The sequence below is a fragment of the Choloepus didactylus genome, chromosome 1, assembly GCF_015220235.1.
Source record: "Choloepus didactylus isolate mChoDid1 chromosome 1, mChoDid1.pri, whole genome shotgun sequence".
Classification (NCBI taxonomy): domain Eukaryota; kingdom Metazoa; phylum Chordata; class Mammalia; order Pilosa; family Megalonychidae; genus Choloepus; species Choloepus didactylus.
This window is the reverse complement of record NC_051307.1, coordinates 133,367,833-133,512,011: the sequence shown is the minus strand read 5'-3', so window position 1 is coordinate 133,512,011 and position 144,179 is coordinate 133,367,833. Positions and strand designations below refer to the sequence as shown.

At 37.4% G+C, this 144,179-nt stretch overlaps 1 protein-coding gene, 1 long non-coding RNA gene and 1 pseudogene across 2 annotated transcripts; 2 read left to right on the top strand and 1 right to left on the bottom strand.

Annotated features, from left to right (window-relative positions):
• The first annotated feature begins 83,297 nt into the window (after positions 1–83,297).
• NMD3 (NMD3 ribosome export adaptor) lies at positions 83,298–125,406 on the top strand. The gene is made up of 16 exons (XM_037841502.1): positions 83,298–83,454; positions 83,959–84,015; positions 85,649–85,783; positions 88,173–88,269; positions 89,554–89,634; positions 90,390–90,518; positions 90,794–90,884; positions 97,158–97,236; positions 98,583–98,679; positions 100,397–100,514; positions 101,492–101,637; positions 113,558–113,670; positions 114,501–114,573; positions 115,792–115,898; positions 123,404–123,474; positions 124,111–125,406. The coding sequence occupies exons 2-16, from the start codon at positions 83,972–83,974 to the stop codon at positions 124,239–124,241; spliced, it is 1,512 nt and encodes a 503-aa protein (XP_037697430.1). The 5' UTR covers positions 83,298–83,454; positions 83,959–83,971; the 3' UTR covers positions 124,242–125,406.
• LOC119538511 lies at positions 112,075–113,289 on the bottom strand (annotated as a pseudogene).
• A 9,059-nt stretch (positions 125,407–134,465) lies between the features above and the next one.
• Positions 134,466–142,951, top strand: LOC119527343. The gene is made up of 3 exons (XR_005215370.1): positions 134,466–134,797; positions 135,944–136,094; positions 142,861–142,951. It is a non-coding gene; the product is annotated as an uncharacterized LOC119527343 (long non-coding RNA).
• Positions 142,952–144,179: the final 1,228 nt, after the last annotated feature.

The following is a 144,179-nucleotide window of genomic DNA, read 5'->3' as shown; positions in this document are numbered from 1 at the left end:
TGAGTACTATGCTGGCTGTGGGTTTTTCATATATGCTCTTTATGATGTTGAGGAAGTTTCCTTCAATTCCTACCTTTTGAAGTGTTTTTATCAAAAATGGATGTTGGATTTTGTCAAATGCTTTTTCAGCATCCATTGAGATGATCATTTGATTTTTCCCTTTTGAATTGTTAATGTGTTGTAATACATTGATTGATTTTCTTATGTTGAACCATCCTTGCATGCCTAGAATGAACCCCACTTGGTCATGGTGTATGATTTTTTTAATGTGTCTTTGGATTCAATTTGCAAGTATTTTGTTGAGGATTTTTGCATTTATATCCATTAGGGATATTGGCCGGTAGTTTTCCTTTTTTGTAGCATCTTTGCCTGGTTTTGGTATTAGATTGATGTTAGCTTCACAAAATGAGTTAGGTAGTGTTCCATTTTCTTCAATGTTTTGAAACAATGTGAGTAAGATAGGTGTCAGTTCTTTCTGGAAAGTTTGGTAGAATTCCCCTGTGAAGCCATCTGGCCCTGGGCATTTATTTGTGGGAAGGTTTTTGATGACTGATTGGATCTCTTTGCTTGTGATGGGTTGGTTGAGGTCTTCTATTTCTTCTCTGGTCAGTCTAGGTTGTTCATATGTTTCCAGGAAATTGTCCATTTCCTCTACATTATCCAGTTTTTTGCCATACACTTGTTCATAGTATCCTCTTATAATTTTTTTTTACTTTCTTCGGGATCTGCACTTATGTCACCTTTTTCATTCATTATTTTGTTTATATGGGTCTTCTCTCTTTTTGATTTTGTCAGTCTAGCTAGGGGCTTGTCAATCTTGTTGATCTTCTCAAAGAACCAACTTTTGGTGATATTTGTCCTCTCTATTGTTTTTTTTGTTCTCTATGTCATTTATTTCTGCTATAATCCTTGTTATTTCTTTTCTTCTACTTGGTTTAGGATTGGTTTGCTGTTCATTTTCTATCTTCTTCAGTTGATCCATTAGTTCTTTGATTTTGGCTCTTTCTTCCTTTTTAATGTATGCATTTAGTGCTATAAATTTCCCCCTCAGTAATGCTTTTGCTGTATCCCATAGGTTTTGGTATGTTGTGTTCTCATTTTCATTCGTCTCTATATATTTAGCAATTTCTCTTGCTATTTCTTCTTTAACCCACTGATTGTTTAGGAGTGTGTTGTTTAACCTCCAGGTATTTGTGAATTTTCTAAGTCTCTGATGGTTATTGACTTCTAATTGTATTCCATTGTGGTCAGAGAATGTGCTTTGAATAATTTCAATCTTTTTAAATTTATTGAGCCTTGTTTTATGTCCCAGCATATAATCTATTCTGGAGAAAGTTCCATGAGCAGTAGAGAAGTATGTGTTTCCTGGTGATTTGGGATGTAATGTTCTATATATGTCTCTTAAATCTAATTCACTTATCAGATTGTTTAGGTTTTCAATTTCCTTATTGGTCTTTTGTCTGGTTGATCTATCTATAGGAGAGAGTGATGTGTTGAAGTCTCCCACAATTATTGTGGAAACATCAATTGCTTCCTTTAGTTTTGCCAGTGTTTCTCTCATGTATTTTGTGGCACCTTGACTGGGTGCATAAACATTTATGATTGTTATTTCCTCTTGTTGAATTGCCCCTTTTATTAGTATGTAGTGGCCTTCTTTGTCTCTCAAAACATCCCTGCATTTAAAGTCTATTTTATCTGAGATTAATATTGCTACACCTGCTTTCTTTTGGCTGTGGCTTGCATGAAATAATTTTTTCCATCGTTTCACTTTCAATTTCTTTGTGTCCCTGTGTCTAAGATGAGTCTCTTGTATGCAACATATTGATGGTTCATTTTTTTTTGATCCATTCTGCGAATCTATATATTTTAATTGGGGAGTTTAATCCATTTACATTTAACGTTATAACTGTGAAGGCATTTCTTGAATCAGCCATCTTATCCTTTGGTTTATGTTTGTCATATATATTTTTCCCCTCTCTCTATTAATATTCTTTAATGTACCCATACCGAATCTCTTCAGTACTGAACCTTTCTCCAAGTCTCTCTGTCTTTTCTTTGTTTCTCTGTCTGTAAGGCTCCCTTCAGTATCTCCAGTAGGGCAGGTCTCTTGTTAGCAAATTCTCTCAGCATTTGTTTGTCTGTGAAAAATTTAAGCTCTCCCTCAAATTTGAAGGAGAGCTTTGCTGGATAAAGAATTCTTGGTTGGAAATTTTTCTCACTCAGAATTTCAAATATATCATGCCACTGCCTTCTCGCCACCATGGTGGCTGCTGAGTAGTCACTACTTAGTCTTATGCTGTTTCCTTTGTATATGGTGAATTGCTTTTCTCTTGCTGCTTTCAGAACTTTCTCCTTCTCTTCCATGTTTGACAGTGTGATCACAATGTGTCTTGGAGTGGGTTTATTTGGATTTACTCTATTTGGAGTTCACTGGGCATTTATGATTTGTGTATTTATGGTGGTTAGAAGATTTGGGAAGTTTTCCCCAACAATATCTTTGAATACTGTTCCTAGACCTTTACCCTTTTCTTCCCCTTCTGGAACACCAATGAGTCTTATATTTGGATGTTTTATATTATCTATCATATCCCTGAGGTCTATTTTGATTTTTTTGATTTTTTTCCCCATTCTTTCTTTTGTTCTTTCATTTTCCATTCTGTCATCTTCCAGGTCACTGATTCATTGTTCAACTTCCTCTAGTCTTCTACTATGAGTGTCCAGAATCTTTTTAATTTGGTCAACAGTTTCTTTAATTTCCATAAGATCATCTATTTTTTTTTTTTATTTAGTCTTGCAATGTCTTCTTTATGCTCTTCTAGGGTCTTCTTGGTATCCTTTGTATCCCGTACTATGGTCTCATTGTTCATCTTTAGTTCTTTGAATAGTTGCTCTAGAGACTGTGTCTCTTCTGATCTTTTGATTTGGGTGTTTTGGCTTGGGTTATCGATATCATCTGATTTTTTCATATGCTTTAGAGTTTTCTGTTGTTTTTGGTCTCTTGGCATTCGCTTAACTTAATAGGGTTCTTTTAGGATTTGTAGACCAATTGAAGTCCTTATCTCTAATTTATCAGATCTACTGCTTCGTGGAGTACACTTTCTCTAACTAACCAGCAGGTGGCATCCACGAGCCACCTGTTCTCCACAAGCCAGTTCTCCCCTGCTTTGCCTTTGTGGTGAGTGGAGGAGCAAGTCTTGTGGGGTCCAATTGGTGTACCAAGCTTGCGTGTGTAGTTGGTGTTGCCCGCCATGTATATGGGGCGTGTGTCTGGGCGGTCAGGAAGGGGGGTTGGCTCTGACAATCAAATCTCCCTGGTGTTCCTGGAGTTTTAAAGCTGCTGCAATAGTCTAATCCTTCAGTTCTGTCCTGCCACAGTTTGTCTCTGCCACTGACCCACAAGTCCTTGGTATTGGCGTATGGCCCCTGAGACTTGCGAGTGGGTCCCTCTTCCAGGCCGTGCACCCCCTGGTCCTCTGTTGAGTGATGACTGTGCTATGTCACAGGTGAGTGCCATCCTCCCAGGGTGGTTCTGGGCTGCTGGGCTGTGTAGGGAGGTTCCCAGTCTACTGAAATGATGGCTGAATGGGGCTTTGTTAATTCACACTGCTCCACCTGCCCAACTCTGGGACAACCAGCTGAGGGTGCAGGGAAGACTAATGTCCATGCCCAGTTTTGTGGTGTGTGCATGTTATTTGACGCACTTCCATCACAGTGGGTTGTCTGGGGCAGCTCTGGGCTATGGGGCTGGTGACGGGCGGGAGTGTTTCCTGTCCACCAGGATGATGGCTGTGAACGGACACCCCCCTTTTCTTGGGAAGTTGTGGTGTTTAGTGAATTTTCTCAGCCACTGGATTATTGCCTTTTGTCTCAGAGCTCTCTTAGTTCTGCTCTTGTCTTGACCTGCCCAAATTGCAAGTCTTTGAAGCTTTCTGTATTGGGCTTCTTAGAGTAATTGTTTTAGAAAGAGAAAAAAAAAAAGATTAAAAATAAAAAAGCCCTCCTCAGAGATCTAATGGGTTATTGAAATGCTAAGAGAGAAAGCAATTAGGGCCATTAAGGAAAGATCCAGGGGGCAGAGAGATCAGTTTTTCTTCGGGATTTGCAAATGAGCCTCAGGGCCTGAGCTCTGCCCTTCCCCTTTCTATGTTTACCAGAACTCCAAAAAGCCTCCGCTTTTATTTTGGAGTTTTTCTTGCTGTTTTTTTGCTATGCCTATATCCTCTCTGCTGGGCTGGCTGCTCTCAGATTCTCTGGTGTCTGGTCTCAGTCTATCTATGGTTGGAGTTTGGATCAGTAGAATGAGTTTCCGATAAGAGCTGCCACTGCAGTTCTCCCTTCTCCTTCCCAGCGCTGACAGCCCCTCTCCCATGGGACTTAGCCTGGCAGGGAGGGGCGTGGGTCGCCTGGCTGCAAATACTTACAGATTTCGCTGATCTCAGCAGTTCGACGTGTTCATGAGTGTTGTATGAAGTATGCCCAAAGTCAAATTGCTCTGCGGTGTCCAGTCCACTTAGTTCCTGGCTTTCTACCTACTTTCCTGGAGCAGTAACTAAAACATACAGCTCACCAATCTGACATCTTGCCCTGCCTCTCAAGCCATGATCTTTTAACCCAATCTTGTTGGGTGGAACCTTTTGATTGAGTGTTTCCATGGAGATGTGACTCACCCAATTGTGGAAGAGACCTTTGTGCTATTTCCATGGAGGTGTGGAGCCTGCCCATTCAGAGTAGCTCTTGATTGGTTCACTGGAGTACTTAAGAGAGCTCAGGAGCCAACATAGATGCAGACACTTGGAGATGCTTGGAGATGTAGACAGAAGAATGTTTTGAGATGCTGAGCTAATAGATGAAGCCCAGAGTTTACCCTGCAGAAGCTAAGAGAAGACTTCCAGATGCTTAGAGGTAAACACCCCAGGAGAACCAAGCAGAGAGCTGAGAGAAGCTAAGAGAGACAGAAGCCCAGAGACATTTTGAGAAAACCATTTTGAAATGCAACCTGGGAGCAAACAACCAGCAGAGGCCAGCCACATGCTTTCCCAGCTGACAGAGGTGTTCTGGACACCACTGGCCATTCTTCAGTGAAGGTACCCTCTTGTTGATGCCTTAGTTTGAACACTTTTATGGCCTTGGAACTTTAAATTTGTACTTGAATAAATCCCTTTTATTAAAGCCAATCCATTTCTGGTATTTTGCATGATTGCAAACTGGAACACTTCCTCTGGAAAGGAAGTCATAACTGTCTTTGTGAGCCAAAGATTTCATATCTAGATAAAGTGTCATCAATGTGCAAGAACTCGAGGAACATTGTTCTTTATGAATATACTGAGAAGGGAATTTGGGGTATTAAAATATGAAAAAAGACTAACAAAATGATAATGAGCATTAAATATCATTTCTGTTTAAAACTAAGACTAAATGAGAGATACAAGATAGAGGGTATGGAATGTAATGGCTATACGATCTAACAATGTAGATGCAGTACAACAGTAAAAAAGTACGGTAAGAATGGGGATGACATATGCAAAATAATGCCTTTTAACTCTTTGCAGTAATCACATTGTTTCTGGTAATATTGATATTATTACTGGCTCCTACTGACTAAAAATGATGCAATTTGTGCATCATTAGGGATAATAACTACTATAGATAGAAACAAAGCAAATATATTGAAATTCATGAGTTCATACTGAAACCAAAAAAATGAATTGGTCATCATTGTATGATGCTAGAGGACCAACTTTCTGTTTTGAAAGCTGGTAAATAAAGGAAAACAATCAAACATTTATCTTGCCTTTCATATGCAAATGGTACCATTGGGTAACCAAATAGTAGATGAGGTGAAGTTTCTTTTTGTAGAAGTATTCCATCAAATAATTGAAGATGAAATAATGGAATTTGAAAATCACCATTTTATAATCCTGATGAATTATTGAATCTAAGTATCAAGCATAAGTGGCTGCTAACAGCATAGAAAGAGAAAAACAGGTATCATGTGCCTCCTGGAAGAACACTATACCATCTATGAAGTAGTCCCCCCACCCCACCCCTGCCCCAATTAAAGCCTGGAGATCCAGGAAGATGCTCTCCATTATAGATTATAATCCAAGTTACTGAGCATTCTCTATTTTGGAGCATGAGAAAAAACAATTGCTTCTAGGCCACTAACTGAAGCAGTTTTAGTAGCTGGTGGCTGTGAAGCAGTAGCCTTATCAAAGACTGTGCCCCAATACATCCACACATTCTGCCCAAAGTCCTTTATTGGAAAGTGAGAGCAAACTCACCAGCAAAGATCAGATTAAGGATGTTATTTTCCCACACCAAAGATCTGAAGGTAGTTGCCATTACTCTGTGGAGGAGGGGGAAGCAGAAAGGAGAGGCCAGAAGTCAACAATAAGCACAGAAATGAAAAATTACGTTTGGGCAAGGCCTTTGGCTGGTGTTTATCACAGTAGATGAGAAGCTTACTAAGTTTTTGACGAACTCTATTGCCAAAACAAATTCTAAGTTCTTGGAGAGCAGCAGCTTGTGAATTACAACTCTTAAACAATTCCTAGCCCCTAAAGTTGCACCAGCAGGTAGTGAGCTGCAAAAATTGTGCTGCTCTCTGGAAAATCAACCTCCCAAATCGTACCGGGGCTGTAACCTTAGAGGACGGCAGAACAAGAAAATCCTGCTGGCAGGCAGAACCAGTGCTGGATGACGGCTCAACCAAGGAAGTCTTAGGTAACGGTGCATGACAACTGCTGCTCCTGCCTGGCTGGATTTGATAGTTTGATCATTTCTGTGGATCAGTGAATTTAGAAATACAAATTCTTTGTTTACCAAGATTAGGGCAGTACCAGCTATTTATGACTCTGATTCAGTGCCCTCTTCCTTTTTGGACCCGGAGGCTTTCCCTTATTTTCCTGTTATCTCAGCTTTGCATTCAAAAGGATATTGATAACATTTTATCTGGCATTTCCAAGTGTTTTATAGTGGGGATCATTCTTAGTTCATTTAATTCAATAAATGGATGGGAATATAAATTCAGAATTGGGATTTAAACCCAAGTTAGTCTGGCGTATAAAGCTGGGATTGCGCCGAGTAGGGAATGAAATACAAAGTATCTATCTACACAGGACCTCTGGAATTTCCCCTTAGCGCTGACTGTCATCCGGGTTATCTTCAGAATAGTCCTGTTCTGACACTCTTGCTGAGGGTAATTCCACTAGCCACTTCCTTTTTGGTGAATTGAAGTACAAAACAAATGAACTTTTACACAGATGCAGTGTCCACTATTATGAATGGACCAAAAGAAGTCTGTTATATTTAGGTCAAATAATTATTTTTTAAAAATTTTTTATTCAGTTTTATTGAGATATATTCACATACCATACAGTCATACACAGTGTACAATCAATTGTTCACAGTATCATCATATAGTTGTTTATTCATCACCCACAATCAATTTTTGAACATTCTTTTACTCCCCCCAAAAATAATAAATAAATAAAAATAAGAATAAAAGTAAAAGTAAAAAAAAACCAAAAAACTAAACACCTAAAACATTCTATTCTCTCCATCTCCCCCTATTATTTATTTAATTTTGATCCCCATTTTTCTACTCATCTGTCCGTACATTGGATAAAGGGAGTGTGGACCACAAGGTTTTCACAATCACAGAGTCACACCATGTAAGCCACATAGTTGTATGATCATCTTCAAGAATCAAGGCTACTGGGTTGCAGTTCAACAGTTTCAGGTATTTCCTTCTAGCTATTCCAGTACACTAAAAACTAAAAAGGGATATCTATATAATGCATAAGAATAACCTCCAAATGACCTGTTGACTGCATTTGATATCTCTCAGCCACTGAAACTTTATTTTGTTTCATTTCTCTTCCCCTTTTGGTCAAGAAGGCTTTCTCAATTCCATGATGCTGGGTCCAGACTCATCCATGGGAATCACGTCCCATGTTGCCAGGGAGATCTACACACCTGGAAGTCATGTTCCACATAGAGGGGAGGGCAGTGAGTTTACCTTAGGCCAAATAATTATTTTTATACTACATTTAGGAGCATTATGGGTTAAATAGGTTTTTGGGGACTGATCTAGAAACCTCACCATTGTGTGTTAATATTGTTTCTGTGGGAAAAGAAATGCATTCAGAATTCCAAACCGGTGACCTAATCATGAACATTTAAAAAATAACCTTTCAGCAAGGTGCCTGATTCTTGTACAATTAAATGGAAAATGAAACAGTAAGTGCAACTGAGAAGGAGCAGATTTCAGGGGAGGCTAATGAAGAGGTAGATGGAGACATCTGTGGAGATTCCACAGGATTGTTTTGTGTGCTTTTTCAGGATTTTAGAAAGTGATGGAACTTGTTCAATCATGTCTGTTTCTTCTTGAAATTTTATAGTTTTTCTCTTAACAAAGTCATAGGACCACTAACATATTTTCATAACTAACTCTCAAAAATGTGAGCTTCTCACACTCCCTTTATCCAATGTATGGACAGATGAGTAGAAAAATGGGGGACAAATTGTAAATGAATAATGGCAGGTGAGAGGAGTATGAGATGTTTAGGGTGTTCTTTCATACTTTTATTTTTATTTTTATTCATATTTTCATTTTTATTTCTTGGAGTAATGAAAATGTTCAAAAAATTAATTGTGGTAATGAATGCACAACTATATGATGATACTGTGAACAACTGATTGTACACTTTGGATTATTGTATGGTATGTGACTATAACTCAATAAAATTGCATTAAAAATTAAAAAAAAAACAAAAAACAAATACTAACAAAAAAAAATGTGAGCTTCTTTGAAGAAATGGAATAAAGAGAAGGCAAAGAGCAAAAGCAACTAGAGGCAAAGAATTTGAAGATAGTGAGAATTACAATATCATCCATATCATGGGTTTAGTTTTCTTCTTCTTTTTTTAATCATTTTTCCTTTTTCCAGTACTAACCAGAACCTCTCATGCTTGCCTCCAAAAATGCCTAAACCCACCATGGAGGTATATAGAAATACTCTTATTTCTTTCCATAGTTGTGTAATACTTCTTTACATGGTTGTAAAACAGTTCATTCATAGTTATTCAATGGGCATTGTGTTATTTTCAGTCTTTTGCTAACACAAATAGTTAATACAAAATTTCAGTCTTTGCCAATCAAGTAGATAAATGTTTTCTCAATGTAGTATTTGTGGTCATTTGAAGCTGTTATGTACCCCAGAGAAGGTCATGTTCTTTTAATCCATTCCTGTGGGTGTAGACCTATTGTAGGTGGGACATTTTGATTAGGTTATTTCATTGAGGAGTTGCCCCAAAGTGGGTCTTAGTACTTTTACTGGAGTCCTTTATAAGAGATGAAAAACAGTTGATTGTACACTGTGGATGATTGTATGGTATGTGAATATATTTCAATAAAACTGAATTTAATTTTTTTTTTTTAAAAGAAGCTCATAGAGAAATGCCCCAGAGAAGCTAAGAGAGCATTCACAGAAGATGAGAGAAGAAGCCACTGGAACTAGAAGCTGAGAACTATGAAACCCAGGAGCAAAGGACCAGCAGATGCCAGCCATGTGCCTTATGTGACAGAGGTGTCCTGAATACCAGCAGCTTGTCTTCAGAGTCCAGATATCGTCCTGGTGATGCCTGGAGTTGGACATTTTTATGGCCTAAGAACTATAAATTGTAAGTTAAAAATCCCCACTGTAAAAGCTGACCCATTTCTGGTATACTGTATTTCAGCTGCTTTAGCAAACCAAAAGAGTATTACTGTCATTTTAATGAGTGAGGTAGAACATCTTACATGTGTTTAAAAGCCATTTGTATTTGTTTTTCTGTCAACTGTCTTTTCATATTCTCTGCTGATTTTCCTCTGACTTGTTGGCCTTTTTGATTTGTAAGAGCTTTCTTTGTATTAAAGAGATTAGCCTTTGTGTGCAACATGTGCAGCAAAAATTTTCATCCCTCATCATTTCCTTTGTTAGTTGTTTTCATCTATGTTTATGACTCTTTTCCTCATAGAAATGTTCTACATTTACTTAACAAATTTATTATTCTTTTTTTTTCCTTTGGGTTTCTGTCTCTTGCTTACTAAAATCTTCCTCATTCTGAGATAATTTTTAAAAATTTATTTTAAAAATTTATTTCTGCTGTAGTTTATGGAATTTTTTCCATTGAGATATTTGATATAAATTACCTTAAATTTATTTTGGTAAAAGGAATGAGGTTGTCTCAACTCCATCTATTGAATAGTTTTTTTTTACCAATAATTTTCAAAACATCACCTTTATAATATATTAAATTCTCATATTTATTTGGGTCTATTCTGGATTGCATTCTGTTTCACTGATCTATTTATTTATGCAACACTACTAAATTTTAAAAAAATTGTATTATGAAGATGCAGTATTCTTGCATGAAATAACAGGGAACAACTGAAAACCTAAACTTCTGGGATGTCAGAAATCAGGAAGTTTTGAGGAACAGGAGATCTTCTTTCTAGAATTCTGCCATTAACATGATTCAGCTCTAACACTTAATGTTCTGGGTGACTTTTAGTCCAATATTTCAAATTCCTTGGAAGATCTAATGGCTCAAGTTGGGCTGGATAACAATCCCAGGATCAATGATCTGTTCTTGGAAGGGATGGAGGCTAGTTCATGTAGTATAGACATGATTTCTGGGTGCCCAACCTTGTATATCAAGGGAAGTTTCCAAAGAAGCACAAAGTGCTGTGAGTTGAACAGCACTCCATAATGTTTTCACTATGCCCACCTATGCTTCTTATACATCTGAAGCTTTCCTATCTGCACTGTGCAACTCTACCCACCACAATTACAGTCAGCCCTTCAGTAGGAGATGACGCAAACTTTCCCATCCATCTATGGATCTAGAGGCAATGTTATAGGATCATGTGACTCTAATCCCAGGATTTTCTAGGGGGTCCTTACTCCTCTAGTTCTGTCAAAATTTCTTTACATATTCTGCAACCTGTGAACCAGACGGGAAATTTAATCATCACTAACACACCTCAAGAACAGTGGTTTTCAAACTGGGGTACAAGTACATGTAGGGGTGAATAAAAACTTTCCTGGGGATACTCCAGCATGGAAAGTTTTAAGGGAGTCAATTTCCAGATTCTCAGCTTCAATATAGAGACTTTCTTATAATTGATCTGTCTGAGATGTGCTCACTTTATAAGCACAGATCTTACTGTGGTATATTTATTCAGGTATAAAACCTAAGGAGGGCAAAACAACAGGCTGTGTTAGGTCTTTGGTTTTGAGAAAGATTCCTCTATTCAAAGCACCATAAACCCACAGATGGGTTTTGTGTCTTTCGCTATCTAACTTGTTTTTCAGTTGAGGGTAAAGCATGACATTATAAACAGGATATTCTGAATTCAGATATGTTAGGAAGTGGAGCAGCAAGAGGAATGACAATTTTCCTTCAATGACTTAGTCTTTTCCATCCCCTGCCTCTTGTTAAAGAAGTGTTCCTTCTGTGGGAGGTTCCCTTGAAAGCAGAACAAAAATCATTAGCAGGACATGGAAGCTCTGACACCTTATCTCTTCCAGGTGACAAAACCATGACAAGGCTCCATGCCCTAACAAAACGTATAGTGACCAAGTTGGGAAATATCCATTTGCTGCAAATTAAGTTATCTTTGCATTCACACCAATTTTGATTAGAATGGTAGCTGCTTCCATGCACCTGTGTCCTGGAATAAGTCTCAGTTGCATGTTTTTCAGGTTTTCAAGAAAGAAGAAACAAACCGCTTCATGTTACTTCTGACAGATCAATGCCTTATCTTCAAAGAAAAACAATGTATATTGAGGATAAGTTAATGTTTTATCTTTTCTTGACCATTTATTCAGACTGATAGAAGAATCATTTTCATTAATTTTTTGTGTGTTTACTGCTTGACTTTTTTCTTAATTGAGATTGTTCACATATCCTACAGTTATCCAAAGATCCAAAGTGTACAATCAATACACAGTACCATCATACAGCTGTGCATCCACCACCACAATTAATTTTTTTTCAATTTTTAGAACACTTTCATTACTCTAGAAAAGAAATAAAGACAAAAAAAGGAAACTCAAATCCTCCCATACCCCAAACTACTCCGCCCTCCATTGTTGACTGATAGTATTGGTATAGTACATTTGTCACTGTTGATGAAAGGATGTTACAATGCCACTAACTGTAGTATATAGTTTGCAATAGGTACATTTTTTTCCTATATACCCCTCTATTATTAACTTCTAGTTATAGTGTCATACATTTGTTGTGGTTCATGAAAGAGATTTCTAATATTTGTACAGTTAATCATGGACTTTGCCCACCACAAGGTTCACTGTTTTATACATTCCCATCTTTTAACCTCCTACTTTCCTTCTTGTGACATACGTGACTCTGAGCTTCCCCTTTCCACCACGTTCACAGACCATGCAGCACTGTTAGTTATTCTCATAATGTGCTACCATCATCTCTGTCCATTTCCAAACATTTAAGTTCACCCTAATTGAACATTCTGCTCATAATAAGCAACCGCTCCCCATTCTTCAGCCTTGTTCTATATCCTGGCAACTTATATTTCAAGTCTATGGGTTTGTGTGTTATAATTAGTTCATATCAGTGAGACCCTGCAATATTTGTCCTTATGTGTCTGACTTATTTCACTCAATATAGTGCCTTCAAGTTTTCTTCATCAACCCGTTTTTTAAAGACAGTTTTGTTCACATACCATACATTCCATCTTGAGTAAACAATTGATGGTGCCCTGTATAGTCACATATTTATATATCCACCACCATCACCACTATCTATATCTTCCATCTCCATTTATTCCACAAAGCAGGAAGAAGAGTCAAACAAGGTAGAGAAACAAAAGAAAAAGAAAAAAGAAAGAGAAAAAAAAAACATGACAGCTGGGAAGCAACAAAAGGAAAGATAGCATTAAACTGAAGAAGAATAAAGAGTCAGCCAACATTACCAATGCCAAGAGTTCCATACCCCTCCCTTATGTCCCCCTCTTATATGAATTTAGCTTTGGTATATTGCCTTTGTTACATTAAAGGAAGCATAATACAATGTTTCTGTTAATTATAGTCTCTAGTTTGCATTGATTGTATTTTCCCCCCAATACCTCTCTATTTTTAACACTTTTCAAGGTTGACATTCATTTTTTCTCTCTCATGAAAAAATATATTTGTACATTTTATCACAATTGCTGAGCACTCTAGGTTTCACTGAGTTATCCAGTCCCAGTCTTTATCTTTCCTTTTTCCTTCTGGTGTCCCACATGCTCCTAAGTGTCCTCTTTCAACCATACTCACAGTCATCTTTGTTCAGTGTACTTACATTTCTGTGCTACCATCACCCAAAACTGTATTCCAAACCTCTCACTCCTGCCTTTTCCTATCTGTCTATAGCACTCCCTTTAATATTTCCTGTAGAGCAGGTATCTTGTTCACAAACTCTCTCATTGTCTGTTTGTCAAAGAATATCTGAAGCTCTCCCTCATATTTGAAGAACGGTTTTGCCAGATATAGGATTCTTGGTTGATGGTTTTTCTCTTTCAGTATCTTAAATATATCACACCTCTTGCTTCTTGCCTCCATGGCTTCTGCTGAGAAATCAGCACATAGTCTTATCAAGCTTCCTTTGTATGTGATGAATCGCTTTTCTCTTGCTGCTTTCAGGATTCTCTGTTTGTCTTTGATGTTTGAAAATCTGATTACTAAGTCTCTTGGTGTAGGCCTATTCAGATCTATTCTCTTTGGGGTATGCTGCACTTCTTGGATCTGTAATTTTATGTCTTTCGTAAGAGATGGGAAATTTTCATTAATTATTTCCTCTATTATTGCTTCTGCCCCTTTTCCCTTCTCTTCTCCTTTGGGGACACTCATGACACATACATTCAAGCATTTCATGTTGTCATTCAGTTCCCTGAGATGTTGTTCATATTTTTCCATTCTTTTCCCTATCTGTTTTTTTTGTGTGTAGGATTTCAGTTGTCCTGTTCTCCAGTTCTGAGTGTTTTCTTATGCCTCGAGATCTGCTGTTGTATGTCTCCATTGTGTCTTTCATCTGTTGTGTTGTGTCCTTCATTTCCATAGATTCTGTCAGTTGTTTTTTCAAACTTTCAATTTCTACCTTATATATGCCTAGTGTTTTCATTATACACTTCATCCCTTTTGCCATGTCTCCCCTAAACTTTTTGAATTGATTTAGCATTAGTTGTTTCAATTCCTGTATCTCAGTTGAAGTGTAAGTTTGTGCCTTTGACTGAGCCATACTTTTGTTTTCCTTAGTGTAGGTTGTAGTTTTCTGTTGTCTAGGCATCTATTTTCCTTGGTTACCCCAATCAGGTTTTCCCAGACCAGAACTGGCTCAGGACCCAGAAGGAGGAAATATTTGGCACCAGGTTTCCCTGACCATGTGTCTTATAAGAGTGACACACCCTGTGAAGCCTCAAGGCACTGTACTTTTCCTAACCTGCCAAGCAGGAGGTGCCTGTCAGCCTGTCACTCCCAACTGGTATAAGGAGGTGTGGTCCCTTTAATTCTCAGCTTAAGTTGTTTCAGGTTGGATTGTTTTCCCCCAGGCCCTGGGGTCTGGTTCTGAATGGAAGGCAGGTAGTAGAGCTGGGAACCACCTCTTTCCTCTCAGGTAAGATACACCCCCTAGGGAATTTTCATTTGCATTTAAATAGGCTCTTTGTCTCTCTGACTCTGCTGTCTCCACCACTGTCTGGGTCAGAGTACTGCAAACTTAAAATGGCTGAGTCTTTCTCCACTGCAGAGCACTGCAAACAGAAAATGGCTGAGGCTTTTTCCACTGAGCTGCTCAGATTAAGAGAGAGAAAAAGGGACAAAAAGCCCCATTTCAGGCACAGCCCCCAGTTTCACCCATTGGCCAGAGATAGCACCCAGTCCTCTGGGCTCCCCCTCCAGAGACAGAGAAGTCCCCTGGCTCTTCAAGGTCAGTCATCACTAAAAGCCTCTGTCTGACTGTTGGGGATTTGCAGCTTGCATTGAGCAGTCCACATTTGCCAATTTAAACCCCACTTGGAGCTGGCCTGAGGTATATTCATTTGTTCAGAGAATGCTGCTCTCTATCTCAGTGAAGCTTTGCAGTTTGTATTGCCATGCAGGGAGAGGGCTCCCAGCTCACATCCACAGTTTCTAGTCACAGATTCCATGCAGAAATCTCAGGCATTCCTCCCAATCCAGGTTTGTGCATGATGTGTGGATAGTCATGGTTGTCCCCCAGCAGTTATTCCAGATCATTTACTAGCTGTTCCTGGTTGTTTATTAGTTGTTCTGGGGGGACTAACTAATTTCCACTCCTCTCTCTGCCACCATCTTCCCCATTAACTTTTTTTAAAAATTCAGTTTTATTGAGATATATTCTCATACCTTACTATCATCCATGGTGTACAATCAACTGTTCACAATACCATCATATAGTTGGGAATTCATCACCCCATTCTGTTTTTGAACATTTTTCTTACACCAGAATCAGAATAAGAATAAAAAATAAAAGTAAAAAAGAACACCCAAATCATCCCCCCATCCCACCCTATTTTTCATTTAGTTTTTGTCCCTGTTTTTCCACTCATCCATCCATACACTGGATAAAGGGAGTGCTATCCACAAAGTTTTCACAATCACTCTCATTAACATTTTTTCTTCACTTTTTTTTTATTTTGAAATAAATTCAAAGTTACAGGAACAGTTACAAAAACAATATGAACCCCATACACAGAACTCCAGCACACCCTGACCCCCTCCCCCGATACCCCGATCCACCAACTTGAACATGCTGTCGTCACACCACCATTTCTTTCTTTCCCTCCCTCCCTCCCTATCATCCATCATCTATTGCTCTGTCTTCTGAACATATGAGGGCAAACTGCACACATCCTTCAACAAACACTACAATTCACATATACAATTCCCATGAACAAGAACATTCTTTTATGCAATCCCATTAAGTGCAGCTAAGAAGTTCAAGAAATTCAAAATTAATACAAAGTTTACACTCTATATTTCCTTTTTTTTTTTTTCCTTACGTCCCAACTGTGCCCCTTTGAGCCTCCTCTCTTCCATCCTCAGATCCCATCCAGGATCATCCTTGGCATTCAATTGTCATCTATTTAGACTGTATTTTTTTTTTTCCAATTGTGGGAACATATATACAGCCTAAATCTTCCCATTCCACCCCCTCACTAGCCTTCCATTAGTGGAATTAATCACATTTAGAATGTTGTAATGCTATCACCTTCCCACCATCCATTACTAGAAATTTCCCTTCACCTCAAACAGCAACCCTACACACATTTCTTAACTTCCCATTACCCCTTCCCCTACTTCTCATAACCCCTACTCTACTTTTCATCTCTATGGTCATATTCTCTGATAATTTCTTTGTGTTTACCGTGGGACTTAAATTTAACATCTTAAATGTATAACAATCTTGTTTTTCTTTGATACCAACTTAACTTCAATAGACACGTAAACTATGTTCCTATACTCCTCCATTCACCCACCTTTATGTAGTTCTTGTCAAAAATTACATATTTTACATTGAGTCCAAAACCACTGATTTGTCATTAGAGTTTATGTATTTTATATCCTGTAGGAAGTAAATAGTGGAGTTACAAATCAAAAATTATTGACTTCTATTTGTATTCCACTGTGGTCAGAGAATGTGCTTTGAATATATTCAAATTTTTTTAAAAAATTTATTGAGGCTTGTTTTATGTCCCAGCATATGGTCTATTCTGGAGAAAGATCCATGATCACTGGAGAAAAATGTGTGTCCTGGTGATTTGGGATGTAAGATTCCAAATATGTCTGTTAAAATTCTCTCTCTCTCTCCTTTCTTTGTTTCTGTGCCGGTAGGGCTCTCCATAGTATCTGAAGTAGGGCAGGTCTTTTATTAGCAAAATCTCTCAGCATTTGTTTGTCTGTGAAAAATTTAAACTCTCCCTCAAATTTGAAGGAGAGTTTTGCTGGATAAAATATTCTTGGTTGGAAATTTTTCTCTCTCAGAATTTTAAATATGTCATGCCACTGCCTTCTTGCCTCCATGGTGGCCACTGAGGAGTCACTACTTAGTCTTGTGTTGTTTCCTTTGTATGTGGTGAACTGCTCTTTCTCTTCACTATTTGACAGTCTGATCAGAATATGTCTTGGAGTGGGTTTATTTGGATTTATTCTATTTGGAGTTGGCTGGGGATTTATGCTTTGTGTATTTATATTGTGTAGAAGGTTTGGGAAGTTTTCCCCAACAATTTCTTTGAATACTGTTTCTAAACCTTTACCCTTCTCTTCCCCTTCTGGGACACCAATGAGTCTTAAATTTGGATGTTTTATTTTATCTATCATATCCCTGAGATCCATTTCAATTTTTTCAATTTTTTTTCCCCATTCTTTCTTTTGTTCTTTCATTTTCTGTTCTGTGGTCCTCTAGGACATTGAGTCCTTGTTCAACTTCCTCTAATCTTGTATTATGAGTACCCAGAGTCTTTTTAATTTGGCCAACAGTTTCTTTTATTTCCATAAGATATTCTATTTTTTTATTTACTCTTGCAATTTCTTCTTTATTCTCTTCTAGGGTCTTCTTTATGTCTTTTATATCCTGTGCCATGTTCTTCTTCATGTCCTTTACATCTTGTGCCATGCTCTTGTTCTTTGATTGTAGTTCTTTGATTAATTGCGCCAAGTACTGTGTCTCTTCTGATCTTTTGATTGGGTGTTTGGGTTTGGGTTCTCCATATCATCTGGTTTTATCATATGCTTAAGATTTTCTGTTATTTTTGGACTCTTGGCATTTACTTTGCTTGATAGGGATCTTTCAAGTTATAAAAAATACCAATCTAAATTTTCAGATCTACAACTTGGTGGCATACACTTTCTCTAACTAACCAGTAGATGGAATCTGCGAGTCACCTATTCCCCTCAAATCAGCTCTCCTCAACTTTGTCTTTGTGGTGTGTGGGGAAATGATTCTTGTGGGGTTCAATTGGTGCACTCAGTTTCGGTGTGTTGTTGGTGCTGTCTGCCCTGAATGTGGGGCATGTGTCTGGGTGGTTAGGGAGGCAGGGCAGCTTTAATAATCAAACCTCCCAAACTTTCCCAGAGATTCAAGGCTGTTGTTGCAAGAGTCTAAGCCTTCATTTCAGTTTTGCCACAGATTGTCTCTGCCGCTGACCCACAAGTCCCCAGCATTGATGTAGGGTCCCTGGGATTTCCGAGTGGGCCCCCCTTCTCAGCTGTGATCTTCCAGGACCTCTGCTGAGGGAAGGCTGTGCTACGTCAGAAGTGCACGCCATCCCTCAAGGGAAGCCCTGGGCTGCCAGGCCATGCAGGGGTGCTCCCAGCCTGATGCAAAGATGACTGAGTGGAGCGTCTCAAACCCCCTCCCCCTTTTCGCACAGCTCTGTCATCCCAGCTCTGGGACAACTAGCTGTGTGTGCACCCAAGGCCACTGTCCATGGCCGATATTGTAGCGTGTGCGTGGTGCCGTGGAATACACTCCCTGTCACACTGGTTTTCCTGGCGCAGCTCTGGGCTGTGGGTCCGGCCCCAGGCAGAAGTGTCCCCAGCCTGCCAGGGAGCCGGCTGCAAGCAGCACAGTTTCTTTCTTCTTTTGGCTCTCCCCTCTGCCCCCTGGCCCTGAGGCAGTCAGCAGCAGGCTATCCTCCATGCCAGACACCGAGAGGTTGGCACAGCCCTCTCCTGCTGTGCTTCACTGTGCGGTTCTCACCTTCGTTGCAGCCACTCCTGGGTTTTTTATTTTTTATTGTTAGAAAGAACTAGTCCATCTCCAAATGCCAACCCCGGGTTTCCCCACACAACAGCATGGCTGCGGGACTTTCAGCTGGGTTACTCACTCATTTCAGAATGCAGACTCCCAGTTTCACCAAGTGCATGGTCCCTGTGGTTTTAGCAGACCTTGTCCAGCTGGTGCATTGCTGGAAGTGTTCCTCTGGGTCACTTTCTGGTTTTTATCTAGTATTTTTCATGGAGGTGTTTTTTTGCCCTGTCTCACCTAGCCGTCATCTTAGGTTCTCCTCATTAACTTTTAACAAAAGATTATTGCTTATTCCAAATCCATATTTATTTTTACTTGGCACTAGGTCTACTGCTGACTGTTACTCATTAACCAATAATTTATTTATATATTCCTAAAATGTAAATGTCCTAAAATATGCTAATTAGACATATATTACATAGCAGGAGTATGGTTTGAATTTTACAAAAAGAATACACTTAACAGCAAGCACTGAAAGACTTTCTTTAGATCTGCTTTACTAGTTACCCCCCCAAAGCCTTCTTTTATTTTGTTGTTAATTTTGCCCAAAATATATTAAACTGTACCCTTAGAAACAATAGTTATAACAAAATGTTCCCCAAATGCAATCAGGATGTAATGCCTCAAATTAAATGCTTCATTCAATTAAAATTTGTTCCTCTTTTGCAGAATATGATTTGATGTTCTAATTCTGTCAAATGCATGTTTACAAACGTAATCATTTTGGGCCATTAAATGAAACTGTATTTATCTGTAGATATATATATGTGTGTGTGTGTGTGTGTGTGTGTGTGTGTGTTTCTCAGTATTCATTTCTTTGTTACCTTTTTAAGGCATTTTGAGACTATCTAAAATATTGAAATTTGGTATGAATATTGTTTGCAGCCAATAGTAAAAAATCATACTGTGCAATTTTCAATTTTATGGATTTTTAAACCCAGTTCTGTCCAATTTTGGATTCAAAAATAAGGTGCCTTTAAAAAAATAGATGTAATTAATAGTCATTTGATAATTATTGGTTAAACGTTTTAGATGTATTTTCCAAAAATAAGAAAATTAATGACTAATAATTGGTTTCAAAAATATTCTTTGCAAATCAGGTGGTTGCTGATTCTTTGTTTGCAATAAAATTGAATGAGGACCTAATTGTGTTGCCAGCTATTTGATTCTTAAAAAATATTTTTGATGATAGATTACCATATGATTTTTCAAACATAACTCAGAAGGAACTCAAAGAACCAAATGACACCACTAGAACAAAAACTCCTTCTATTCCCATCTACTTATTTAAGGGAATAAAGTTCTCAGCAATTATATCCATAAAAATTTTTATGGGCATAATTAATACTGAACCCTGTCTCATTCTAATGAGAATTACTCATCCACAAATCTGTAGACTATGTATTTTTAAAAGCTACATTTAGTTCAATAAGAGATGAATTTCCAACAATTTTTATTCTTATATTTAACAATTACTTATCAACATGTTTTTTTTTTGTTGTTTTGATCATTTGTGTTTACATAATAATTGTAGGGATAATTTAATCCAGAAGACACATTTTTAACCTGAGACTTATATTCACAGAGAATTGAAAAAATTAATTTCAATGTATATACATATTTTTGTTGCACAGAGTGTGAGAGAATGATCTATAAAAGAAATTCAAGCATAAAGATACAATACCCTGGGATAAAATTTTATGGAGGAAGTGGAAAGGAAATATGAATTCAAGGAGAAAAAGTGATGTAAAAATTTTTAATTAAAAGAAGTACTTGTTCACATAATTTTTAATGGATATTGGTAGCTTTCAAATTGCTATGGTGTTAAATTTCCACTGAATTCATTTAAAAGAATGATGTATTTATTTTTGAATGTCAATATTTATACTATGACAGAAGTCATAACTGTTTAAAATTACACCGAAAATTTTTAGGAAACTTAAACTTGTGTCACAGAGTTCTTAAAAATTTTCTTTTGGAGATATCCCTAGCAAAGATGTTTGAAAATTACTGTTTTACACCACAATAGAGAAAAGGACTAAAGATTTTTGTTTAAATTATTTTAAATCTTAAAAAGAATAGGGGGATGGGGTAATTATTCAACCTTCAGATGCTCCACCATCAAACAAGAAAATCTAGTGGAACTTTGCTTTAATTTCTTCAACTGGTCACTCAGCTTTAGTTTGGGATTAATGACTTGTCTTCTTCTCTATCTTTTTCACTGTTCTGTTCTGTAAGACCAGGGTACCCGATAAGACCAGTGAATGGCAAGAACATTATGCCATTGTTCCACCTTTTTTGTCATGAAATAAGTTCCTTATTTGGAGGCAATACTGACATGGAGAGCATGGTAGTGTATTGGGTATTTGATAAGTCTACAGATGTTGGTGCTGGCAGAAGCATGGTGGGCAGGGAAAGCTTATCCAAATGCAGAATTAAGCATCTATTCCTGTACCTCTTACATGATGAAAGGGCCTGATAAAATCAGCATGACAACAAGTAGCTGTCAGGACCCTAGTGGTATGGTACCCCATCTTGATGCCAAGGTTTGATCCCCTGATGGAAAATTAGGTACTCAAAAGTGGCAAGGCTGGACTTCATGAAGGAAAACCCTTTGCTGAGCTCATGAATATGCTCCTTCCTACAAGCAACCACTGGTTCTTTGTTGTATCAGGTAATTGAAGACACATCGAGCAGGAAGAAGGATGACTGACATACACAGAAATGGTTTCCCTGAGCATGTGGTTATTAAAAGCCCTTTTAATTCCTTGTGGGACAGTGTGATGAGCTGAAGGGATTATGTGTTAGTGAATCTGTTTGCTTTGTGGTAAGATCCAAATCAACAGTAGCTTAAGTAAGATAGCAGTTTTTTTTTTTATCTTCATTTTATTGAGATATATTCACATACCATGCAGTCATACAAAACAAATTGTACTTTCGATTGTTTACACTACCATTACATAGTTGTACATTCATCATCTAAATCAATCCCTGACACCTTCATTAGCACACACACAAAAATAACAAGAATAATAATTAGAGTGAAAAGAGCAGTTGAAGTAAAAAAGAACACTGGGTACCTTTCTCTGTTTGTTTGCTTCCCCTATTTTTCTACTCATCCATCCATAAACTAGACAAAGTGGAGTGTGGTCCTTATGGCTTTCCCAATCCCATTGTCACCCCTCATAAGCTACATTTTTATACAACTGTCTTTGAGATTCATGGGTTCTGGGTTGTAGTTTGATAGTTTCAGGTATCCACCACCAGCTACCCCAATTCTTTAGAACCTAAAAAGGGTTGTCTAAAGTGTGCGTAAGAGTGCCCACCAGAGTGACCTCTCAGCTCCTTTTGGAATCTCTCTGCCACTGAAGCTTATTTCATTTCCTTTCACATCCCCCTTTTGGTCAAGAAGATGTTCTCCGTCCCACGATGCCGGGTCTACATTCCTCCCCGGGAGTCATATTCCACGTTGCCAGGGAGATTCACTCCCCTGGGTGTCTGATCCCACGTAGGGGGGAGGGCAGTGATTTCACCTTTCAAGTTGGCTTAGCTAGAGAGAGAGGGCCACATCTGAGCAACAAAGAGGCATTCGGGAGGAGGCTCTTACGCACAACCATAGGGAGGCCTAGCCTCTCCTTTGCAGCAACCGTCTTCCCAAGGGTAAAACCTATGGTATAGGGCTCAACCCACCAAACCACCAGTCCCCTATGTCTGTGGTCATGTTAGCAACCATCGAGGTGGGGTAGGCGAATACCCCTGCATTCTCCACAGGCTCCTCAAGGGGGCACTACATCTTTTTTTTTCCCTTGTTTTTCTTTTTTTTTTTTTTTTAACTTCCCCTTCTTTTTTAAATCAACTGTATGAAAAAAAAAGTTAAAAAGAAAACAAACATACAATAAAAGAACATTTCAAAGAGACCATAACAAGGGAGTAAGAAAAAGACAACTAACCTAAGATAACTGCTTAACTTCCAACATGTTCCTACTTTACCCCAAGAAAGTTACCTAATATAGCAACATTTCTGTGAACTTGTTCCTACTATATCCATCAGAAATTAACAGACCATAGTCATTCCTGGGCATCCCCAGAACGTTAAATAGCTCATCTGTTCTTCTTGGATTATTGTTCCCCCTTCCTTAATTGCTCTCTACTGCTAGTTCCCCTACATTCTACATTATAAACCATTTGTTTTACATTTTTCAAAGTTCACATTAGTGGTAGCATATAATATTTCTCTTTTTGTGCCTGGCTTATTTCGCTCAGCATTATGTCTTCAAGGTTCATCCATGTTGTCATATGTTTCACGAGATCGTTCCTTCTTACTGCCACGTAGTATTCCATCGTGTGTATATACCACATTTTATTTATCCACTCATCTGTTGAAGGACATTTGGGTTGTTTCCATCTCTTGGCAATTGTGAATAATGCTGCTATGAACATTGGCGTGCAGATATCTGTTCGTGTCACTGCTTTCCGATCTTCCGGGTATATACCGAGAAGTGCAATCGCTGGATCGAATGGTAACTCTATATCTAGTTTTCTAAGGAACTGCCAGACTGACTTCCAGAGTGGCTGAACCATTATACAGTCCCACCAACAATGAATAAGAGTTCCAATTTCTCCACATCCCCTCCAGCATTTGTAGTTTCCTGTTTGTTTAATGGCAGCCATTCTAACCGGTGTTAGATGGTATCTCATTGTGGTCTTAATTTGCATCTCTCTAATAGCTAGTGAAGCTGAACGTTTTTTCATGTGTTTCTTGGCCATTTCTATTTGCTCTTCAGAGAACTGTCTTTTCATATCTTTTGCCCATTTTATAATTGGGCTGTCTGTACTATTGTCATTGAGTTGTAGGATTTCTTTATATATGCAAGATATCAGTCTTTTGTCAGATACATGGTTTCCAAAAATTTTTTCCCATTGAGTTGGCTGCCTCTTTACCTTTTTGAGAAATTCCTTTGAGGTGCAAAAACTTCTAAGCTTGAGGAGTTCCCATTTATCTATTTTCTCTTTTGTTGCTTGTGCTTTGGGTGTAAATTCTAGGAAGTGGCCGCCTAATACAAGGTCTTGAAGATGTTTTCCTACATTATCTTCTAGGAGTTTTATGGTACTTTCTTTTATATTGAGATCTTTGGTCCATTTTGAGTTAATTTTTGTGTAGGGGGTGAGGTAGGGGTCCTCTTTCATTCTTTTGGATATGGATATCCAACTCTCCCAGCCCCATTTGTTGAAAAGACCATTATGACTCAGTTCAGTGACTTTGGGGGCCTTATCAAAGATCAGTCGGCCATAGATCTGAGGGTCTATCTCCGAATTCTCAATTCAATTCCATTGATCTATATGTCTATCTTTGTGCCAGTACCATGCTGTCTTGGCAACTGTGGCTTTATAATAAGCTTCAAAGTCAGGGAGTGTAAGTCCTCCCACTTCGTTTTTCTTTTTTAGAGTGTCTTTAGCAATTCGAGGCATCTTCCCTTTCCAAATAAATTTGATAACGAGCTTTTCCAAGTCTGCAAAGTAGGTTGTTGGAATTTTGATTGGGATTGCATTGAATCTGTAGATGAGTTTGGGTAGAATTGACATCTTAATGACATTTAGCCTTCCTATCCATGAACATGGAATATTTCTCTATCTTTTAAGGTCCCCTTCTATTTCTTTTAGTAGAGTTATGTAGTTTTCTTTGTATAGGTCTTTTACATCTTTGGTTAAGTTTATTCCTAGGTACTTGATTTTTTTAGTTGCTATTGAAAATGGTATCTTTTTCTTGAGTGTCTCTTCAGTTTGTTCATTTCTAGCATATAGAAACATTACTGACTTATGTGCATTAATCTTGTATCCCACTACTTTGCTAAATTTATTAGCTCTAGTAGCTGTATCGTCGATTTCTCAGGATTTTCTAGATATAAGATCATATCATCTTCAAACAATGACAGTTTTACTTCTTCTTTTCCAATTTGGATGCCTTTTATTTCTTTGTCTTGCTGGATTGCCCTGGCTAGCACTTCCGGCACAATGTTGAATAACAGTGGTGATAGCGGGCATCCTTGTCTTGTTCCTGATCTTAGAGGGAAGGCTTTCAGTCTCTCACCATTGAGTACTATGCTGGCTGTGGGTTTTTCATATATGCTCTTTATCATGTTGAGGAAGTTTCCTTCAATTCCTACCTTTTGAAGTGTTTTTATCAAAAACGGATGTTGGATTTTGTCAAATGCTTTTTCAGCATCTATTGAGATGATCAATTGATTTTTCCCTTTTGACTTGTTAATGTGTTGTAATACATTGATTGATTTTCTTATGTTGAACCATCCTTGCATGCCTGGAATAAACCCCACTTGGTCATGGTGTATGATTTTTTTAATGTGTCTTTGGATTCGATTTGCAAGTATTTTGTTGAGGATTTTTGCATCTATATTCATTAGGGAGATTGGCCGGTAGTTTTCCTTTTTTGTAGCATCTTTGCCTGGTTTTGGTATTAGATTGATGTTAGCTTCATAAAATGAGTTAGGTAGTGTTCCATTTTCTTCAGTGTTTTGAAAGAGTTTGAGTAAGATTGGTGTCAGTTCTTTCTGGAAAGTTTGGTAGAATTCCCCTGTGAAGCCACCTGGCCCTGGGCATATATTTGTGGGAAGATTTTTGATGACTGATTGGATCTCTTTGCTTGTGATGGGTTGGTTGAGGTCTTCTATTTCTTCTCTGGTCAGTCTAGGTTGTTCACATGTTTCCAGGAAATTGTCCATTTCTTCTACATTATCCAGTTTGTTCCCATACAGTTGTTCATAATATCCTCTTATAATTTTTTAAATTTCTTCAGGATCTGCAGTTATGTCACCTTTTTCTTTCATTATTTTGTTTATATGGGTCTTCTCTCTTTTTGATTTTGTCAGTCTAGCTAGGGGCTTGTCAATCTTGTTGATCTTCTCAAAGAACCAACTTTTGGTGATATTTATCCTCTATATTGTTTTTTTGTTCTCTATGTCATTCATTTCTGCTTTAATCCTTGTTATTTCTTTTCTTCTACTTGGTTTAGGATTGGTTTGCTGTTCATTTTCTAGCTTCTTCAGTTGCTCCATTAGTTCTTTGATTTTGGCTCTTTCTTCCTTTTTAATATATGCGTTTAGTGCTATAAATTTCCCCCTTAGCACTGCTTTTGCTGCATCCCATAGGTTTTGGTATGTTGTGTTCTCATTTTCATTTGTCTCTATATATTTAGCAATTTCTCTTGCTATTTCTTCGTTAACCCACTGATTGTTTAGGAGTGTGTTGTTTAACCTCCAGGTATTTGTGAATTTTCTAAGTCTCTGATGGTTATTGACTTCTAATTGTATTCCATTGTAGTCAGAGAATGTGCTTTGAATTATTTCAATCTTTTTAAGTTTATTGAGGCTTGTTTTATGTCCCAGCATATGATCTATTGTGGAGAAAGTTCCGTGAGCACTAGAAAAGTATGTGTATCCTTGTGATTTGGGATGTAATGTCCTGTATATGTCTGTTAAATCTAATTCATTTATCAGATTGTTTAGGCTTTCAATTTCCTTATTGGTCTTCTGTCTGGTTGATCTATCTATAGGAGAGAGTGATGTGTTGAAGTCTCCCACAATTATTGTGGAAACATCAATTGCTTCCTTTAGTTTTGCCAGTGTTTCTCTCATGTATTTTGTGGCACCTTGATTGGGTGCATAGACATTTACGATTGTTATTTCTTCTTGATGAATTGCCCCTTTTATTAGTATGTAGTGGCCTTGTCTCTCAAAACATCCCTGCATTTGAAGTCTATTTTATCTGAGATTAATATTGCTACACCTGCTTTCTTTTGGCTGTAGCTTGCATGAAATATTTTTTTCCATCCTTTCACTTTCAGTTTCTTTGTGTCCCTGTGTCTAAGATGAGTCTCTTGTATGCAACATATTGATGGTTCATTTTTTTTGATCCATTCTGCGAATCTATATCTTTTAATTGGGAAGTTAATCCATTTACATTCAACGTTATAACCGTGAAGGCATTTCTTGAATCAGCCATCTTATCCTTTGGTTTATGTTTGTTATATTTTTCCCCTCTGTCTATTAATATCCTTTATTGTACCCATACCGAATCTCTTTAGTACTGAACCTTTCTCCAAGTTTCTCTGTCCTTTCTTTGTTTCTCTGCCTGTAGGGCTCCCTTGAGTATCTCCAGTAGGGCAGGTCTCTTGTTAGCAAATTCTCTCAGCATTTGTTTGTCTGTGAAAAATTTAAGCTCTCCCTCAAATTTGAAGGAGAGCTTTGCTGGATAAAGTATTCTTGGCTGGAAATTTTTCTCACTCAGAATTTTAAATATATCATGCCACTGCCTTCTCGCCTCCATGGTGGCTGCTGACTAGTCACTACTTAGTCTTATGCTGTTTCCTTTGCATGTGGTGAATTACTTTTCTCTTGCTGCTTTCAGAACTTGCTTCTTCTCTTCTGTGTTTGACAGTGTGATCAGTATATGTCTCGGAGTGGGTTTATTTGGATTTATTCTATTTGGAGTTCGCTGAGCACTTATGATTTGTGTATTTATGTTGTTTAGAAGATTTGGGAAGTTTTCCCCAACAATTTCCTTGAATACTCTTCCTAGACCTTTACCCTTTTCTTCCTCTTCTGGGACACCAATGAGTCTTATATTCAGACGTTTCATATTATCTATCATATCCCTGAGGTCCATTTCGATTTTTTCAATTTTTTCCCCATTCTTTCTTTTATGCTTTCATTTTCCATTCTGTCATCTTCCAGGTCACTGATTCGTTGTTCAACTTCCTCTAGTCTTGTAGTATGAGTGTCAAGAATCTTTTTAATTTGGTCAACCGTTTCTTTAATTTCCATAAGATCATTCATTTTTTTATTTAGTCTTGCAATGTCTTCTTTATGCTCTTTTAGGGTCTTCTTGATTTCCTTTGTATCCCATACTATGGTCTCATTGTTCATCTTTAGTTCTTTGAGTAGCTGCTCTAGGTGCTGTGACTCTTCTGGTCTTTTGATTTGGGTGCTTGGGCTTGGGTTATCCATATCGTCTGGTTTTTTCATATGCTTTATAATTTTCTGTTGTTTTTGGCCTCGTGGCATTTGCTGAACTTGATAGGGTTCTTTTAGGATTTGTAGACCAATTGAAGTCCTTATCTCTAATTTATCAGATCTACAGCTTCGTGGAGTACACTTTCTCTAACTAACCAGCAGGTGGCGTCCATGAGCCACCTGTTCTCCACTAGCCAGTTCTCCCCAGCTTAGCCTTTTTAGTGAGTGGGGGAGTGAGTCTTGTGGGGTCCAACTGGTGTACCAAGCTTGCATGTGTAGTTGGTGTTGCCTGCTCTGTATATGGGGCGTGTTTCTGGGCAGTCAGGGAGGGGGGGGGCGGCCCTAACAATCAAATCTCCCTGGTGATCCTAGAGTTTTAAAGCTGCTGCAATAGTCTAATGCTTCATTTCAGTCCTGCCACAGTTTGTCTCTGCCACTGACCCACAAGTCCTTGGTATTGGTGTATGGCTCCTGAGACTTGCAAGTGGGCCCCTCTTCCAGGCTGTGCACCCCGGGTCCTCTGTTGAGGGATGACTGTGCTATGTCACAGGTAAGTGCCGTCCCCCCAGGGCAGTTCTGGGCTGCTGTGCTGTGTAGGGAGGCTCCCAGTCTGCTGAAATGATGGCTGAATGGGGCTTTGTTAATTCACACTGCTCCACCTTCCCAACTCTGGGACAATCAGCTGAGGTTGCAGGGAAGGCTAATGTCCACGCCCAGTTTTGTGGTGTGTGCCTGTTATTTGAAGCACTTCCATCACACTGGGTTGTCTGGGGAGCTCTGGGCTATGGGGCTGGCGTTGGGCAGGAGTGTTTCCTGTCCACCAGGATGATGGCTGTGAGTGGACACCCCCCTTTTCTTGGGAAGTTGTGGTGTTTAGTGAATTTTCTCAGCCACTGGATTATTGCCTTTTGTCTCAGAGCTCTCTTAGTTCTGCTCTTGACTTGAGCTGCCCAAATTGCAAGTCTTTGAAGCTTTCTGTATTGGGCTTCTTAGAGTAATTGTTTTAGAAAAAGAAAAAAGGATTTAAAAAAAAAAAAAGGGCCCTCTTCAGGGATCTAATGGGTTATTGAAATGCTAAGAGACAAAGCAACCAGGGCCATTAAGGAAAGGTCCACAGGGCAGAGAGATCAGCTTTTCTTCGGGATTTGCATATGCGCCTCAGGGCCTGAGCTCTGTACTTCCCCTTTCTATGTTCACCAGAACTCCAAAAATCCTCCGCTTTTATTTTGGAGTTTTTTGTGTTGTTTTTTTTCTATGCCTGTCTCCTCTCTGCTGGGCTGGCTGCTCTCAGATTCTCTGATGTCTGGTCTCAGTCTATCTATGGTTGGAGTTTGGATCAGTAGAGTGAGTTTCCGATAAGGGCTGCCACTGCAGTTCTCCCTTCTCCTTCCCGGAGCTGACAGCCCCTCCTTCCAGGGGACTGAGCCTGGCAGGGAGGGGCGCGGGTCCCCTGGCCGCAAAACCTTATAGATTTCACTGATCTCAGCAGTTCCACGTTTTTATGAGTGTTGTATGAAGTATGCCCAAAGTCAGATTGCTCTGTGGTGTCCAATCCACGCAGTTCCTGGCTTTCTACGTACTTTCCTGGAGGAGTAACTAAAACATACTAAGATAGCAGTTTAATTTTCTCTCCCATAATATTTTGAGCATAAGCAGTCTTGGGTTGATACGGCTACTTCACAGTATTGGGGACCCATACTCACTCTATCTTATTTCTCTGCCATTCCTAGAATATTTCTCTCATCCTTGTGGTGGAAGAGATTCACCAATACATCCGCTTGCCAGGCAGGAGTCTGAACAAGGGAGAGTGAGGGCTAACTTCCTTCCCTTTAGAGGTGCAACCTGGCAGTTGAATCCATCACTTCTCTCTCCTTCCTAGCCACTAAACCTTAGTTCACAGTCATAAATAGACTCAAGAAAGAGTAGGAAATGTGAATTTCCTTCCAGTGACCAGGCATCTAAATAAGTCTTGAGGGTTCTATTATTAAAAGAAGAAGGAAATGGATATTGAAGGACATAAGCAGTCTTTAGCCCAGGAAACAAATATTTGTAAGCTTTGAACCCACTCTGAGCCCACCTAACCCTCATACAGATTTCACTTTATTTCTCAGTTTATACTTTTTCCCCATTTCATTATTTATTTAGATGTTTAAAGCTTCACTAGGTTTTTACAGGCTGTTGAACACTGACAAATTATTTCTTCCACAGAACTATAACCACACATTCCCAGACAGTATAAAGATATGGGTGAACTAACAATAATATATCATCATTTTATCAATAACATGATAAAACAAATTATCTTACCATTTTGTCAATTACATAATGAAAAACACATTACCAAGTATCAACATATTAAGTTACACAGCTCAAAAGGCATATAAAATATTAGATGTCTGCTAAATCATTAGCAGAAACCTACTTTTTTTGCAAGAAAAGCTGGGAAGAGAAGGAAAAATATCACACTTCAAAGAAAAATAATAGCTGGTAAACAATTACCAATAGATACGGAAAAAAATTACAAGAATTTCAGAAATTTTAGGATTAAGAATTACTGTAGTTGCCACAACAAAGCATCTCTACCTTTTAAAAAATATTGACTAAATTAAAGAGCATATTCTACATGTCCTGCACAAGACAAAAGCACCATTTACTAAAAATATTGAATAGCCTCCTCCCATTCATTTGTCAGGCCCTCCCTCAGCTTCCTGGGGTTAAGTTGTACCCCAAAGTACAAACATTAAATTAACTGTAAGGCTTTTTTGTTTGGAGACATTAAAGACACATGCTTCTGTACTATGTAGATTTTCAAAATGGAGATTTTCTCTAATGTCACAAAGTGAGATTTATAGACAGATATTATTAAATAATCACTGTAGACTCAATAAAAATTCAACGGAATTCAATGGTTGCACAACCCTGATATATACTGGTACAAATGTGGGAGATGTAAACATAAAGTAAACAGGCAAATAATCATAAAGGCCCTACTTTCTTTATTTGAAATGACTGAAGAAATAAACCACCTAAGGTCTAGAGTGTTCATAGTTCCTGAGATTTTAAATCTGTATTGTCCTGAAAATATACAAGTATTGTGCTGGGCATTTTGGCATCTAATCTCTCTAAATTTCTTATATATTTATTAGATTCTAGCATGGGAATAGATTTAAAGATTTATAACTCAATTCTGCATGATTTCAGGAAAGGCCAATTATTAAAAATGATAACCAAGAATCTTTTGCTAAGTGTCCAAATAGGCTTTTTGTAACCCAAACATAGAGGTTGCAATTCTTTCAAGCTGTAGCATGGTAAAACTACTTTTCAATACTCTTATGGAAGCTTCATTAAATGTATTCACTAACATGTTGGCTAATATGTATGACAAATTAGGCCCACTCTCAAGTTCCAGTTCTAAGGTGATAGCATCTGGCACACCAGTTTTATAGAATGCAACAGTGGTTTCTGTGACCATTGGAGTATGAAGCATGGCCATGTTTTAGGACAACAGTTCTTCAAAAATAGAAGTTGTTTGCTGTTAAAAGCTCCACGCTTCTTTTATCTCATGAACTGTGCTGCATCTTCTTATTTCATTCCACCATCAATCAATGTGAGAGCAACAAACACTGGAGTTTTCCCAAGACCTTCAACACAATGAACAGCAATGCAGCAACCAGGTTCTTCACGAAACTTAATTTTTATAAGACAAGCAATCATCAGTCTTGTTGGATGGTGGTGGACCATCATCAAAAGGCCAATCAAGAAGACAGATGCCTTTTTTCTCCACCAGAGCAGTGCCGTAAGTTGCTTCATGTACTCTTACTATTGTGGTACCTCCTTACTTAAGTTCCTCTATAAATTTGCTTAAGGTTGCATTGGCTGGATTGAGTGTAATAAGAAATCTCTTGTTCTTCTATGTGACTTCCACAGGAGCTGGGCGGCTTATTAGAGCCATGTTAATTTAGTTAAAAACCACTCAACAGGGTTATGAAAGAAGTTTAAAAATTGAATACAGAAATGATGTAAAAGAAACTGAGGTCTACTTCAATATACTCCACTTGCAATTCTCAGTGCTTTGAGTACTAAGCTGGGAGTGATGGGAAATGAAAAGGACCTCCTAAAATAAGAAGCAGCAATTCCTCAATCCAATAATACTGTGAAAATAGAAAGACGTGCACCGAGGTTTACCCCATCCAGATCAGATCTCTTATAAAATGCTCTGCGGATTTCCATTCAACACTCCTACGTCCAGGTTAACCACCATTACCGGGGTTACTAGGTGGAGTAGTAATGAGTTTCCACAGTTACATGCGTCGTGCTGTGCCTGACAGTAATCTCCACTGCCCTTCCGAAACTCCACAAATGTAAGACCAAGAACACCACACTGAAGATTGTGGCCGAATCATAGAGCGGTCCCCAGTTGTAGAGGGCGATTAAGGTAGCATGCATGAAGTCCACCTTCAGCTATGCTGGAGATGTACAACATGGCCGCCAGGGCTGATACAACAATAGCTTAAGTTACCCTCAGCCTTCTTTACGGAAGTAGTTCGAGCCAAAAAAGCTAGTTCGCGCCTAAACAGTGGCCACCCATTGGCCATCCACCCTAGCAACAGCAATCACCAATCCCAGACCACTACCTGTCCTTATTAGCCACCCCCTCTCCCTCCAGGGCATATATACCCTGCCTCTTCAATAAAGTTTTGCAGCTTGATCAGAATACTTGTCTTGCTGTCGTTCTTTGTGTCTCTTGTCCCATACCATTCCTCCCTCACAGGATTTGGAGCCTTCGTTGATCGTCCCGCGGGCCGGGACAAACTGGCGCCCAACGTGGGGCCCTGAATTCTGTGAGAGACGGAACTCCGCACTCAAGGAGAGAGGTACCTCACACTCACCGCACCCGGGATCGCCACGAGGAAGCGCGCTCGCGAGACAGATCCGTTCACCAGTCGATCAGTGCCGGCAAAAGGAAGAAACGGAAAGAAGAAAAGAAAGCAACAAAAGGTAAGCCCCCATCCCCAACATGGGACAAGCAATCTCCCAACATGAATTATATATTAGTCAGGTCAAACAATCGCTCAAGGCACGAGGAACTATAGTTAAGAAAAAAGATCTTGCGCTTTTTTGATTTTTTGTTAAAAACCTGCCCTTGGTTCCCTCAAGAAGGTACTATAGACCACCAATGCTGGCTAAGAGTCGGCGACTGTTTAAAAGATTATTCCCGGACCTTTGGTCCTGAAAAGGTCCCGGTTACTGCCTTTTCTTATTGGAATCTAATTAATGAAATCCTAAGAGTCCATTCTTTAGCTCCAGACATTCAAAACCTCTGCAAAAAAGGAGAGGAAGCTTTAAGAGAGCACTCTCGTCCCACTTCAGCATGCAGCTCAGTAATTATTAACATACCTGAAAACCCCCTAAACAAAAACCCCAACAGGGATAGGCCAAATACCCCAACCAGTCAAGCTAGTCTATCGCCCGATCAGCACAGTATCGAACCAGAGGCTAAAATTTCTCCCTCTTTGGAGGAACCGGAGGCTAAAATCTCTCCCTCTTTGGAGATCAACTCCTTTCCTCCGTTTCGGCCACCCCCTTACGCACCCGATTTTCCCAAACCATATTCTCATTTTTATCCAGTCACGTCCTTACCTCAGTTTCGCGCTTTGGAAGAGGCCACAGAAAACCTCCGGCTACACGCCGATAACTTTAAAGAAGCCTTTAATCAAGAGTGGCTGCGAGCTGCCAATTTACTCACTGACCTCTGGTCGGCAACTCAAAGCATTGCAGCCCTTGCGCTCCCAGAAAATGCCCACTCATCACGTCCCCGTTGCAAAGTCTCGGCTTTTCCGGTTACGCGTAGTCAGACCCAAGACCCTCAAAATGGCGCCGCCGGCTCCCAAAATGGCGATTCTAGTAGCGAAAGCGAGGAAGAGGAACAATCAAATCCCCCTAGTTCTAACAAAGAAGAGCAGGAAGAAGCTAGTACTACCTCAACAGTTAAATATAAAAAACTCAGTTTAAAATATTTAGAAAAATTAAAAAAGGCAGTGAGTAATTATGGCGCTACCGCCCCCTTCACGCTCACCCTATTAGAGAGTCTCAGTGAAAAAGAACTCACTCCTAACGATTGGTCCCAATTAGCCAGAGCTGCCCTGTCCGGCGGTGATTTCCTGTTGTGGAAATCCGATTATGAAGAGCATTGTAAAAAGTATGCCACCCGTAATGCCCGTAAAGCCACCTCTAAAACCTGGACATTAAACAAATTTTTAGGTCAAAGCCCCTACCATCAGAATAATAAGCAGGCTCAATTCCCCCCAGGTCTCCTAGCGCAAATACAAACGGCCGCACTCAGAGCATGGAAAAAACTTCCGCAAAAGGGTGCCGCCACTGCCTCTCTTGCTAAATTAAGACAGGGGCCCGATGAACCGTATAGCGAATTCCTTAGCTGCCTGCAAAACATGGCTGAGCACCTATTTGGGGCCAGCGAAAACGAAAGTGATTTTATTAAACACCTGGCCTATGAAAATGCTAACGCTGCCTGCCAAGCAGCAATCCGCCCCTTTCGTAATACCAATCTTAATAATTACATAAAGCTCTGTTCTGGCATTGGGCCCACTCAAACTCTTGGAATAGCCATTGGTGCTGCCCTTCAAAATTTTGCAACGCAGCATAAAAATTTTACAGCACAAGCAAAGCCTCCAACGTGCTATAACTGTAAACAACCTGGCCATTTTTCAAAAAATTGCCCCGTGCCACAAACCAGTTCCTCTTTACCCATTACTAATAAACCCCCATTGCCGCCCTCTATTTGTCCCCGCTGTAAAAAGGGGTTCCATTGGGCGTCTGAATGCCATTCTCGAGCAGACATAAATGGCCAACCCCTTAAGCCTAAGCCCCAGGGAAACTTCCAATGGGGCCAGCCCCAGGCCCCAACCAGAATGAACCCAGGGGCAGTACGGTTCGTTCGACCATCCTCAGTCACAATACCAGCTCTCCCCACCATAAACCATGCTGCCGTGTCGCAGACTTATGGAGAGCAACAGCAGGAAGCACAGGGATGGACCTCTGTACCACCTCCAAATCAATATTAACCCCAGAAAACAGTCCTCTCCTCATACCAACGGGAGTTTATGGACCACTGCCCCCAAATACCTTTGGCCTCATCTTAGGAAGAGCCAGTACCGCCCTTCACGGGATTCAAATCACCCCAGGTGTGCTAGATAATGACTTTAAAGGTGAAATACAAATAATTGCAGCCACCTCAAACAATATTATCCCTATTCCTTCTGGCTCTCGAATAGCCCAACTTATAATACTCCCCATTCAGCATATCAACTCAAACTTCAAAAAACTCCAGCGCCCTACAGAGGCCCCTGGATCCTCCGATATTTTTTGGGCACAACCAATATCCCATAATCGGCCCATCTTACGATTAAAGTTAAATGGTAAACCGTTTGAAGGAATTTTAGACACAGGGGCTGATGCCACAATTATATCCTCAAATTACTGGCCTAAATCCTGGCCTCTCACGGCCGCTGCCACCCACTTACAAGGAATAGGCGAAACCACAAATCCCCTACAGAGTTCACAAACCCTTAAATGGGAGGATGAGGAAGGAAACACTGGTACAGTTATACCATATGTTATCCCCCATCTCCCCGTTAATCTATGGGGCAGAGATATCTTAACTCAAATGAAAGTTTTTATGTGCAGTCCTAGTGATACAGTTACTGCTCAAATGCTAAAAATGAATTTTCTCCCTGGCAAAGGCCTAGGCAAAGCTAATCAAGGAATAAAACTGCCCATCTCTATAACACCTAATACAGCTAGAACAGGACTTGGGTTCTCCCCAAATTTACCCTAACGGCCATTGACATCCCTGTACCCCATGCTGAAAAAATTTCGTGGAAATCCGTAGAACCAGTATTGGTTGATCAATGGCCCCTGACTCAGGAAAAAACCTTAGCGGCTATAAAGTTAGTACAGGAACAACTTAATGCCGGACATATTGAACCTACTCAGTCCCCTTGGAACACTCCTATTTTTGTTATAAGAAAGAAATCAGGTAAATGGAGACTGCTACAAGACTTGCGCGCCGTAAACAAAGCCATGGTACCCATGGGAGCGCTGCAACCCGGTCTCCCTTCACCAGTTGCTATCCCTATCAACTTTTACAAAATAGTTATAGATTTAAAGGATTGTTTTTTCTCCATACCTCTTCACCCAGAAGACAGGCAATATTTCGCCTTTAGCATCCCTCAAATCAATTTTCAGGGCCCTATGCCCCGGTTTCAATGGAAAGTCTTACCACAGGGCATGGCCAATAGTCCAACCTTGTGCCAAAAATTTGTCGCTGAGGCCATTAACCCTATCAGACAGCTATGGCCACAAATCTACATTCTTCATTACATGGATGATGTCCTATTAGCAGGTGAGGACGTAAATAAATTACATTTTTGCTTTCAAGACCTTCTTAAAAATTTAACAGCAAAAGGTCTTCAAATAGCCCCCGACAAGGTACAAACCTCAGACCCTTTTTCTTATCTAGGGTTCGAACTTTGGCACCAACAAGTTTTAACACCCCGCATTCAATTGCGAACCTCCCATTTGCTAACGTTGAATGACTTCCAAAAACTCTTGGGAGACATTCAATGGCTTCGCCCCTACCTAAAACTACCCACTGAAACTCTTCTACCACTCTTTAATATTTTGAAAGGAGATGCAAGTCCCTCCTCTCCCCGAAGCATAACTCCAGAGGCAATGCAAGCGCTTACCATCATAAATCAAGCTATCCAAAATCAAACTTGCTTTCAAATAAACTACCACCAGCCTTTAATTTTTATAATTCTTAATACAATTCACACGCCTACAGGCGTATTCTGGCAATCCAATTTAAAACAACCCAACGGGCGAGGCCACCCACTACTCTGGGTTCACCTCCCAGCTACTCCAACAAAAGTGCTCTCGCCCTCATAATTAAAGGCCGGCAAACTAGCCGCCAACTGTTTGGAAAAGATCCCGATTCCCTTATTGTCCCATACACCCAAGATCAAATCCATTGGCTTTTCCAAACCAACGATGAATGGGCTATCGCATGCTCTTCATTCCTAGGCGATATTGATAACCATTACCCAAACGACCCATTAATCCAGTTCGCTAAAATCCATCAATTCACTTTCCCAAAGGTCACTAAAGCAAAACCCATAGACTCTGCTACCTTAGTCTTTACTGATGGTTCAGCAAATGGGACCGCAGCATATGTCATCCAGGGTCAAGCATTTTCCGTGCGCTCTCCCTATACCTCAGCTCAACTTGTCGAGCTCTATGCAGTCCTGCAGGTTTTTTCCCATCTTCAAAACCAACCTTTTAATTTATACACTGATAGTGCATATATAGCTCAGTCCATACCGCTATTAGAAACAACTCCATTTATCAAACCGTCCACCAATGCAGTCCCCTTATTCTCAAAGCTACAAAAATTAATTCTCAAACGACAGCTCCCTTTCTTCATAGGACACCTCCGTGCCCATCAGAACCTGCCAGGCCCTCTAGCGGAAGGCAATGCGCTAGCAGACGCTGCCACTCAGTTAATATGCCCCAATCTCTGCGATTCTCTAACCTTAGCTTCCCAAGCCCATGCTCAACACCACCTAAATGCAAACACTCTCCGCCTAAAATTCAATATTACAAGAGAACAAGCAAGGGAAATTGTTAAAGCCTGCAAAAACTGTGTAACCCAACTACCAGTCCCTCATTTAGGAGTCAACCCAAAAGGGCTCATCCCAAATGAAATCTGGCAAATGGATGTCACCCATCTTGCTAGTTTTGGGCAACTTAAATATATACATGTCTGTATTGATACGTACAGTGGATTCATACTAGCTAGTTTACAATCAGGGGAAGCTTCAAAACATGTTATCTCTCACCTGCTACATTGCTTCACTGTTTTAGAGCAGCCTAAAATCATTAAAACAGATAATGGACCTGGGTATACTGGAAAAAACTTTCAAGCATTTTGCCAGCAATTGCAACTCAAGCACATTACAGGAATACCTTATAATCCCCAAGGCCAAGGAATAGTAGAACGAGCATATCGCACCCTAAAAAATGCCCTGTGCCGTCTAGCTGACAGCACTCTCAATCTCACAAAACAACGCCCTCGAGATCTTTTACATCATGCTCTTTTTGTTCTTAATTTCCTAACTCTGGATGATGAAGGACACTCTGCAGCTGATAGACACTGGCATCCCAAAACACAAACGCAGCAAGCCACCGTTATGTGGCGTGACCCCTCAACATCAAAATGGAATGGACCTGACCCCGTTATCATCTGGGGACGAGGTTCTGCTTGCATATATGACCAAGAAAAAGAGGGTCCTCGCTGGCTTCCAGAAAGACTAATTAGACATGTTAATCCTCCACTGTCAAAACAAGCCCCAAAATCCCCCCTTCCCTTTGACAATAACCTTTCCAGGGAACAAACCCCTCCCTGAGAAAAAATTTCTCTCCTTTTTTCTCTTCCAGCACGTCGCCAACTTTGCTGTAGCCTGCCCAGAACACGCCCAACCTACGTGCAGCCGGCAACCAAAAAAGGCCCAACTTACAGGTGTTGCTGGCCTAAGCACCGGAGCCGCCCCTATCATCCTCCAACGCCAAGGCTTCTCCCACCTAAGAGCTGCTATAGATGAAGATTTGGCCCGCATTGAAACCTCCATCACCCATCTTGAAAAATCCCTTACGTCCCTATCGGAGGTTGTTCTCCAAAACAGGAGAGGTTTGGATCTGCTTTTCCTTAAGCAGGGAGGGCTTTGTGCTGCACTAGGTGAAGAATGTTGCTTTTACGCTGACCATTCTGGCATAGTTAAAGATTCCATGACCAAACTTAGGGAGGGAATTGAAAACCGCAAACGTGAGCGAGAAACCCAAGGAGGTACCTCCTGGGGGCTCAACGGAATTCTCCCTTACCTTCTCCCTATATTAGGCCCCTTTATAACCATACTCCTTATAATATCTTTTGCACCTTGGACCATAAAAAGAATAATACAGCTAGTTAAGGACCAAGTTGATTCTGCTCTAGGCAAGCCGATTCAAGTGCATTATCACCGGCTTCACCTCGCTGACCAAGGTGTGGATCCAGAAAATCTGCCTGCTACCCACCCTTTCGGGTAAGAAAGCCCCCTCCTATGGGAGCAGCATATAACTCGAAAGTATGCTTCTAGCTTATGCTATGATTGGTACCGCTGGGTGCGAGGCAAAGCACTGCAAAGGAGGGTCAAAACAATTAAAGGCCATTTTCGAGCTCCTTGAGAAGTATGCCTCATTAGCATAGGGGTTTGCTCTGCAAAACATCCCCTCCCCAGAAAAACAGAGCCACAAACAACTTGGGGAATGAGGCCTCTACTTCCCCCAGCAGGTTAATGCCAAAAGAATGCTCGATCAGCATTCTTCCTCCATCCTTTTGAAAAACAAAGGGAGGAGATGTAGAGGGCAATTAAGGTAGCATGCATGAAGTCCACCTTCAGCTATGCTGGAGATGTGCAACATGGCCGCCAGGGCTGATACAACAATAGCTTAAGTTACCCTCAGCCTTCTTTACGGAAGTAGTTCGAGCCAAAAAAGCTAGTTCGCGCCTAAACAGTGGCCACCCATTGGCCATCCACCCTAGCAACAGCAATCACCAATCCCAGACCGCTACCTATCCTTATTAGCCACCCCCTCTCCCTCCAGGGCATATATACCCTGCCTCTTCAATAAAGTTTTGCAGCTTGATCAGAATACTTGTCTTGCTGTCGTTCTTCGTGTCTCTTGTCCCATACCATTCCTCCCTCACAGGATTTGGAGCCTCCGTTGATCGTCCCGCGGGCCGGGACACCCAGTGGGTGGCGAAACAGGCTGCGGCGGGGTAGCAGCTGCAGGACAGGAGGCTGCGGCTGTCGTCGCGGGGGGTGGGGGAAGCAGTGGCCCCAGGTTCGCCCCCGCGGTGAGCGGCTCCGAGAAGAGCGCGTCGCCAAGCTGGCTGCAGCCGAGGGGGTCAATACGCGCGCTGAGGCCTCTCAATTTACTTTTTGAATTGAATTTTTTTGTTTATCTCTGAACTTGTTTTTAATTTATTTCAAGTCATATTTTAACTTATTCTTCAATGCTATTACAAACTAAGCAAAAATGAGAATTTACATCACTGTAAATTTGGATGGTAATGGGGATGATGAGAATACAGGGACTAAGGAACTTTCCAGTTGATGCTATTCTTAGCATCTTTGGAACAAATACTGCTTTTTCAAATTTCCGGATCAGGAAACCATGGCACGGAGAAATTTAACGATCCATTTATTTTGTCCATAGCAGGTCAAAACTAAAATTCTTTACGGGTCTCACCATAAGCCTCCTCTAGGGGTTTGCAAACTGAAATGCCTGCAGGAGTCAAGTAAACAACAGAAATAAATGAATAATACCATAGGGAATAATCATGTTGTAACTAAAGGAACCTGCCCAACTGGTGGTCTCCAATACCATCTCCCAGTCCCCAAAGGAACAAGGGGTGCTTGGGGAAATAGTGGATTCCAGGTCAGGGCAGAAAATGTACAAGTGAGCCTGGGATAGCTTATGGAGCTAGAAAGTAAGGATTCACTCAAAAGAATGATAGATTCATGCAAAAGTGCAGAAAAACCATTTATAGGGAGACTGCCAAAGATGGGACAATAGTGACTGCAGTTGACTGAAATATGTAAAAATCCACTTGTTAAAAACAACAAGATAACTCATTGGTAGCTGTTAGAGATTTCTAGGGCATCAACACATTACTCTAAAAATTTGACAATTAAGGGAAAGAATCAAGCAGCATATATTCTTCACAGAAGAATTCCAGATAATGAACGCAGAAAGACTAATAGAATTATAAAATTACCATTATGAAATCTTTAAGGAAATAATGGATGAAGGTAAGTACACGATGCTAAATCATAAGGTGAAAGGTTGAGGATTTTTAATGGCAGAATCAGCTGGCAACATCTGACCCACTGATCACTAAAGGTGGGACAATCATACATTATATGTCACATATTACAATGTAACAGGAAGTACACATTCCATCTGTGAAGGATTCCTGCCTTAAAAAGAAAACAAAAAATAAAAAACAGATTAAACCCAAATCTAATCAAACTTCTCTGTCTTTGCTGTCCAATATTGTAGCTATGAGCCACATGTGCTATTTACATTTAAGTTTATTAAAATCAAACATTTAAATTCAATCCCTTAGATGTTTCAAGCATGCAACTGCCTCATGAGGCTACTCTATTGGTCAGCACAGATATAGAAAATTTACATCAAAGAAAGTGACATTGGACAGCTCTGCTTTTAACTCAAACTACCAGTTTATAGAAGTATGGGAGTTAGAGAAACAAATTAAATGATAGCACGAGGAACAACCAATTAAATTCTGCATCTGGGCTATTCTATAGGACAAATGACTCACCTTTTCAGCAATTAAATGGCATTAACAAAGGGAGGGGATCTTAAGAGACAACAACCAAACGTTATGAGTGATTTTAAATCCTGATTTGAACAAACCAATTGTAGAAAGACAATTCTGAGATAGTCAGGTGTTGGTCAGGAGAGGCACATAAAGAGATGTCAACCCCTTCCAATATAGGTGTTGGGTCGCCAGCAAAAGCACAACTCACACAGGCTCTGGTGGAAAGATGTTTTGTTCACACAGAGAAAAGACAGAGCAAGGTCAGCCTCATAAGTGGGCGTGGGTTCTACATAGCCAGCTGGTCTCAATCCGTGGCCAATGCAGGGAGGTGTTCTGTGCACAGCATCCCTCTCTCGTGATCATGCGCTGCTGCAGTAGAAGAACCCCACTCTCTCCTCACCAGGGACAGATAGACCACTGGGCTATGAGCTGGAAGTCATAAAACATGCCCACTGGAGACAGACTGTCTCCATCGAATGTTTACACGTGTTCGGGACCATAAGGGAAGGAATATATCAGCAGTCCCTTTACTACTAGGGGTTTGTGTTTTATCCCAGCAGGCTGATACACCTGGTCCTGAGCACAGAATGTATTTGTGGGTCCCAGTGAAGGTGGTGCTGGGACTACCCCCTACCACATCAGGAAAGTGTGTATTAGGTGACATTAAGGAATTATTGTAAATTTTTTAGATATGATAATGGTGTAGTGGTTGTGTAAAAAAAAAATGAAGTCCTTTTCAATTACAAAGGCATACTAAAATGTCTGGGATTTGCTTTGAAATGCTTATACCCAAAACAAAAGTAGTGGGGGGGATAGGTGAAAACAGATTGGTAGAATTTTAGTAATTGTTTAAATTATGTGATAAGGAAATGGGAATTCACTATAATATTTGTAATAAAAGTTAGGAAAAAAAATAAAGTTGGTAGCTGTTAATAAGCCCAAGCTGATCATTGCTATGCAGGACTAAAGCCAAATCTCCCCATTTCAAGAGAAGAGAATTTTGAACTTTTAAAGAAATCTCTTAATTTTAAAATTCTGACAACAAAGTAAAAAACAAAAACCTGTAATCAAACAAAAAACATCTGTGGGCTGCAATTTGTTGTGGGGTCATCTGTTTCTGGTCTAGGAAAAACTTTTTTTGCTAATGAGATGTTTCCCCCCGAATTTAGAGCTTTAGTGTGTTTGTGGTTTCAAATAACTTTCTGAAACCACATGGTGGCAGTCTCTTGGGACATGGAGATGAGTGATCCATTGCTATAACCCTAATGGAGCTCTGAGTCTACTGAGGGGAATGATATGTACCAAATGCTCAGAACATACTTCAGTGCATGAAGAGAGGAACAAGCAGAGATGCAGTGTCAGCCCAGCAACGGTCCAAAGGCAGGGAGCCTTAATTTTGCTTAGAGAAGTCCGTGAAGACTTCATAAAGGAGGTGATACCCATGTATTTGCAACAAATGTCCTGATTTCCCCATGACACTTGAGGAAATTCCTTGGTTCAAGGCACGGTCTGTGCATCTCTTTAGGCTGGGTTATCCCTCCTATGATTTTAACTGCTTTCTATATGTTTATGATTTTAAAAATCTGTCTCTTGATCCCCATCTTCTTTCTTAGGCTTCATACCTGATTATTCTCCTGGCTACTAGACATGTTCACCCAGGTGTCCCAGAAATGAAAGGATCTTCCTCTACTACTCACTCCCCAAATACACCCCTTCTTTTTTCTTCTTGCTTATTATTCATCAGTTTTTGGATAGAGAAATCTGGAAATCAGTCTAGACTCTCCCCTCTCCTTTACCTCCACATCTAATTAGCCATTAGTTCCAGCTCACCTCACCTCCCTCCTAAGTCCTAAATGATCCCATCTTCCCTTCCCACCGACTCAGCCCAGCCTTGATTCAGGCCTGTTATCTTTTCCTCACTAGACCATTTTATGGCCTTTTTGTTCTCTCCCCTTTCCGTTCTATTTTCCATTTTGCCTCAGAGTAATGTTTAGAAATGCAAACTTGACAATGTCGTGTTTCTGTTTAAAATCCTCTATTGATACCGCATCACCCATAGTATAAAATTAAAAATCCTAGACTTGTCAGGCAAGAGTTTTCACCAAGACACCCCTGCCTACTTTTCTTGGTCTCACCTTCCCTCGTCTCCACATGTACACAGCATTACCCCTGTCTAACTATTAGGAGCTCCCAAGCAACCATTACTTCACATCTCCTTTGCACATCTATTTCCTCTATCTTTTCTCTTCCCTGCACATTGTTGAAGTCTCTGCACAGGTATCTTACCTTTTGTTTTAGTCTCCTCATTGCAAAAGCAAATACTTTGCAATGGGTTGGCTTAAACAATGGTTTTGAGGCTAGAAGTTTAAAATCAAGGTATTATCAAGGCTACTCTTTCTCCCAGAAGACTGTGACGTTCTGCGGCTGGCTGCTGGTGATTGTTGATCCTTGGATTTTCTGTCACATGGCAATGCACTTGGTGGCCTCTACTGGCTTATCCCTTCTCTTCTGGGTTCTGTTTTAAGTTCAGCTGTGGCTGCTCCCTCTGTGACTTTCTTTCTGTCTCATTTTCACTCTGCTTGTAAAAGACTCCAGTAATCTGGATTAAAGCCCAACCTGATTACTGAGCCACACCTTAATTAAATTAACATCTTGAAATGATCTTTCAATGGATCCATAACCACAGGTATGGATTAAATTTAAAAACATGTTTTCCTAGGATATATATCTCCAAACCACCACACCCTTTATGGATCCTTCCTCACCTTCCCCTTTCCAGGCATACTCTGTTCTTGAAGACTGCTGATAAAGACCAGGCAGCACAGGCAGCAGACAAATGCCTGTAAACAGCCCTACTTATCTGTGCTCTAAAGCCACCCAGTGGCATCCCTGGGAGAGGTAAGTTGCTTCTACCAAGATGGCTGGTTATATGTTTCCACCAGAAGCATTGGCAAGTCAGTGCTCTAGCTTTGCTGCAACACCAACAGGCAGGCCATCCTGCTGATTCAAAACCTTAAACATGATCTGTGAATACTTTTAGTGGCTCTCCATTTCATATGGCACACTCACCTATGCCCAGATCATTAGGACACCATTACAAGATTGTCCCAGTTGTGATGCCATCCTGTTGATGGGGAGCATCATCACTAGGATGGTCTCCCCCCGAACCTGTCTGCCCTTCCCATCCCAGCTCCACTGAACCAGCCATGGTGAATGTTCATCAAGGAAGTGTGCTCCACCTATACCAGAGCTGCATACTCTCTTAACACAGCTTCCTCTTGAAGATGCTGTTTCACATCCAGGTCCAATGCCATTGTTTACACCCATTACTCACATACTGATCAGCTAAAGATTTTAGAGCAGAGCATCTCCTAGACAACATCTTTGAAACAGACCACATCGCTGGAGAAGTTGAATCTCCGGCTAATACCAGTTCAGTGCCAGTATTTTGTTCTCTGTGAAGGATGTGGAGGGGGATCTGCTGTCTCTCCTGCACCCAACAGAAGAGAAGAAAGATCACATTATTTGATGCCTATTAGGTTCCCTACATAATACTTTCCTTTTTATTCTTTTATAATGCTTTGCAAACATGTTTAAACATTCTGGCATGCCACAGCAATGCAAAGTTGAAGAAAACAAAGACATTTAAATCAATTACAAGTCTTTGTATTTCAAGGCACATAAACCTAAAGTGGGGCAAACAATAAAAGAGAATGTCTTAGTTTGCCAGAGCTAATGTAACAAAGAACCACGCACTGACTGGCTTAAATAACAGGAATTTTTTGTCTCACAGTTTTGGAGGCTAGAAGTCCAAAATCAAGGTGTTGGCAGGACCATGCTTCCTGTCTGCAGGTTTCTGGTGGTGGCTTGCTGGCAATCCATAACTCAAGCTCTGCCCCATCACATGGCCATCTCTCTCTCTGTGTCTCTGCATCAATTGTCTGTTTCTTTGTCCAAATTTCCTATCCTTATAAGGACACTGGTCATATTAGATTAAGGCCTGGTCTGATACATTTTGGCCTCTTCTTAACTAATATCTTCAAAGATCCTATTCACAGGACTAGGGGTTAGGATCTGGACATATCTTTTAGGGTTCATGATTCAATCCATAACAGGGAACTTGGAGGTTTCTTAGGTGAAAAATCTGGAGGTCAACTAGCTATGGGTGAGATTGGATCTGACTGCTCAGCTATGACAATGAGAGCTGAGTCTGTGAGGAAGACAAATGCCCTGACTGAGCTGAGACTAGATTGGCAGGATCTATTGTATGCCCCACGGTTCCTAATTGGGAGTCAGGCCAGTGTGCAGTAGAGATCAGCCACTCCATCCTTGACCATGGAGAATATAGAGGGCGCTCCGAATGACTGAGAACCTTGTCTCCACCTCCTCGCCAGGAGGTCATGTAAGCTACCCACCTCCCTGGTGGGCCCTCAGTTTATCTTGGAGAAACTATGGGATTAGTTGTGGAGCTCTGAAAGAAAGCATTTACTTGGATCATTTAAACAGACACTGAGATAGAAAAAAAAAGAGAGTTTAATTAGTTGGATTCAGCTATGTTTACCATTTTGAAATAAAATTTAGCTTTTCTTCTTGGTAACTCATGAGGTTGGAAGTCATTTTCATTTCCTCATTGCGAAAGCCAATGCCACACAATGGGTTGGCTTAAACAATGGGACTTTATTGGCTCACAGTTTTGAGGCTAGGAGAAGTCCAAATAAAGTCATCAACAAGGAGATGCTTTCTTCACAAAGACTGGCATTCTGGGGCTGGTTTTTGGTGTTCCCTGGCTCTTGGCTCCTCTGTCACATAGCAATGCACTCAGAAGCCTCTCCTGGCCTCTTCTTTCTCTTCCAGGTTCTCTGGACTTTCAGCCTCTTGATTCTTATGCCTTTCTTTCTCTCTCCCTCTCTGTCTGAATTTCATTCTGCTTATAAAGGACTCCAGTAATAGGATTAAGATCCATCATGATTGAGTTGTGTCACACCTTAACTGAAGTAACCTCATTGAAAGGTCTTACTTACAATGAGTTCACACTTACAGGAATAGATTACAGTTCAGGGACATGTTTTTTTCTGGGATGTATAGCTCCAAACCACCACAGAGGCTCATTGAAAAGATCAGTTACAGAGAAATTTTAAAAACTATATTGGATTGTGTATCTGATCATAAAGTGAGCAAATCTGTGACCTCATTGTTAATTATTTTGCTGTTAACAAATAATACATGTTCATTAAAGAGAATTTGCAAAGTTTGGAAAATAGAAGGAAAAAAAACCTAATCCCAAAGCTAATCACTGCAAATATATACATATACTTCCAGTGATTTTTCTGAGTAGATTTTGTTACATTGTTAAAATCATACATATGATTTGTTTTTATATATTATATAAAAGCACCTTTAATATAATATGTAATTTATTTTTATAAAATATTATGTAATATTTCTTTTTATATAATATTATATAAAAGCCCTTTTTCCTTGATACACATAATTGATATTCTATTGTATAATATCCCAGAGTTTACTACCTAGTCTTTTAAGGCTGTATTTAATTTTGATATTGCAGGCATCATACCTTAAAGAAGAGAAAAAGTAAAAAATAAGTCTATAGTGAAACATATACATAAAAAAGGGCAGAATAATTTCATACAGATCCTTCCCCTGAGCTGTGTCCTGGTTTACACTGAATCAAGTTGAAATACTGGTCCAAAGTACCTAATACGTTTTAAAAGTGAAAAAGTATCGCACATTTCAGCAACCCAGAGCTTGACCATCTGATCATTTGTGACCAAGTCAGAGCAAACAGGCAGGGAGAGAGTTGGCTGGCAAATGTGGCAGTGTCTGTACCTGGCTCACCTCACCAAAGGCTGTTCCACTAAGGCTTGGCCTCAACACCTTCTGAATCAGTGGATTGGATATCTGTTCTGCATTAGTTGTGCAAAGCTGGTCAGATGTGTACTATGACTTTCAGACTAATCAGCTCACAGAAAGGGTTTGAAAAGAATGAAGAATGCTGAATATTGTCTACTTTTTTTTTTCATTTTAAAGCACATGCAATCTACCCAGATTGCTTTCCATATCTGAAGTGAGTGGGTATATTCAGTTAGATATGAATAATAGCATTGTTTACTCAGCAGCTCCTCCTTTCATCTGCAGTAACATCAAATTTTTGGCAGACTCATTTTCTCCCCAGAGAGAGGTAAAAGCAAGTGAAGGAAAGGGTTAAACATTTTCTTTGGCCTAAAGGACCTGTTTTCTGGCATTTCACTCTGTTTTGCATAACTAGACATACAAATGTGCATATAAAAATAAAATTGAAGGAGAAAAGAGTAGGAACATGTTAAACTCTGTCTTTCCTTTTGTTTGATGAAGGAATCAACCTATCATCTAAATATTTCTTGTTATGGTGAAGAGCACACATCACTGCCAAGGCATTGCATTACATCTCTGGTTAGATATGTATATTTAATAATATAAGTTAAGACAAAAAAGGGTAAGAATTACAAGGTACAACAACATATAAAATATGTTCTTAAAATTTGTTTCTTGTAACATTTGGATAAAAGCCAAATTTAAAGTATTTCTTGTTTTAGCACTGACCAGTGTATAATTTATTTATTCCAATTTAGGAAGGAGTTTCAAAATGGAAATGTCTAAATAATGGTCAGATTTTTTCTGTAGGTCAATTCTGATCCAATATGCAGGATTCAACTATAGTGGAAGCTGGACTTTGGCCCCCTTATTAAGGCCAGCAAAGAAACTTCTATACATCATAATGGCTAATTTAGTCCAGAAGTTTGTGCTTGTAAATGTTTTATATGAAGGCTTCCAGTAACAGTGCTGTTTTCTATCAATCAATATCAAATTAACCTGAAGATTACTGAAAACCTGGAATAAAATATAAGTTGTTGAATCATTCATTTTTAATAGCATAGGTAATAAATGTATCAATATTTTAAATGTAAAATGTATAAGTCATTTAGGAACAATGAGGAAAGTTCTGCCCTTTTTCTTCCAGGTTGGAGAATCAGCTAAATGGGTGTAAGAACCAGCAAGTAGCAGCCATCATGCCTAGTGAGTTTGTCTCTCCATGTCTTGTATTCCAGAGGCTGCCCAGTTCCAATTCAACTTGAGGAAATTCTATTCAGTATGTTTAGCACTTCAAATCAACAGACATTCAGTGAGAAAAACGCTATGCTAGATTGTATTGATAAGGGATCCCTTAATCTCGAGGAAAGGAAGTTCTAAGTCAGGTTTGCTCATGTGAAGGGTTAGGGTACAGAGATGTCTTATAGAACCTACGGCAGGAAGACAACCAAGACCTACTGGAACTGGAAAGTTGTCAAGCATCTTCTCCCTTCTCTTCCCTTGACACACACACTCTCTTCCCTTCCCTTTTCTTCTGTTTCCTTTATCTCTTTGGTTGTATGGTGTTCCATCTCTGCCATATTTTGCTTCATTCTGTTTTTTGCAACCCTCCTTCTGTTCTTTGGACTGCTTGAACATGACCCATCATGGCTGACCCCAAATGGTAGCCTCAGTCCTTAAGTCTACATGACCTTCTGACTAGAGAGAGTGTGTGTGTTCTATTTCCAAGTTCAGATGGAGAGAATCTGATTGGCCTAGCCTAGGTCAATTGTTTACTCCTGCTTCAATCAGCTGTTACCCAGTGCAGGAAGGTTGAAAGGTCACACATAATTAGGGGTGCCTCTTTTTTACTATGGACAAAACAGGTCAATTATCCAAAAAGGATTGAGAGTGGGGAGGATGAATGAGACACCAATTCTGGTCCCTATCTTAGAGTCTTATGGAGGAGGCCAAAATGTGTATCATTTTAGCATGGCACTGATTGTGATAAGATGTGCAAATTAAATAAATAAATAAGCAAACTAAATAAATAAGTGATCCTGCATATAGAGGTGGAGAGATTGAGACAGCAAGGGTCTAAGAAAGCTTCTATGGTTGAAGGACATTCAGTATATCAGGAACACCTTAAACAAAGGTATGGAGATAAGGAGTTGTGGAATGTAGCCCAAGTAGTTGTGATTGTTGTGGAGATAGGAAGAACTTGAGAGGCATGTGGTGTTTATTCTTCTGCAACAGGAAATTATCACATGATCAAATCTGTGCTTTATGAAGATATCTCAGATGTAGATAAATGGGATGCAGTGGAGGGGTTGAGCTCCTGTACGCATCCAGGAACCAGACAGATAACCTAATTCAAATGAGAAGTTTAACAGTTCTAATCAGGAAATAGGCCACAGAAGAGAGTGGACAAGAATAATCACTATATTTAACAAAGATGGTGTAACTTTGCCATGGGATTTATGAATAACTGGAAGTGGAAATGCTGGTAAAATGTTAGCTATTCCTGGTAAAATCTGGCATGGTTTTAAAATTGCTACTTTTTAAGTAGAAGAAGGAGAAAGAATAATGCTTCTTCTTTGGAGAAGCATTAAACTGGTTGTTTGGGTTCAAAAAAATGCTTTCTGTCAGGTTTGGAGGACTGCCGGTGCACAGTCACGGTGTTAGGGTGGATTCCCCTGGCTGGTCTAATCCTTGTGTGATCAGGGCCATGGCTGGTGTCTCAGAGGGAAGGAAGGGAGCAGCGCAGTTAGCGATGGAGTTGGTGTGGCGAAAAGAGGAGCAATAGTGGGTGCATTTGTGGAGAGACAATGTTGTCACTGTGAGTCTGGAAGACACACCCACAGGATGGTGGGACAGAAGCTAGAAGAGCCTAGGACTTTAAAGTGCGGCCTCCTTGAAAGCCTAATTCTCAACTTCTTACATGAACAAACGAAACCCCTTTCTTGTTTACTTCAGTGTTTCTATTCTTGGCAGCTACTTGTTAGTACTTCCAATCCCCAATCTCAGTCCCACCCACAGAGGTAAACATTCTCAATATTTAGTGTGTATCTTTTGAAACCATTTATATTCACACCATATTAACCTTTTACCCATTTTTTTTCCAAAAATAGGATAACACTCTATATATTATTCTGAACCTCCATTTTTGACTTAATGATATGCCTTAGACATCTTTCTGTGTCAGTCCAAAGGAGTTATCTCATCCTTTTTAAAAAAGGGATTTTCTTTTTTTTCCCCGTTAAAAGTGACACTTGCTTATTCAAGCAATGGAGACAATTTTAAAGTAAAAAGCAGCCAATGTTCCTAAATCCCAGTGCCTCGAAACAACTAGCAATGGTTTGGTAAATATTATTCCTATCAGCTCCCTTTGAAAATATAAGGAGTCATTTTCTCCCACTCCCATCTACATGCACATGTATGTACACACACACATACACAGACACATTCCAAATACACATACAAAAATACATAAACTTATTCACATGGAAGGGGGTGAAACAGAAGTAACTTCACAAAAATCAGATCCAAAAATTAAACACCTGAAATTAAATGTGTTTAGTTCTGCTTGAACTAAACAGAATAATTAGTAGTATGTCTTTGTAAGTTATTACTAAAACAGCCATGGAAAGCCATGAGAGAGATATCCAGAATTCAAACCAGATATTATTTTAATACCCATAAGAGTTATAGAATTAATGACAGAAATATTTAAGAGAACCAAACATGCCATATTAATATTTTCTTTTGCTAAAGAATCTGTATATATTTAGTGTTATGTACTTGCAATATTTAAAATGCATCTTGTTTATTAGATTGAGGCAACCTTGTGACTCCAATTTAAAATTTAGAATTGAGTAAGTGATTTAAACTAGTGAATTAAAATAGATATTTTACTAAGTGTATGTAATATTAGAATGTTTAAAAGGCCTTAAGGTTCACCATATTTTTATGTTTAATTAATTTAATTCATAAAAATGACTTAGGAAGGTTTGTCACTCAGACAATTGGAGGACTTAAAAAAAATAAAATGTACTAAATTTATAAACTCAGCTACCAACATTTAAAAGAGTCTAATTAACTAAGTTTGAAAATGGAACCACATATTAAGGTCATAAAAAGTGACAGTTCAGACTGTGTGTTAAAACTCCAACTGCCATGTGAGACCAAGGGAAGAGATGTTTATTTGGTGCAGGATGTATATTTTCTAAACAGTATAACTTCTACAGTCAGTTTGTTCAAACACCATAATTACATGGAACTTCAGTGCTGTGCATTTACCCTGCATGCTGCTAATGGCCAGGTGGCCCAGCACTGGGGACCTCTTGGGGCCCAGGGTGCCGCCCTCGGAGCCACTGCTGCTGCTGGGGCTCGGAGCCACCATTGTTGGGAGTTACCCCACTGTATCTTGATCCAATTTTTCTTCTATAGAATATATTCTTTCAAACTACAGATTCGGTTCTTATGTTTCAGTGAAATTTTACTATATTTTATTTTTTAATACTTTTTCCTTTCTATTTGTTGAATTGTAGCTCAGAGACAGCAATTGTTCTAATGTTGGGTCATCTTTGCCTGTTCTCCATTTTATCATATTCTCTAAAAGTACGTTAATCTCTTTGTTTTTCTTCTCTACATTCACTATGATATCTTCAATTCTTTTCATGCCATCTAGCAGACAGTGCCAGTTGTTTACCTGATATAAATTTCTCCCTTCTTCTTTACTAATAGAACCCAATTTTGTTTTTTATGTCAATGCAAATAAATAAAAAACTTGATTTCTTGGGTTCCTTTGTGCTAGAGGTATACGGCACAATTCTGGCCAATGAGATATATTGTGAGATGCTTAAGAAAGCTCTTTAAAAAAAGGGTCAGATGAAGCTGGCACGTGCCTTTTGTCTTTACTCCTTATTCTTCTGTCCTGGAGAGGGAGTAAAGATGGAAGGAGAAGCCACTGTATTTGTATCATGAGTGTTCATGATGTGGAAAGTGACATATTAGAGTTTTAGAGCAGAGTGATAACTAGAATCGTGATAGTTTCTGTGAAGAATAAAGAAAAATAACCAACATAATTTTTATAATTTGATGTGAACTGAATTGTGTACCCCAATGTGAACATGTTCTTGGTCTTGCATTCTGGTGGGTGTGGACCTATTGTAAACAAGATCTTTAAAAATTGTTACTTCAATGAAGTTATGGCCCAACCAAATCACGTTGGGTTTTAATCCAGATTACTGGAGTCCTTGATAAGTAGAGTGAAAGTCAAACATAGAAAGGCCATGGGGAGCAGCCAAAAGCTGGAAGTTAATGGAATCTGGAAGAGAAAGGAGATGATATTGCCATGCGCATGCCATGTTATGGAAAAGCCAAGGACAAAGGATCACTAGCTGCCAGTCACAGGCTTCTTGGAGAAGGCATCACTTTGCTGACACCTCCATTTTGGACTACTAGCCTCAAAACCGTGAGCCAAAAAATTCCCTTTGTTTAAGCCAACCCATTGTATGGTATTTGTTTTAGCCGCTAAGAAACTAAAACATAATTGCTTTGTTAGGTTTCCTGTTACAGGCAACAAAAATACTTCCTGTTGGCACAAGCCATTCATTCATTTACTTAAGGTAGCAGTTATGCTAATTTCATCTGTATTTTTCTGATTTTGATATACCTGTTACTGAAGGGAGCAGGATATTGGTTTTTCTTCAGTGGTGAAAACAAATTTGAAAGGAAGTAAGTCAGGGTCACTGAGATCAAGCAACTCTTGTCATCCCCAGTGATAAAATTATGAGTCAATAGGGTGAACCATAGGAAGGAAGGAAGAGGCTGACAGTGGGTGGTATCTTAGAAGTATCAGAAAATGTGCATTATAGTTTGTCTCTTTCTCCAGGCTTTCCAATGACTATTTTCAAATTTTTGATACTGAGAGATTTTCAAAGTATTTTTTCTTTTCTTGTATTTTATAGGAAGTAATCCGGAGTCTAGAAACTAGAATTCAAAAATGAGTTTGATATTACCTTAATAATGTACATATTGATATAATAAATTTGATAACAAGTTAATTAAAGCAAGAAAGCATAAAGCAGTTTGAGGAAAAAAGATTGTGGCTAATATTGGCTTGGGATTTAAAACAAATCTGTACCTTTTGTTGTTATTACTGAATTAGTCACCTGGTACTCTACCCAGCTGTTAGTTAAGCATTTAGGAAGCCAAAGTCATTAACTAACTCCTTTAGGTCCCCAGGATACTATTTAGTTATTGCTTCAATTTACTGTACTAAATTCACTAATAGTTGTTGCCTTAAAAAACACTGAGAATATCTGGCTTATAATAGGTTTAGTCTTCTATATGATTTGATGGAAAAAGCAATTCTAATTTAGCTCCTCATACTTTTTAATTTAGGTTAGCAGATGTTTTATGTGTACTGCAGTCAGCTATTTAATTTGCATTATGGAAGGGCCTATAATAGCAATTCATCCATTCTCTTTGTTATATAATTTTTAGCCTGAGGACAGGCCCTGGGAAGAGTAGAAAATCTGGACAGAAACCCACAATTGTACTGGCTTGAAGAACCAGAGAACAGAGTTCAGAGTGATCATAACATTTGAAAGTGAAAATCCTGGAAAGGAGAGAGCCAGAGAGGGGATGCTCTAAATTCTGCAGATGAACTCTGCCCAAATCTCTGAGTGAACCCTAAACTATGCATGCATGGGACAGGTTCCAAGCAGCCCAGTTAAGGCTGAAAGAAGTGAATTAATGATTTCAGCTTTACACCCACTGAAGAGAAAAAAAGAGTTTGGCATTTGGTTCCACCCAAGTAAACTGCTTACTAAAATAACAACAAAAATCAATACCTTTCAGAGTAATATAATAAAATCCAGTTCTACAATATAGCATTCACAAATGTCCAGGACATAATCCCAAATTACTCGCTACACAAAGAAATGGGAACATGTGACTCATAGCTAAAAGAAAAGGCAATCAGTGAAGACTGAGTCCAAGCTGACCAAGATGTTGAACTTTGCAGACAAGAATTTTTAAACAACCATTTTAATTATGCTCAAGGACATAAAGGAAAATATGCTTGAAATGAGTGGACAATTGGGAAATCTCAACAGAAAAAATCAAAACTAAAGTCATCCAAATGGAAATTCTAAAATGGACAAATTAAATATCTAGAATAAAAGTTCAGTGGTGGGCTTTAAAGCAGATTGGAGATGACAGAAAATTCAGCAAACTTGAAGATAAATCAGTAGAAATTATGGAGAGTGTTCCAAGCAGATTAACCACTCTAGTTGGCCTTTCTTTCTGCTTAAACTGTACTTTTACCCATGAGGGATTCCTTCTCTCTTTTCTACTGTCATATTTTCATCCTCATTTCTTGAATTATTCTTATAGTCCTCTGGTTCTTTAGTATTCCTCATCTGTGCTCTTTTTATTTCTGGAAAATTTTTATTAAGTATTTTTTTTGCAATTCATTTTCAAATAATTTTATGTGACTATTCTAAACTCTAAGCTCTTTACAAAAGAAGACACAGGAAAAAAAAAAAAAGATATCTAAAGGAGGCAGTTGAAAATATTAATCATGGTTTCCTTAGCAAACTGGTAGGAATAACAGTTAAACTTGAAGTATACCATCCATCATTTTACTCACTTGCTCAAATGATATATATTACCATCATATTATTACCTCATGCTAAACAACTGGAAAACTTCAAAGGTGTCACTATCAAAAGAACGACATCTGGGAAGACAGTGAGATCCCAGAACCAAGAAGTATTCTGGTAGAAACCAGAATATCAGTTGTTAGGGCTAATGTATGAGGGACACTAGCATCTGATGGATAATAGGACTGGGTAACTTCTCAGGACTTTTCTAAATGTCAAGTGCCATCTCCCTGAAAATGCCACAAAAATAACTTGTTGATAAAACAAAGGTGAATTTATTGCTTACTAAAGCAACAGTAACACTACCTAGTAGAGGAGAACACTACCTCAACAGAGTCTTAGCAGTGTCTCAGAGTGGGGAGGGCAAAGATAGGATGTTTATGATGTACTTTAGGATATGATTTGAGGTAGATCTTTCAATGCAGGGTGAGGGAGGTAAGGAAGGGGGTTGGAGGGCTGGTTGTGGGGCTAAGGCTTGATTAAAATTGGCAAGTTTGGGACATAATAGTTTACAATTGGCAGGTACAGGGAAGGGAGAGTTTCAAAGTGAGTCTTAGAAAGTTAATCAGCTGACAACCTACTAGTGGAGTACTTTCAGGAAGTTTCTAAAAGAATAAAGTTATTTGCAATTTCATTTTTCTAAACAAGAGTTCTTAACAGTTGTAAAGTCATGTTATTGCAGACAGTTGACTTGTAAAGTCCTATTAATAAGGCAATTCTATGATGCTATGTGGCTGGTTTCAGTTCTCACAACCCTGAAGTATAATGATTTCTCTCCTTCAAATTGTCGTTCAATTGGGCGTGGTATGAATGGGAGAAAAGAGGAATGGTTGTCATTTAGCTAGTTTTTCCTGGAGAGAACAGATCTTAAATACATTTCATTTGATTTATTTAAAAAGATAGCTTTTTTTTTTTTTTTTTTTTAACTACAAAAGCAATACAAGTTCATTACATGAAATTTGGAAAATAAAGAAAAGCTTAAAGAGAAAAACACTATCTCATCAAGGTAGCCACTATCAATGCTTTAGTGCATTTCTCTCCTTTTAATAAACTATTTCCTAAGATGTCATAAAATGTAAGATAACACATCAGGTTAATTACAGCTTTTTGGAGGTGAGGAGATAGTTTATTACATGTACACGATTATTTTCCATTAATTTTCAAAACATGCGCCTACAGAATTACATGCCTCTTTTCCCTTCAGTATTGCAATTGAAATCTGAGTCCAGGATTTTCACATTCTGAATATGAAGAATCTCTGCCTATCATCATGGAGACATCATGATGTCCAGAATATGTGCTCCTCATTGTGATATTTTCAGCAATCTTCAGGCAGACCATAGCAGTCAGTTTCAGTTTTATTTGGAAGCTTATCAAGGAATTTCAGGGTTTTGACTGTGCTTCATCTTTGGTTAAATTCTAAGGTTTTGTTGCATTCCTGAACTGAATTCTAGTTTGAAGGAAGATAAATAGTTTCTCCTAAAAGTCAGCAGGAGGCTTTTGACAGATTGATGGTCAACTCTTCAGTGATAGTCCTTCATGAAGCATAAATGAGCCATACCAACCTCCTTCTGCCTTGAAAATTCTATGACTTATTCCAAAACATATGAGAATTTCTACAGCCTTTTGACAGCATTTCCTGGCATGTGACAGGCAGTCATTTTGTACTTGTGTTGGTGACAATAAGAAAGACAGCTTTATCTATTTGTGGTCATTCCCTTCGTGGCTAGTATTTACTTCACACTGTGTACACATAAAAGTCCTACAGCTCTATTTCTGTGCTCTTTGGATATCATTTTTTAAGACAGTTTAAGAAAATTAGGACTCCAAATTTAGGTTTAAAATCAACCTTGTTTGATGGGTTGAGCCCTCTACCATAAGTTTTACCCTTGGGAAGACGGTTGCTGCAAAGGAGAGGCTAGGCCTCCCTATATTTGTGCCTAAGAGTCTCCTCCTGAATGCCTCTTTGTTGCTCAGATGTGGCCCTCTCTCTCTGGCTAAGCCAACTTGAAAGGTGAAATCACTGCCCTCCCCCCTACGTGAGATCAGACACCCAGGGGAGTGAATCTCCCTGGCAACGTAGAATATGACTCCCGGGGAGGAATGTAGACCCGGCATCGTGGGACGGAGAACATCTTCTTGACCAAAAGGGGGATGTGAAAGGAAATGAAATAAGCTTCAGTGGCAGAGAGATTCCAAAACGAGCCGAGAGGTCACTCTGGTGGGCACTCTTACGCACACTTTAGACAACCCTTTTTAGGTTCTAAAGAATTGGGGTAGCTGGTGGTGGATACCTGAAACTATCAAACTACAACCCAGAACCCATGAATCTCGAAGACAGTTGTATAAAAATGTAGCTTATGAGGGGTGACAATGGGATTGGGAAAGCCATAAGGACCACACTCCACTCTGTCTAGTTTATGGATGGATGAGTAGAAAAATAGGGGAAGGAAACAAACAGACAAAGGTACCCAGTATTCTTTTTTACTTCAATTGTTCTTTTTCACTCTAATTATTATTCTTGTTATTTTTGTGTGTGTGCTAATGAAGCTGTCAGGGATTGATTTAGGTGATGAATGTACAACTATGTAATGGTACTGTAAACAATCGAAAGTACGATTTGTTTTGTATGACTGCGTGGTATGTGAATATATCTCAATAAAATGATGATAAAAAAAATTTAAAAAAAATAATAAAAAATAAAATAAGATAAAATAAAATCAACCTTGTATGTGGTTATCAATGCCAACTTACTACTCAGCTTGTTACTACTAACCCTTCTCGACACATGAAACCACAAAGGCTAATTTGATATATTGAAGTGGCTCCTTATCACTTGATGGCAAATATGAGATGCATCTCAGTTTTTGAGATAAAATTTGAATAAAAATAGATATAATCAAACAATGAAATCTGAAGAATCAGAGAAAACTCATAATTAAAAACTAAAATCAAAATATAACCATTTCTGTCTTCTGAGGGGGCTAGAGCTTTGGGGAAGGCTGCCATAATACATAACAGCAGTGGAGCAAAAGGTCTCTTTTTCTTCCTTACACTAAAGGAGACTAGTGGGGAAGCAAGAAGGGAAAAGACTGAACTCTTAACAGCCAATTTTTCTCTGCAGGTAAAGCGTGGGATCTGCAGTCAATGCCCACAGTTGTAGAAGAGCAGCCTTAAGAGGTTTTGGGAGTAGCAAAGTCTTTGATGCTCCAGAGCCTGGTAGTGGATGGAGAACTAAATTGCTCTGCATAATAGTATATGGGACATTAAGTTTCTTGGAAAATCTAGGATGGAAGGTGTCCAAAGGGCAAAAGCAGGAAGTGTGGAGTTAGAGAATGAGAAAGCATGGCAGGAGGTCAGAGCCTGCTGTGATAGAGGTGTCCTGTGGGAAATTCCAGTCGGTGGAGTGCCTAAAGAACTTTAAGAACAGGGATATTTAAAGTTCAACTTTTGATGGTTTGCCACATCATCCCAAATGTCAGAAAAGTTGATGCGCATGTGTAAGGAAAATAAAAGCAATTTTTCTCTTCTTTGAAGGGGAAGGGAGGTATTACCTTCCCCGACCCTTTTGAGAGGATCTTCTTGGAAACATAATGGATTTGAATCGTTACTGTAACCCTTGGGAACTTAGATAAATCTCTCCAGAGATGAGCCCCATCTCCAATCTTACAATGCAGAGTTGTCCCCAAGGTCCCAGCCCTCATATCTCCTTGAATGTAAACTTGTACCTTTGAAGTTAACCTAACAGCCTATCTTGAGATGGAACTATTTGTCCCCTGAAGAGATAAGAGAAGTTTTATTATTCTTTCTTCTGCTTTACTGTATAAGTTGTGTGAAATTTCACTCTGACTTTGTAGTTGCTTGCAGGCTATCTATATGCATGTACTCCATCATGCTTACTGAATAATAAATCAGTTCTCTTTCTTTTCAACATTGATGTGGAAGGGTCTCTCTTTGTTAATATGACTTTTATTTCCCCAACACATGCAAATGACTTTCATTTTATGTTTTAAGAGGAAGTCAAGAGAAAGGAGATGTGATCATGGCCCATGCCACGCACTAGAGAAGAGAAACATCATCCATGGCAGGACATACTTACACTGAAACAATTTATCAAAAGCAAAAGTTTAGAGCCAGAAAAGGCAAGGAGAAATGCAATACACCTCCGTCCTACTGAGCCACCTCCTCCGTTCTAAAGCTTTACTCTTAGAGCAATTGAGAGTGACTCTGGGTTTCCCCTTATTAAGTTGGAATCAATTTTATTAGAATCTTATTTTGGTTGATAGCTGGGAAACTCAAACACTACTAGTAAGGATGGTATTTAATGTATGACCTAATTGTGATCATCCTGTATATATAACTTTGATTCCTGCTTTTTGAAAATGTACATTACATAATTTTCCCATGCTACTAAACAGTTTTTAAAACATCAATTTTTGACAACTGCATGATAACACTGAATGGATACAACATTTATTTAATAGTTTTCCTCTTTTTTTCTTTTTTATTATTCTAGGTATCATTGCAATAAACATCTCTGATTTTTTTTTTTTTTTTTGAACTGTTTCTTTGGAAATAATTTCAAACTTCCAGAAAATTGCAAAAATAGTACAAAGAGCACCCATATATACTTCACCCAGATTCTCCTTTCATTAACATCTTGTCCCATTTGCTTTATCATGTGCTCTCTCAGAACCTTATTTTTTCCACCATATTTACCGTAATGACTTCAGTCTGCATTTAAGAACAGGGATATCTCTAAAATAATTGCAGGGTAGTTGTCAACATTTAACATTGATATAATTCTTTTTCTAAAGGAACCATTCATATTCCAATTTTGTCAGTGACCCAATAATGTATTTCATAGCAATTTTTTTTTGTCTCCAGAACAGGACCCAATTTAAGATTAGACATTATATTTCATTGTCATGTCTTTTTGGTTTCCTTCAATATGGAACATTTTCTTAGATTTTCATGCCCTTTAATGACTTGGACATTTTTGGAAAAATGGTCTCTTTTTCAAAAACTAGAAATTTCCTAGTTTTGGGTTTATGTAATATTGCCTCATGGTTATGTATAGATTATCTGTGCTGGGAAGATTAGTAGGTCACTAATGTGTCCTCAGAGAATCACTTCTGGAGGCACATGGTGACCACCTGCCTCTCATTTGTGATGTTAATTTTGACCTCCTGGTCAAGGTTTTGTATGAGATTTCCAACCACATTATAGTAACTAGTTTTTTCTCTTGTTACTAATAAGCAATCTGTGGGAAGACATCCCACGATCATGTAAATATCCTGCTCCTCATCAAAAATGTCCCTCTAGATTTAGCATTTATTGATGATTCTTGCCTGGACTAATCTTTACTCTGTTGACTGTAAAATGATGATTTTCAAATTCAAGCACTCCTTTCACATTTATGAGTCAGCACACAAGCATTATTCTGTAACCAAGAGCCCTCTTTCTTTATATATTTATCTACTTCCCAGTATGAAATCATGAAATCTTATTTTTTGTTCAATGTTTGGTGCTCAAGTTGTCCCCAGATTTGGCCAGTGGGAGTCCCTTCAAGCTGACTCCTGTGTTCCTGTGGTATGCCCCCTGTTATTCTTTTTCAGCAGTTTCTTACTTATTGACATAACAAGATGTTCCAGGCTCGCCTTGTACCTTTCCTGTCCCAGCCATTTCTTCAAAGAGCCCTTCTTCCTTCCAGTAGGGAATGGCATTAGAAACCAAGATCTGAGCTCTATGTGCTGATAATGTTTTAAGGATGGATTCTTAGGATTGAAATTTTGGGGTTAAAGGGTATAATTTTTGATACATATATCTATAATTTTGATACATTTTTACATAGATTCTTAATACATGTCATCAAATTGCTTCCTGGAAAGGTGCTGATTTATTCTCATACCTGCTCATATCTTTCTCTTCACTTTCACTAATATTTATTACCTTTTAAACTTTATAGGTTAAAAACATGTATATCATATTTTTTGTGTTTCCTAGATTTATTAATAAAGTTTATTAATTTATTAGTTGTTTTCATTAAATTATTCATTCATACTGTGTCTTTTTATCAGGAGCTTAGTGCTTTATACTTTTATATGAAGTGTTTACATATATCAAGGATATTGATCTATTATCATTTGTGGCAATTATTTTTATAGTTTATTATTTGCATTCCGATTTTGTTTATATTTTTAATTAATATCCAAATATTTACTTTTTTTATTGAGTCAAATCTATCCATCTCTTCTTTTGTAATGCCCAGAAAGTCTATTTTTATGGTGTATATAATAAACTATATAATAAATATGTTAGTGTTGATCATATTCATGCTGCCCAAATTTAAAGGACAGGTGTTTTTTTGAAAAGAAGGGAAAAAGAAGGAAGTAGATTAGTTTCAAAAAGAATTTTGTGATAGTAAAGGTATGAATACTGGAATACTGGAATGGTTACCTGAAAAAGATTGTGTGTGTGTGTGTGTGTGTGTGTTTGTGAGTTTACTTAACATCAAGATCATTCCTCTGTTTTCTTATTGGGGTCAGGTGTACTTAAAAGGTAAGGTTACAAAACAACAATAAGGAAAAGATAATTTGCTGTTTTTTAGTTTTGCAAAAGACCAAATGGTGTCAGGATGCCCTCTGGTGGGAGATTAGGTCTTCTGCAATTAAACTGAAAGAACAGAAAATTTGCTATCTATTGTTTTATAAAATGCTCCTCATATGAAAATCGTGATGTGAGGGCTTTTGCTTTCTTTCTGAAAAACAGAACTGATAAGAGAATTGTCAAGATATTAATTCCATTATAACTCATATGTGCTTCCTGAATAGATTTTATTTATTTTAATTGCTTCTAAGACACATTATCCTGCAAGCTGGAACAACCCAATTGTCATGGCACCCACGTTTGCTGTTTTTAAAAAATAGCCGCTCTTTATTGGCAAGTAAATTCTACTCTTCTGATAAGCTTATATGAGTAAATAATGACTTAGTCAGCAGATAATCTGAATGCTGGTGTTGATCAGAATATGCTTTAATTTTGCTGTAATTTTATGAAAGAAAATAGTTTGCAGTTATCAAGAGCCTTAATGTTAACTTTCTAGGAAAGGAAGAAGTTGAAAGAAATGCTTATTTTATTAGTTTCAGGGTCAACATGCTTGAAAAAAAAAGAGTAAAGGGGGAAAAGATTAAGTGGATAGAACTGACCTTAGTTTATTTATGTATACATATACATATACCCTCAGGGGTAGCCCAGTTTCTTGCTCATAGTGGTAATCAATAAATGTTGTTGATTTGATGTGAAACAAATTATTCCCTAACCATCTGAAATAACATCTCCTCTGGATGAATTATTAAGATTATTGTGGTTACAAAATATCTGTAAAATGCTAAAATTCATTGCCTCATTGATTAAATATTGTTCAATAAAATTCACACATAGACAATTCCCCGGTTATGACAAAAGGAATACTGAAGTGCCATGGTAAAAGTATGGTCTTTTTGATAAATAGTTCTAGGTCAATTAGATATCCATTTGGACAAAAAATGAATCTTAGCTTCTACCTCTCATCATATACAAAAATCAAATCCAAGTGCATTGCAGATCTAAATGTGAACAGTAGACGCGCAAAGCTTTTAGAAGGAAACATAGGAACCAAGGGAATAGCAAATAGTTCTCAAACAGGACAGCACTAACCATAAAGGAAAAGGTTGATAAATTGGACTAAATGAAAATTACAAACTTTTCTATATAAAAAGAACCATAAAGAGAGTGAACAGGCAAATGTAAGACTGGGAGAGATATTTGCCATACAGATACTCAATAAATGACTCTTCTCAAGAATATGTAAAGAACTCCTACACATCAATAAGAAAAAGAAAAAACAGTGGAAAAGTAGGCAAAAGACTTAACAGATACTTCACAAAAAGAAATTTACTAGTAATCAATAAATGTATGAAAACATGTTCAATTTCCTCAGTCATACTAGAAACTAAACTGAAATCACAGTGTAATGGATAGCACTAAAACCAGAGGTTGAAATGTTTAACAAACTGGCTTTCTTGAGGAAAATGTGCATGTGTGTGTGTGTGTGTGTGTGTGTGTGTATAGCACAAATGTACAAAAAATAACAAAATAAATAATACTCTTTAAGGTAAATGCCACATAGCCAATTGATTCTTAGAAAGCTTTTGCGGATTTTTGCTGAACTCTTGTACCTGTACCTAAGGTTGCAATTCAATGATGCTTGACAATTTTCTATGCTATTCACAATGTAATAGCTACAGACATACTTTGAGTTTAATCTGCATTATTAACATTTCCTCTATCACTTTCTCAAGTCTATAAATGAAAGAAACAATAAATTAACTCCTGATTAGTAGCATTTCCCAATTTCCATGATGTCAATACTCCATCATAGCCAATTTCAAACTATCAACATGGCCTTGATGAAGAGATGCACAGCAACACACCATTATATAGTATTTCCATCATACAGATACAATTGATGCAAATAATCTTAACAGCACAGATGATAGTGAAATGTAGTAGCATAATTAGGAGATGATAGATTTGAGCATTTATTGCCTAGGGTTTTATACAATTTATTTGTTTATATAATTTAATTTTTTAATTCAGTTTTATTGAAATATATTCACATACCATAAAATCATCAATGGTATACAATCAACTGTTCACAGTATGATCATATAGTTATGCATTCATCACCACAATCTATTTCTGAACATTTTCCTTACATCAGAAAGAATCAGAATAAGAATAAAAAATAAAAGTAAAAAAAAAGAATACCCAAAGCATCCCCCCCATCCCACCCTATTTGTCATTTAGTTTTTATCCCCATTTTTCTACTCACCCATCCATACACTAGATAAAGGGGGTGTGATCCACAAGGTTTTCACAATCACACTGTCACCCCTTGTAATCGACATTATTATATAATCGTCTTCAAGAGTCCAGACTACTGGGTTGGAGTTTGGTAGTTTCAGGTATTTACTTCTACCTATTCCAATACATTAAAATCTAAGACGTGTTATCTACATAGTGCATAAGAATGTCCACCAGAGTAACCTCTCGACTCCATTTGAAATCTCTCAGCCACTGAAACTATTACGTCTCATTTTGCATCCCCCTTTTGGTCAAGAAGATATTCTCAATCCTACGATGCCAGGTCCAGATTCATCCCTGGGAGTCATATCCTGCATTACCAGAGAGATTTACATCCCTGGGAGTCAGGTCCCATGTAGGAGAGAGGGCAGTGAGTTCACCTGCCGAGGTGGCTCAGTTAGAGAGAGAGAGGGCCACATCTGAGCAACAAAGAGGTACTCAGGGGGAGACCCTTAGGTGCAGTTGTATGCAAGTTTAGCCTCTCCTTTGCAGTAACGAGCTTCATAAGGGCAAATCCCACGATTGAAGGCTTGGCACATCAAACCGCCAGTCCCAATGTTTGTGACAGCATCAACACCAGTCCAGGTGAGGAAGTCCAACACTTCTGCACCTTCCCCCAGCTCTTTGGGGTGGGGAGGGGGGAGGCTGTAAATATATTTTTTATTCTCTGCCCAAATTACTTTGGGATGTGTCACTATTTCACTCTAACCTATACTAACCTACTGTATCTCACTTCCTATTTAAAGTTCCATGTAGTTGTGGTGTTTGAACAAACTGACTGTAGAGTTATACTGTTTAGAAAATACATATCCTGCACCAAATAGACATCTCTTCCCTTGGTCTCACATGGAAGTTGAAGTTTTAGAACACAGTCAGTTTTGACCTTTACCCTTTGGCCCGGTTTGCCCTAGCCTTAACCAGATCTGCTTCATTCATATCACTAATCGAAGTCTGGGCTCTTTTTCAGTTTTTTTTTTAACAGTTGTTGTATGCACTAATACTGACATTCAAATCTGCTGAGCTCTAGCTCTGAGTTTCAGGTGTCTCAGAGATATGCATTGTTCCAGAGACCAATCAGGTTATACGCTAAGGGATCAGCATCTCAAAATGTAGAGATAGGCATTACAATTCAGGAATAGAGTTGACTGCTGTGAGAGCTTATAATCTAGGGACTATTACAATAATCATGTCCATGTTAGGCTATGTTCTAAGATTCAACTCTGAGTTTACACATTGTAGTTAGTCCATATTGATGAGGCATTATAGTGTTTTGCCTGTATTTCTGGCGTACTTCACTCAAATACTGTGTACAGGATCCATTCACCTCACTGTGTGTCTCACAGCTTCACTCAGTCTGGTAGTTGCTCAATATTCCATTGCATGCATATGCCACAGTTCACCATTCTGTTCCTCAGTCTATGTACCCTTAGGTCACCTCCACCCATTGCAAATCATGATTACTGTCTCCATGAACAGCAGTTTGCAAATGTCCATTCATGTCTCTGCTCTCAGATCTTCAAATGACATACCCCGTAATGAGGTTGCAGGACCTTATGGTCCCCACATACTTAACTTTTTGTGAAACCACCACACTGACCTTCAGAAAGTCTAGACCATTCTACCTGCTCATCAACAGTAGATAGGTACATCCCTCTCACTATGTTTTCTCCAACACTTTCACTCCTGTGTATATTGTTTCCTAGATAATTTAATTTTTAATAATGACTGTAACAACTAGCTCACAAAATTCCTGAAAATTTCGTAGTTGGCAACAGAGAGCCAGTATGAGCCAACTCCAACACACCACTGAACCTCCCAGAATGAAAAGATAGCCAATACCAAGTGAGGCCTTACGGCTCGACAATTGCATTCCTAGGTATATATCCAGCAGTAAGACATGTACAAGATATCTTGTACATATCTCTTATGTACAAGAATTTTTATAGCAACACTATTTATAATAGCCCCAAACTGGAAGCAACCCAAATATAATCAGTAATAGAATGGATAAATAAATTACAGGATATTCAGCGAATAGAATGAACAAACTATTGCCACATGCACCAACATAGATGAATCTCATAAACATAATGTTGAATGAAAGAAGCTCAAAAGTATATGTGTTGTATGTTTCCATTTATCTGAAGTTCAAAAATAGACAAAACCAACTGACAGCATAGAAGTCAGGGTAATGGCCAGCTTTTGGGGTTGGGGCACAAGGGACATCTGGAGCCCTGGTTATGTTCTGTTTCTTATCTGGGTGCTGCTTACACCGGCATGCCCATTTTGTGAAAACTCATTGAACCCACTTTTCTGTGGGTGTTACATTTCAATAAAGAGTTTATTTTAAAATCTTAAAAGAAAACCACCTACTCTCTAGATTAAAAAAAAAAGTGATCTAAAATGATAATTTCAAAGTAAAGTAAGTTGGCTAATTTAATTATATCTGAAGGAGTACTGGAGTAGAAACCATTAGATTAAGTAATGGGGTCCCATTATCTCACCATGAGACCCTCTGCAAGGAATTTTATTCCTTTTGTGACTCAATCCTTTCTACCACAAAACAGCAATATTAGTGGGCTGCTCAAACCAGAAAATGGTTGCCTTACTAAATATATGTATTAACCTTAAAAATAGCCAAATCCTCCAGGAAGCTAAATCATGACAGAAAGTAGTTTATCTGATAAAATTCTACTTTGTCCATAAAATTAGACTTTAATAATAAGAGTAAAATGGCCTTTTAAAAAGAATTCAAAGACATATAATAACCTTGTTCATTTTTTTTCTTCAGGCTGGATCCACCAGGGAACTAGCTGCATGCTAATAAAATGGAAAGGAGTGCTTCTTAATGAAAGATACGGTTAAATGGTCAAGTGAATGGTGGAAATGGAGTGGGGAATCCATCAGCTATAAACACAGTGGAAGGCAGGAGCAGCCTTCTGCTGAGTAGAAGTTAATTTAATATTATATGCTGCAAATAAAAACGTTTACCAGAGATAATTAATTTCTATAGATCTACACCCAGATTTTCAAATTAGTATCAAATTACTTTTGAAGGTTTTCTCCTTCCGTATATATCATATCAAAATATTATATACAAAAGGACATTAGACCCTTTCACTACCCAAAGACCCACCTTCCAGTAACCTTACCACTACAGCACATTTCATATTTCATAAATTTTATGCCTGTTTTGCCCTAGACCTTCTTTTCTAGGTAAGTAACTTTGCATAACATAGCCTAAGAATATGTGGAAATGTCTAAAAGAGCAATCATTTTAGATGAATGAGAGAAAGAGATCCTTTCCTGAAGGTTCATATGAGTTTTGCATTTTGTTCAAGGATGAGAGCCATCACTGGGCATCAGCTTGGCAATAAATCTACCCATCTCCGTTGAAAGGACTCCTTAATCAGCAATCAAATGTCATGAAATTGTTTTAGACATTAACTCTGCCCACACACCGTTTTGATTAATGGGCTCAGATTGACTGAACAACCTGAAGTAGATGTCGCTTGGGTAAATCAAACAAGATTTACATATTTAAAGGTGCAGTCTGAAGTCAGTGCAATCAGGATATGCAGCAGAAAGTGATCTTTCATTCCCTATTAGCAAATGGAAGTGCTCTAAAGGGCTTCACCAGCAGATACAAGTTGGGTATGAATAGTGTGAGCAAGTGAGGATCACATTGGACCTTTCAGAAGCTCTGCTGCCCTCTTCAGAGCTAGTCTTATATGCACAAGGCTAAAGCTGTCCAGAACACAGCTTTGCTTGTGTCTATGCTGGAGACAACAGTACCTTGGCCAGAGCCACCTCATCCATCTCAGAGTTACAAGACACACATAAAGTTCAGAGGAGTAGAGTATACAGTTCTCATAGGCCTAAAGAAACATCCTGCTCATTCCTCTCAACCTCTCTAAGCTAAAACCACTTGGACCAGATATATTCCTGAATTCCTGAACTAGAGCAATGATGTGTCACCCAGACGGTCCAGGGAGTCATGTTGATACATGCTTGGATAGTTCTAGGGCATAATCTGCAGGCCCATACTTATTTTAAATGGCAAGGAATGTGTACAGGAATCATGAGTTTGAAGAAGAAGAAAAAGACTGCAAAACACCTGCTCCGGCCATTGTCTGTGCAATTGCGTAGCCACTAGGCATAGCTAGACAATAGTTATATAGTTTAAAAAATGTTTGCTTTTTAAACCTGTGCATCAAGATATGAAAAGATTCATAACTAGCCAATCTTTGTCAAACGAGGGCACCCATTCCTCAGGTGAAACTCCCATTTGCTTTGGGCATGTCCTTCCTTTCAACCCAGTTTTGAATGATAGGATGCCAACTTGTGATATCTTCATGCAATCCCAGTGCTTTGGGACCATCACTGGCTTTATCCAGAATATTTTTATCAGGGAAGAACTGCTAGAATATACACATCTCTGCATAAAGTTTAGTCTATGTTAACTATTCTTTTCATGGTGAAACTCTTGCTTATCTGGATCACTCCTCTGAGACAGTAAGCTGATTTGAATCAGGAGCCATGTCCAAACTCTGGCTTTACCATCTACTATGAGCTTTGTGATCTCTGTTAAGTTCCATAGACATTAAATTTTGCTTTCCTCATCTGCAACACAGGATTAAATCTACTTCATGGTTTGTAGTGACAGTTAAGATAATGTTTGTAAACTTGCCTGGAGTAGTGTGTAACACATGATTGTGCTCAATAAACACATGGATCTAAATCTGACACTTTTAATCTTTGGAAGTTAGCATGTGCAAAACTTCTTTATCATATATAATTTTTACTGCCATGGATGGGTTGTATTGAAAAACCTCTGAATTTCAGCAACCAATTAATTGCTAGGATTGTAGAGGATGGTTTTGTTTGTCCTGTCCTAAATGGGAATAAAAGTGTTTGCAGCTAAAAGCATTTCCTTGTACTTGAAATTAAGGCTTTTGACTACCTGCCAAGCAATTCACTAATAAATATCACATTCTGGGCCACTACTTACACTCTTAGAAGCTTTCTGAGAAAATTAATAAGTGCATCCAATTAGTTGAACTCAAGTAAATTTTCACTGGGTTGTTTGATTGCTCACTCTGTTAGGTGGATTGTAGTTGTTGGAGAGGGGCTGTAGCTGATAGTGAGGCTGATGGACCAGGAAACAACAAACTTGCACAATAATGCAGTGGAGGAAAATCACCCCACACAGGGAGTAAGATTTTAGTTAGTTTCTTTAGACACTTTCAAATTCTATTCAGAAGCTAAATCCGAATTTTTAAGAAATCTTGGAAGAATGCAGTCATGATCATTTAGAGTTTTCTATTTAACATTCATAAATATTAATAGAATGCATTGCCACTGTCTAAAATTGGCCTAATAAATATTTACCAAGAAAATTCAGCTGCTAGACTTCTTAATTTAATGCTTCCAACTGTGTTAATTTTGCCAATGAATATGCAAATTTCTAAGCTTGTTTAGAGATTCTAAACTTGGAAGGGGCAAAGGCGGAGAAGGAGGAGGGAATTATTTGAAAAATAGCCTCTGTAATTATTGCCTAATCTTCTTCATTCGGCCACATGATCCAGGCTCTGCTTATTACGAGCGCCAGCCCCGAAATTCTGGGCTAATGATGTAAAGAGGCAGGGACTGCAGGGAGCCCTGTGGTGGCCACATGGCCGAGTTCCAGAAGGACAGACACCACAGTGCTGGCAGCAGCAGCTGATGTCTGACGTGCATGCTGCAGCTTGGAACCTGCCAGGGTGATGTCTGTGTGGTCTTGACTAAATGAGTTGGTTCTGCTACTTGAATTGGGACTTTGCACGACTCTGAGCCTGGTCCTCCAATCCTCCCCCAGGATTCTGGGGGCTACTTAAGAACACGTTCACAAATTCCTTTTCTGCTAAACGAGCCAGAGTCAGTTTCTCTTGTGTTTAGCTAATTGCTATACGCAAATTGCTATAGGTTCAGGGAAAAGGCAAGTGTCTGGGTGGAATGGCTGGGCCATCGAGCATATATAGTTTTGCCTGAGCTCTTGATACACTGTGGTGCCTGTGAGAGGCTGGCTGGAAAGTGCATATTCCATAGTACCTAAAACAATAGTGTAGGCTGGTGAAAGGAGTACTGTCTTAAGGAGGACAAAGGAGACTTTTCCCTTTCCTTCTTCTAACACTTATGCCAATCAGTAAATGTTGTCTACATTGGAGAAATTCAAAGGCGTAAAGTCATTCTCACTGCCCTTAAAGGAAACACACTCATTCATTCTTTTTTCAAATGTTTATTCAACTCTACTGTGCTAGATCTTATGGATTCAAAGATATGAAAGGTATAGTCCTTATTCTGTGGGACTTATGGTTAATAGGGATGATCCTTAGTGCCATTAGAGACCTGTGCTACCTTGCAATACACAGGAGCCTATTAGATAGAACACTGAGTAGGTTATTTATTGATTTTTGGCTAACATTTCAAGCTTATATAACCAATTACTATCACCTACAGTTTTGTTTTGTTTTTAAATTGGTATTCACTTCAGTATCTTAAGTCTACAGTGATAAGCAATATATAATCAGAAAGTTATATGTAAACACAGATTACACAGGCAAAAGTATGTTCCCAGCAGTAACATGTACAGGTATCAATTAAAAGCATGCATCTAGAATTATGACCAAGCTGTTTTTAAAATGAAGAAATGTAAAATTATACCTTGAAAACAATGAAGCAATTGCCTGTGCACTTCAAAATTCAAATGTGGCTTATATCAGAGATGAAAGACAACTGCAGGATTTCACTGGTCAAAGAGAACAGGAAGTTATGAAAAAATTTTTCACCAAAAATACATTCACTATAAGAATATGAAAGAAATCTAGCAAGAACTTAGGGAAATATTATGAAATCTAAAGGCAATTACCTAATATTTTTCTTATTACCTGCAGAATAGCAATGGTTTAAAAGAAAACTACACCTTTATCTTAATCACCCATCTGGTATTAAGGAAGCTCTGCAAAAATGTGACATAACCAAAAGACTTTAAACTTCAAATTAAAAATCTGCTAGACTAAATTAAAATATGGAATGTTGCAGATGAAAAATAATAAAGGTACAATTGATTTATTGAATGGAATAAAAAGTTGTTGACATTTCTTTAATGCTTAGAACTACTAAAGTACATTTCTCTGAATATGCTTTCTTATTGTTTTTTCTTAGTAGTGCAAGCTATCTCAAAGAGCTTACAAAGTAATTTTTTACAAAGCACTTCTGTCTGTTGCTGCTCAGATAGAACCAAAACTATTCTTCATTACCTTAACCATCTATGTTTTTTTGCTGTAACACAACACACAATAGATATCAAACAGTACACTATTTTGGTTGTATCAGTACTGCATTTAAAAAATGTTAACATTAAAAACAAAGAACCAATGTTTTCTCTGACTATTAGGTTTTAAACCTCTTATAAGAGAGTAAGACTATGAACAGAATGCAGAATTCCTTGAAATTTAACGGTTGAAGAATCCCCAAATGCAAAATCAATCAAGTGGCTTAGCAGCTGGGACAAGGTTAGGGGCACCTAAACATCTTAAGACCTGAGTCAGTCACCTCTTGCTAGATACCTTTGCTAACAATAATCTCTGACTTCAGTTCCTTCACTTGCCAAATGGGGATTAATGCCCACTTCACAGGATATTGTAACAATTAAATTAAGTCTCCTGTGTACAGTGTCTGGCATGTAGTAGGTAACTCAACAAATATTTATTCCTTATCCCTCCTTTCTTCAGGTGTTTAGGAACTAGTTGGAAAGATAAACTGTGAACCCATGAAAAGGTAATAAAAACACAACTGAGGTGGTTGGAGAAGGTGATCTCAAATGATCCTTCCACCTCTAAACATGGATTATTCTATGACAGCTGTATGAGACATGCCACGGGGCAGTGCAGGAAGAATTGGCTGTTGGGAGGAGCAGATGCTAAGTGCTGTGAGGTCAGAGGAGGGAGCAGCTGCCTGGGCTGGAATGATTTAGGAAGACCATTAAAAAAATTCTGAGCTGTCTGAGCTCCAACAAAAGCCCCAATTCAATTAGGAGCAATACCGGCAAGAGCCAGATTATAAAAGAAATTCAGGCCAAGCTGAGTAGAATAAGAAATGCAAAATGCTGGAGAGAAAGGAGAAAGGAAAAGGCAGATTCAGCAATTCAGTTTCTGAAACACAAATAATACTAAGAAATTCTCATGTTTTTCATCCTCACAACAGTCCTATAAGGTAGGCAAAATTTATCAGCCCTGCTGAGAATCTTCTGTGTCAGAATCAGTAGAAATGTGTTCAGTTGTAAATTCTAGAAAACCTGACCAACAGTGGCTTAAACAGTTTTTTTTTGAATTTTCCCTTACATTAGAAAGGACTATAAAGTGGACAGCCAAGGGTCGGTGCCTGTGTTGTGGGTTGGAGATATGTACCCCAGAAAAATATGTTCTTAAACTTAATTCATTCCCATTTTAAACAGGACCTTTTGATGAGGTTAGTTCAGTTAAGGTGTGGCTCAACTGACTCAGGATTATTCTTAATCCTATTACTGAAGACCTTACAGGGAAGGCCACAAAGAGAGAGAAAGCCAGAGGGAGCAACTGAACCTGGAAGAGAAGGGAGAAGCCAGGAGAGGCTGCCATCTGCATCGTCATGTAACAGATGAACCAAGGACCAAAGATCACCAGCAGCCAGTCCCAGAACACCACAGTCCTCTAGGAAAAAGCATTGCTTTGATGATGCTTTGATTTCAGACTTCTCCTACCCTCAAAACTGTGAGCCAATAAATTTCCACTGTTTAAGCTACCCCATTGCAAGGTATTTGCTTTGGCAGCCAGGAAACTAAAACTGCCCCTGCAAAATGACACTTTCAAGACTGAGGCTCTTCCTAGCTCTCTGCCTCATCACCCTTAGCATAATGGCAGTTGCCCTTATTGATTATTGCCTTCTGGTCCTTAGCTGCTGCATCTCCAAGCATCACACCTGTATTCCAGGCAGAAAGGAGACAGAAGAGGAAAGGAGCAAAGAATGAGAGTAAACTGGTATCATCTTGCAAAACTACATTAAAATATCATGACCAAGATTCTGAGTTTGGTACCTCAAGATACATAACATTTCTGTTATCACAAGGATGCCCTTTTTTTTTTTTTTTTTTAATCATCATTTTATTGAGATATATTCACATACCACGCAGTCATACAAAACAAATCGTACTTTCGATTGTTTACAGTACCATTACATAGTTGTACATTCATCACCTAAATCAATCCCTGACACCTTCATTAGCACACAAAAATAACAAGAATAATAATTAGAGTGAAAAAGAGCAATTGAAGTAAAAAAGAACACTGGGTACCTTTGTCTGTTTGTTTCCTTCCCCTATTTTTCTACTCATCCATCCATAAACTAGACAAAGTGGAGTGTGGTCCTTATGGCTTTCCCAATCCCATTGTCACCCCTCATAAGCTACATTTTTATACAACTGTCTTCAAGATTCATGGGTTCTGGGTTGTAGTTTGATAGTTTCAGGTATCCACCACCAGCTACCCCAATTCTTTAGAACCTAAAAAGGGTTGTCTAAAGTGTGTGTAAGAGTGCCCTCCAGAGTGACCTCTCGGCTCGTTTTGGAATCTCTCTGCCACTGAAGCTTATTTCATTTCCTTTCACATCCCCCTTTTGGTCAAGAAGATGTTCTCCGTCCCACGATGCCGGGTCTACATTCCTCTCCGGGAGTCATATTCTACGTTGCCAGGGAGATTCACTCCCCTGGGTGTCTGATCCCACGTAGGGGGGAGGGCAGTGATTTCACCTTTCAAGTTGGCTTAGCCAGAGAGAGAGGGCCACATCTGAGCAACAAAGAGGCATTCAGGAGGAGACTCTTAGGCACAAATATAGGGAGGCCTAGCCTCTCACAAGGATGCCCTTTTATATTCACACACACTTCCTGCCTGCCTGCACCCCCTTCTTAATCCCTGACAACCACCAATTTGTTCTTTCCTATAATTAGGTCATTTCAAGAGTGTTATATAAGCGGAATGATACAGTATATAATCTTTTGGGTTGGCTTTTTTCAGTGTAATTCTCTGAAGATTTAACCAGATTATTGTTTGAGTCAATAGTTCATTCCTTTTCATTTTTGAGTAGTTTTCCATGGTATGGATGCAACACTGTTTAACCATTCTTATATGTTGAAAGACATCTAGGTTGTTTCCAGTTTTTGAGTTTTACAAATAAAGCTGTTATAAATATTTGTGTTTTTTAGGTTTTTAGATGAACACAGTTTTCATTTCATTAGGATAAACGTCCAGGCGTTCAATTGCTGGGTCATATAGTAGTTGCATGTTTAGTTTTCCTTCATCTGAGACTGTCTTGATTTCCCATTCATTCTTGAAGGATATTTTCACTGGATATAGGATTCTAGGTTGACAGTTCTTTTCTTTCAGCACTGCAAAATGTTGTGCTACTTCTTTCTGGCCTGCATGGTTTCTAATGAGAAATTTGCTGTATTCATAATTGTTTTTCACTATAGGTAAGGTGTCATTTCTCTTTCATTGCTTTCAGGATTTTCTTTGTTTTTAGTTTTCAGAAGTTTGACAATTATGTATCTTGGTTTAGATTTTTTTGGATTTATCCTCTTTGGAGTTTGCTCACCATCCTGAATCTGTAGATCTATTACTTTTGCCAAATTGGGAAGTTTTCAGTCATTATTCCTTCAAGTACCTTTTCAGCCCTGCCTTTTTTCTCTTCTCTTTCAAGGACTCTGACGACATGAAAATAAAGTCTTTCACGATAGTCCCATATGTCCCTGAGGCTCTGTACATTTTATTTTTTTAAGTTTTTCTCTCTGTTCAAATTGAGTAATTTCTTTTTTTTTTTTTTTTTTTTTTTTATCATCATTTTATTGAGATATATTCACATACCACGCAGTCATACAAAACAAATTGTACTTTCGATTGTTTACAGTACCATTACATAGTTGTACATTCATCACCTAAATCAATCCCTGACACCTTCATTAGCACACACACAAAAATAACAAGAATAATAATTAGAGTGAAAAAGAGCAATTGAAGTAAAAAAGAACACTGGGTACCTTTGTCTGTTTGTTTCCTTCCCCTACTTTTCTACACATCCATCCATAAACTAGACAAAGTGGTGTTTGGTCCTTATGGCTTTCCCAATCCCATTGTCACCCCTCATAAGCTACATTTTTATACAACTGTCTTCAAGATTCATGGGTTCTGGGTTGTAGTTTGATAGTTTCAGGTATCCACCACCAGCTACCCCAATTCTTTAGAACCTAAAAAGGGTTGTCTAAAGTGTGTGTAAGAGTGCCCTCCAGAGTGACCTCTCGGCTCGTTTTGGAATCTCTCTGCCACTGAAGCTTATTTCATTTCCTTTCACATCCCCCTTTTGGTCAAGAAGATGTTCTCCGTCCCACGATGCCGGGTCTACATTCCTCTCCGGGAGTCATATTCTACGTTGCCAGGGAGATTCACTCCCCTGGGTGTCTGATCCCACGTAGGGGGGAGGGCAGTGATTTCACCTTTCAAGTTGGCTTAGCCAGAGAGAGAGGGCCACATCTGAGCAACAAAGAGGCATTCAGGAGGAGACTCTTAGGCACAAATATAGGGAGGCCTAGCCTCTCACAAGGATGCCCTTTTATATTCACACACACTTCCTGCCTGCCTGCACCCCCTTCTTAATCCCTGACAACCACCAATTTGTTCTTTCCTATAATTAGGTCATTTCAAGAGTGTTATATAAGCGGAATGATACAGTATATAATCTTTTGGGTTGGCTTTTTTCAGTGTAATTCTCTGAAGATTTAACCAGATTATTGTTTGAGTCAATAGTTCATTCCTTTTCATTTTTGAGTAGTTTTCCATGGTATGGATGCAACACTGTTTAACCATTCTTATATGTTGAAAGACATCTAGGTTGTTTCCAGTTTTTGAGTTTTACAAATAAAGCTGTTATAAATATTTGTGTTTTTTAGGTTTTTAGATGAACACAGTTTTCATTTCATTAGGATAAACGTCCAGGCGTTCAATTGCTGGGTCATATAGTAGTTGCATGTTTAGTTTTCCTTCATCTGAGACTGTCTTGATTTCCCATTCATTCTTGAAGGATATTTTCACTGGATATAGGATTCTAGGTTGACAGTTCTTTTCTTTCAGCACTGCAAAATGTTGTGCTACTTCTTTCTGGCCTGCATGGTTTCTAATGAGAAATTTGCTGTATTCATAATTGTTTTTCACTATAGGTAAGGTGTCATTTCTCTTTCATTGCTTTCAGGATTTTCTTTGTTTTTAGTTTTCAGAAGTTTGACAATTATGTATCTTGGTTTAGATTTTTTTGGATTTATCCTCTTTGGAGTTTGCTCACCATCCTGAATCTGTAGATCTATTACTTTTGCCAAATTGGGAAGTTTTCAGTCATTATTCCTTCAAGTACCTTTTCAGCCCTGCCTTTTTTCTCTTCTCTTTCAAGGACTCTGACGACATGAAAATAAAGTCTTTCACGATAGTCCCATATGTCCCTGAGGCTCTGTACATTTTATTTTTTAAGTTTTTCTCTCTGTTCAAATTGAGTAATTTCTATTGCTCTATTTTCATGTTCACTGGTGCTTTCTTCTGCCTTTCCATTCTGTTGTTGAGCCTATCCATTGGGTTTGTTGTTTTGGTTATTGTATTTCTCAGTTTTAAATTTTCCATTTGGTTCACCTTTATATCTTCTACTTATTTAAGAGACTTTCTGTTTAAAAAATTTTTTCCAAGTATGTTCATTATTGCTCATTGAAGCCGTTTTATGATGTCTGCATTGAAATCTTTGTTAGATAACTCTAACATCTTTGCTGTCTTGATGTTAGCATCTATTGATCATCTTTTTTCATTCCATTTGAGGTCTTCCCGGTTCTTGATATGGCCATGAATTTTAATTAAAACTTGGACATTTTGGGTATATATTATGAGATTCTGGATTTTATTGAAACTTTCTATTTTAGCTGGCTTTTTTTTTTCTTTTAACACTGCTCTGGCATGGGGGAGCTGCCATATTATGGTCATGTGGGGGTAGAAGTCTGGGTTCCCTGCTCAGCCTTAGTTGACACCCAAGTTGGTGGGCTCCTCAATGCTGCTTGGTGGAGACGGGAGTTCTGGCTCCCCACAAAGCCTCCACTGAGACCTCCCTGGCTGAGAGGGGTGGGAGTGCCTCACTGCTGTCCCTCAAGTGGTCTCCACTGACATCCAGGGAGGAGCGGCCTTGTTACCACTGGGTGTTAGCGAAAGTCCTGACTTTTTACTCATTTGATTCCACCTGAGCAAGAGTTGGGGGCAGGTGGAGGGGGGCATCATTACTGCCTGGTGGGGGTAGAAGTCGAGGCTCCCCACATGGTCTCAATGACACTCCAGGGATGTAGGTGTCTGTTTCTGCCCACCGAGAATGAAAGTCCCTGCTCCCTACTTGGTCTTCACTGATACCTTCCTGCTGGCGATTGTGGGAGTGCTTTCTTACAGCCTGCTGAGGGTGGAAGTCCAGGCTGCCCACTAGGCCTTGGCTAGCTTCAGTGGGGGTGGCGCCATATTTTTTTTCCTGTTGTGTTTGGCTGGAGTAGACCAGTTATTATCTAAAAGTTTCTATCTTGCTAGCTTCCTCTTTTCAGGTCCTTTGGCTAGTGAGAGAGGCCTTCTTGAGTTTTTTTTTGTCTGTGCCTGCTGGTGTTTCTTGGTGCTGCCTTCTTCAGCCCCAAGTTTGGGATATATGAGGCAAAAAGAAAACTCAGGGAACTCACCAACCTGTCATTCTCTGGAGCCCTAGTTCCCTAGCCAGTCTGCCTTTTTCTGTCCAACTTTCAGAGTCTTCTTATGTTTGTTTTATATATAATGTCTAGGGTTTTAGTTGTACTTAGTGGGAAGGATAGGGAAATGTGTTTTCTCCATCTTCCCAAAGGAGAAGTATCTATCTCTATTTTTAAATATTTTATTTCTATTTTTAAAACTACAAATACACATAAGCTTCAGGGTTCAAAGAGTTGTACTAGGATTGCTATGAAAAATGTTGTCTACTGTTCATCTTTCCCACACTTCCTTTTCTCCAGAGGCAGACACTTTCAATTCTTTTAGCTGTTTATTTTGGTATTTTTCCTCCCAGTCACTAAATTATGTATTTGTATCACAACTTCTTGATTTTTAGGAGTCATTAGTGATGTTCAACATAAGTTTCCATTTCTCCTTCTGGGCATATGATAGGCTTGCACTTCCCTGACTCTTGGAGTAAGCATGGTGTCTTAGTTTGCCAGAGCTGCTATAACAAAATATCACAAACTGTTGGCTTAAACAATGGGACTTAATTGTAGTGTTACAGTTCTGGAGTCTAGAAATCCAACATCAAGTTATCGCCAGGCCTTGCTTTCTCCTGGAATCTGTAGCATTCTGGTGTTGGCTTGATTTCTGCCATGTCAGGGGCAACAACCTTCAAGCTTGGGAGACTTACTTATTGTTCTGTGCTGCAATTTTGGCCCTTCCACCCATTCCAGACTGGTGTATGATGAGTTTGGTCATGGAAGTCCTCCAAACAGTTGTCCCAGACAGTTCTCAGCTATTTATTAGCTGCCTTAGAGGATGAACTAAATTTCACACCTCCCTATGCTGTCATCTTGCCCCACCTCCTGAGCACTTGAAATTTTGCTAGTTCAACTGAGGAGTTGAATTTTAAATTTTATTTAATCTTAATTAATTTAAATAGCCCTGTGGCTAGTGATTACCATTTTGGATGACATGGCTCCAGATGGCAGCAGATTGGACAGCCTGGATCACAAAGTGAGGACTATTGGAGCAGAGACCCCACTGACCTGAGATAGACATATGGCATGAGCAAGAAAGAAGATGAATTGTTTTAAGCCACTGAGATTTGTTTTTTCCACTGTTGTGGTTGCCTTAGCATACCCTATCCATCCATGTGGATATAATCTCCCACTACAGATGATAAATATTAGCTATCTTTTCTTCTTCTATCCCTGTCTCCAGCTGTGCTGGTTTGAATGCATTATGTCCCCCAAAATGCCATTATCTTTGATGTAATCTCGTGTGGGCAGACGTATCAGTGTTTATTAGATTGCAATTCTTTGAGTGTTTCCGTGGAGATGCGCCCCACCCAACTGTGGGTGATGACTCTGATTGGATAATTTCAATGGAGGTGTTACCCCGCCCATTCAGGGTAGGTCTAAATTAAATCATTGGAGCCATATAAATGAGCTGACAAACAGAAGGAACTCAGTGCAGCTGAGAGTGACATTTTGAAGAGGAGCTACAGCCAAGAGGGACACTTTGAAGAATGCACTGGAACTGAGAGAGGAGCTTCAGCTTACAGAGGCATTTTGGAGACAGACTTTGAAAGCAGACTTTTGCTCCGGAGAAGCTAAGAGAGGACAAATGCCTCAAGAGCAACTAAGAGTGACATTTTTGAGGAACTGAAGCCTAAGGAGGAACATCCTGGGAGAAAGCCATTTTGAAACCAGAACTTGGAGCAGATGCCGGCCATGTGCCTTCCCACCTAACAGAGGTTTTCCGGATGCCATTGGCCATCTTCCAGTGAAGGTACCCGATTGTTGATGCGTTATCCTGGATGCCTTATGGCCTTAAGACTGTAATTGTGTAACCAAATAAACCCCCTTTTATAAGAGCCAGTCCATCTCTGGTGTTTTGCATTCCAGCAGCATTAGCAAACTAGAACACCAGCCTTTCCATCATAGTTCTAATTTCCTTCCAATATTGTTATATCAAAATTTGATTAGATCAACATCCAGAGTTTACATTATCATGATCATGAAAATACTATACAAAACTGAGCCATATAGTAAACTATGATTAATTTTCCTTTCTGAACAACTTCAGTTTTTTTCCTGAAGTTTTTCCTGTTTGCTTGGTTTTCTTTATACTTATCACTAACTCAATTTCAAACTCTTTGCAGTTGTTTAAATCTCCCTTTCAAGATATTCAGAAACAGCTGTATACGTCATTAATTTTTATTTTCTTGTACAAGTCTCTCCCAGAGCCATGTGGTCACTCTAAACTGGACTGAAGCCCCATGTCCAGCACACAACTGTCACCCTGGGAATTTGCTTAACTTCTTTGCTTTTCCTGGATCCTGTGCCTTTCTTTGTCTTGGTTTGTATGCTTCACTAGCTTCTTTAGAAAGGTGAAACTCTCCATGGCTGAATATGTCCTTATTCTATATTCATTTTTAAAAATTGATAATTGGGCTGAGAATAGAATACTAGGTTGGAAATCATTCTTTGTAATTTTGAAAGCATTGATCCATTGCCTTCTTGTTTTTCATGCTGCTATTGAGAAGTCTGAAGCCATTCTGACCTTGATTCTCTATATGTGAGCTGCATTTACTCTCTGGAAGCTTCTAAATCTTCCCTTCATCACCAATGTTCTGAAACATTATGGTAATGATCTCTGGTATGTATTATGTATTTTGTTGAGAACTTGGTGGATTCTTTCAATCTGTAAATTCATGTTCTTTCATTCTGAAAAATATTTCTTGGATTATTTTTCAATAATCATTTTAAAAATAATTTTATTTTAGTAAATTTCTTTTTTCCCATCCACTTTAAAACTGTACTTGTAATTTAGGAGGATGTTTTCAAAATTTTTTTGCATAGAAACCATATAGTAAATAGTGAGTAGAAAGAATTGTCATAAATGTTTATATTGTGCTTGAACTTCTTAAATGTATTTAAAAGTCACACAATTTTGCTAATATTTGGCCTTATTAGTATAAAACTTTATGCTACTTCTAAGGAGAGATTGTTTTAAATTTTCATCCCTCAGGCACTTGTCAGTGATACTTTTATATAATTACAGGAGACCCTCTCGGTTCTTGAATGGTTTCAAAGACGAAGGGTGTGGCATTCTTTTTATTCTTTTGGGAGATTAATTGGAAAGCCATGGTTCAATTAACTGAAAAGTATTCTAAAATAAATCAGTTTTATACCTAGACATTTTAGAAAGTACTTTTTTCTGACATCAAAAATTTGCTTATTTACATCCTTGTAATGTGTCCTGAAACTCAGCTTCAGATAATATGAAATGCCCACATCATCAAAATAAATTAATTTCTAGGCAGTAGTTTAGAGTTTGGGAGGCAAATTCTCCCCACCACCTTCAGACTGGCTGGTCATTATAGGTGCAGTTTTGATATCTTCTCTATTCTTGCTATAGGAATGAAATGAGAAAACAGAGCAATGACCATCCTTGAGATCATCTGAGAGGAAGAAGTTCAGAGGATTTCCATACAAATGAGATACTCATGTAGTAGCAATTGCTGAAAGGAAGGATCAGAGCAATAATGCTGGTTTCATATCCGCTGATTTTTTGTCTTTCAGGACCCAGTGTATACCAAGTTTTATTGTTGAAAGACATTTCAGTGCATCTAAATTTATTTCTGCTTTTTTCTCTATCTTCTCTTCTATGATACCTATGAAATTCATCTTTATAAAATGTTTCCAGGTATACAACTATTATAGTAGTTCTTTATCATTAACATAAAAAATTAGAGTTCATTCAATGATGACATCTTTTAAAAACTACAGTAAAACATTGTAAGTGCAATTGCTGACATTCTGGAATTTGCAATAATGGAGAAACTGCTGAAGTATTATTGTAATTTCATTATTTTATTTTTTCTGTTTCATATACAGTACTGGGATTCAGCATAAGATTTTTTATTTATTTATTTATTTATTTTTTATTTTTTTAATCTTCATTTTATTGAGATATATTCACATACCACACAGTCATACAAAACAAATCGTGCATTCGATTGTTCACAGTACCATTACATAGTTGTACATTCATCACCTAAATCAATCCCTGACAGCTTCATTAGCACACACACAAAAATAACAAGAATAATAATTAAAGTGAAAAAGAGCAATTGAAGTAAAAAAGAACACTGGGTACCTTTGTCTGTTTGTTTGTTTCCTTCCCCTATTTTTCTACTCATCCATCCATAAACTAGACAAAGTGGAGTGTGGTCCTTATGGCTTTCCCAATCCCATTGTCACCCCTCATAAGCTACATTTTTATACAATTGTCTTCGAGATTCATGGGTTCTGGGTTGTAGTTTGATAGTTTCAGTTATCCACCACCAGCTACCCCAATTCTTTAGAACCTAAAAAGGGTTGTCTAAAGTGTGCGTAAGAGTGCCCACCAGAGTGACCTCTCGGCTCCTTTTGGAATCTCTCTGCCACTGAAGCTTATTTCATTTCCTTTCACATCCCCCTTTTGGTCAAGAAGATGTTCTCCGTCCCACGATCAGCATAAGATTTTATTTGTATTTTTAAAACATTTTGTTGAAGCATGATACACACAGATTCTAAATTATAGAATGATTATCTAGTACAGATTTCACAAAATGAATGCAGAAAACTTTTGTTTATTAAATAATTTCTTTATACTGTAAATTAATAGTGAAGCAACATTGCAAGTGTGCTGTTTCAAATTCTATACCTTGGATGTGTCAAATACAAACCATTCCTTGTTATCAAATTAAATTCCTGTTAAGGATCTTTTCTTCACTTGAGAATAACAATACCTATATTCATAATAGTTCTCTGCAGTTTAATAAGCACTTCTACATATTTTATCTTAAATCAATCCCCACAGCAACTTTATGAGGTAGGGATTATTAGTTTTAGAAAGGAGGAAACCGAGGCTCAGAAGGTAAAGTAACTAACTCCTTAGGCCCAGAGTCTACATATTGCAAATCTTGAACTTTGAAACAAAGCCTTTCGAGTCTGGGTTTTGTATCATTTCTACTAGACAGGAGTATACGCTTGCGCTGCCCAGGACCCCCTTCAGGAATGAAGGATTTATTCTTCACCTGCAGGAAGTGCTGCCGAGAAACCTCATCCAAAGTGATGCCCCTTTCTGAGGCAGTCACATCCAATGCTTCATCAATGACAAAGGCTTAGTCCCCTCGGGAAAACTATGGATGGTCATCTGAGCCTCAGCGCTCCCTGCAGGGTTAGCCGAGGCCTCTGTTATACAGAGCAGTACAACGACCCCCTCTGCCAACAGCGCTTCCCTTCCTTCCCTTCCACAGGTATTGATTCCAAGAGCACTCCCTAAAAACCTCCTCTGCACTAATCTCTAATAAATGACAACTTGATATTACAAATATGGTATCACATTTAACAGTGTGAAAAAAAACGCTGCATTTGAAAGTTCTGTGTAGAATTTCATTGGTCAACAGATATTGAGCACGTACTACTTGCTAGATACTGAAGATACTTAAAATTAATAAAACTCTAAAACGCCCATTTAGTCTATCTCCAAGAAAATTACGTTGTCTAATCTAAAACGAAAGAGATAAAAACCTCCGTCTGTAGAGTTAAAGGATCTTCCAGGACTTATCTCCCCCCTCTCCTTTCTTGCGGCCAGAGCCCTTCTCCCAGGCCTTCCCTTTTCTCCGCCCCACTCTTCAACTCTCGTCCTTCGGGAGCGGGATTTCGAGTCGTCTCTCGCGAGAACTTCAGCGTAGCGGAGAGGGTGGTGGTAGCCGCTGAGGTGGCTGTGGATTCGTTGTGTTGGGGGTTTCTGGCAAAACTGAGCCCCACCTGGAGGCTCTGAGTAGGTTCCGGGTATCGAGACCGAGGCTGCCGGCGCACAGAGTACCTGAGGAAGAAGGTGGGACGGGCTCCCCTGACCGGAACCCAGATTATGTCTGGGTCCGCGTGCGCGCCGCGTGTGCACTGGCGGCCGGGAGCTCGCAAGGGGTCGCGCGCGCCGGGTTCGGGGTCTGAGGAGTGATCCGCGGGCTCCGGCTGCGCGGCGGCAGAGGCACGGGGGCTGGGGTGGGGTGGAGTCCCTGTGGCCGGGGAAGGGACCCTGGGGCGGCCCTGGCCTTCACTGACCCCGTGCCGGGTCCGCCCAGGTTGGCGCCCAGATGAGACCTGAGGTCAGCGGCCGAGCTTGGCTCGAGGGTCAAAGGTGGGAAACTCTGGAAATCGCTTGGTTTTCATCCTAAAGAAGTTGCTTTTTCCAGTTACCAACTGGAGTTGGTTTTCTTACTTTCCTGTTTACGAAGCCCTTATTCCGGTATTTAAAGGGTCAGGAGAAAGGCTTGTATGAAGAGGTGAATAAATAATTTAAATACCAAGCATTTTAGTGTTTCTTGTTTTTTAATTATAGGGTTTGCAGAACAATGGAATATATGGCAGAATCCACCGACCGCAGCCCTGGACACATGTGAGTTACGTCCCTTCTTCCCTATTCCCGTTAAATTTAAAGATGTTAAAGTGAGTCTGAAACTTACTGTAACCATGGGGAAAGCTTTGTTTAGAAGTGATTCTTCTGTCATAAATGGGAAAAATTGAAAGTCTTCTTAATTCTTTAGAAAATTGAATTCACCTTCAGTTAGTAAAGTTGTTGTAGTAAATATATGCTTTAAGATGTCTAAAATAGTCACCATATATCCTTCTAGATAGGCAGGATCCCAGATGGTAGCCTTTAGCCACGTGTGCCTATTTAAATTTAAATTAATTAAAATGGAATAAAATAAATATTCAGTTCTTCTAGCCTACTAGCAGCATTTCAAGTGCTCAGTAGCCATAGCATACTGGACATTGCACATTATAGAGCTATTCTTTCGAACAATGATGTGCTACATCAGAGTTCTTGAACTTTCTGTCCCGGTATACCTAGGTTTCTGACACTGCCATCAGTTATAATGAATCATTAAGCCATCATTAGACATTTTTTAATAGGATTGGAAATCCTGTTAAAAAAAATTCTGCGGGAACATGTTAACATTTTGTCTGATCCTGTGCTGAGGCCTTTTTTTTTTTTAATGGCCTTTGGAATATGTGGCTCTCTAATCATTACTATTAGAGATGATTTAGATTTCAGTTTCTCCTGATGAGGTTCAGGGGTTTATCTTCAGTTACTGAAGAGATCAGCAGGCAGCTGTAATTCTTTTCGTCATGTCATACCTTACTCCTGACCTAAGCTATGAGGTCCTCTGTGGACCTTGAGTAAGTGAACTAAGTTCCCATTGCATCACTAGGGACAATGCTCAGAACAACTGAGGCATTAACTAGATAGTTGCATTTGTAAAGGCTTAGTGTTTAGAGATCAGGTGGTTTGATTAGAAAAAGGCAACTGATCTTACATATTTTTGACAGAGTTCTCTGAATTTTAAATGGGGATTTAAAATTCCAGTTTTAAGAAGGAATGATGAATAACAGTGCTTCTCAAATTTTTCCCAAGTTTGCTATTAGTCTGTGTTGTGAAATTTATTGTCTCTTTTTTATTGCTAAAACACTAATGCCAATGTTTGTACCTGAATAGAAAATGTCTGGAAGGATATATACAGATTATTAATAATGGTTACCTTTGGAGAGTGGACTTGAGTAGGGGTAGTAAAGAGGGGCGTAACAGTTTTGTTATATTTAAGTATTTGAAATTTCAATGAATATGAGCATTGTATTCCCATAATGTATCTCCATTTGTTTTCACTTAATATAAGACATTTGTTTTACTAGAAAAGATTTGGTTAGTCCTGTGCTGGCTTTTCAGCACATAGATATAGAACATTTCTCTTGTGACATAGAGTTCTGTTGAACAATGCTGACTGGAGACCCTTAGGACGTAGCCATATTTTCACCGTTTTTGGAATTGTGGCCATGTTTGTTTTTTGTTCCAGTTTTCCGAGGTTATTCTTTATCTGCTGTATCTGTGAAGGCTGCTCTGTTTCTAAATCAGTTTCTAAAAGAGGGCATAATTATAGCCTTATATTGGAGACTTGTTATTTTGTTAATTTGTTATTTATTAGTGCATTTATGAAATCTAATTTGGAAATTTTATACTTCTTTTATTCAAGCTTGTGCTGTGAGTGTGGTGTTCTGATTAGTCCAAATCCAGCCAATATTTGTGTGGCGTGTTTGCGAAGTAAAGTAGACATCAGCCAAGGCATTCCGAAACAGGTCTCGATTTCCTTCTGCAAACAGTGTCAAAGGTACAGTGTGATATATTTTATCCTACTTTGAGTTGAGATGTATAGATAGAAGAGCTGCCAGGATATGCCAAGATTACACTAAGATACATAGAATAAAGCTCATGCAAATGAGATTTAATTTTTATTTCTGTTGTCACCAAAGATTTTAGAATTTGCAGTTTCACAATCTGCTTTTCTGGTTTGCCCTGATGATCTGGTAAAGATAGTTTAAAGGTATTTGATTCTGTACTTTTTCTGTTATGAGATTTAATATGTTTAAGATATATGTAGTTAAGATAGAGTTGATGTTTGTAAGGGTGAGACATATCATTAAGAATATATTCCCGTTATTACCATGAGTTTTTTTTTTCTTTACTTACTAGAAGCTATGTATGATTTTGAAAAATCTTACATTTTAAGTAACTTAGTGTTTTTCAAAAAAACAAATGTGCACATAGAGTTAAAATGATCATAGTTATGGAAAAGAAACTCAAGTCATATGCAGAATGGTGTGAAATAGAGACTGGATTTGAAGGCAGAAGACTTCTGAAAGTTAATGTTTCATTCCTTCTTTACTTTCTTTAGTTGATGGTATAAACAACCAGCTTATATCTAGTAGGCTATTGAGTGATAAAGAACTGCCCAGTGAGTGTAAAATTATATGGTTGTGACTTTACTTATGGGCTAGGACTTCAGTGCCTCTTTTTGAGGGAAAAGGGGAGTGTCCATGGACCTCTTTGAGAATTTTAAAAACTATATCTCCCCAAAAAAATGCTTACATACTGTTCTGGTTTGCTAATGCTGCCGTTTTGCAAAACACCAGAAATGGATTGGCTTTTATAAAGGGGGTTTATTTGGTTACAGAGTTACAGTCTTAAGGCCATAGTGTCCAAGATAAGGCATCAACATTAGAGTACCTTCACAGAAGAATGACCAGTGGCCTTAGGTACACCTCTGTTGTCTGGGAAGACACATGGCTGGCGTCTTCTTCCTTTGCTCCCAGGTTGTGTTTCAAAATGGCTTTCTCCCAGGATGTTTCTCTCTAGGCATCTGGGGGTATTCTCTTAGTTTCTCCCACGCAGACTCTGGAGTAGCAAAACTCTACTTTCAATGGTCGTCTTCAAAATGTCTCTCTTGGCTGAAGCCCCAACATCAGGGGTCCACATCTCCAAGCATCTCTGAGCTAATCCAGCTAGCTCTGGGTCTGTGCCAGCATTTTTAAAGAACTCCAGTGATTAAATCAAGACCCATGCTGAATGGGCAGGGCCACATCTCCAAGGAAATAATTCAGAGTGATTACCTATGGTTGAGTGGGTCACATCTCCATGGAAACAACTTAATCCAAAGATTCCAACTTAATCAACACTAATATGTCTGCCCACACAAGATTGCATCAAAGAACATGGTGTTTTGGGGGACAAAATACATCCAGACCAGCACACATACAAATATTTGAAACTTTTTATACTCTTTCAGGGAGTTTACAGTATGCAGGTTTGGCAAGTGTGAGGTTTAATCTTTTATATATATTTACTGGTGAGTGAAAACCATGGCGGAGTGAAAAAAAGCACTGGACAAAGAATTAGAAGACCTAATTTGTCTTGAGTTTCTACAAAGTGGCTTTTGAAAACACTTTGTCTTTTAATCTTTTTGGGCCTTAGTTTCCTCTTCAGAATGAAAGAGTTTTACTAGATGATATGTGAAGTCGTAACTCCAAAAGTGTTGTAAGCACAGGGACCTGTGTAGGATTTTTGACTGAATATTTAAAAGTGAAAATCAGAACGTTCACTTATTTAACAAGAATGGCAAAAAAGTCAATCACATTACACATTTGGAAGTACTATGTATTTAACAAATATTTATTGCATACTTACTATGTTCCAGGCACTGTTTTATAAAGACCTAAAAAAGGGATTTAAATTTTAATTTAGTCAGGTTTTATCTAAGATTTAAAACTTGAATTTTACAATCTAAAATTAGAAAAGAGACTTGAAACAGATGAATAGTCTGAGCTATTGCTGATACATAGTTTTGTAAGGTTTTGATTAACCTTTTTTTTATGAGAAATAAGCAGTTCCCAAGCATTTTGGAAGTATATAATAAACCATTTTAATGCCATTTTGAGATAATTCTTACCTGTTTTTCAGAGCATAGCTTCAGGGAACTTTTGGGTATTTTATCGTCCTCATTGGAATTCAGATGGTCAGGATATTACTGTTTTAACTAAAGCTACTGGTCTAATTCAAATCTTTCTGGAACTATTAAAATATATTTGGTTTAAGTGCTTCAGCTCAACTTTGGATATTATCATTTCTGGTTAATAATCATTGTTATATTATATATATATATATAGGTGGTAATTTCTGTTTTTTTCTGAGAGATGTTTGATTTCAATATGTTGTCTTCTCAGATATTTTCAGCCACCAGGAACTTGGATACAGTGTGCTTTAGAATCCAGGGAACTTCTTGCTTTGTGTTTGAAAAAAATCAAAACCCCTCTGAGTAAGGTAGGTTAAAAGCTAAAATCAGTTTTTGTAGATGGGCATTTGTTAAAGCTCTCATTTTCAGAAAATTTATGTACGTATAGGTTTTTCAGAAGTATTAAGCCTTACTATTTGTAAGCACCCTATTACAGATGCCATTTTCATTTTTAAAATTATATGCTTTTTATGGCAAGTGAAAAACGAAAATATCTTTTTTGATTTAAAAGACTTATAGAATTATTAGTTAATTCATTATTGAAAACTTTTTATGTGTAATAATTTTTTCTGAAAAAATATAAAACCATTGCTAAACATAATTTAGGAGATTACAGTGTTAGGGGAATGGTATTAAGTTTGTTTTTATTTTCATTAACTGCTCTGGAAAGAAAATTTTTATGCCTGTTACTTAAAATCAGTGGATAAATGTCTCCAAAAAAACAAATAGGGTTTGTTTGAGTCCAGTTTACTTCTTGACATATACCCTTTCAGTGTTGTTTATGTCAAACATTATCACTCACTTCTAACAGGTATATTTTTAATTGAAATGGGCCTTTTCAGGTTGAAGGCTATTTAGATTGTCTCCTCTAAGCTTTGATAAAGTGTCATGTAATAGTTCTTTAAAATTTTTCCCTTTATTTTCCTTTTTTCTCCCTTGGAATTCTGTTAGTCAAATGTTGGCCCTCTTGGCTTTGAAACCTTTCTTTTCCCTCTCATATTAAGAAAAAAAATCTGTCTCTCTTTGTGTGTTCTTGGAGATTTCTTTGACTTTATATTTCAGTCCTTCTTTTGATTTTTTTTTTTTTTTTTTTTAGCAGTGGTATTTTCTTTAAATTCCAGAGTCTTTCATGTTCTTGATGAGTTCTGACCTTGAGTTTTTCTTAAGATTTTGATACGGTTTTTTAAAAAATTTCCTTCTATTCCCTGATATACCTATTTTTTTGTTATATAGTAGAATAAACCAAGTGAAAACTTTTGTTCATGAGGTTTGCTATAGTAGGTGAGGTCACCAGGTCCTGGCTTTCTTCTAAAATATAATTTTCATTCAAAGAACGGTGCACTTTTCTTAGGAAGAAGTTTTTGCTTGGATTGTATCAGTTGGGTTAGTAATAGTCCTTGGATTGTACTTTTGCAACCCTTGTTGCCATACCTCTGATGATGAATCTTTTTTTCAGTAGAGATAGTGTGTAGTTGATGCTAATCACATATTCCTTAAACATCTTATGAAATCTGTTTATTAATGAGTTGCTCTTTCATTTTTTACTCCTTCAGTGAGGAATTGCGTTTCTTTTCATTTGTGTTCTATTAAAGGTACGACTTGTAGATGCAGGTTTTGTTTGGACTGAGCCCCATTCTAAGAGACTTAAAGTTAAACTGACTGTTCAGAAAGAGGTAAGCAGTACATAAGTCTCTCAACATGGCTAAAGAGCAGGTATTGAGAATGAGGACCTAGTGGTGAGTGATTTTATGACTTCAAAAATTTTAAAGGAAAATAATGCATTCTTTATTTTAGCCCTTTATTTCCTTTCTGTTCATTTGCACAAATGATGTGGTTGCTAGGAAGCTCAGCCATTGCTCATGATTAGTGGGTTGAAATAATCTTAGTTAGAAAGCTTTTTTTTTTGGGAAAAGGATTGAAGTGAAAATATCAGCTAGGGCTGATCATCGTAATGACTCATAGTAATTGAATCAGAAGTCTCTGGGTGTGAGGCCCAGGAATCTATATATTTTAAAAGCTCCCCAGGGGATTTCTGATGATTGGCTCTATTTGGCAATCATTAAATGAAGGAATATTTTATTCTTTTTGAGAGTTTTCTTTGCCTTATTTTTTCTCCTAAGGATGTGGAAGTGTGTAAGTGTGTAAGTGTGTAAGCACCTATATAACCCTGCAAAGAATATCCTCACATCCACTTCACTTATAGATAAGGTAAATTTGAAGTGTTAATCAATAAACCCTATGAATTAAATCCTGTGTACCTTTATTGAAATAGTGTAATTCAGTCGATGATTTTGAATTTGACTGGTTTGTTATTGATGTCTTCAAAGCATTCATGAGAAAAGATTTTAAGTTAAATATTAAAGCATTTTCTATTAAGAAAAATACTCAAAATGAAAGAATGAAGGACTATAATTGTTTCCTTTATCAGGTGATGAATGGTGCTATCCTTCAGCAAGTGTTTGTAGTAGATTATGTTGTTCAGCCCCAGATGTGTGGAGATTGCCACAGAGTAGAAGCAAAGGATTTTTGGAAAGCTGTAATTCAAGTCAGGCAAAAGGTAATGAGAGAAGGATGATTAGTGAATCATCCCTCTTGTATTTCATCTTGTTCAGTTATAAACAGTTGGTAAAACCTCTTCCTTTTCCTTCTTTCCAGATCCTTCAGTCTAGGTCCCTGGAATATTCCCCTTTGGAGATTGATCACTGTTACAGTTTAGATAATCTTTAATGATTGTTCTTGTTTTAAAAATTCAGTGTGCTATGTATATAGATAGTATGGCGGTTTTTTTTTTTTTTTACATTTCATCTATTAATCTAATGCATTTATATTTAGACCTTGCACAAAAAAACTTTTTATTATCTGGAACAGTTGATTTTGAAATATGGAATGCATCAGAACACACTTCGTATCAAAGAGATTCATGGTGAGTTAAACTTTAAAAGCATTTAAAATGATGTAAAAATTTTTTTTCATCTTACCTAAGTAATCTTTTATCTTTACCAATAATATCTAGAGTAGTACTGTTCAAAAGAACTTTCTGCAAGGAAGAAAACAATCTTAGTTCTCTCTCTGCACTGTCCATTGTGGTAGCCACTAGCCATATGCGGCTATTGAACACTTGAAAAATGCTAACTGAGGAACTAAATTTTTAATTTTCTATTTTAATTAGTTCAAATTTACATTTAAATAGTTAAATGGCTAATGGCTACTGTAGTAGATAGTACGTATCTAGACCTAAAATTTTTTTTCTTCAAAATTCTCCTTTCTGCACTACCAATTCAAGACATTTTTTATTGTTGAGGATTGATTCGTGTGCCCCGTAAAACACTTGTTCAAATCTTAATCAGCATTCATGTGGGTGTGAACCCATTTGTATGTAGGACCTTTTGAAGTTGTTGTTATTAGTTAAGGTTTGACCACATTAAATCAGGGTGGGTCTTAATCCGTATTATTGTAGGCCTTATAAGGAGATGCCAGAAGTGAAAGAAATGTAGAGGAGACCAAGGACATGGCTATGTGATGGAGGACTGCCCCCACCAGAATGCTACTGAGAGAAAGCATGACCTTGCTGACATCTTGATTTTGGACTTCTAGCCTACAAACTGCAAGCCAATACTTTCTTGTTTAAGCCAACCCATTGTGTGGTATTTGTCATGGCAGTCCTGGAAAACCAAGACATTAATCATAAGTTTTTGATGATGCTATTCTGGGATCTGAGAATATAAAGATGAATTAATATTAGTCCCTGCCCTCAGAGGGTTACTCATCTGGCTATGAAATGAGTAAACCAGTGACTAGATTAATTTGAGTGTAAATTCATCAAAGACTTGTTTTTTTGCAGACATCAGTTTTTGACTGGAAAAGATAATTATTTTTAAGATGTATAAATTATAATTTTTTTATGCTTTTCACATGCCTAGAGGCATTTGTAATGGATGCATTAAGTTAGAAGCCTAAACTCACTAATAATAAACAGTGATATGCAAATGATGTAATTAGATTTCTTGAAGATGGAATTCTAAAAGTTATGTATGCATAATTTCATAATGTCTCATTAGGACTTACTCTGTCTTGGCACTTGTTAATGTAGCATAGGTGATGGATAAATATTTATTTAATAATATAAAATGTAAATATCCTTTAGCAAACTCACATTTCATGCTAAAGATTAATGGTTTTGAATGGTGCTTGCTACTGGTAGACATGCTTTTTTTCCCTTAGTCTCTTTAAAGTATAGGTTTAGAGATCATTCTTTAAGGAATGACCAGATTCTTTAATTATAACTCCTTATTTTAAAACTATGAGTTCCACTTGTGAGTGAGGTAACTTACTGTCTGCTTAATTAACATAGTGCTTAGATACTTGTGGCTGGCCACCAGACAGAAAAAAATACACCTTTTTTCTGAGTAATTTTGTTCAAAATAACTTTTTCAGGGATAAAGAGACCCAAAGATTCTAAGGAAGCAAAACCCTATTATAGTTCATCACTGTGGCAGAAATATTCTCATACTGTCAGAATTTTGGGGTAGTAAAAAGACTTGGACCTCAAAAAGTTAAGTATAGAGTTAATTTATAACCTGGCAATTCCACTTAAAGTATATACCCCCAAAAAGTGAGTTCCCTCTGACTTCCAGCTTTTGGCTCCTTCCTGTGGCTTTCTTTATATATAGCCTCCAGTAATAGGATTAAGACCCATTCTGATCAGTTGGCCACACCTTCACTAGCAATAATGTCTTCAAAAGGTCCTGTTTACAATGGGTTCACACCCACAGGATTGGGATTAAGATAAAGAAAATGTTTTTCTGGGATACATAACTCCATCTGCCATAGTGGTGATTTCCCCTTATTTGTGAGATCATTCCATAATGTTCTGAGACTTGAAATCTTGCCATGTCATTTTTAATTGCTGTATGGTATTATTTATACAATGTATATTTAATTATTTAGTCACTTACTAATGAGTTTATAAGTTCCATTTTTGCTGCAACAAACAGCACTGTAGTGAATATTTTTATACATGTCTGTGTTCATATTTAGTGATATTTTTGTGGGATTGATTTGAAGAATTGAAATTATGAGATGAAAGTGTACAAATTTTAAATTTTGATGAGTACTGCTAGATTGTTTTCCAAAATAGTGCCAGTTTACCTTCCCATCACTTGTGAGAGTTTTAATTTCTTCGAACACTTTTGAACACTGGCTAAGACTGTATTGGCCTTTCTAATTTTTGTTGTCTTCATGGATGGAATAATGGCGTCCGGTTTTAATTTGCATTTTCTTGATTACTAATGAGGGTGAACATATTTTCATATGTATATTAGCCGTTTATGTGTATCTCTAATGTGTATTGTCTGTTCTTATCCTTCGTATGTCCATTTTTTCCTAACTGATTTTGTGTTTGTTATTCTAGATATCAATTTCATATCTATACAGAGTGTGAGAGCATATATTTTCTTGTAGTTTGTCACTGAAGCTTTTCATTCTTTAGTTATGTAGTTATGGTTTGTGATTTTTGTGTCTTACATAGGGAAGTTTTCCTTACACTTTTGTCGTTTTTGCTTTACTTTCGGGTTTTTAATCTTACTGGTAATAATTTTTCCCAAAAGCTTAGCTCGTTTTCTCAATACTCACTTAGTGAATAGTCTTTCCTTTCCTCACTGTTTTGAAATATCTCCTTTGTTATATATACTAAATTCTCTTATACACATGGCTCTATTTTTGGACTGTATTTTGTTCTGTTTCTACTGTGGTTTGTAAATTATATTTTATAATATGTGCGCCTTCATTAATTTTTTTTGTAAAACTTTCTTGTTGATAGTAAGAGGATGGATTTTGGAACTAGGTTGGGTGGGTTTGAATGTCTGTCCCTCCATTTTTTGACTGTGTGAACTTCTGCATGTTATTTAACTTGTCTGAGCCTCAGCTTTCCCATTAATTAAAGGGAAAGGATGATAACAGCACCTACCTCATAGGATTATTGTAAGGCTTAAATGAGCTAATCTATGCACGGCATATAAAACAGTGCTTGGCACATAATCACATTTATTCAATTTTTTTCTATGTTTCAGTAATGTTCTCATCATTAAGATTTGGGGTATTTCTTACTGTGTATTGCTTTTTTTATGATTTGTTATTATGGATAGAAACTTAAAATTACATTTTCTAATTGATTAATCACTGTTACACAGGAAAGCAGTTGATCTTATATATTGATCTTTCTAAAACCTCTTAATATCACAAATAAAGTTGATACTCTTGATTTTTCTAGGTAAATAATTATCTGTAAACAAAGATAGTTTTATTTCTTCCTTTCCATATTTTTCCTTCGTTCCCCTCCCCCTCTCCATGGCACCTTCCCTTTGGCTAAGAACTTAGAAGAGTATTAAGTAGTAAAAATATCAGGCATCATTATCTTCTTGTTTCACCCCTAACAATGCTATTTATTAAGATTCTCTTTGATACGTATCCATAGATGTGTAAACATAGTATGCATATTTATGCTGTTCTGTCCAGTCTTGTTATCAGGTATGTTAGAGACATACCTCTAACCTTTCTATCTGTCTGCCTCTTGAAGGTTTGTTAAGAACTTGCCCCTTATGCCATCCACAGTTTAATGCCTTCTGGGGGTGGTAGTGGTAGTAAATCTTTTAAATTTCTTTAAGATCTTAGTTTCTTTCAGGTTTTCTACCTCTTGAATAAATTTTGATAGCATTTTCCAAGAAAATGGACCATTTCATCTAGCTTTCCACATTCTTGGCATAAGATTGAATATAGTATGTTCTCAAAATGTTAAATCTCATCCATATCTGTAGTTATCTTTATTGTTCCTAATGTTGTCTTTTCTAATCCCCTCCTTGACTTGCCATAGTTTTATGTATTATGGTTAGTCTTTTCAAAGAACTAGGTTTAGTTTTATTGACAGATTCATATTTTTTCTTTTTTTGCTTTTATCACTGTGATGCCTTCTACTTTTGTTTTGTTTGAAAGCTTAGTTTATTTTAATTTTGTATTTAATATACTTAAGATTATAAATTTTCTCAGTGCCGTATTGGCTCTGTAGCTGGTAGTTATTGCTATCTACTTCTACTCATTCCATATTTCTTTTGTGCTCATCAAGCACTTCAGCTATTAACTTTCTTTTGGGTACATACCTAGGTACGGAATTGCTGAGTCATATGGTAAATTTATGTTTATCTTTTTAAGTAACTGCCATTGTGTTTCCAAATTGACTGTATAATTTACATTCTCCTGACAATATTTGAGCATCTTTTCATGGGCCTATTAGCTGTTCCTGTAGTTTCTTTGGTGAAATACCTAATCAGATCTTTTGCCCATATTTTTAATTGGATTGTTTATCTTACTGAGTTATTAGAGTTCTTGATATATTCTAGATGCAAATCCTTTATCACTTATATGATTTGCAAATGTTTTCTTCTAGACTGTATTGCTTTTCATTTTCTAATGGTGTCTTTTGAGTTGTGAAAGTTTTAAATTTTGATGAATTCTGATTTATCAGTTTTTCTTTTATCAGTCGCACTTCCAGTGTTGAGTTTAAAACTCTTTGCCTAACTCAAAGTCACAAAGATTTCCTCCTTTGGTTTCTTTCAAAAGTTTTATTATTTTAACTCTTAAATTTAGGTTTTTGATCCCTTTTGTGATAATTTTTGTTCATGCTGTGAGGCAAAGGTTTAAATATATCTTTCTGTGTGTGAACGTCTTATTATCCACCACCATTTATTGGAAAGACCATCTTTTCCCTTTTGAATTGCCTTAGCACCTTTGTTGAAATCTGTTGACTATAAATATAAGGGTTTTATTTCTGGAATCTCAAGACTGTTCTGCTGATCTACATGTGTCTTTATACCAGTACCACACTGTCTTGATTATTTAGTTTTACAGTGAGTTTTGAAATTGAGAAGTGTAAGTCTTACAACTTTGTTTATCTTTTTCAGAATTGTTTTGGTTATCCTAGGTAATTTTAATTTTGGTTTCCTATTTAGGCGAGCTATTTGTAATACCTTTAAACATTCTTAGCAGGTAGGTTTGTTTTTGGCTGTACCTTTGTTGCTGATTTTTAATACTATTACATTGTGATTGGGTAATGTCTAGTAATTTCTGTCTTTTGGAATTTATTGAAGTTTTTTATCTTGGTATTATTTTATGCATGTTGTATGAGTGTTTGAAAATTATATATTCTTTCTTGGGACCATGTTATATACATCTCAATTAAATCAACCTTGTTAGTTGGTTATTCAAGTTCTCAGTATCCGTACTATTTTTCGTCTATTTGATCATTTCTATTATGAGAGAGGCTTGTTCCAGTTCCCTGCAATGATTGGGCATTTTGGTAACATTTATTAATTTCTTCTTTTCTTTCTAATAGTTTTTGTTTTCTGCGTCTCAGTGCTATGTTAATAGATACATTCCTATTATCTTCTTGGTAGATTATTCTATTTATTACATAAAACATTGTTCTACTTAGTATTTTACTTTGGACTTGGAGTTTTATTTAGTCTAAAATTAAAATTGTGAGTCTTGTTTTCTTTAGCTAGAATTTGTCTGATTTATTTTGTCCATCCTTTGGCCAAACAAATGTGTATCAGTCTGGGATCTCCAGAGAAACAGAACCAACAGAATGTGTGTGTGTGTGTGTGTGTGTGTGTGTGTGTGTGTGTTTAACATAAGAAATTGGCTCATGGTGATTGTGGGCGCAGTCAAGTCCAAATTCCGTAGGGTAGTCTGGAGGCTGAAAATTCCAGTAGGAGTGATGTTGAACTCCTGAGTCTGAATTACTTAGGCTGGAAACCCAGGAAGGAGTGGAGAGTATAGTCTTAAGCCGTAATTTCTTATTCCAGAACCCTCAGTTCTTTGCATTTGAGGTCTCCAACTCTCCTTTACTTAAAGTCAACTGATTATAGATGCTAATCACATCTATACAATATCTCCACAACAACATGTAGGCCAGTGTTTGACCAAACAACTGGACATTATAACCTAGCTAACTAGACACACAAAATTAACCATTACAGGATGTTAAGTGATTTCCTTAATCTGTTGTGGCTATAACATATTTTACATTTTTTAATAATTTTGATTTTGTTGTTTGATACAGATTTAATTCATGATGTAGATAAGTTAGTAGAGGAAAATCTACTTTTGTAGAGTTAATTTCATGTGGGCTTTTATTATTTTTAAGATGGCTTGGATTTCTATTATTCTTCCAAACAACATGCTCAGAAGATGGTAGAATTTCTTCAGTGCACAGTTCCTTGCAGGTATGTTCTAAACTTGAATATGGCTAAGTATAAGAAGCTAGGAATGTTGGTGGGTCATTTTCGTTCTTCAGACTTAGACAACTTCTCTATGTAAAAACACTTGAAAATGTAGTTGGAGTACCTACCCAATCAGTAAGCATTTATTGGGTTAGCCACTTTAAGGGAAATAGTAGTTGAAGAGCATCTAAGAATTTCTTTGTGGAGCTTGAGCTAACACATGTGATAATAAAAGCACTGTAGTGCTGAACCATTGATTTTTAAGTACAGAAGATTCTCATTATTCACAGTAGTTATATTCTATAAAGTTGCCACAAACAATGAATTAGCATATTCTGAACAATTTCTCCTGGGGGAATTTCAGGGTTAAGTTACTGCAAGTCTCTGGTCATAAGATATATGTCACTTGATCAGTATGTACCCTTATTTACATGTGTTTCTGTTTAAAAACACCTTATTTTATATATATATATATTTAGTTGATTCATTAATGTTGAACTCATGGCCAACAGCATATAACTGATGCCTGAACAAACCTTATCTAATACCCATATTTTCTCTGTGAGGCATATCACAGCCTTCTTGCACTTAGGAACACTGGATAGCACTTCAGTATTATGTGTGGGGACCATTTTAAACAGGGAAATCACCAGCAGAAAGCACAAAAAAACCTGCACTAAATATACCACATAAAGGACACTTGTTATAGTATGAAAAAGCTGAAACAGAAAGGCAGAGTGTTGCCTTGAGCCCATTTGAGAATGTGCATGCAGGGTAACTAAAATTTGTTGCTGCTCTGTGCATGTCTGTGAATGATTGCAAAAGCACTGCAAGTATTGATTTGGGGGGTACAAATAAATTTTAGCAAGTAGGCAAATTGGCAAATAGTGAATCTACAAGTAATGAGGATTGAATGAATTTAAGGGAAAGGTAAAGTGGAGTTAGAGGGCTTTGGGGAGAAGTTTCATGGAGGAGGTAGAACTTACCTTCCAAAGATGGGGAAATTTTTATAGGTGGAGTTTATATTGACAGGTAAGAAGATTAGTATCAACAAAGACTTGAGGTGGGTAATAGGTGGCTTTTAATGGATTCTGTGTATATATTGGTTGGGTCTAAGCCAAGGGCATGTTTCAGAGGTTTTTAGTAGGTAAGGTTGAATAAGTAGGGTATAGTCAGATTGGTGAAGATTTTGAAATGCAAGTGGACAAAATTAGGTTTTCCTGTAACTGGCATTAGGGAGCCATTTCAGACCTTGGGCAGATGATTTGATTTGATGAAAATTGATATTCCTGAGTCTAGACAAGTAATGACCTTTGTTTTTATATTACTATAATTTTTTTTCTTAATAGATACAAAGCATCACAGAGATTGATCTCTCAGGATATCCATAGTAACACATACAATTACAAAAGCACTTTTTCTGTGGAAATTGTTCCAATATGCAAGGTACTTTCATTTAATTAATCCATATCTATAAAAAGGGTGCAAGTAATTAATTGGTTTATATGTAATTATTAGCTACTGGTTTTCTTCTGGGTATGGTTAAAAATTTAGAATAACTTCTCTCTTAAATGATTTCTGACCTATTCAGGCATGTTAAAAAGATGTAGTAAAGTAATCACACTTAAATTTATAACTTGGCATGCCTTTCATTTTTTTGGTGTATCAGAATGAAAAGGTCTGGTTGCAGTTTTCAGACATCCATATTCCTTAAAATTTGTGATCCTAGTGGAAATGACAGTTCTGTAAAACTTTGAATCAGGAATGACATTACAATAAATATTAAGGAACCACTTTGTGGAACATATATGCAAACTGGATTTTGGCAAGATGAAATTTAAGCAGTGTTGTGGAAATGAAATTATAGAATCATTTCTATGATTTAAAAACAATCTGAATATCACATTTAAAATGTTGATCATTGTTACACTTAATTGTATTAAGGTAAAAACCCTGCTTTAAAAATATAAATGAATTAAATTCAGCTAATAGTTACCTTCACTGGAGAAAGGCCATTGGCACCCGGAAAACCTCTGTTAGCTGGGAAGGCATGTGGCTAATGTCTACTTGCTTCCAGGTTGCTTTTCAAAATGGCGTTCTCCAAAATGTCAGCGTCAGCTTCCAATGGTCATCTTCAAAATGTTTCTCTAAGATGCAGCAAGCCTTTGTGGCTCTTTTTAAAGTACTCCAGTAAATCAGTCAAGCCCCACCCTGAATGGGCGGGGCCACACCTCCATGGAAGTAATCCAGTCAAAGGTATTGCCCACAGTTGAGTGGGTCACATCTCCATGGAAACAACCCCATCCAAAGATTCCAACCCAATCGACATTAATATGTCTTCCCTGACAGGATTACATCAAAGATAATGGTGTTTGGGGGGACATAATACATCCAAACCTGCACAAAGGCCTTTTTGTATTAAGTGCTTTCGGTGACTCAAGCAAACACTGGAGGAACGCATAATGTAAAGAAATATTTTCATTTATCTTTGGAGACTTATTAAGATAAAAACAAAGTTTTGGACTAGGTGCTATTGGGGGATGTACAGAATGAATGAATGTCCCTTCAATGGAGGAGCATATGTTGTGAATAGTTGCATCTTTAAATAAAACCTGGATCCTTTTTATATTTTAACACAGTTTAAAAAGAAATAACTGCATTTCTGGCTAACATCTTCTAAAGTATACATAGATGTATATGGCTTTTGTTGACATTAAATTTTAGATTACATGTTGGTACATGTGGCTATATAAGAAAAGCATATTGTTCCTTTGAAATTTGGTTTGTAGATTTAGAAAATCATTCTTCCTTCTGATATTTATAATACTTTTTTTAGATTGTATGATACATTAACATATGTAATGTATTAAAGTAAGCAAACATTTGAATGACAGTAAAATTGAAATGAAGTTAATAGTATGGGTGAATAGGCTCTGGGAGGAAGTTTAAGCATTTTTATTAAGCTAGATCTTAAGAAGGTATAAATTATTTTTTGTTCCTTTAAGATCTGATTCTTTTCTTATGCCCTTTGTTGATACATAAAATTAAAAATAACTTTTTTGGATTCAACAAATGCAGTTGGACCGAGTTTGCATTTATGAGTGCTTCTTGAGAGCTGTTATTTAGGATTTGCCTCACTCTAAATGTTAATTCTTATGTCTAGGATAATGTTGTCTGTTTGTCTCCAAAACTGGCACAAAGCCTGGGAAATATGAACCAGATTTGTGTGTGTATTCGAGTAACCAGTGCCATTCATCTCATAGATCCAAACACTCTACAAGGTAAGTTTTAAGAACTGTTGACAAGTTCTGTGTGGCAAATAATTTATGTGTTAATTTTAGCATTCACAACATTGTTTTGAAAAAACTAGTTAAAATTTTTTCTATTGTTTAATGCTTATAAAACACTGTGGAGTTATAAAACTTTTGATTAGGCACCTTTGTATTACTTACTTGAAGACAATTTTGTGAACTTTTTACTGTACTAATTGTATTTCATTAATTTTTACTGAAACTGACTTACATACTTTGCTTAATTTTTGTGACTGATTTAAATTCATTGCAGAGTTTTAGTGTATAACAAATATTTTCAAGTTTGGAGCATTTGACTTTTGTGATCCAGTAGAACATTTAATTTGGACTTGAATTTTAAAGTAATTTCATTATTGTTATAGATCATTTTTCAACAGTCCCTCTATAGAAATTATTTTTTAAAGAAGACTCAATATTGATAGGTATCACAGAATTTGGCTGTATCTTCTACTTTTTCATGCAGTGTTAAGTTTTTTGTTATAAGAAATAGGGTTTTTTTTTTTTTTCTTTGAGATTTTTTAAAAAGTCATTATCCTTATCAATTTGAATTCTTCAGAATTGCTTGCTTCCTCAATTGTGCTGGGCATTCTTTGTCTATCAGGTAGAACTAGACTTTATTTGCCATTAACTAAGCAACCAAGAGGATCAATATGTTTGTAGAATAAAATGCCAGCATATGAAACAACTATAAAGGCACTTAGTTCTGTGGCATTCTCATTATGGTTCCTACTTAAGATATGTTTGACTCCTGATATTTCTCTTGTGTTGTGAGAAGTATGGGGCTAGTTTCTGGAAATAAATGGTGACACCAGAGAGTGAATTGATGTTAATTCTTGTTGACTTGCTTCCCAGTTGGTATATAACATCTTATCTGTTAACACATTTAGTACTTTTGCAATACTTTGTTTTTTTTGTTCTTTAATCTAATGTTCTATTTGTATTCTTAGTTGCAGATATTGATGGTAATACTTTCTGGAATCACCCTTTCAATAGTTTGTTCCATCCCAAACAGCTAGAGGAGTTTATTGTGATGGAATGCAGCATAGTCCGAGATCTAAAACGCAACGCAGGTGCTGGAACAATATCCAAAAAAGTAAGTTCCATCCTACCACTTTTCTTATGCCAACTTATATTATTGTTTCTGTCCCTCCTTGTCTCCCTTTTATTTAATGACAGTTCCAAGTCATGGAGTCCAAATAAAGCTAACACCACATTGTTAAAAATGAATTAAAAAAAATTTTTTTAAACGTGACGATTGTGAAAATTATTAGACTTATTCTTTCTGGTAGTTTAATCTTTTTCTTTAATGTTAGAAAACTAATTGAAAAAAACATTTACTCCATTATTATGAAAAAACATTTCTTCGCTCTACTTCTGTAGAGGACCAAATGGCCGAGTAACTGTGTTGTACTTTTTAAAAATTTTGAAACATTTTGAACTACAATAATGACATATCACTGCTAAATATTAAATTAATGTCACTATGCGTTGTTAAAACATAGCAACATTTTTTTACATAATCAAAAATTATTATACCTAAAACCTATCTAGTCTGTATTCAGATTTCTTCATTTTTATCAAAAGTATCTTATGGTTGGTTCAAACTGGTATCCAATTAGGAACCACACATTGAATTTGAATATTGTATCTCTTAATTCTTTCATAATACTAAAATATTACCCCTCCCCCCACTGTTTTCCTGGTTAAAATGATCCCTCCATTGTAATGTTAGGATGGTTTTTATCTTTGTGACCTTCAGATAATCTGTGGGATGATGCCTTGATAATATGCAAATACCAATTTTCTGTTACCCTTTTTTTCTTATTATTATCTGTTGATGATGCTTGTCTAGGTCAATTATTTTCATGCTTATTAAATGGTGAATTTTCTATTTCTATTATTTCTCCTACATTTACTAGCTAGCACTACTTAGTAAAGAAGAGCTCTTTATTAGAAGCTGGGGCTGTGTAGTTACCCTGAATTGCTTTTCTTTGGGAGAGCTGGATTTTCTTAATTCTCAATTTTTTAATACAATTTTATTGAAATATATTAACATACCCTACAATTATCCACAGTGTACAGTCATTCACAATATCATCATATAGTTGTGGATTCATCATCAGAAATAATTTTCTAACATTTTCCTTACTCCAAAAAAAGAAAGTAAAAAGAACACCTAAAACATTCCACACCCTAACCCCCCATCCCACCCTATTTTTCCTTTAGTTTTTGTCCCCATTTTTCTACTCATCTGTCCATACACTGGATAAAGGGAGTGTGAGCCATGAGGTTTTCACAATCACACAGTCACATCATGTAAGCTACATAGTCATGCAGTTGTCTTCAAGAATCAAGGCTACTGGGTTTCAGTTAGACAGTTTCAGGTATTTCCTTCTAGCTAAACCAATACAACAAAAACTAAAGAGGGATATCTATATAGTGCATAAGAATACCCTCCAGAGTGACCTCTCGACTCCATCTGAAATCTCTTAGCCACTGGAACTTTACTTTGTTTCATTTCTCTTCCCCCTTTTGGTCAAGAAGATTTTCTCAATCCCATGATGCCAGGACCAGGCTCATCCCCGGGAGTCATGTCCCACATCCTGGGATGTCCCACATCCTGGGAGTCATGTCCAACGCAGGAGGGAGGGCAGTGAGTTCACCTGCCACATGGGCTTAGATAGACAGGGCCACATCCAAGCAACAGAGAGGTTCTCTGGGGAAGACTCTTAGGCACAATTATAAGTAGGCTTAGCCTCTCCCTTGCAGTAACAAGCTTCGTAAGGACAAGCCCCGAGATTAAGGGCTTATCCTGGTAAATTGTTAGTCCTCAATGTTTGTGAGAATGTCAGTAATAACCCAGGTGGGGAAGTCCAACATTTCTGCATTTTTCCTCAGTTCCTCAGGGAGGCCCTGTAAATATGTTTTTATTTTCTGCCCAAATTAATTTGGGATGTATCAGGATTTCACACTAACCTGTACAAACCTTCCAGATCTCACTTCCTGTTCAAAGTTCCATGTAATTATGGTGTTTGAATAAGCTGACTGTACAAGTTAAATTATTTAGTGTCTTGCACCAAATAAACGTCTCTTCTCTTGGCCTCACATAGAAGTTGAAGTTTTAAAACATAGTCAGTATTGTCCTTTATGCTTTGGCCTGATTTGCCTTAGTCCTAACCAGATCTGCTTCATTCATATCTCTAATTGAAGTCTGAATTCTTTTTCAGCTTTTTTAACAGTTGTATGAGGTAATAACTGACATTCATAGCTGCTGAGCTCTAGCTCTGAGTTTCAGGTGTCACACAAGTACCCAATGTTCCAATCAGGTTATACACAAAGAGCTCAGCATCTCAGCATTTAGAGATAACCATTACGACTCAGGAATAGATGTAACTGCTCTAAGAGCTTACAATCTAGGGACCATTACAATAAGTGTTTCCCTGATAAGCTGTGCTCTAAGATTGAATTCTCAGAGTTTACACATTGTAGTTAGTCCATATGAGTGAGGCATTATAATATTTGTCTTTTTTTTCTGTTGTACTTCACTCAAAATGCTGTCCTCAAGATCCATTCACCTAGTTGTGTGTCTCTCAGCTTCATTCCTTCTTGCAGCTGCTCAGTATTTTGTTGCCTGCATACACCACAGTTCACCATTCTGTTCATCAGTTGATGTACCCTTAGGCCACCTCCATGCATTGCAAATGGTGAATACTGTGCCATAAACATCAGTGTGCTAATATCCATTCTTGTCCCTGCTCTCAGTTCTTCCAAGTATATACTCCATAATGAGATTGTAGGACCTTATGGTACCCACATATTTAGCATACTTACGCTGTTTTCCAGATAGGCTACACCATTCTTCTTCCCCACCAACAGTAAATAGATACACCTCACTCTCCATGTTTTCTCCAGCACTTTTATCCCTCTGTTTATAATTTTCCCTGCAATTTTATAGAGATAATTCACATACCATACTGTCATCCACATTGTATAAACAGTTGTTCACAGTATCATCATATAGTTGTGCATTCATCACCACAGTCAGCACTTGAACATGTTCATTATTTCAAAAAAATTTTTTTAAAGAATAATAAAAAAAGATAAAAAAATTAAAATAACCATACAATACAATATAATAAGGTCAGACAACAACACCACTACCAAGAATCCCATACCCTTCCCTTATATTCCCCTCTTACAGACATTTAACTTTGGTATATTGCCTTTGTTACATTTAATGGAAGCATATTACAATGTTATTGTTAACCATAGCCTCCAGTTTGCTTTGATTATATTTTTCCGCAATACCTCCCTTTTTTCAACACCTTGCAAGGTTGGCATTCATTTGTTCTGCCACATGTAACACTATTTTTATATTTGTACATTTAGTCACCATCATTGACCACTCTAGGCTTCACTAAGTTATTATAGTCCCAGTCTTTATTGTCTATCTTTCCTTCTGGTGCTATACTTGTCCCTGGCACTCCTCTTTCAGCTTTACTCACAGACATCTTTGTTCAGTATACTTAAAATATTGTGCTACCATTGCACAGTATTATGCTATTCATTTCTGGATGTATGCAATCAATCCTATTGAACATTCTGTACTCCTTCAGCATCAACTGCCTGATCTCTACCCTCCTTCTATCTGCTGATAACCTGTGTTCTCAGCTTTTGACTCTCAAAGTTTGCTCATTAATGTTAGTTCATATTAGTGAGACCCTATGGCATTTGTCCTTTTGTTTCTGGCTAACTTTACTCAACATAACATCCTCAGTGTTCATTCACATTATTATATGTTCTGTGACTTTGTTCTGTCTTACAGCTGCATAATATTCCATCGTGTGTATGTAACACAGTTTGTTTATTCACTCATCCGTTGATGGACATTTGGGCTGTTCCTATCTCTTGGCAATCATGAATAATGCTGCTATAAACATTATTTTACAAATGTCCATTTGTGTCTTAGCTTTCAGTTCTTCTGAGTATAGACCTGATAATGGAATTGTTGGATCATATGTTAGTTCTATAATTAGCTTCCTAAGGAACTGCCACGCTACCTTCCAGAGTGGCTACACCATTCTGCATTCCCACCAACAGTGAATAAGTGTGTCTCTTTAGCCACATCCTCTCCAGCACTTGTAATTTTCTGTTTTTTGGATAATGGCCATTCTGGTAGGTATGAGATGATATCTCAATGTGTTTTTGATTTGCCAGTGAAGTTGCTAATAGCCAATGAAGTTGAGCATCTTTTCTTGTTTTTGAGCCATTTGCATTTCCTCTTCAGAAAAGTGTCTGTCCATGTCTTGCTTATTTTTAAATTGGATTGTTTATCCTTTTCTTGTTGAGTTGTAGGATCTCTGTATATGTTCTGAATACTAAACCCTTATCTGATGATGTGGTTTCCAAATATTGTCTCCCATTGCGTTGGCTGCCTTTTTACTTTTCTGACAAAGTCTTTTGATGTAGAAAAGTGTTTAATTTTGAGGAGGTCCCATTTATCTATTTCTTCTTTGATTGCTTGCACTTTGGGTGTAAGGTCTAGGAAACCACCTCCTATCAGAAGATTTTTAAGGTATTTCCCTACATTTTCTTTCAAAAGTCTTACGGTCTTAGCGCTAATGTTGAAGTCTTTGATCCATTTTGAGTTAGTTTTTTGTATAAGTTGTGAGATAGAGGTCCTTTTTCATTCACATTCTTTTGAATATGGATATCCAGTTCTCCAAACACCATTTATTGAAGAGGCTGCTCTGTTCCAGTTGCTTTGGCTTGACTGCTTTATCAGTTGTCCGTAGATGTGAGGTTCTATTTCTGAACACTTAATTTGATTCCATTGGTCGGTATATCTGTCTTTATGGCAGTACCATGCTGTTTTGACCACTGTAGCTTTGTAATATGCTTTGAAGTTGGGTAGTGTGAGACCTCCCACTTTGTTCCTATTTCTCAAGATATTTTTGGCTATTCAGGGCACCTTGCCCTTCAAAATAAATTTGGTTGTTGTTTTTTCTGTTTCTGCAGAGTATGTTGTTGGGATTTTAATTGATATTGCATTGAATCTGTAAATCAGTTTAGGTAGAATTGACAGCTTAACTATATTGAGTCTTCCAGTCCATGAACACAGTATGTTCTTCCATTTTCTTAGGGCCTGTTTGATTTCTTTTAGCAGTTTCTTGTAGTTTTCTGTTTGTAGGTTTTTTGTGGCCTTGGCAAAGTTTATTCTTAAATACTTGATTCTTTTGGTTGCTTTTGTAAATGGAATTTTTTTCTTGATTTCCTCCTGTTGCTCATTACTTGTGCATAGGAACACTACTGATTTTTGTGTATTGATCTTGTAGCCTGCACTTTTCTGTATTCATTGATTAGCTCTAGTGTCTTTGCTGTGGATTTTTCTGGATTTTCTACGTATAGGATCATGTCATCTGCCAACAGTGGAAGTTTTACTTCTTCCTCTCCAATTTGGATGCCTATTTCTTTTTCTTGCCTAATTGCTCTAGCTGGAACTTCTAGCACAATGTTGAATAACAGTGGTGACAGTGAGCATCTCAGTCTTGTTCCTGATCTTAGAGGGAAAGCCTTCAGTCTTTCCCCATTGAGTGACGTTAGCTGTGGGTTTTTCATGTATTGCCTTTATCATATTGAGCAAGTTCTCATCTATTCTTATCCTTTGAAGTGTTTTCATCAAGAAAGGATGTTGAATTTTGTCAAATGCCTTTTCTGCATTGATTGAGATGATCACATGTTTCTTCCGTTTTGATTTATTTATGTGGTGTATTACATTAATTGATTTTCTTGTGTTGAACCAGCCTTGCATACCTGGAATAAATCCCGCTTGGTCATGATGTATAATTCTTTTAATGTGCTTCTGGATTTGATTTGTGAGTATTTTGTTACGGATTTTTGCATCCATATTCATTAAGGAGATTGGTCTATAATTTTCTTTTTTGTAGTATCTTTGTCTGACTTTGGTATTAGGGTGATGTTGGCTTCATAAAATGAGTTAGGTAGCTTTCCCTCTTCTTCAGTTTTTTTGAAGAGTTTGAGCAGAATTGGTATTCTTTCTTGAATGCTTGGTGAAATTCACATGTGAAGCCATCTGGTCCTGGGCTTTTCTTTATTGGGAGCTTTTTGATGACTGACTCAATCTCTTTACTTATGATTGGTTTGTTGAGGTCATCTATTTCTTCTAAAATCATTGTTGGTTGTTCATGCTTTTCTAAGAGGTTGTCTATTTCATCTAAGTTGTCTAGTTTATTAGCATATAGTTGCTCATAGTATCTTCTCATTATCTCCTTTATTTCTGTGGGATCAGTAGTTATGGCCCCTTTCCCATTTCTGATTGTGTTTATTTGCATCTGCTCTCTCTCTCTCTCTCTCTTTTTTTTTTTTTTTCTTTGTTTGCCTAGCTAAGGGTCCATTGATTTTATTGATTTTCTCAAAGAAGCAACTTCTGATGTTGATTCTCTCTATTTTTTCCCCTGTTCTCAGTTTCATTTATTTCTGCTCTTATGTTTGTTATTTCTTTCCTTCTGTTTGCTTTGGGGTTAGTATGCTGTTCTTTTCTGTTTCCTCCAGGTGAACAGTTCATTCCTCAGTTTTTTCTCTTTCTTCTCTTTTAATATAGGCATTTAGGGAAATAAATTTCCCTCTCAGCATGCCTTTGCTGCATCCCATAAGTTTTGATATGTTGTGTTTTCGTTTTCATTTCCTTTCAGGTATTTACTAATTTCTCTTGTAATTTCTTCTTTTACCCTCTGGTTGTCTAAGAGTGTGTTATTTAGCCTCCATGTATTTGTGAATTTTCCGACCTTCTGCCTGTTACTGATTTCCAACTTCATTCCATTATGATCTGAGAAGGTATTTTATAAAACAGCAGTTTTTTAAAATTTGTTGTGACTTGCTTTGTGACCCAATATGTAGTCTATCCTAGAGAATGATCCGTGTGCACTTGAGAAGAATGTGTATTCTGCTGTTGTGGGGTGTTGTGTTCTATAAATGTCTGTCAAATCTAGTTCATTCATCGTACAACTCAACATGTTTCCTTGTTGACCCTCTGTCTTTATGTTCTATCCATTGATAAGAGTGGTGTACTAAAGTCTCCAACTATTATTGTGGACATATCTACTTCTCCCTTCAGTGTTGTCAGTGTTTGCCTCATGTATTTTGGAGCACTCTGGCTTGGTGCATAAATATTTATGATTGTTATATCTTCTTGATGAATTGTCCCTTTTGTTGATATATAGTGTTCTGCTTTGTCTGTGTTAATTGTTTTACATTCGAAGTCTAATTTGTCTGATATTAATTTAGGTACTCCCATTTTTTTCTGGGTACTGTTTGCATGAAATATCTTTTTCCAACCTTTCACTTTCAGCCTATTTCTGTCCTTGTGTCTAAACTGAGTGTCTGGTAGGCAGCATATAGATGGTACATGTTATTTAATCCATTCTGCCAGTCTGTGTCTTTTTATTGGGGAGTTTAATCCATTAAAATTTAGTGTTATTACTGTAAGGGTAGTACTTTTTCCACCATTTTGTCTTCTGGATTTTATATGTTATATCTTGTTTTTTTCTCTCTCTCCTTTAACCCTTTCTGATAGTCTTCATTTCTACAGTCTTCTCCAAACCTCTCTCTCCTGTCTTTTCCTGTCAGCCTGTAGCACTCCCTTTGATATTTCTTAAAGCGCAAGTCTCTTATTTACAAAGTCTCTCAGTGTCTGTTTGTCTGAAAATGTTTTAATCTCTCCTTCATTTTTTGAAAGACAGTTTTGCTGGATATAGAATTCTTGATATATTCAGTATCTTAAATATACCACTGTCCTCTCGCCTCCATGGTTTCTGCAGAGATATCTGTACATAGTCTTATTGAGCTTCCCTTGTATGTGATGGAATTAATATAGTTAAGAACTAACTCTTATCACATAATAAATTTAGAATAACACCACACTCCTCAGGTGGATATAAAACCAGATATGCTTTTTTGGTTTTAAAAACTTAACTAGAACAAAATCAAAAGTATTGTAAATAGAAGCAGTCTAGTAGCTAGAAAGTGAATTTGTATGAAACTTGATTCACTTTTCTCTTCCAGTTCTTTCCTAATTCTGGGATCTATCTTTCATTTTGCTCTCTCCCTTCTACTTTTACTTTCTCTTCATCTCTTTATTTTGAGATTCCTTAATTCTACCTGTAACTCTCAGTGTTTTGTTCTTGGTACCATTTTACTTGGGTCTGTCTTTGTTAGTCAAAGATGTTGGCATCCTCTTCTTGATCCAGCCTGGAAGTTTGAAATGCCAGGTAATATATGAGTGCTGTGAATTCTTGTAAAATTTCATGTTGGAAAGGTACTGTTTTGGTTTCCTAGTTTAAAATTTAAAACTTGGGATGTTGTTTTTGCAAAAAATAGAGAAAACAATGATTGTATCTCAAACTGGTAGATACTAAAAAAATTTATTTTGATAAAGATTTAGTTTCTCCAGTAGTGTGCCATTAGGGCTGCTAGATTGATTTTTCTGGTTTTCTGAACCTTATATGTAAAAGAGGGGATTGCCTGGAATATTTTCTGGTTTTAAAGATTTCTCTGTCTTTTCAGTATTGTTTTTGCTCACTCTATTGGCCCATTTCCCTGTGAAAACACTCCATTTGTAAACTCTGAATGTGTCTATGTTTAGGTGATATTTTATCAGTAACTTAGTGTTTTATCAAAGCTTATAAAATATTAACAAGAATCAATGACTTATTTTTTTCTTACTGTAATTTACGATTTATTTTCTAATTGAAAATGTTTTAGTTTCAGTTAGTAATTTCTGTAAAGTAGCATTCCTTAAATAAATTCCTAAAAATGACAATATTGGAGTCCTGAACATTACATTTAAATCTCCTCTTAAAAAAAAATTATACTAAAACTGTCATGATAAAAAAGTTCACAGAATTTCTCTGCTTAGTCAAGTCCTAAATTCCTTTTCTGGAATTTTAATAGAAAAGGGATTCTGAGACACAAATAGCTACCAGTCAGATAATGTATATTGCAATTTAGCACACTTAACCAAAATATAAACACCCTAAAGAAAAGTGAAATTGTTTTTGTGATACATTCTGTGTTGTTACTCTCCCTACACATCCTAATAGTAGTCTTAAATTCTACTGTATTGACTCACCTTTTCTAACCTAAATAGTGCTGAATCAGTATTTCACTCTACTTTACTTATAGTGTTCAGTTTATTTGCCTCAACACCAAACTTAATAATAATTTACTTTACCCCAAATTTGTTTCAAGAACAAAATTTCCATAAATTGTTCTCTAACAAATCAATCAGAACCTGTAATTATAGACCACAAGTGGAAACTAATATACAGAAACTATCTCCTCAACTTGAAGACTAAGTAATTACCTGGTGTTATACTAAGTCACAATCTTTATCAAATTCAAAGTTCTCAACATTATCTGTAAATGTTTTCTTATACACTTGTATTCCTGATAGTATTATTCTGTAACACGATCATAGCAAGTATAGGAATTTTCTAATTTTGTGGTGAAATGCACAGTCTACTAAAATCTAACTGCATTTAAAATCATTATTAAATAAAAAACGTCAAAGAGCATTACTGTAATTTAGATGACAACTGAACATTTTATTTATAGTCTCAGTAGTAAAAACTAAACCTAAAAGAAATATGTATCCAATATGACATATTTCATTGTTTAAGGAAGAGCCTAAATATGGAATTTGAAAAAGGAATTACACTAAGGTAGGAGCAGAGATTCTATGAAAAGTTTTAAAATCTTTACTGAGAAATGATTAAATCAAGTGCAGCCTCAAAGAACTTAAGTCTGGGCTGGAGGAAACCTTTTATATATTTTGATTCTATCCAGGATGTGAGCTAGACGTATTATAAAGGGATAAAAAATAGTATGATCCTCAGAGGAAATGGAAGCAATCTGTAAGAAAATAGCAATTTCAGCCTTTTTACTAGCAAGGAAAACTATTAGAACTAAATACTTTATTGCTGTAGAACCATCTCTTTCACAGTGCTTCTAAAGCCAACCCAATACTGGGATGTAATTCAGATCAGAAAATTTTTATTATTCAGTTTACTTAAGATTGTAAAAAAACATTAGCCTTTTTGCTTGGTTTTCATATTTATATATTTTCATGTATTTTCTGAGGATTCGAAGTCAATTAATCCATAACTCTTAAAAGCATTAATGATCCTTACTAGAGAAAACTGTGTATTCTATAGTTCATCAGTCTTACCCTTTCAATAAAATTAGGGTTTTAAAATAAAGATGAAAGTGAGCGCAGTCCCCATAATCTTACAATCCAGGCAAAACAAACATCCTCATGGTCCAATAACTTGTAAAATGCAAACAGGTCACTAGACCAAGATACTAGTGTACAACTGTAATAATTTCTAGCAGCAAAACACCTGGAATAGCCAATACATATGTTTTCATTGGATTGTAGATTAATTTTTTTCTAAGAAATAATTTTAAAAAGAACCCTAAAGTACAGTTCAAATGCAGGCAGACATGAAAGATATCAAAGATCCTGTTTATCTCCATTTTTCCCGGTGTAATCAGATGCAACTGGAACCTTACTAGTTTCAACAAAAACAGATTCAAAGGCAGCTTCCTATTCATCCAAAGAATCAGCAGCAGTGGCTCCTTTAATTAGTGTTGTGTTGGTATAAGATTGTTGCTGCTAGGAAATTTTACTGGATTCCACTGTTTTCCTACCTCTTCTCTTACCAAGAATTTTGATGTAGTTAGCAGGTACAAATCCTGTTGTTTGACCATCAAGACTAGCCAGAAGCCAACCATGTACTTTGGGTTGTTGTTCTTTAAGAGCTAAGTTTAGCATATCACCATCATGGAAAGAAATTTCTTCTTCAGGTATGGCAGCAAAATCATATTCTGCTCTAGCAACTACATGGTCATCCTCACCACTTGCCTAGTTGATATTGTCTGCTACTTCATCATTGTGGGCAGACAGCAGTTTCCAGATGAGGTAAGGACCACCAAGGATAACAGCAAAGAACAAGAATATTGGCCAAGATTTTGCTGAGTTGGCTGCTCCGTCCTCAGCACCAAGGCAAGCTCCAGTTCCTTCGCTCTCTGCCCAAAAGTCCTCATTCTCTGAGCCTCTTCTTAATCCTATCATCCACTGTAACCATCTGTAAAGATACTTATAGTCCTCACTAATCCTCATCAAAGCTGAAAAAACCTTTGTGAAGTATATTTTTAATCGGGAAAAGTGATTTGGTACATCCAATACAGCCCTGAAACTGTTATAGACAGCTGAAAAGGTAGCATCCATCATCATACTGGCAGAGGCAAATGCATGTACAATACCTTCAATGGACTAAAATGCACCTCTACTACTTTCTTCAGCTTGCTGAACAAATCTACTGGGCGAAAGAGCATCTACACAGAAGTGGTTATATCCCAACCCATTATATCCATAACTATAAGGGTTATAGCTTCGATAAAATGAACTTCCATAGGCACTATATCCAGAAGAAAATGAATTGTAGGCAGGTCTGAAAGTGTTCACATTGCTGCTTCCTGTCTGCTGTGATGGCCTTAGAAGAATAGGTGGGGGCACTCTGGTAAGTGTTGGTTGTTCAGGTCTTGTCAATGAAATAGGACCCAAATGAGCAGATTGGAAAGTGGAGCCGGGTCCTGATCCTGGCCCGGCCCTGGGAATTCAGCGGGTCTCCCAGGGTTTCTGGGGAGGCGGTGGCTGAGACGCCATTTCCTCCACCTCCGCTCGGCTCCCGCTCTGCATCTCAGTCCAGGCCAAGGTCCTCAGTGACTTATTTTTATGAATTCCTCGTGAATTTTTTTCTGTATTCATAATTCCATAATTTGTTAATTTTGTCAGTGTCTTAGTGGTCTGTAAAATATAAAACAATTTCTGTTTTTATTTAAAAAACCAAAATCAATATTGTATTTAACTTTTCTATGAGATGCTTTTTGTGTTATGTTTAGATGATTGACGTGTGCGTTTTCTTTTTTTTAAGCATACCCTTGGAGAAGCCTGGGTACAGAAAACATCTGAAATGAATACAGATAAACAGTATTTTTGTCGTACTCATTTGGGACATCTTCTAAATCCTGGAGACTTGGTGTTAGGGTTTGTATTATTTTATAGCCTTTTAAACTGCCATTTAGTTTTTCAGATTTTCTTTCGGAGCCAGCAAAGTTACCCAAAATGCTGAAGTTGTTTATTCCAGAAAGAATTTAAGAGTTCTTAGGAGTCTTTAACTCATTTTATCATTGATAATTGAATTAGACATGGATTGGGCAGAAGCTGTTAATTATTCCATTGTTAGCTGTAATCTGAAAGAATCGTTTGTTTCAAGTCTTTAGGTAATTGATCCCTGAAGTTGACACATATTTGCAGCTTTGGGCCAGATGGGCGGGGGCGGTGGTGGTGGTGTCTGTGGTTTTTTAATCATACATATGCTGCTGCTCAAATATTTCACTTTTAATATATGGCAGCCATATGTGCAATGGGTTGTTACAGTCAGAATAATTCTTTCTGATGCAGAGTTTATCAGTGTGCCTTAAATATTATTTTTGCTCTTAAGGTTTCAGTTTTTTTTACTAGGTAATGGCAAGTCTTTTTTTTTTTTTGATATAGAGATGGAGCCAGCCAACTGTGTCCTAAAGTTAGACTGATATATATATAAGTTTTGCTTCTTTTACAAGTATATGATTCGGTAAAATGTCAATAATGGATAATATGTGAGACATAGATACAGATGATGAGGTAGGGTGCATTATTATCTTTACCAGAATTTGCAAAGCTTGTTTACTGTATAGTAAATTGCAAAACTTTTAAAGTGGGAAGCTTATTACCTATTTGACCTTAGGAGGGTCTTTTAGTTGATCATACATACAATAAAAAGATGGAAAGGGTAAATTTTTTGGTCATTAAATTATTCTTTGTTTACATTTCAGGTTTGATTTGGCCAACTGTAACTTAAATGATGAGCATGTCAACAAAATGAATGCAGATAAAGTCCCAGATGTGGTAATTATTTGGATTTTTCCCTTTTTTTCCTGTATTAAAGAGAATTGATATAACTTATGGGTAAGATGCACAAGTTCACACTTTTGAAAATAGAAAATCAATTTAGAGGTTTCTTTGAAAATGCAGTTAAGGTATAATAGCAAAAGTGTTCATTTAAATCATTTTTCTTGGTGGGGTGAATCCAAGATTTGAGTTTTTTGTTGCTTCTGTAATCAGTTTTCATTCTCTATCAAAATGCTTGATACTGCTTGTAGGCAAAAATAAATTTGCAGCTAAAAATGATGACCCTTAAAATTTATGCAAGTTCGTTCTTACTAGGCTCGGCTTATTTCACATATGTTCAGTTAAGAAAGGATTGAGAGTTAAAACCGTGATTTAAAGTTGAATATAATTGCAGTTGAAGATAATCTTCACAGCATCAAGTCTTGGAGAGAGAAAATTACTTCTGAAAAACCTGTTAAATTCTAACATGATGAGTTTATAAGAATCATGAGCAACAGTGAATATGAAATCAATGTGAAGGACCCTATCTCCTGTTTACTTGTTTAATATTTGAAAATAAGCATTGATTTGTTTAGCTGTGAGTGAGAATGAGGTCTTGATAAAAGAAAAGACCCTCTCCCCATCACTCACTTTGCTTTTATTTTTTAATAAATTAGAAAATAGAAGCATGGTTTAGGTATAAGTCTAAATAGGTGTTTCTAACAAGGTCATAGGCGATCAAGATGGCCTTGTAAGATTTTGTATTTATAAAATTATCTATTTATTCCACTGTTATTAATTGAATACTGTTCTAGAACAGTATTCAGTTGTGAAAGTTAATGTAGTGCTGTTAGTGCTTACTAGGGAAAAAAGGGGAAAAAAAGTGTCTTCCTGTGATAATGTTTCAGAAGCATTTATAAGAATGATAGCTGAAAATGAAGTTTGGTTTAAGAAAATTCATGATCTTAATTCAGTCACTATAATTTTAACCATTACATACACCTGGTCTAAATACATTCTCTTTAAAAATTAAGTACATGGGAAAGAGAATTAAAAAATCCTCTTGCCACTGCCTCTGATCTCCATTTCTTTCGGCTGAGGTGTAACCATTGTCATTAGTTTGGTGACTTTTCCCTAGTATTTCCATAACCTGTCATTAAAATTTTATTAGAGTTCGATGCCCTGTTATATGGTTCCTGTTTTTTGTAAATTTGTAAATACTCTGGTCACTTTTAGGTATTAATCAAGAAGAGCTATGATCGTACCAAACGTCAGCGACGTAGAAACTGGAAACTGAAAGAGCTTGCAAGAGATAGAGAAAACATGGATACAGATGATGAAAGGTCCAACTTTTCTTTAAGCCTGATGTGTATTGTCTCTTAAAGGAAGTCCTTATGAGAAATTGTTAGGATTTTTATATTATAAAGAAACTGTCTCCACATAGTTCATCCTTGCACATAGCCTAGAGAACATTTGCTATGAGACTATGAGACTGGGTTTCTCATAGTTGGCATGTTACACATGGTAACATTTAGTAATTCCAGTCAGAGTATATTTCTTCCCCTTAACCAAGCAGTAGGAATTTAGACTGAGACTTGAAGATTGAGCTTGGAAAATAGTCCGGTCAGTATGAAAGATCAACTTTTTGTTATACAATTTTTCAAACATAAAAAACTTTAAGAATATTATGTTGTATTGAATACCCATATATCCTCCACATATATTCAAAAATTGTTAAAATTTGGCCATTTTGATTTCTTTCACACTCTATACATATTTTTGCTGAATCAATTGAAAATAAATTTGTGGTGTCAAAACATTTCATTGCTAGATAGTCCATCATGCATCTACCAAGGATAAGGACTGTTACACATCTGGAAAAATACCAATAGCTCCATAATTTTATAACTTCTAGGTCACAGTGAAATTTCCCCAGCTATTCCAAACTTTCTCTTATAGTTTTTTTTTTTTTTGCTTAACCAGGATCCAGTAATGATTTATGAATTGAAATAGTGTTTTTTTAGTGTCTTGCCAGTCTCTCTCGATCAAGAACAGAACCCTCCCCATCTTTTTTTTTTTTTTTTTTCTTTAAATGACATTCTTTTTCTGTAGCCGGTTGTCTTGTAGAAGTCTAACATTCTGGATTTGTTTGATTGTTTCCTTGTAGTATTATTTAACTTGGTCCTCTATCTAATATTTTTGGTAAACTAGAGGTTAAGTCCAGAGACTTGATCAGATTTAGGTTAAATATTTTTTTGGCTAGAATAATTACTAATTGGAAATGTATATTGCATGTATTATCACATTAGAAGGTACATAATAGTGATGCTACTTGGTTAAGCTGATCACTTGATCTTTCCATTTCCTTTGTTGTTAGTGAGCAACCTAACTGGTGATACTTTGGTACCATGCAAATATTCTCACACCTTTCAGTTAATGGTTTTGTTTTAGTAACCATTGCTTGATTCATTTATTACATGGGGACTTAGAATTTGAAGATTTTCTATTTTTCTTGTTCCTTTTACATTTATTAGCTGTTATTCTTATTTAAAGAGCTTTTCTTTTTTCTCCCTTCTTTCTCTTTTAGTTCTGTTTAAGGGTCATTATGGACTACTGAATTTTAATTTATTCCACGTGTTATCAAATTCAGTCATTATTCTCTTTGTTATTCATATTGTCTTAAATTTGGCCAGTGGCAGCCTCTGTAAGATGCCTTCTGAGTCCTTTTGATATAACTGATTGTTGTTAGGTACTTCTTGTTTTCTGGCTTACCTGTCCCAGAATTGGAATCAACCATTTTTCCAGGGAATCCTGCTTCTTGTTGATGGGGAATTGTATTAGTGACAAAATTATTGATAATAATTCGCTGACAGTACAGTATTCCAGTTAGACAAAATGACCAGTGTTTTAAAAGGTAATGATCAAAGATGTAAAGACAGCTAGGACTTGGGATGATTTGGGGCATTTAACTTTTTACCCCTATAAAAATTAGGTTTTTGTTTTGAATTTATAGGTAGTGGACTTGGACATCTGAATTTTTAAAAATCTTTTTATTGAAGTATAATATATATACTGAAGAGGATACTTAGCTTGATAAACTTTCACAAATGGAATATATCTGTGTAACATCACCTTGATTAAGAAATAGAATCCCGATACCCCAGAAGACTTCACTCCCTTATACTCTTTAACATTACAGACCCTCGCATTCTCCAAGTAACTACTCTCAACTTCTGACAGTACAAATAAGGATTACTTAATTTTGTACTTTATGTAAATTCAATTTATATTGTACTCTTTTGTCTGAAACATTTTGCTTAATATGCTGTGCAATTCATCAGTATTGTTGACTGTTGCTATAGATTGTTCATTTTCATTGCCGAATATGATTCAGTTTATCCGTTCTATTATTGTGGGTATTGTGGTTATGTGATTTTCGATCAGTATTGTACTATTACACATAGTGCCGCTATAAACTTTTTGGTACATGTCTTTTGGAGAACATAATGGACTAATTTCTGTTGAGTATATTCTAGGAGTGAAAGTGCTGATCATAGGTATGCCGTATGGTAGATACTGCCAAACAGTTTCCCAAAGAAGTTATATTCAGTTTACAAATGCTTTAACAGTGTATGAGAGTTCTGTCTTTTTCCTTTCCCCATTTTCTTTGTAGTTTTCACTTTCCTGATGACTAATGAAGTTTAGTGCCTTTTCATAAGTTTATTTACCAGTTGGATACCAAGTATCTAATTCTTAGTCTCTTTTTTTTTTGTTGGATTGTCTTCTTTTTTCTTGTTTTATAGTTCTTTTATATATTCTGTATATGAGTCCTTTGTTATATTTATGTATTGGGAATACCTTCTCCCACTCTTGAGCTGCGTTTTTAAAGCATCTGAATTTTAAATAAGCCCCACAAAAGATTCTGGTGCTTACTGCAGTTTGAGAACTACTGACATGTTCCTCTATATGGAGGAAGAAAGAACAGCCTTGTCACTAGATCCGGATTGTTAAGAGTTGGGCTGTGGTATTATAATTTTCCAGAATGGGATGTCTGAAAAAAAGTTTGCTTTGGAACATATTTTGTTTTTCTATCTGGGTATGAGTGAAAGGATTTGAGATTTTGTGATATTTTAAAGTCATACTAAGAGTATACTGAAACTGACTGGGCACTTGGAAGACTACTGTTGTCTTGTCCATCTACCCTGAACTTTTCCCTGCCCTTCCTTCCAGTGTTTGGATGGTTGGCATCACTTTTCAGGAGGATGCTGAGCAGGCTTCTCTCTGCCAAGCTGGTATGCAGCCTTTCCTTTACCAAGGAAAGAACTTAGATGTTTTTATTTTAAGCGCCTGGTATATCTCTTGATAAAATGCTTCCAGAGGGCTTCATGATCAGTTAAATGCTTAAGAACAGTGGTTTTAATATGAGGGGTGGCATTAATATTAAGAATTGGTGAATATGAAAATTTTATACTAATTTCAATGTAAATTCCAGTTTTAGTGTGTAGCAAATAAAATTGCATGACATTGTATGAAAATAAACGTGTTTAACTGAAGGTAAGTATGGGCTTTTAAAATTTATACTTTGACACAGACATTTCACATTTTAGTTTCTGTGCTTTTAAAAAGTTTAATAAAATTTACAGTAATAAAACTTAAGCGTATTTCAGAATGTTAATCTTTTGGACCTGAAACCTTAAATTTATACTGAAAAATTTTAAAAGAAAAATTGAATGAATTTTAAATTCTGATTTATGTAGAAAGTATAATTAGATTTCATAATTAATGATAAAACTTAATACAATAGAAAGAATGCACCATTAATAGAATGAGTTGATTTTTTTTCATTTCATATGTACCATGTATGCCTAAATATATGGCCAGGCTCCTCTCCTCCAGCCCCACCATTTTTCTTGTTACAATTTCTCATTTGGGGTACTCAAAAGTTATTTTATTGTGAATGACAAAATAGCATTTAAGGAAGACAGATTTTTCTGAAATGACCTTTTGGGATTCTTACTGAGTTCTCAGTTGAAGCAGTGTAAGGAGATTCAATGATGTAGTAATTATTTCCAGCATTTTGATCTGACAGATGCAGTGTTATTGTAAACTATCCTTTTAAATATCAAGCAAAAAGTAAAATATATAATAAACTTGTGGATATCAGAAATAGCAAATAAGTACTTCTGACTTGGATTAAAAATAAAAACATAGCTCATTGATATCCGTATACTCTAGAAAACTCTAAATATATATTTAACAATTTGATCTTAGTATTAGAAGAATATATGTATATTCAACTTGGCCATGAGACTTTGGAGGGAAGGTAGAATAGGGAATCTTTTAATTGTCTTATATTTAATATCATCTTATATTCACTTGCATACTTTTTTATCATGTGATTTTTTTTAATCATATCACTTTATTACCTTAGGATTCTTAGATGTGGGATTAGTAGGTGGAAGTATATTAACAATTCTGAGACAATTGATACATATTGCTAAATTTCTTTCCAAAAAAAAAAAAAAGTTAACTTTACATGCCAACTTTAATTCATGGACTTTATTGCGTGTTACTAAATGCATGTAATGAATCCTGATCCGCAAAGCCATATAGCCCTCTTTTACCTCTCTGGGTTATAGATATCTTCATTAGCATTTGAAAATGTGATTTCAGCTTCCTCTGGCCTGTGATAGTCTAATCATGATTCTTTCTTGGGCAGTATCTTTTTTTTTTTATTTTTTCTTGTTTTCTTCAAAGATTTTCACTTTGGTGTTCTGTAGTTTCATTGTGTCTTAGATTTGGATTTTGTTGTTCTGTATCCTTTTTGAGATACAGTTCTTTAATTCACAGACTTGTTCATTAGCTTTCTTCAATCTAGAAGCGTTCTTAGGCATTATCTCTTCAAATTTTGCTTTTTCTTCATTCCTTCTGTTCTCTACCAGATCTCCTGATAGGCGTGTGCTGAACATGCTTATTTTACCCTTCATCTCTTAGTTTGTCGTTCCATTTCTATTTCTCTGAGTTACGTTCTGAGTAATTTCCTCAGATCTATTTTCTAGTTTTAGTTACTTCCTCAGTTGTGTCTGCTTGGCTCTTTAATCCTTTGACTTTTATATTTCTAATTGCAGTGATTGTATTTTGCAAGTCTAGAAATTCTAGGTTGGCAGTATTTTGAAGTTTATTTTTTTCATATTACGTGTATCTCTAATTTTATCTCTATTAACTTTAAGCATATCAATTTAACACCTTTTTCAGAATTCCTTTTTTTTTTTAATCTTCATTTTATTGAGATATATTCATATACCAGGCAGTCATACAAAACAAATCGTACTTTCGATTGTTCACAGTACCATTACATAGTTGTACATTAATCACCCAAATCAATCCCTGACACCTTCATTAGCACACACACAAGAATAACAAGAATAATAATTAGAGTGAAAAAGAGCAATTGAAGTAAAAAAGAACACTGGGTACCTTTGTCTATTTGTTTCCTTCCCCTATTTTTCTACTCATCCATCCATAAACTAGACAAAGTAGAGTGTGGTCCTTATGGCTTTCCCAATCCCATTGTCACCCCTCATAAGCTACATTTTTATACAATTGTCTTTGAGATTCATGGGTTCTGGGTTGTAGTTTGATAGTTTCAGGTATCCACCACCAGCTACCCCAATTCTTTAGAACCTAAAAAGGGTTGTCTAAAGTGTGCGTAAGAGTGCCCACCAGAGTCACCTCTCGGCTCCTTTTAGAATCTCTCTGCTACTGAAGCTTATTTCATTTCCTTTCACATCCCCCTTTTGGTCAAGAAGATGTTCTCCGTCCCACGATGCCAGGTCTACATTCCTCCCCGGGAGTCATATTCCACGTTGCCAGGGAGATTCACTCCCCTGGGTGTCTGATCCCACGTAGGGGGGAGGGCAGTGATTTCACCTTTCAAGTTTGCTTAGGTAGAGAGAGAGGGCCACATCTGAGCAACAAAGAGGCATTCGGGAGGAGGCTCTAAGGCACAATTATAGGGAGGCCTAGCCTCTCCTTTGCAGCAACCGTCTTCCCAAGGGTAAAACCTATGGTAGAGGGCTCAACCCATCAAACCACCAGTCCCCTATATCTGTGGTCATGTTAGCAGCCAACGAGGTGGGGTAGGCAAATACCCCTGCATTCTCCACAGGCTCCTCAAGGGGGCACTACATCTTTTTTTCCTTGTTTTTCTTTTTTTTTTTTAACTTTCCCTTCTTTTTTAAATCAACTGTATGAAAAAAAAGTTAAAAAGAAAACAAACATACAATAAAATAACATTTCAAAGAAACCATAACAAGGGAGTAAGAAAAAGACAACTAACCTAAGATAACTGCTTAACTTCCAACATGTTCCTACTTTACCCCAAGAAAGTTACCTAATATAGCAACATTTCTGTGAACTTGCTCCTACTATATCCATCAGAAATTAACAGACCATAGTCATTCCTGGGCATCCCCAGAATGTTAAATAGCTTATCTGTTTTTCTTGGATTATTGTTCCCCCTTCCTTAATTGCTCTCTACTGCTAGTTCCCCTACATTCTACATTATAAACCATTTGTTTTACATTTTTCAAAGTTCACATTAGTGGTAGCATATAATATTTCTCTTTTTGTGCCTGGCTTATTTCGCTTAGCATTATGTCTTCAAGGTTCATGTTGTCATATGTTTCACGAGATCGTTCCTTCTTACTGCCGCGTAGTATTCCATCGTGTGTATATACCACATTTTATTTATCCACTCATCTGTTGAAGGACATTTGGGTTGTTTCCATCTTTTGGCATTTGTGAATAATGCTGCTATGAACGTTGGCGTGCAGATATCTGTTCATGTCACTGCTTTCCGATCTTCCGGGTATATACCGAGAAGTGCAATCGCTGGATCGAATGGTAACTCTATATCTAGTTTTCTAAGGAACTGCCAGATTGACTTCCAGAGTGGCTGAACCATTATACAGTCCCACCAACAGTGAATAAGAGTTCCAATTTCTCCACATCCCCTCCAGCATTTGTAGTTTCCTGTTTGTTTAATGGCAGCCATTCTAACCGGTGTTAGATGGTATCTCATTGTGGTCTTAATTTGCATCTCTCTAATAGCTAGTGAAGCTGAACATTTTTTCATGTGTTTCTTGGCCATTTGTATTTCCTCTTCAGAGAGCTGTCTTTTCATATCTTTTGCCCATTTTATAATTGGGCCGACTGTACTATTGTCATTGAGTTGTAGGATTTCTTTATATATGCAAGATATCAGTCTTTTGTCAGATACATGGTTTCCAAAAATTTTTTCCCATTGAGTTGGCTGTGTCTTTACCTTTTTGAGAAATTCCTTTGAGGTGCAGAAACTTCTAAGCTTGAGGAGTTCCCATTTACCTATTTTCTCTTTTGTTGCTTGTGCTTTGGGTGTAAAGTCTAGGAAGTGGCCGCCTAATACAAGGTCTTGAAGATGTTTTCCTACATCATCTTCTAGGAGTTTTATGGTACTTTCTTTTATATCAGAATGTCCTTTTATCTCAGGTTGTGGAACTAATTCTTTTATTTTTTTTTTTCTGCTAAATGTCCCTCATGAAGGATTGTAATTTTTTATTGAGAGTTCATCTTCAGTGGGGCTTTTTTCTTTTTTTTTCTGCCTATCATGTGATTTTGAAAGAAAAGATTTTTTTTAATGTCAGTGTTTAATTAACATTTATATTTGACCTTCAAATATTAATTTTTGATATTTTAATAGCACATTTATTTTATAAGATAAGCACTATATGCTGAAAGCGAAGAAAACATTAACTTACGTATTCTTGGTAAATATGAAATAGTCAGATTTTTCTTTATCTTTCTATAGGCAATACCAAGATTTCCTTGAAGATCTTGAAGAAGATGAGGCAATTAGAAAAAATGTCAACATTTACAGAGGTTGGTGTTTTTAGGAGTGTTTAAGTCATACTGATTTAAGTCATAGTTTTTGTATATAAACATATTACCCCAGCTTGAGTGTTTCAGTATCTTAAATTTTGAGTCACATAAGAGAATTTTATTGTTGTTTTTTTAACTACTCTGACAGTAAATTACAAAAAAAAAAGTTTGCAGAACAGTAAAACTTACTAAAGTGTTGTTTGCTATCTCATATTTTAAGAAAACTTTATTTTTGTAACATATATAGCTCAACATTTCCCATTTTAACCATTTTCAAGTGTATAATTCAATAATATTAATTGTATTCAAAATATTGTGCTGCCATCACTAAAATCCATCACTCTGCCTTTTTCATCACTTCAAACAGAAATTCTATACCCATTAAACAGTAACTTGTGCACTTTACCACATTTGACATCACTTGTGTTCTAGCATGGTCTCTCAAATTGCTGGCCCCTGTACTGGAGGAAATTTATTCAGTTCATTCATTCAATGAATATTTGAATGCCTTCTCTAGATATGCTATAAGAGCTTCTGATACAACATGGTTAGTTAATAATAATAATGATGGGGGGCAGATATTTGTGTATTTCTGTATTTGTATTCATTTGAAATCCTCCTTGTATTTTTTCTTAGATTCAACCATCCCTGTGGAAAGTGACACAGATGATGAAGGAGCACCTCGAATTAGTTTGGCTGAGATGCTTGAAGACCTTCACATTTCCCAAGATGCGACTGGTGAAGAAGGTGCATCAATGATGACATAATGAGATCATGTTGTAGACTGTTTCCACATCTGTGGACTTCAGGGAGTTGGACAAAATAATCTTTTCTGTCTATTCCATCTGTGCCTCCATATTGAAAGAGGAGAAATTTAGTTTTAAACCTAAATAAATACAGGTATTTTTATTTCTCAAAGCACTAAAAAAAGACTTTTAAGTTGAAGATAACAAAAGAATATGGAGAATATAATTATTATTGATATTTAGGCCATTTCTGAGCTTGTTGAATTTTGTCACTTTTTTTTTTTTTAATATGAGGCACGGTAGCATTTTCACATACTGTAGTGCTGGATTTGGAACTTAAAAGTTGTGATTCCTTGGACCTTAACTAGATCTTCAAGTGTAAAATAAGCTTTTACATTCTTTTTGCATTGATTGTTTTGTCAAAGAGCATATGAAGAATAAGTTTTAATATGAACTGTTGTTGACTTTGATCATTTTTATGTCCTTGGAGTAGAGAAATTAGGGTCCAGTTCATTACTAGACATTCAGCAGGGGAGTTAATCTTTTTTTAATTTCTTCATAAAGTTAATATCTTCAAAAGCTGTTAAACTTAGATTTATTTTGATTTTTATTGCAGTAGAATAAACTGTATTTAAAATATTTGTGGATTTTGAGCAGCAGTCTCATTATTTAAAGGCGAAATAAAATTTGTGTTTTGTTATTTTTGCCTGTGCCAGAAGCTTAGGGCATTGGCTGCCAAAGTCATAAAAATGTCTTCTTACCTTTTCAAGGATTTTCTTTTCTAATTGTGACTTAGAAATTGCGAAGAAAAGAATTTGTTCTCCATAAATTTCTATCATTGAACACATCACCATCCAAAAAATAACAGATCCCAGCATATAGATGATGAAGTAATAAAAATGAGCTACATGCTTTTAACACCGTGAATCAGATTCGAATGAGGAATGCCTTCTACATCCTTCAAAGAAAAACCTTAGCTTAGGTTTCAGAGTTTTCTGAGAATGAAGTATTACATTCTTACTTTTGTACATAAGATCAGACTTGGTAATTATGCCAGAATGAAGAGCTAATTCATCAGTTCTATGTATATCCCTAAATAGAGAGATTGAGCAGTGCTTTATGGAACATTTTCTTTTAAGATTGGATTCCCTTTTTGTAAAATTATGAATAAAAGTCCTGAAGCTTCTAAAGTGTCCCCTTTTCTCTTTACGTAGAAGTTGTACAACTAAAAGCCATATCCTTGTATGCTTCATGATAGCCTGGTAGGGGTGGCTTGTCCTAGTTCTTCAAAGGTGAGCATGACCACAGCAAGTTCACACTTGTAATCTGTGTTTACCTCTTGTATGTAAACATTTTTAAAAGCATGGAAATTAGACATCCACTGTTTTTTGGGTGCCATGAAGTGATTGCATTGGTGTCATGTTTAAATGACATGGTATCTTTTGCAATTTTCTGAAGTGTAATCATGTTCTTTAAGTTCTTATCATATATGATTTTTCCACTGAAAAATGTAGTTTCCCACTAATCCTATTTGGTCTTATTTTTGATGTTTTGTTTGTGTGAGTAATAAAATCCATTGGTTGGAAGAAGGCTGTGATAAGACGAAGGAATGTAGCTCAGAGAAAAGCTGCCAGCCAAGAAGTTGCACAGTTATATGACCTTGATAATTCTAGTATTTAGAGTTTGGTTCCCAGGTTTGCAGATCCTGAAATTCTTTATTGATGTTTCAGAGTTGATATGCTTTGGGGAGGCTGCTATTAATCAAATTCATGAGATGCTGATTTATAACCAAATATATAAATATGACTAATTTATAAGTCAATATAATCATTATTTTCCTTTGTAGCCAGGTCTGCACTTGCAGCTGCTGTTTTATAGTCGGAAGTCATTTAATGAACAAGAAAACAGGAGAAAAAGAGTTGCTTGTATAATTCAGCATAAAGCTGACTGTTTAATAGCATCAAGCTAATTGCTTGCCACAGCAAATCCCTAGAATTCCAGGCTGTGTGCTGAGATATGCCTCCCACATTTTACCTCATTTGCTTTCTTTAATTAATTTTTTCCAGAACTATTTGAGTTGCAGACATAATGCCCCTCTATACCTGAAATATTTTAGCACCCCCCTTAACAAAAAATGGAATTCTCTTTCATAATAATAGTGCAGTTACCAAAATCAAAGAATTTGCATTGATACAATGGTATTATCTAATTGATGGGCCATATCGAGATTTTCTCAGTTGTCCCATTATTGTCCTTTATAGAAAAAATAATCTAGTGTTGCATTCAGTTCTTGTATCTTAGTCTCCTTTAATCTGAGCCAGTTCCTAAGTATTTTATGAAGTTGACATTTTTGAAAAGTAGAAGGCAGTTATTTTTGTAGAGTGACCTTCAGTTTGGGTTTGATGTTTTCTCATAATTAGATTTAGGTTATGCACTTTTGACAGGACTATCCCAGAAGTGATGCTAAATTTTCAGTGCTTCATGTAAGAAAACATATGCTGTCGGTTAGTACAGATATTCCCAAACTTCCTTGAGCTGTTAGTTGACTTTCCATTATGAGGAAGAGATTTACCTTTATTCCTCATTTATTTACTTACTCATTTGTTTTTCATATCACTAGGTTTTAAACCATTACTATCAGTTTTATTTGAGTTTTTAATAAATTTGCAGACAGTAAAATTTATAGGATAAAGAGGTGGTGTGGCCATATGATAAGTGATCTGAGTCAGGTTGATTGGAGAACCTAGTAGGACTGAATTGCTGCATCAGTCCCCAATATCAGAAATTAGAGCTGCAAAATATGTTGTAAAATGATCAAAAGGAGTTTTCTTATAATTTTGTAAAGTGGGAACCCAAGTCCCAAATTCTTTTAAACAATAATTTTAGCCTTAATTAAAATATCCACCAGATGGCACCAATGCATGGTAAGTACTTCAGAAAATCAGAGGTGTTATTCTCGTGCTTATCTTAAAATCTGTTAGGGTAAAAATGCATTGACAATGTAATTAAGGAGATAGTTCTGGCTCCCTACTGATCAGTCTGTAAGAAACCCTTTTAGAGGCTCCAGGTTGGGTGAGGTGTCTGTCTTCTGTGGTCTGATAATTAATAGAACTTACCCTTTTGCTCTGTAATTATTACTTGAGTCTGTTTCTATCACTGAGGCAGAGATTAGGATGTTTTCATCCTCACTAGGCCTTGAATACACAGTGTGGCTTCTGTTTATTTTGCAAGTAATTATTAGTTTATGAGTTAAAGTCAGTTTGGGGGACAGTAAAATCTAAAATGTATATTCAAGTCTTATAAAACCTACAGGTTTAGGAAAATAATGGAAATAAATATTTTATTGCTTTATTTCATATATTGTGTTATAATGAAATATATAGCCAGTATTATCCACTCCATTCATGTATGGACTAATCTTCAAATCCCATTTCCTTTTTGAAAACAGCCTAGAGATAACAATCCTTAAAAATAAATTTATTTATGAATTAATATATCCAAGGATCATGGAGTCGACTTCCAAGCAACAGCCTAGACTCCAAATATGAAACTTGGTATCATTTTTCCTGAATAGCACTAATAAGACTCAGACTCTCTGATGTCAGAATATCCTAAAAAGATTTTGATAAGCACCCTCTCTTTTATATTCTTAGAGATGATATCTTTTCTGGATTATTGGTGCATTGAGAGGCCCAGTAAGGCAACAACCTTTCCATCCCTGGAAAATATATCTCCAGAACTTTCTTATTGCTGTTCACCTGTGGCAGGTATTAAGTATGCTTTTGCTGTTGAATCTGCTTTTTAAAAACAGCTCAATGCTCAAATTTCCCAAAGTATAATTAGTGAAACAGTAGCCCTTCAAGAAACTGCCTGGAAAAAATATGTCTTCTTTGTGAAGCAAACTGTTTCTCTCTTAACAGCTAACTTTATTACCTAATAAGTATTTGGACTTTTTTTTTTTTTTAATCTCAAAAGTGTGTCATGGCTTGAGGTCTTAAAAGGAACTTCCTACCTCTTAAGTGTCTCCATCCAGGTATCATAGTATCTTAAATTCTATCAATAGAGTATGAGACCTTTGATTCTATTTTTTTGGGGGTCGGGGGGAGTATTGTTAGAGATAAACATTCCTAGGAAGTTAACACATTAAATTGACAGACGCATATCAGAGACTCAGTTTTGCGCAAAACTCTGAAGAAGTGTGGCTAGAGCCTCCTAGCCAACTAACTCTCCTTTCCTATTTTCCTTCTTTCTTTACTTATTTTCTTTCTCCTTCCTTCTTTGGCTTGCTAATAACTGCAATACAGGTAATAGCAATAGCAAATATCAACAAAAAATTTAAAAGAACAAAACATTTTAATTTGATACCTACTGCCAGTTTTCATTAAGCTCTTTGCTAGGTTTTCCATTTGACCTTTTGTGATTTTACAGTAAATCTATTACTCATCCAACAGTGCTGCATTGCTTCTTTTTAATCTTGTACTTACTTAGTATAGAGACCTGAGCTGGAACTCGGAAAAGGCAAAGCTACAAGTGGATCACTGGGTTGGGGAGGCTGGGGAGATGGCTTGTCTTTGAGGTTAATTGAGCATACGGGTGAACATACAGAGGTGAGGGGCAGTAGAAACAGTAGGGAAACGGCTAGGGCAAAATGAGTGTGTGTTGTTGGAGCACCTGCTCAGGGTTGGGCACTGGGCAAACAGGCTAAGTACTTCACTGACTCCTTCCTGATTTCTGAATTCAGAATTTAAAATTAAGACAGTAAATAGGAGTTTTAAAATCTCAGCTATGAATTGTTCCATAGGCCTTAGCATGTCTTTTCTACTCTCTGCATGCAATTATTCAAGTTGTAATTTTGGAAATTTAAAAGCCTGACATAAAGATAGTTTGCTTTACATTCCCCTCACTACATACAAAAAGGGACATGCATCATATAGAAAAGAAGGGTGAGGATGATCTGTTGCAAACACTTCCACAAAATATTCTCATGAAGTATAGAGTAGGCATTAAGGAGTAAGGCACTTTGAATGATAAACAGTCAACTATAGGAATTTGTCACCAAAGGCACTCAGATGGAAAGCACCTGACAAATGAAATTTGGAGATGGCTAAGTAAAATCAGTGAATCACAGTGGTTTTCCCAGTGGTCAAACTCAACCAGTATTACGAAAACTGCTTTGCTGTGAAACCTTAGGAAGCGCAGTTTACTCTTAATATCTTACATGCCCACCTCACCAGGGATTGTGAAGATCATAGGCGATGATGAATGGAAAAGCATCTTTTTTTTTTTTTTGTAATTTTTATTTTGAAATAAATTCAAACTTACAGTAACAGTTGCAAAAATAATATAAACCCCATTCACAGAAGTCCAGCATACCCAAACCCCCCTCCACTGATACCCCAGTCTAACAACTTTAATATTTTGTCACTTTACCATTTCTTTCTTTCCCTCCCTCCCTCCCTCCCTATCATCTATTGCTCTGTCTTCTGAACATATGAGAACAAGTTGCACACATCCTTGAACAAATAATATAATTCACATATACATTTCCTATGAACAAGAATATTCATTTATGTAATCGCACTAAGTGTAGTTAAGTTCAAGAAATTTAACATTGATATAAAGCTTACGTTCTATATTTCATTTTTTTTCTTATGTCCCAATTGTGTCCTTTTGAGCGTTTTCTCCTCTGTTCTTAGATCTTATCCAGGATCATCTATGGCATTTAATTCTCATCTATTTAGACTGTCTTTTTTTTTTTTTTCCAGTTATGGAAATATATATACAGCATGAATTTTCCCATTCCAACCCCTCCCAAGCATTCCATTTAGTAGGATTAATCACATTCACAATGTTGCAATGCCATCACCTTCCCACCAACCATTACTAGAAATTTCCCTTCACCTCAAACAGAAACCCTACACTCATTTCTTATTAACTTCCCATTGCCCCTTCCCTCATTTCTCATAACCCATACTCGACTTTTCATCTCTATGATTGGAAAAGTATCTTGAAAACTGTGAAACTGATTTCATTTAAGATACTGTAGTTACTAATTTTTTTCTGGTTCCTATGCAAAGAGTTTAAACAAACCACATTTTTCCTTACTATCCTTAATAATTTTTAAGAATTAATAGAAATATGATCTGGTCAAAGACAAATATTAAGTAGCAGTGCCGCAGCTGGAATGCAGGCATCCTGATTCATAATCTGGGGTGCTTCTCCAGGGTGTTCTGGTCACCTGCATACAGTGCTACTTGAGGCCTCAGTTCCTCTTTAATTTCTCATAACTAGCCTGTTGCTCAGTGGAGTTGCTATTTTTCTCCTCTAAGTGATCAAGGGATACGACCTACTGACTTTAATATATCTACACAACTTTCTACTGGTCATGGATTTTTTCTTGCCATTTGGGTTCTGGTATCTGGGTCCCAGCCTTTGTCCTTTAGGTTAGTAGGTGGCTACAGATAAGAAAGTCCTTTAATTTACGTTTATACCCAAGTGTTCAGAACAGCCTCAGTGTCTCTAGGAAAAACTCTGTTCTCTAGTGGCCTCAGGACCTGGGGAAATTATAGCAGGAAATCCCTGCCAGGGGTAACCACAGATAGCCAACCACACTCTAGAGGCTCAGGTGATTCTAGGTCCTCTCTGAAGTACCAGATTTCTGCATGTGGGTTTTGGCTCAACTTATCAGACTTAAGATTCCAGGGCCCACTGAGAACAGTCCAGAACTCCCCTGAGGGAGTCCTAGAACTGGCCACTGTCCTAGGGCATCTTCTAGACTGAGTTGGATGGGCCATAAGCAGACATTGATTTAGAGCTGCAGTTGTCAGAAGCTTTCTGCTCCCCACTTATGCCCCTGGGATTCCTCCAGGGCATTATCTGGTATGCCTGGACCTTCTGTGATAGAGGACTGCTGTCCTTTAGCTCTGTCTGCCAGAGGGACCCTAGCAGCCCTGAGCCCACTCTACTCTGAGGCTAAGAGTGGAGAAAAATGTACTTAGTGATGACTGTTCCTCATAGAGGCCTAATTGTGAAGTCAATTTACTTCTCATCATTCTAAATTCTCTTGAAATACTGCTTCCTATTTCATGGCCAAGCTCAAATGTCTCACTTTTCCCCTGTGGGCTCCCAACTTGAATAAATTACTCCATAAGTGCTATCTGTGTGCCTATAGCACTATATTCATTCCTCTAGTAAATCTTTTAACACACAAGCATCTAAAATATGCCTGCAGCATGTGCTTTAAAGGGAGCTATAATCTAGAGAGTAAAGACTCATTTATCTCACATATTTGCAGGGCTTTGCATCATGATTGGAACAATCCATGGCTAATGATTTAACTTCTCTTAAAGGATAGTAAGATGGAGATAAAGGACAATAGTAATCTTTTCTTACTTACTTCAACAAATTTAGTCAGATCCTACTAATGTTACAAAGATCCTACTAAGCCCCAAAGATGCACATAGTTCCTGTCTTCAGAGAACTTGAAGTCTGCTCCACTTTCATTCTCTGGTTTCCCAGTTCATTTCTGCTGCTCCTGATATATCAAGTGCTGCTTCAAGTGGTGATAAACTGAGTCAGCACATTCCTCCTTGCTCACCCAGGACAGTGGGACAGGTGATCCCATAGAAAGGTGCTGCTGGTGGTTGTGGTAGAAGCAGCAGACAACATGGCAGAAATGTGCCCTCCTAACTGTAACCATGATGATTGTAGTGTGTTCAATCATCACCTACTACCCAGCATTGTTACTTAGTTTTCCTCAAGGGGAAATCTAGGTGAGCCCAGTGGTGGGCTTGTGCATCTGGTTAATGACCGATTGGGTCCTGGGAGCCTAGGCTAGATCTCCTGGGTTTGGTGTCCAGGATGGGTGGAAGCAGAGAGTGAGAAGGTGGGGGTTTAAGCCAGAGAAGTCAAGTCTGTTTCAGATCCGAAGGGCAAGCATGGGATGGGCAATGGGGGACAAAATTAAGGTGCAGTATTGGATAGGAAATGAAGCTGGAAGTGGTGGGAATGGAGCTAGAAGGTTAAGAGTTACGTGGTGAAAGTGTTCAGGACATTCCTGGTGAAGAGAATTGGGATTCCCAGGGTTCTCTGTCCTGTGTTACTTGGCGTGCTTCAAGGTACAGGGTTGGGTCAAACAATGGTGCATAGTTCTGTGGTTGCAAAAAAGAATCTTGAATGTAGTCCCTATTCTTTAAGGAACCAATAGCCCATCTGTGAGAGAAGAATCACACTTAAACAGAGAAAAATGGAGTAAGAGGATACTTAATTTAATTAGGGACTAGAGGATTAGAGTATGCGTCATTGTGAGCTGAGGTCATGGGAAGACATTTTAGCTCTTGAAGCACAAGGCAGGGCTTGAAGAGCCTGGCTCAATCACAGCCAATAATCCACATCACATAGTCCTCTCCCATGACCACAATTAACAGATTTAAGATAAGGACAATGGTAGAAAGCTGTGTAGAATGTACAGCTTTACTCAGTTAAAATTTCTCCTGCTGAATGTTTTATGATGAAATCTCATTTATTATGGAAGTATTACTGGCTCTCATATTTGAGCCATGGGAAAGCCTAGAGCTCCCCAAACCCTTTGTTTGGGAGAGAAAAAAAAAAGAATAGTGTAAGAAATGGCCAGATGTGAGCACAGCATTTCACCACATTTGGATGGTATGGATTGATCTGCCTTTCTGAGTGGGAGAGCTTCCCAGCTCAGCTAGGGCCTTACTCACCTTGTCTGTCTGTGACAGCCCTTTCTGTGGCGTGTTTTTCTGATGACTTGGTTGAAAAGATGGTCAGTTGCTTGCCACCAAGACCTGTGCAGGCACATAACTCTTCGTACCGAATGGGAGACCCATATCTCCTAGTGTCTCTCCCAGAAAACACACACACACTTTCCCAGGTTCTGCACATTTCACACTTATGTTTGTTAGGAAGCGTGGAATCTAGTTTCTCTGAGGCATGGAATAAGATGTTCTCATTAATTACTGACTTTCCTATCCTTTCTTGCAATGAGGAGAGAGCTGGATAATAAAACCTGTGATTTATTGAGGCTGGCTCCATTAAGAACTGACAGGGTGATGATTTGATTCCAGTAATGCTTTACTTCTTACTCTGCATTTTGACATTTCCTTCCAGCTGTGCCCCTGCCGTAAGTAACTGTTAATCACTAATTTTACAGTCTCTTCAAGACTATAAAACAGTACTTGTCACCTAAAATCTTAATGGAATTACCTTTGTCACCACAAAATTTTGAAGATTTTCAATGTCTTACCTGATTTTCTATCAAATGGTTAAAAAGTCTAGACAACGTACCAGTTCACTTTTTGACTGACTAATTCACTTTTACAAAGGTCTCAAGGAGACCCTGCAGTTGGCTATAAAGTGATGGGTTCATTGATGGATCATTGATCATCACATTCAGGAGAAAAATTCTTCTGATCTTAATCTTGACATTAATTGGGCTTGCTTGAGGTGCTGGATTATTTCAATCTAATGGACCCCCGTGGTCTGTGCCAATAAAAGCTAATCAGTGGTTTTATGTTGATCATTGAAAACTTAAAGGTAAGAGTTTGGCCCTTTTTTTTTTATTTTATTTTTTTATTTTTTTTGGTACCTACATCATGTTGTTGCATTTTATGTATTCCTTAGTGAAATAGGGAATGATGAGTGAATAGAAATACATTATAAAAGATATAGTTTGAAACTGGGAAGGAGCAACCTTGGCTCTGGGAGAATCCACCCTCCAACTTGTCCTTGTAGGATTAGGACTTTCATTTCTCCGTCATCCAGCTTCAGCCCTTCTGCCCTTGCTCATAATCAGGATTCCTTCTGGAACTGGAGTAAGAGGAAAGAAACAGGATTTTCCTTAAAGCCCCAGCTCCAACTTCTACCCTCTATGTAGCTATATAGTACGGTAATTAGGAGCATGGACTGAGATCAGACAAGTCATACCCTGACTCTACCCTCTATCAGGTCTGAGTTCTTGGTGTGTCCATTTGTAAAATGGAGATAAGTTAATAGTGCCTACCTCTTAGAGTTGTGAGGGTTAAATAGAACAATGCATGGAAAATGTATAGTCCTAGACTGATGCATAATAGACACCAAGGAAGCTCTTAGCTGTAGTTATCATTATTTACCATTAAAAACAAAACCACCACAAAACCACTGGGCTTGGCTGAGATTTGGCGTGTTATCTTCTCCAGCCACGTGCCCTGTGGGCCTCTCTATGGTACTGCCCCCTCCCACGTTGGCTCCCCAAATCAATACGGCCTGTTTGAAAACTAATAAACAAATATTGACAGTGAATAAAACCAACAGCCACAGCCAGGTTCCAACCTACTAAAGGCACTGGTACTGCTGAGGATGGGGCTTCTCAGAGATGCCCCGGAAGGGAGGACAATAAGGAGAGGAGCCACGTCAACAGTCTCCTCTACTTTGTGAGCTGATCATTTGTGTTTTACTTCCCTAGGTTGCTCAAAGCAGATACCATGAAATGGTTTGGCTTAAACAATGGGAATCTATTAGTTTACAAGCTTACAGTTTTGAAGCTGTGAAAATGTCCAGATCAAGGCATCATCAAGGTGATGTGTTCTCCCTAAAGACTGGCTGTCCAATCCTTGGCTCCTCTGCCACATGGCAAAGCACATGGTGGCATCTGCTGGGTCCCTTCTTGGTCTCCTTGCTTTCAGCTTCTTGCTTCTGTGGCTTTTTCTCTGTGTCTGTTTTCATTCTGTTTATAAAGGACTCCAGTAATAGGATTAAGTAACAACCTGAATGAAATGGGTCACACCTTAACTGAAGGGCCTCCTCAGAAGATCCTACTTACAATGGGTTCACACCCGCAGGAATGGATTAGATTTAAGAACATGTTTTTCTGGGGTTCATACAGCTTCAACCCACCACACTCCCCCAACTACTTTCAATTGCTCAAGACTAGTTTAGGCTTTTCAGAAAATGTACATTTGTTTTTCTGGGTTTCGTCAAGTTCTGCATGAAGAAAATGATCTATCTCAAGTGGCTAAAAAAATCCAATTAAGTATGTTATGATTAATATAAATTAATTTAAATAATACAAATAATTTATATAATATAAATTAACATAAATAGTGTGTTTTCAAATAGCCCATGAGTTTAGTAATATTTTTTTCCATCCCATAAGCATGTTGACCTTTGTGGAGTGAAAGGGTGCTATGGAAATGGTGTGAGCTTTAGGATCAGACTGATGTGAGCCCAACTCCCAGCTGGGCAGTTGCAGGCTGTACAAGCTTAGGTCAAGTTCTTAAGCTCACTGCCCCCAGATTTCTGATGTCTAAAGTGGGGATAACACCTATCTCCCAAGGAGGTAGAAAGGATTAAATGGTATGATGTATAGGAAAGCTCCTAGGATGTCATAGACTTTGAACAAGGGTAGTTTTAATTTTTGAAGTCATTACTTCAATTATTTCACTTTCTTTCACATTATTAGAACTGTTTAATTATTCAGGACTTAGAGGTACAGTTTATGGGTCATCGGAGCCCTTTGCTAATGGCTCTGTCTCTTGCTGACTTTTAAAATTGCAGTATAACTATATATTCAACATCAATAGTGCTGAATGTCTGTTAAAATGGCTTTATGAGGGAAAAGTTTGAAACTATTAAAGTTCTTTAAGTTTATTTTATCTATGGACACATTTTTACAAGTTTCTAGTTTTCTAAATTTTAAGATTGATTTTTTTCTGATTATGCAGTAATTGCAAAAATGTGAAGATAGGAATAAAATCACTCATAATCTCACTGTGAAACAGTCTTCATGGGAGAGGCGGCTCTTCTACCTGATCATCTTCCACCACATTATCCTAGTTTGTCAGAATTGCCCTGAGAGAATGGAGCACAAGACAGGTAAATACTGATTGTTTAGAAATTTTTAAAAACCACCCATTAACCACTGTTGACCATTTTGGTGTATTTCCTGCCCATCTTATGTACTCTTTACAAAATTGGAGTCATGATGTATAAAAACTCTTTGTAATTTGCTTTTTTGCACTTCACATTATTATCTTTCCTTCTCCTTGGGAAAACTAAGAAACTTGCTTAAGTGGTTGTACTCCTTATATGGAGGTGTTTTATTTATTACTAATTGGGTGTGTCAGGCATTTGGTTTTATTTTCCTATTATAAATATCACTATAATAAACATAATTTTACACAAATCTTGGAGATCTTCTCTGATTAATTCCCTAGAACAAATCCCTAGAAGTGAAATTACTAAGTCAAAGGGTATATGCATTTGAGAAATATTGCTGGCCTGCCCCCAAGAAAAGTTTTACCAATTTGCTACTCCCACAGCAGTGTATTTGGGCAGCAGTGATCAAATCATTGACCCAATGGAGTCACTTTATTTTATAGCTTTTGCCTTTTAGACTAAGGAAATGACTGAGCATTGAGTGTAAGTGAGCTCTATGACTTCAATTTAAATTCTTAGCCTGGCCTTCAAGATCTCCCATATTTTCTCCTAGATAACCTTGCTTTCCTTTGCTTTAAATATATTCCTGTATAAAATCCTGTACTTTAGATTTTTCCTCAGTTCTAGCCATACTGTTTCATTCAGTGTTTCCTATAAACCTTCCAAGGGTACCATCTCCAGGCTTTTGCTATGTCTCTCTGAAAATGTTTTCCTCATCTTTTCTCATCTCTGAATCTCATGTCCCAGTTCATGTGCAAAGCCTTTCCTGATTGTCCAACTTAGTCAACTGTGCCCCTCTGAAATCTCTCCACCCTCCATTATTTTTCTCACTCATTTGCCCCTCATCACATGCTGCCTTCTATTGTGAATTTTCTTATGTATGCCTGCGAAGGGCTTGGAAAGTACAGCATTACACTTACTTATCCCTTATATTACCCATAAAATATATAGACATCGCTTTGCCTCCATAACTTATGGTAATACACATATGAATGCATAATATATACAATAATGGATTGTATAAAACTACAAATAAGGGATCATAATGAAATACTAAATCACCTTTTGGGTAGCTGCTCTACTGGATCAAACTCTCTCCATTGTTCTAGTCACCAACAGAAAGCATGTATCCCTGTCAGACCTACCCCAGACATACAGGAGGTCCATATTTCAACCTCCTTGAATCTTAACTTATGTGCGACATGTATCTAAATTATAAAATGAGAGGGACTCTTTTTCCACATAGCACTTAAGAAATAACTAGATCTCAATTCTAAATTATCAAATTATTACATGAATTATCTGACCAATGTCTGGAATCAGGAATCAAAATCAATTTGACAAAAGATACATATTCACTGCAACAAGAAACCCAAATATCAGCATCTTTTTTTTAAATGAAATTTTATTGAGAGATATTCATATACCATAGAAACCATCTGAAGTATACAACCACTGGCTCACAGTATCATCACATAGTTGTGCATACATCCCCATGATCAAATTTAGAACAGAAAAGAAATCAAAATCAAAATCCTCCCATACCCCTTATACTACTACCCTCCCCCCATTATTGACCCATAGTATTGGCGTGGTACATTTGTTACTGTTAATATCAGCATCTTAAAAAATATTTAACCTGAATGATATAGGAAATCCGGATATTTTAATGATTAGAAATGATAAATCTTAAGAAAAACTGAGATTGTACAAATGTTCAGTAAGCCACATCATATAAATAGCTACATAATGCAAACACACCACACGAAGCTGAAAATTCTATAATTTCATGTTGCGTTGAGATTCACTAAGTGCTTCATCAATGATTTAAAATGATTTAGTTAACAGTCCCGGCAATCTTAGAAGACAGGTACATAGAAGATAGTTAAAACAGGCATTCACATAATACTTCAGCACAGTTTATAGAATCCATTGTCCCACTGGACTATCACGATCACACTTCAGATAGGGATTAATTGTAGAAAAGAAGAATCGGAGACCTGGGAGGTTAAAAACTTGGATAAAGCACACACCAGTAAGTGGGGTTCCTGAGTTTCACTCCTAATCAAGTGCCGTCAGCTATTACTCAGCTGTTACTGGCACTTCTATTGCCTATTGGGGGTAGGCTTCACATTTCTCTGCCTCAGGGTCTTTACACTTGCAGCTTCCTCTGCCTGGAACTGCTCATCTCGAAGATACCCACTTGGCTAGCTCGTCACCTCCTTCAGTTCTCTAATCAAATGTCACTTTATTTGTGAGTTCTTCCTGACTGTTTAAAATACCAATGAGCACTCCCACCCTAAACACACCTTTTTCCTTTTTTATTTTCCCTCAAAGCACTTATCATCATCTGACATATATTTTACTTGCTAACACTAACCTGTAAGCACAAGGAATGGAATTTTCTGTCCGCTGCTGTACCCCAGACCTAGACCAGTGGCTGGCCCCTAGAAGGCACTTAATAAATATTTGTAGAATAAATTCAAGTGAAAAAATAAGTCCATGTATTTTCAAGTTTTAATTTATAGCAAAACAATTGGATTATGTGGCAGAGTAGTATGAATGACCTGATTTCTAGTTCTGAGTTCTTCATTCATTTACTCATTCATCTTGTTTTGTTTTACTTCATCTCTCTTATTGCCGCCTGCAACTTTATTATATATTTACTCATTTACTTGTTTATTGTCTGCTTTTTTCCCTCAATATAATATAATCTGTAAGAGGGCAGGGACATTGTCTTCCTTGAAAAGTGTTGTATCCAACATTGAGAACTTGTCAGGCACATAATCAGTGTTCAGGAAATATCTCTTTAAGATAATGCATTAATGAGATGTATGCGCTTAAGAAACATTTGTTGAGCACATACTGTTTGCCCGGCACAATATCTGTCTTTAGTCTCATGAGAGAGAAAATCAAGTAAACAGGGAATTGCAGCCCAAGATAAGATTTGCCATGGAAGGGATAATGTAGAGATTCCTAATCCAGCGGTGAGGGGTCAAGGAGAGCTTTCCAGGTGGGATTACCCTGAGCCAAGCCTGAAGGGTGATAACATATGCAAAGGCATCACGCCAAGGGAGGACGTGGCAAAGTTTGAAAGTGCCAATACTTTGATATGGTGGAGACCAGGGCCCTTGAGTTTGGAAGAGAAGGGGCAGGAGAGGAAGCTGGGGCGCTGAGGAGCTTGTGAGATATACTGAGTTTGAGCTGTTGGATTATATTCTGAGGTCAATGAAGGATTTTAAGCAGGGATTTGACAGGAGCATATTCTTTTTATCATCCCACTGTGAACATTTCAGAGGAAGGACAAGACACCAAAAATCAATCCTCAGATCTACAAAGTCAGCAAATTGTAGGTTTGACACACCCACTGAGGTTTCAGTTTCAGTTCATTAAGAACAGGTGTGAAATGTGACTGTACTCCCCAGTTAAACTTCTGGCCTGGTTGGTGCAGAAACCCAATTACAGGTCCAGCCTTTAGCAAGTGGAAGCTGGAATGTCCCACGGCTCTGTCCCTCCAGGCCTCCACAGTCCTCCCCACCACCAGGACATGTCTTTCTGACAATTTATGGGTGTCTTTGAAATGCCTGTGAGGTGCTTTCTCCCTAGTGTAAAGGTGGGAATTAAGTAAAACTGTGAAAAATCTGATTATTTTGATAAGTGAGCATTTCATAATCTAAATAACTCCAGAGGGTAGCAGGAAGATAGAAGCACTCCTTTCACACTTCAATCAGGCACACAATTTTAAAAAATACGTGAAAGGCCTCAAGCAAGAAACAAACAGGAGACTTTTTTAAACAGTAGCGTAAATAAGCAGAAAATCAAATCAAAGCAATAACATGAATCAACCTTGACCAACTTTTCTGCTTCTTGAGACTCTATGCCAATTTGTGTCAGCAAGAGCAACTTACACCTGAGTGTAATAGGGTGAGAAACAATAGGAAGTCTGTGAATGTATGATTGGGCCACAGGGATCTGTGCCTCTGGGGAAAACTTCCCAGCAACAGGAAGAGAAAAAACTTGGTGAGAGCAATCATCCATTCATTCAGCTCATGTTTAGTTGGACCTACATGTAAAAAGTACTATGTTAACTATTTACCTACAGTAATCAAGACTGTATGGTATTGGTGGAGGGATCGGCACATAGATTAATGAAATAGCATAGAGAACCCAGAAATAGATCCACACAAATATGTCCAGCTGATTTTTGACATAGAGGCAAAACAATTCAATTGAGAAAGAATAGTCTTTTCAACAAATGGTGCTGAAGCAGTTGTGCATCCTTAGGCAAAAAATAAGCCTCGACCTAACCCTCATACGTTATATAAAAATTAATTAAAAATGAATCATGGATTTAAATGTGAAACTATAAAACTTTTGAGAGAAAATATAGAAGAAAACCTTCTAGAGCAACAACTAGCTGAAGAGTTCTTAGGCGTGACACCAAAAGCACAATCCATAGAAAGAAAACTTGATAAATGAACGGCATCAAAATTTAAAAAATTTTTACTGCAAAAGACCCTGTTAAGAGCATGAAAAGACAAGCTACAGACTGAGCAAAGACATTTGCAAATCACATACTTGGCAAAGGACTAGGATCTAGATTATACAAAGAACTCTTAAACTCAACAGCAAAAAAAAAAAAAAAAAAAAAAAAAAATCCAATTAAAATATGGGCAAAAGACATGAATGGATATTTCATCAAAGAGGAGATATGGATGGCAAATAAGTGCATCAAAAGATGTTCAACATCATTAGCTATTAGGAAAATGTGAATTAAAACCATGAGATATGACTATATACCTATCAGAATAGCTGACATTAAAAAAATCAAATGCTGGCAATCAAGTACAGAGACTGGATCACTTATTCATTACCGGTGGGAATGTATAATGGTACCACCACACTGGAAAAATAATTTGGCAGTTTTTTATAAAACTAAACATACCGCTTACTATAATGACCCAGAATTGCACTCTTGAGCATTTATTCAAGAGAAACAAAAACTTACATTTACACAAAAACCTATACATGAGTGTTTATAGCAGTTTTATTTTTAAAAGCCAAAAACTGGAAACAACCAGCTCTTAGCACATCCATACCGTAGAATACTATGCAGTAATAAAAAGAAACAATCTATTCATACGTGCAACTATCTGAATGGATCTCAAGGGCATTATACTTAGTGAAAGAAAAAAAAGCCAATTTCAAAAGGTTACATACTATATGATTCCATTTATTTAACATGTTCAAAATGATGAAACTATAGAGATGGAGAGCAGATTAGTGGTTGCCAGGGGGTAGGAAAGGGAGAATGCAAATACAAAGGGACTTCTTTTGTGGTGCTGGAGCTGTTCTGTATCTTGATTGTGGCGATGGTTACATAAATACATACAGGGGTGAAAATGGCCATAGAAGTACACACACATTTGTACATTCACAAAATGTCAATTTCTTGTTTTGATATTGTATATAAGTCAGTTATATAAGATGTCACCACTGGAGGAAGTTGGGTGAAGGGTACAATGGCTCTGTGTACTACTACACAACCTCCTGTGAATCTATAATTATTTCAAAGTAAGAAAACACAAAACACTAAGTGGTGAGTAAAAATGCTAGTGAAAATGTTTACAAACATCTATATTTTATTAATAATTTGAATAAAGGCAATAATGATTATCTTAGTTTACCAGCTGCAATTACAAATACCAAAAATGGGTTGACTTAAACAATGGGAATTTACTGGCTCATAGTTTTGAGGCTAGAAGTCCAAAAATCAGATGTCAGCAAGGAAATGCTTTCTCTCTGAAGATGGGGCATTCTGGGTCCTTGGCTTTCCCTGTCACACAGTGATGCACATGGCAATGTCCTCTCCTTTCTCTGCTACGTTCATTTGACTTCTGGCTTCTTCCCAAGACTTTCTCTATGTCTGAATTTCAACCTGATGAACTTTAATCAGTTGAAGTAACATCTCCAAGGGTCCTAATTACAAATGAGTTCATATCCATAGGTCCAGGGGTTGGGGTCTGAACATGCCTTTTGTGGGAACATGATTTTAAACATGAAAAACAGAAGCGTGATATGAGGTTTTGCTGAACATTCTAGGCCAGTGAGAAGAAGTACTTGTTCTGTAGGTACTTAAGGGTAGTGAGAAGATACTTTGGTAAAGGACACATATTCTAAGGGGAGGTGAACATAAACAACTGCCTCCAATACCTGAGTCAAACAAATTGAATAATCCCAAGCAAAATGCGGCAGGAATTTAGAGGAAGGAGATTTTAATGTTAACTGGGTGACTGGGGAAAAAATTCTTGGAAGAAGTGATTTCTGAAGCAAACTTTGAAGGATGGGACAGGAAAGAGTAAGGAAGTTTACTTATATACGTGTTAGCTGTTTTTTGGCTAGTATTTTCTTCATCAACTTTTAATATCTCCCCCAAATGATTCTTTCATACCTTTAGCCTATTAAACTAGATGTGTTTATATATGCTAAAAATGCACCTTTTGGACTGGACTGAGATGTGCTTGTTTTGAAGCTCAAAGAGAGTTTAGAGTCACTTCATATTTCTTCAAAGGAAGGTTCTCATTGGAATAGGAGACTTTTACTTTAATTGCTCTGTCCCATTGCCATTTTCCGGAGGTACTAAGCTGAAGTCATATAGCTGGAACCCTGCCAAAATAAAAGAATTTTTCTTCCATCTTCATAGCTTTTTATCAGAAAGAACATGACAAGTGAATCTCAACTGAAAACCAAGTACTGCTGAGAATAAGGAATACAGCCCCAGGTAAGTACACAGCAAACCCTTTGCAGTTCATAGAGTCTCGATTCTGCATTTTCTTCCATTTACTTAAGTTTGGGCTCCAGCCCAGAGGAGCCAAATCCAAAGGAAAGCTAAGTGCCAGATATAAATAGACCCGAGCACAGACAATTTATTCCATCGTTTGTTATAATGAGCGTCTTATATTTCACTAGGTCTTGCCTTACCTTATTGGCAAGTGTTAACTTTTGTTATTTACCCTAATGAAGTTTTACTCTATCTAGGCAGACACTAATTCTTATACTTTAGGAGAAGGTTGAAACAGCTCTTTAAACTATGTGGAGTAAAGATATCCTTGCTGAGCAAACTGTTAGAGTGCATATTCAATTACAGAAAAAAATCCCAGAGAGTAGTATGAACAGAGCCCTTGTTCAACAACCTTATTTCACAGGGAGGGAAACTGAAACTAAAATAAAATGCTCCTTCTTCAGAGAATAAATGGGTTTCAAATGGTTCATTCATTCGTTTGTTCAATACTTTCTGAGCACCTATGAGCCAGGCATTGTTCTAGGTGCTGGGGATATAAGGACCCAGTCCCAGGGAGCTTACATAAATGTGTATGTGGAAGAGGGCTAGATAATAACAAGATACACAAATCAACCACCAATTTCATCAAATGGATAAGTGCACTGAAGAAAAGACCAAGGAGGGGAACTCTGAGGGAAGAGAGGCTCAGGAAGGTCTGTTTGAGGAGAAGACATTTAAGATGAGGTCTGCATGAGGAGAAGGAGCCATCTGTGTTAAGATATTGGGGAGCGTTCCCCACGTAGAGGAAGAGCCGAGGCCCTGAGGCAAGAAGGTGAGTGGCAGGTTCAAAGAGTAGAAAAGAGGCCCCTAAATATGGGGTGAGGTGTGCTTTTAGGTTCCAGAACTTAGCAGGGCTGGGATCCTGAAGGCCTTGTGGGCCACGGTGAAGATTTTGAAGGTGTTAAGTTTAAACAGAGATGTTACAGGATCCAATTTATATTTTAAGAATGTTTCATTTAGTGTGATGTGGAATGGGTGTAGGGAGGCTTGAATGGAAGTGGGGAGACTAGTTCTGGGGCCACAGCTGTTAGGCCAGGCAGGAATGATACAGCCCAGAATAGGGTGTTGGCAGAGGTGAGTCAGGAAGGAACTGGGATGTCAATTAATGGTATATTTGTCTCTTTTAGATGATTCCATGTCTTTTAGGAAATAGTCTTTCATGATTTATTTCTCTCCACCTG

What these genes read in the sequence shown, in the direction of transcription:
- NMD3 (XM_037841502.1), top strand. Translation starts at nt 83,972, where the DNA reads ATGGAATATATGGCAGAATCCACCGACCGCAGCCCTGGACACAT. An exon ending in TTCTGCAAACAGTGTCAAAG is followed by an intron (nt 85,784 to 88,172) that starts GTACAGTGTGAT and finishes TTGTCTTCTCAG; the next exon opens with ATATTTTCAGCCACCAGGAA. An exon ending in CCTGGAGACTTGGTGTTAGG is followed by an intron (nt 113,671 to 114,500) that starts GTTTGTATTATT and finishes TTTACATTTCAG; the next exon opens with GTTTGATTTGGCCAACTGTA.